At 39.1% G+C, this 135,515-nt stretch overlaps 1 protein-coding gene across 1 annotated transcript; it reads right to left on the bottom strand.

Moving 5' to 3' along the window:
• Positions 1 to 15,574: 15,574 nt before the first annotated feature.
• On the bottom strand, positions 15,575 to 87,356 carry SMIM14 (small integral membrane protein 14). The gene is made up of 5 exons (XM_003411306.4): positions 87,144 to 87,356; positions 63,208 to 63,317; positions 36,371 to 36,419; positions 21,359 to 21,501; positions 15,575 to 18,658 (listed from the first exon to the last, which is right to left on the bottom strand). Exons 2-5 carry the CDS (start codon positions 63,280 to 63,282, stop codon positions 18,626 to 18,628), a joined length of 300 nt encoding a protein of 99 aa, XP_003411354.1. The 5' UTR covers positions 63,283 to 63,317; positions 87,144 to 87,356; the 3' UTR covers positions 15,575 to 18,625.
• Positions 87,357 to 135,515: the final 48,159 nt, after the last annotated feature.

Raw genomic sequence — 135,515 nt, 5'->3', positions numbered from 1 at the left:
ACACTTTAGTCCTCAAAGTGCTGTCTTTGCTTTTTAACACTTTAAAAAGGTCTTTTGCAGCAGATTTGCTCAATGCAATACATTGTTTGACTTCTTGACTGCTGCTTCCATGGACATTGATTGTGGATCCTAGTAAAATGAAATCTTGGACAACTTCAAAATTTTCTCTGTTTATCATGATGTTGCTTATTGGTCCAATTGTGAGGATTTTTGTTTCCTTTATTGAGGTGTAATCCAACTGAAGGCTGTGATGTTTGATCTTCATCAGTAAGTGCTTCAGCTTTCAGCAAGCGAAGTTGTGTCATCTTCATATTGAGGGTGGATAATAAGTCCAATCATGATGTCATGTTCTTCTTCATATTGTTCAGCTTCTCAGATTATTTCCTCAGCATACAGATTGAATAAGTATGGTAAAAGAATATAACCCTGACACACATATTTCCTGATTTTGAACCATACAATACCCCCAGTTGGAACAACTGCCTCTTGGTCTATGTACAGGTTCCACATGAGCACAATTAAGAGTTCTGGAATTTCTATTCTTCGAAATGTTATCCGTAATTTGTTACGATCCACAGAGTCGAATGCCTTTGCGTAGTCAATAAAACACAGGTACACATCCTTCTGGTATTCTCTTTTCAGCCAGGATTCATCTGATATCAGCAATGATACTCCTCATTCCACGTCTTCTGAAGTCGGCTTGAATTTTTGACAGTTCCCTGTTGACGTAGTGCTCCAAATGTTTTTGAATTACCTTCAGCAAAATTTTACTTGCATGTGATATTAATGATATTGTTCAAAAGTTTCTGCGTTCTGTTGGATCAGCCACAGAGTGGCTAGTGGGCTCAAACCACTGACCTTTGTTAGCAATGGAGTGCTTAACCACTGTACCACCAGGGCTCCTTAAGACTACAAGTGTAAAAAAATAGTTCAGTATAAAATCTGATACAGTTAAATTTTATTCATGTGAATTTTATCCAGTGTCTCTTGAAAAATTTAATAGGCCTGGAAAATATCCAAGTTACTTTTGAAAAATAATTAACGTTGCAAATTTATATGACATTTTCTGTTTGGAATTCAGAACACCCCAGCATAGGTCAACATGTTCTGTTTCTAATTCTGAACTTCAGCCTTAACAAAAATATGTGTAAGATGGGGACAGATCTGAGGTAAATTGTTTATTTTTTTTAATATGGATTTTTATATAACTATTACATTTTTTAAAAAGAAAAAAAAATTTTTTAAGTGAAAGTTTCAAATCAAGTCAGTCTCTCATATAAAAATTTATATACACCTTGCCATATACTCCTAGTTGCTCTCCCTCTAACAAGACAGCATACTCCTTACCTCCACTCTGTATTTTCGTGTCCATTCGGCCAGCTTCTGAACCCCTCTGCCCTCTCATTTCCCCATCAGACAGGAGATGCCCACATAGTCTCATGTGTCTACTTGATCCAAGAAGCTCACTCTTCACCAGTATCATTTTCTGTCCCATAGTCTAGTCCAATCCCAGTCTGAAGAGTTGGCTTTGGGAATGGTTCCTGTCTTGGGCTAGCAGAAGGTCTGGGGACCATGACCTCCAGGGTCCTTCTAGTCTCAGTCAGACCATTAAGTCCGGTCTTCTTATGAGAATTTGAGGCCTGCATCCCACGGCTCTCCTGCTCCCTCAGGGGTTGATTAATTATTTTTGAGGACTTCCCCAAAACTAGTGTTCAATATATCCCTTTGTTTGGCACTCAGGAGGATTTTTACACCTGGGAGTTGGATTATAGTAAGGTTTTGTTTGGGTGAAAAGGTAAACCTTTCTTTCGTAAAATGGAAAAAGGAATGTTGTTCTCAGGCAGATCAGTTTTAGGATGGGGTACCTGTGGAGGCTGAGGAGCTAAAAATTGATTCCTTTAAAAATATCTGTGTGACCATGCCCAAAAACTAACTCAAAATGGACGAAAGACCTAAATATAAAATCTAAAACAATAAAGATCATGGAAGAAAAAATAGGGACAAAGCTAGGAGCCTTAATAAAAAAAAAAAAAAAAAACAACATTACTAATGATGCACAAACACCAGAAAGAAACTAGATAACTGGGAGCTCCTAAAAATCAAACACCTATGCTTATCCCAAGACTTCGCCAAAAGAGTAAAAAGATTACCTACGGACTGGGAAGAAGTTTTTAGCTATGACATTTCTGATCAGCGTCTGATCTGTAAAATCTATATGATACTGCAAAAACTCAACAACAAAAAGTCAGCCCAGTAAAAAGTGGGTAAAGAATATGAACAGGCAGTTCACTAAAGAAGACATTCAGGTAGCTGACAGGTATATGAGGAAATGCTCACTATCATTAGCCATTAGAGAAATGCAAATCAAAACTACAAGAAAATTCCATATCACTCCAACAAGGCTGGCATTAATACAAAAAACACAAAATAATAAATGTTGGAGAGGTTGTGGAGAGACTGGAACACTTACACACTGCTGGTGGGAATGTAAAATGGTACAACCACGTTGGAAATCAATTTCATGCTTCCTTAAAAAGCTAGAAATAGAACTGCCATATGATCCAGCAATCCCAGTTCTTGGCATATATCCTAGAGAAATAAGAGCCTTTACACAAACAGATATATGCACACCCATGTTCATTACAGCACTGTTTACAATAGCAAAAACATGGAAGCAACCAAGGTGCCCATCAATAGATGAATGGATAAATAAATTATGGTATATTCACAAAATGGAATACTACACATCGATAAAGAACAATGATGAATCCATGAAACATTTCATAACATGGAGGAATCTGGAAGGCATTATGCTGAGTGAAATTAGTTGCAAGAGGACAATATTGTTTGAGACCACTATTATAAGAACTTGAGAAATAGTTTAAACAGAGAAGAAAATATTCTTTGATGGTTATGAGAGTGAGGAGGGAGAGAGGGAGAGGGGTTTTCACTGATTAGATAGTAGATAAGAACTATTTTAGGCAAAGGGAAAGATAACACATAATACAGGCGAGGTCAGCACAACTGGACTAAACCAAAAGCAAAGAAGTTTCCTGAATAAACTGAGTGCTTCGAAGGCCAGCATAGCAGGGGCAGGGGTTTGGGGACCACGGTTTCAGGGGATGTCTAAGTCAATTGACATAATAAAATCTATTAAGAACACATTCTACATCCCACTTTGGAGAGTGGCGCCTGGGGTCTTAAACACTAACAAGCAGCCATCTACGATGCATCAATTGGTCTCAGCCTACCTGGAACAAAGGCGAATGAAGAACACCAAAGAGAAGGTACCTATCAGCCCAAGAGACAGAAAGGGTAACATAAACCAGAGACTACATCAGCCTGAGATCAGAAGAACTAGATGGTGGCCCGCTATAGCTGATGACTGCCGTGACAGGGAACACAACGGAGAACCCCTGGGGGAGCAGGAGAGCAGTGGGATGCAGACCTCAAATTCTCACAAAAATACCAGGCTTAATGGTCTGACTGAAACTAAAAGGACCCCTGAGATTATGGTCCCTAGACATTCTGTTAGCCCAAGACAGGAACCCATCCCAAAGCCAACTCTTGAGACAGGGATTGGACTGGACTATGAGATAGAAAATGATACTGGTGAGGAGTCAGCTTCTTGGATCAAGTAGACACATGAGACTGTGTGGGCAGCTCCTGTCTGGAGGGAAGATGAGAAGGCAGAGGGGGTCAGAAGCTGGCTGAATGAACACGAAAATAGAGGGTGGAGAGGAGTGTGCTGTCTCATTAAGGGGAGAGCAACTAGGAGTATATAGCAAGGTGTATATAAGTTTTTGTATGAGAGAATGACTTGATTTGTAAACTTTCACTTAAAGTACAATAACAATTAAAAAAAAAATCTGTGAGGTAAAACTGATCTTTACTGTCAGAAGTCAGGATAGTGTCACCCTTACCAAGTTCACTGGTGGATCCTTTTTGTTAATTTTTTAATCCCCATATGATCTGACTTCTCAGCAGAATTTGACACCGTTGAGCTCTCCCTGCTGGGGATATGGTTTCTTCTCTAGGCTACCAAGATGTTACATGGTTTTCCTCCTCTCATTGACTGCCCCTCAGTCTTCTTTGATGGCTCCTCTTCCTCAACCAGAGCTCTAAATATCACAGCCTCCATTTCCTATCCTGGGAGTTCTTCTCTGTCCTTACTCTCTCCCTAAGTGATTTCATCCAGTTCTAAAGCTTCAAATACCACTCATATTCTTTTGGCTCTCAATTTGTATCCCTCTTTATAACTTAACGTTAGCTCTGCACATGTCTATCCAACTCCCTACTCAAGATCTCCACTTGGATGTCTACCAGGCATCTCAAAATCATCATAGCAAACACTGAATTACTGAGTTTTTCCCTTCTATGGCACTGACTGCTGGTTGTCCCCAATAATTACACTCTTCTTTAATAAAAAAAAAAAAAAATTTTTAGCCTTCTTTGAGTATGATCATGTGACTAAGTTCGGCTAAGGGGATATGAATAGAGTGATATCTACTACTACCAGGACAAGCCCTTAAATGAGGAGGCAGGCTCCCCATATCGCCTTTCTCTCCTCTCCACTAGTTGGAGCGCTGATCCAATGGATGTTGTTGTGGTGAACCATCTTTGACCATGCAGAGGAGGGCAACATAGAGTAAGCCACACTTCAGTAGTTTGAGAAGCACTGCTCTAGGGGCCTGTGGAGCAACTAGACAGAAAAAGTCTGAGTTCTGAAACCTGAGGCCAGTATTTCAACCCTGGACTGCATATATGCTTAGACTGTTACATGAAAGAGAACTTAGATTTTATTTAAGCCACTGGGATCTCTTTGTTCCAGCTACCTAACCTGTATCCTAAATTTGTACCCAATCTGCTCCCTTTTTCTTTCCCCTTATCATAAGCCTTTCGCATTTCAATTTGTATCACCAGCCACCCAGTTACTCAAGTCCAAACACTAGATGTCATTCTTGTTTTCTCTCTTCCTTCTCATTCATAGCCAGGCATCATTGTGGCCCATTGACTCTACCTCTAAAATATATCCCAAATCTGATTTCTTCTTATAATTTGCACAACCTTAGTCAAACTTCTAGCATCTCTTACCTGGACTCCAATAGATTACTAGCTCCCTGCCTCCCTTCTTGAGCAGCACAGGTCACACTTCATCTTCCACATAGTAGCCAGAGTGAGATTGTAATATCATAGATCATATAACCACTTCCTGAATATATATAGATCCAAAGTCTTTAAAGTCTTAGATCATATAACTACCTCCTGAATGAATATGTGTATATCCAATGTCTTTATTTTGGCTTCCAGTATCTTACAAAATCTAGACCTTATCTCTGATCTCATCTTTTAATAGTCATGTGGCCTTATTCTGGTCCTGTACAAATGCCAAGTCTGTTCCAACCTCAGGGCCTGTGTACGTGCTTCTTACGTGCTTCTCACTCTCACTCTAGAAAAAACCTTTGTTCAGATATTTGCGTAGCTTTTCATCACTGAGGTCTCAACTCAGATGTCACCTCTTCAGAAAGCTCTTTCCCCATGCTTGTATTTTAACTTTTCTTTAGCAATTAGCAGTCCCCAGAATTATCTTATTTGTTTGTTAGTTTTTGTATTTATTGTCTGTCCCCTGTGACTGGAATGTAAATTTCTTGAGAGCAGGAACTAAAAACAAATGACCTTACCACCACAAGAATTCATTGTTTTGTGAAGTCCACAAAGTCTGGTTATCTGAGTATTCGTTTTATTAACATAACTTTGATCTACTCCTTGCAAAATATTAATCCCATCCTTGTTATAACAGTGGTGTCTATGTCTCCTTAGCCTATTTTTTTTTTTTTTTAACACAGAACCTTTACATTAACTGAATATGCTTCTGTTAGGGCCATCCATAAAGAAAGGTGCTATCTTCCCTCCTCTCACCCCCACAAGAAAATTTTGACAGAGTAAAAAACATTATATTTAGGCATTAGGAAACATCACTGTGTTAAAACAATTTTTTTTCCTACTGCAGTAGAATTTGGTAGAATTCAGAGCTTCAGTTAATTCCCTGCCTGTGTATATAAATCACTTAGTCTGAAGGAAATGATTAATGTTTGCTTTTGTTTCTGTTTTATTTCTTCTCTCTAGAAATAAACACAAGGTTTAGCATTCTTTATGATCAGTGGTTCTCACTCTTAGCTCTAGTATAGTCACCAGCAGAGGTTTTACAAATCCAGATGCTTAGGCCAAACCCCAGATCAATTAAATCAGAATCTCTGGGTATCAGTAGTTTTTAAAGTTCTCCGTGCGTGTGCAATGTGCAGCCAATGGTGAGAACTACTGATCTAATAGTTTGCACTCCAGCTTTCTTGCAATGGATTTATTCCTCTATTAGTTCAAATGTTTTTGTCTTCCAATTTACCTTCTACTGATTTTTAAACCTTGGTTTGAAACTATGATATTCTATTTAATATTTTAATCTTTGTTTAATGTTTTTCATGTTGATTGAGTACCTACCCATCTTGAGAAAGGATCTCAACAGCATATCCTTTTTATAGAAACTGGAAGTTGGTATCATGTCTTATGTGATTTTTAAATAAAATTTCTAATGTTTAACATAAGGAGCCCTGGTGGCACAGTGGTTAATGTGCTCAACTGCTAACCAGTCAGCAGTTCAAAGCCACCAGCGGCTCCACGGGAGAAAGATGTGGCAGTCTGCTTCCGTAGAGGTTTAAAGCCTTGGAAACCCTACGGGGTCGCTATGAGTCAGAATCGACTTGTTGGCAGCGTTTTTTTTTTTTTTTTTAAATGCTTAACATAGTGGATGAACAAAAGGAATGAGGCACTGACAAAATTGATTCCTTATCTGAGGCTATGAAAGGTTAAGTAACTTGTTTAAGATCACACGACTAAATGGCAAAATAAAGCTTGAAACTAGATCAGTTCTGTATACCTTATTGTTGGACAGCTAAAGAAAATCAGCAGTCTCCTATCCTGGGGCAGAGTGTACAGAAGCGAGTTTCACGCTGGTGGGGAGATCATAGGTCTTTCACTACCAGGGAAATCAGTGTTTTCTGTCATTTGGAGAAAAATTGAAAAGTGAGTTCATGGAAGCTAGGTACCAATATATTTCTCAGAAACACAGGTTGCTTTGTAGCCAGAAAAAAAAAAAAAAAAAAGACTTATTAGCCTAGATAAGTTCTGCCTTTGCCTCCACTTATTACTTCCTTCTTGATTAAAGTGACCTATTGATTCAAACACCAAAGCCTGTTATCACATTTAGGTATAAAATAAAATTTTGGGATTAGCTACGCGTGGTGATTTTTGCAAAACGGTTAATTTTGCACCCAAAACATCTCCCTCTGAATTCGGTAACAGCTCTATCAAAAGCTTACCTGTTTCTTCGAACTTGAGTTTGTTTCTGCTCTGGGCTGTGGGCTTTGTATTTTAGTGGGGATTCTCCAGTAACTGTACTACAGAATCAACTAGGACACTTGTTTAAATTTGGAGATTTCCTAGGGCCCCCACCTAGTGATTCTGTTTCAGTGGTTTGGGCTAAGCTGTCTGAATTTTTGTTTTTGTTTTTAGACTGTGTGCTTAAGCTTTTTAAAAATAACCTTTCAATTTTAGAGTAGATTTAAAGTTACTGAAAATAGTACAGATATTGTTAGTTTAGGTAGCACAGTGAGTTCCTATATATCCTACACCCAGTTTTTCTTATTATTAACAGCTCACATTCGTCTGGTGTATTTGTTCCAATAAACCAATAAAAATACACTATCAACTAACGTCCATACTTCATTCAGACTTTCTTTTTAACTAATATTCTTTTTCTGTGTCAGGATTCCATCCAGGATACATTACATTTAGTCATCATGTCTCCTTGGTTCTTCTTGGCTGTGACAGTTTCTCAGATTTTCCTCATCTTTTTGACCTTGACAGGTCTAAAAAAATTTTTATTGCAGTAAAACATATAAAGGTTACCATGTTAACCATTTCTAAGTGTACAGTGCAGTCATATAATTTACATTCAGAATGTCGTGCAACCTTCACCACTATCTACCTCCAAACAGAAACTCTGTACCCACTAAGCAGTAACTTCCCATTTTCTCCTCCCCTCAGGCCCTGATAAGTAGAATCATACAGGGTTTATTTGTGTCTGACTTATTTCACTTAGCCTAATGACCTTGAGGAAACCCTGGTGGTGTGGTGGTTAAGAGCTACAACTGCTAACCAAAAGGTTGACAGTTTGAATCCACCAGGCACTCCTTAGAAACTGTATGGGGCAGTTCTACTCTGTCCTATAAGGTCACTAAGAGTTGGAATTGACTCGATGGCAACAGGTTTGGTTTTCAGTTTTTTTTAATGACCTTGAACAGTTTTAGGAGTACGGGTCAGGTATTTTGTAGAATGTCTCTCAACTGGGAATAATCTGATGCATTTCTCATAGTTAGACTGGGGTTACAGTGTGGGGAGGAAGACCACAGAGGAAAATGCCAATTTCATTATATAATATCAAGGGTATATGTTATCGAAATTGTTAATACTGTTGATGGTAATCTTGATCATTAAGCTGAAATAGTGCTTGTTGGTTTCTCCACTGTAATCTTTTGCCCTCCCCTTTCAATACTGTTCTCTTTGAAAGGAAGTCATGTGCAACCCGCACTTAAGGTGTAGGGAGTTATGCTCCACCACCTTGAGAACAGAGCATCTGCATAAACTACTTGGCATTTTTCTGCATGGAAGACTTGTGTCTTCTCCCCATTTATTTATGTAACTATAGACTCAGGGGTATTTATTTTATACTTTGGGTTATAATCCAATACTACTTCATTTTGCTGCTCAAATCCTTCCAGCTCTGCCCACTGGGCGTGCTTTCAGTTGGCTCCTGTGTGCCTTTGACATATCCCCACCAACAGTTTTTTTTTTTTCTGAGCATTTTCTTTCTGGCACTTCAAGTTACTCTAGGCTCATCTTGTCTATTTCCTGCCCCGGTACTAGAATTAGTCATTTCTCCAAGGAGTCCTCGTTCCTTTTATTGGGGGATTGTATTAGAAGCCAAGATCTAGGCACTAGGATGAATCTGTATTTTTATAACCACTGTAGGTGAGTCTACTGCAGCCAGAATCTGGACTTGCATTTGTGAACCACTGCTTCTGGTGATTTTTCTTCTTGGAGGGTTTGGTAGCTGGTAAGACCATGTTGTGGTAGGTACTGTTTTGCGTGGTTTCTCACTTCCGTCCAAGGAGGAGGGAGTTCTCAGGAGAATTGAAGCAAAATGAAATCCTTAGTGACAAATACAGTGAGGTCTCTTTGTAGAAGGGGGAATTTTAAAGGAAGAGATATTACGAATCACTGGACATAATTACAAGACATAGCTAAACTATGTTAACAGCAGATAGGATGTGTCATAGATTGAATTGTGTCCACCAAAAATACGTGTATCAATCTGGCTAGGCCACGAGTCCCAGTATTCTGTGATTGTCCATCATTTTGTCATCTGATGTGATTTTCCTGTATGTTGTAAAATCCTATCTCTATGATGTTAATGAGGTGGAATAGGCAGCAGTTATTTAATGGAGTAGGACTCAATCTACGAGACTGAATTGTGTCTTGAGCCAGTCTCTTGAGATATAAAAGAGGGAAGCAAGCGGAGAGACCGGGGGACCTCATACCACCAAGAAAGTAGCGCCGGGAGCAAAGTGCATCCTTTCAACCAGAGGTTCCTGTACTGAGAAGCTCCCAGACCATGGGAAGATTGATAATAAAGACGTTCCTCCAGAGCTGACAGAGAGAGAAAGACTACCCCTGGAGGTGATGCCCTAAATTTGGACTCATAGCCCACTAGACTGTGAGAAAAAAAATTCCTCTTTGTTAAAGCCATCTACTTGTGGTATTTGTTACAGCAGCACTAGATGACTAAGACAGGATGTAAATAGAGAATTATGCTCTTAGAGATCTCCATGATTTGAAAACTGAGATTTGGTTCAACTCCATGATATGATAGTTACTATTCTCTCAATTCCTTCCCTTCTAGTTCACCTAGTTATGCAGATCTTCCAAATGTTGGCACTTTCAATATAAAGCATCACAATACGGGAGCCATTATCAGTCTTTGCAAAAATTATCATACTAATTTTTGACCTAAGTTCACCAGTAAGGGTGAATTCCTTCCAGCGGGGTAGATACGCCTGAAAGTGTCTTGAATTCAGTTTCCATATAACTTAGATTTTGAAAAAGGAGGGTATATGTGTGTTTATGTACATTGGGATGGTGAAGGCCTTTACATAATAATATCTAAGGCTTTACAAAGCATTTTTTATAAGCATTTCATTTAATACTCATTTCAGCCTGTGCTGTAAAGTAATATTATCCCAGATAAATAAATGAGGGAACTGATGTTCTGTATTGAGTGGCCTGCAGCCTGCCCAATGGTCATATAGTTAGTGTGAATCAAGGAATAGGCTGCTCAAAATACTACCAGTCTTTCAGTTATTGAAAACAACTAACATATACACAGTTTCATAAGAAGGGACCATATTGGAATAGATAGAATGCAGAAGTAGATGTGAGAATATGGCTGATCTCTATTAAGCCAGACATTAGAGATCTGCAAAAAATGTAAGACAGCGCCACTCTTCTCACTAAATTTTCTTCATTTTGGAAAACAGTATTTTTCATAAAAGTATTATTTATATAACATATTTTGGTTTATTGTCTTTTTAAATACTTAATATTTTAAAATATTCTGTTTTAATTTTGGATATGGTAAATATTGATAGATATAACCCATATAAACAAAAACTCTTCCGGGTCCTCAATAATTTTTTAAGACTGCAAAGTGGTCCCAAAACCAAAAAAATTGGAGAACCGTTTTGCCATACAGGCTGTCATATTTTTCAGTCATGACAAAAGCTAAAAGCCTCAATGAATTGTTTCTTTAGTAATAAAGCTTGGCTCACACAAAGCTAGTTTACAATGTTTTTCTCAAGGCTAAACACTCTTGACAATATTTAATGTTTTTATTGCATATCATGAAATTGCTGCAATGAAAACAGAAGTTGGAGAATTAGATGAAGAGTTAATTAAGGGGACTATGAGTCACTGGGATCTGTTTACGTTATGAAAATTACAGCATAAAGTGATAGATTTATCTTTTAATAATATCTTTAATTTTCCAGAGTTTAGCATCAGAATCTACTAATACAAGCGGGCACAAGGATTTCAGACTTAACTGTTGCTGGTTGATACCTGTAGCCAAGTTATCTGTGTGAGTCTGAGTCCTTGAAATGTTGTGACACAATGAAAAAAATTCCTCTGGTGTTGTGAAGGAAGAAAATTACAGGCCCTACCCATTCCTTACTGCAAAACTACGGTTTTCCATATTATCTTATTTAGCCTAAGATTTCCTTAAAAAAAAAAAAAAGTCTTGTATTTTCTGATTTACTTCTGGCTAACAGATTCATGCTGGAAGCTTGAGACTGCCAGCTTTCAATAGGTAGTTGCTGGTGAAAGTCTCTCAGAACATGTTGATACAGGTGCAGTGTGAGACAAAACAGAGTAAAATGTAGCCTTTAAGAAAAGCTTGTTAGATAAAAATGAAGACTAAGAACATTTGCAAGGATATAAATCTTAATCCAATTGTTGAAAGTACAGGCTCTGGTGTTCTATATTTTATAACCATAAAATTAATCCTTGCTGGATTAATCATAAGGAATTCCCTTTTTAAGACACTCAGACTTCCAAAGGTTTGCATACTACAAAATTAGTTCTCATGGAAAGTTGCATTCAATCCTGGGTCTGTGATGCCTTTTATATATAAAGTGTCTCCCCCTTTGGCACCCTGGTGGCGTAGTGGTTAAGAGCTATGGCTGCTAACCAAAAGGTTGGCAGTTCAAATCCACCAGGCGCTCCTTGGAAACCCTATGGGTCAGTTCTACCCTGTCCTATAGGGTCACTAGGAGTCAGAATCGACTCGATGGCAATGGGTAGGTTATATGACACATAGGAACCCTGGTGGCTCAGTGATTAAAGCACTCAGTTGCTAACCAAAATGTAGGCGGTTCGAACCCACGAGCTGTTCTGCTCAAGAAAAGTGTGGCAGACTATGTCCTTAAAGATTTACAGCCTTGCTGAGGGCTTTGGGGACCATGGTCTTGGGAACATCTAGCTCAATTGGCGTAACATAGTTTATAAGGAAAATGTTCTACATTCTACTTTGGTGAGTAGCGTCTGAGGTCTTAAAAGTCTGTGAGTGGCCATCGAGGGTACTACTAACCTTTTGGTTAGTAGTCCACCATTTAACCATCTGCATCATTTAGGGACTTCTGCTATGTGGTGTTTAAAAAAAAAAAAGCTGAACCTGTTGCCATCAAGTCCAACACATAGCAAACCTACAGGACAGAGTAGAACTGCCACATAGTTTCCAAGGAGTGCCCGATAGATGCTAAACTTCAGGAGCAAGGGAGAATGAAGAAAACTAAAGACACAAGGGAAAGATTAGTCCAAAGGACTAATGGACCACATCTACCACGGCCTCCACCAGACTGAGTCCAGTACAGCTAGAGGGTGCCTGGCTACCACCACCAACTGCTCTGACAGTGATCACAATAGGGTCCCAGACAGAGCTGGAGCAAAATGTAGAAAAAAATTCTAATTAAAAAAAAAAAGCCAGACTTACTGGTCTGAGAGAGACTGGAGAAACCCTGAGAGTATGGCCCCAGACACCCTTCTATCTCTGTAAGGAAGTCACCCCTGAGGTTCACCCGTCAGCCAAAGATTAGGCAGGCCCATAAAACAAAGCAAGACTAAATGTGCACACCAGCCCAGAGGCAAGAACGAGAAGGCAGAAGGGGACAGGAAAGCAGGTAACCGGGGAACCTAAGGTTGAGAAGGGAGAGTGTTGTTGACATGTAGTGGTGTTAGCAACCAATGCCACAGAACAATACATGTATTGTTTAATGAGAAGCTAGTTTGTTCTGTAAACCTTCATCTACCAAAATCAAACCCATTGCCGTCGAGTCGATTCCGACTCATAGTGACCCTATAGGACAGAGCAGAACTGCCCCATAGAGTTTCCAAGGGGCGCCTGGTGGATTCGAACTGCCAACCCTTTGGTTAGCAGCCATAGCACTTAACCACCATGCCTCTAGGGTTTCCAACCTTCATCTATATATATATATATTTCTCTGAATTAAAAAAAAAAGATTTACAGCCTTAGAAACACTATTGGGCTGTTATTCTGTCCTACAGGGTCACTATGAGTCAGAATTGCCTCAATGGCATGGGTTTGGTTTGGTTTTGGTATGTAAAGATTCATTTAAGAACAGCATGAGGATAGAAATAAGCATAATTTTTCTGTAACACTGACCTGCTATGTGGTATTTTTTTAATGCATTAATATTGTTGTTTTATATTGCCTTTAAGTTGATTCGGACTTGTGGTGACACCATGAGTGTACAGAACTGCTCCATAGGGTTTTCATGGCTGTGACCTTTTGGAAGCAGATCACCAGTCCTGTTTTCAAGGCACCTCTAGGTGAGTTTGAACCACCAACCTTTTGGTTAGTAGTCTACCATTTAACCATCTGCATCGTTCAGGGACTTCTATGTGGTGTTAAAAAAAAAAAAAGCCAAACCTGTTGCCGTCAAGTCCAACACACAGCAACCCTACAGGACAGAGTAGAATTGCCCCATAGAGTTTCCAAGGAGCGCCTGATGGATTCGAACTGCTGGCCTTTCGGTTAGAAGCCGTAGCTCTTAACCACTACGCCACCAGAGTTTCCTACTATGTGGTGTTAACTCTCTTTAATTCTGCTCATTTTCTAAAAACTAATGAAGAAACGAAGTTTAAGCCCATTAGTCATCAAGACACACCAGAGTGTCTGAGGTTATGAACAGTGTAGGATCAGATACTTAACGGATAAAACCTCTGACATTAAAGGAACCAGATTGCAAATAATTTTTTCTTATTCCTAAATTTCTTAGAAGTAAGCAGTTTTGTAAAGGGAATAACTTTAAGTATTGAAATGATAGCTGCTTTAGTCTTTAAATTACACACACTGCTCTTCATCCCTACACAGTCCCTGCGTCCCAGACAATGGCCTCAGCTCCCAGAGCTTTTCAACAGACATCTTTATTCACCCCTTGATGGTTTAAAATGGTCTCTAATCCTGAATGACATCCATTTTAGAGCATACACAAACAGTTAAGCAATAAATTGCAAATATACACTTGTTGAAATGTTTATTGAACATAGTCTGTTTCTTTGAAAAAAGACATGCAAACTAAAGTTCCCTCAAACTAATGAGAAAAGATCGCATGGATAACTCCAGTTTAAAAAAATCTGCGTGAGACAGATAATCATAATTGGTTCTATGGAACTTATTTTTTGGGGAAAAAAACTCTGCAAATTGAGATCCTCAGCTGGGAAAACCATCAGGTGAAATATCAGAAAGCAAAGGACTTATTTTATTTGAATTTTATCTTCTAGGAAGAAAACTAGGATTGCAGAGCCATTTAATGAAAATTTGTAATTTTACTGGTGACTGAGATATCCATACACATCTATATATGATAAACTTTAGATTGAAAACATTAAGTTAATGTCTCCAGGAAATTACTGTTTCACAAATATTGCTATTTTAAATAACACTTGAGTGTTTAAATCATAGACACTGACATCATAGTCATGCCAGAGCAACTTTACCATTTTTACACATATATGGTTATAATGATCTTTAATGTCTGGACACATTCCAGGTCACAAAGTGAAAGCAAATTTTTATTTGTGTGCTTTTAGTACAGTTTACGTGTTTAACTCCTTTTCAGCAGGGCTTCTAACTGGTTTGTTCTGGTTCAAACCCCTGCCAAGAACTTGCATTTCCACCCCAGATATACTGAATCAGAATCTACATTTTAACAAGATTCCCAAATGATTGTTATGTATAATAAATTTTGAGAACTACTGTTCTACTAGTCAAGGAACCTGGCTGCTCGGTGGTTAAGCACTTGGCTGCTCAGGTAGGTGGTCTGAACCCCTCAGCTGCTCCTCAGGAGAAATAAGCGGCAGTCTGCTTCTGTAAAGCTCACAGCCCTGGAAACCCTATGTGGCAGTTCTACTCTGTCCTACAGGGTTGTTATGAGTTGGAATTTACTCCACGGCAACGGCTGTTGTTGTAAATTGTGATTCTCAGAATTTGTTCCTAACCAGCAGTATTACTATCTCCTGGGAACTTGGAAATGCAAATTCTCAGCAGGGGCTGTAACTGCGCCTTGCTTTTGGGTAATATATGTCTGCTCAAATTAATGTTAATGGGTATTATTCCCTCAAATGTCTGTTTGTCCCTGTATTCTAGAAAAAACAAAAAACAAAGAAAAGTAACTGCAATCTAATTTCCTAGAGTCTAACAAGCTGTTTCTGAATACCTGGTCCTACCTGCTATTATATAAATATTTTTCTTACAACTCTGTAAGGAATATCTTTACTAAGGGGTAAGAAGTCTTCTAAAGGAACAGTTTAACGAAGGATGTTAACATTTTACTAAGCTAAAGATGTTTGCTTCTCTTCCCATGAAAGCCAAACAGAAAACAAAGAGTGTTACTAACGTTTTCTATTTATTCATTAATAAAAAGTGCATAGTACAAGCCCTTTATCCCAATCCAAGTACTCAGGAAAAGATTAACAATAAACCCTGGATGGCACAGAAATGATTTGTTTGGCATGATTTAAACATTTAAAAACATCAATTAACATTTAGCATATCACAGGACCACTTTTGCTTTTAACACAGTAATCAGACATGGTATAACAAATACATATGATTTTTCATTTAGAAATATTATAATGTTAAGACTAAACCTCCCATTGCAATAACAAAAATTTAATCATTAACTGTAAACTCTTCATTTTTCCTTCTTCGAGTTGCTGTATTATGTCTTAAGCTGAGCTGACCAAATTTTAGCTTTATTCAGAGTGATTCCCACGGTTCTTTTGGAAGTGCAAGATATCTATAATTCCATAAACACTATCACATCATATACCACGAAGACATAAAAGTAACCATGGAAGAGCTGTACTCAATAATTACTTCAGAAAATCTCTACGAGTTGTAAAATTTGTCTCGCTGCCCCATGGGATAGTGGCTGGATAGCTACATGGTAACGTCATTTACTATAAACACTTCCAATGTTAACTTTTTCCATATGGAATGCAAAAAATATTTTGCATAGAAGAACATTAAATGACTCTACAACAAAATAAACTCTTAACGGCATTTGTGGAATGTTTAAAAGTCAAAGGTAATTAAAATGTGGAGTTTTAGCTTTCTTTTTTCCAAATTATTTTAAAAAGATTGTAGCCATGGTTCAGGTGAATGTTTATAAGCCACGTAATGATGTGCTCAATAAAAAGGCCACGTGTAGAAGTTTTAAGATTAAATAGAATATAAATTACTAGTTAGGTTAACAAGAATAGTTTATGTGCAGTATGCTGTCTTTTTCCGGAATGCAGAGGAATTTTACTAGCAAAAAAAAAAAAAACAAGACTAAATACTTCACTAAGAACTTCTGTTACTAAGCAAGTAGGTCCCTATAAGAAAAGGCTGAAATCCTACATACAATGTCAACTAAGTATATGTGACAGAAATGAAGGACTAAGAATAAGAATCCAGATTTTCCGGCCTCTAGCTAACACCAGACATTCTGTTTCCATGTTATGGCCATTTCTTAAACCAAAACCAATTCTCAATTATTTGTGAGCTATGGATTCAGTGTACACATCAGTATCTCTGCCAGTGATTGGTTTTTCTAGCAGCTTAGAGAACAGACTTAGGATAGAGGGGCCAGCCTTCAAAGTTCAGGGGGCAAAGGCAGAAAAATGGAATGCTATCAGAATGTAGCTCGATTTTATGCTATTCCTGCACTTTCTGCCTTAAATATGTTACCAGCTATAGCTGGGAAGGCTTCCAGTAGGCGACAGCAAGAAGAAAAACCTTTTTCTCTGTGGTGCTCATTTATCCAGGATCTGACTTACCTGTGTTATGTTGCCATCCTATTAGCATAAGTAATTAAGAATTGGTTATATTATTTCGAGAAGTTGAATTCAAAGCCAAGATACACAAGGAGGAATGAAACAATGAGTACTGAATTATATAATGAAATGATGCTCTTTTGGCCAAGAATGTGATCATAGTGAAGGAAAAAGAATACTCCATGAGTGTATCAGAGACTCTAAAACAGTACAATGATATAGAGAAATTTATTCAATTCATACAAGTAATTTCTCAGATCTATACAATGAAAAGCTAGACTGATCTAGGGGGGAAAACCCTTACATTGATAGCAAAATATCTTCTAGCCCACATTAAGTCATCTGTAATCACTTGCTAGGAAAAATCCCATAACCACAAAGGTCATGCAGACATTTTTTATGCCATCTGTATTCATTTTTTTCAAACTAAGCAAAACAGTGCAACCTTTTAGTTTTTTATACATTTCAAAATTTTACTTATATTAACGCTCATCCCTGTCCCAGTCCATCCCATTACGAAGACAGAGGGTGAGGAAAAGATCCTTGATTCTAATTTTCTTCCTTTTCCCTTGGAGTAAGCCAAGAATTCACTTAAAAAAAAAAAATTTAACATCAGAACAATAACAAAGGACTCAAAATTTTTTCTTCAAATAAAAACACAGGGTAAATAAGTACTAGGGATTCAAATTTCAGTAACCTAAACTAACTCTAAAAGAGTTTCATTCTAACAGGGAAGTGTCAGAACAGAAAAGAAACTTCCTGAGAGGCACTAGTTTTAACAAATAAATTATAGCTTAAATTATTACTGTATAGATTATACCCAGCAAAGGCAGAAAGAGTTAATTTTTCTCCTGCTTTCACGAACCCTTATAAGGCTAGTGTACAGTGGATTACAAGTATCATATAATGGGCAGTTAAACATCCACCATATTGATTAATCATGTTTATTTAAAGTTTTCTTAACATTAGACATTTCGTAACGGGAGTAAAAAACTTAGCAACCATTTCACTTCTTCTCCGATTCTAGCCACATAAGCCACCTGTAGTGGATCATACAGATTTCAGCTAAAATTTATAAAGTATTTAGAAGGCCACCACAGTCCCAATGGCAAGAGAAAACAGCCACCCACAAATAAACTATCATGGTAAACGTAAATACAGTATGGTTCTAATTTTCTTTCATACAATCTCAGACAAGCCCAAATAACTTTATAAATATCTTATGCAAAAAAGCAATTTTAAAGCCTATCAAAACTATTTAAAATATTTAAATGCAGAGATCTCAAATTTCCTTCAATCAGTCCAGAAATCATCACAAAAATTATCACAGTTAAATAGAATGAGTGAAATGTTTAGGCTTAGGACAACCAAAAAAAGCCCCATGTAACTTTTTTTTTAATATCATTTACTCAAATATACTGTAAGTGGGAATGGTGATAACACAGGAAGCAAAAATAAGCTCACAAGTGAAATTTCTAGAAGCTCATGAAAACAATACCATCCCATATTGCATATGCAAAAGGAAAAACAGTTCTAATGGGGTTAAGAGTACTCTGGTCATCTTCGTTCATTTGGTCGTGCAAGGTGTTTAGCTATTTTTACTTCCCATCTCACGAAGTTAGTCCACGGGAGGAGCTGGTGGATCTTGTCCCTGGCATTAGAAAAAGATAAATTATGGAACGGACTGACTTTATTTCCAGTGCAACCAATCTAACACACACAGTTAGAACTGAGTAGCAATGCCCCCAACCTTCCCATCCCAAACCATGTACTTATTTGGACTTTTCATTCGTTTTTACATAAGGGAACAGCAGATTAACACTACAACCCTCCAACTTTTGTCCCATTCTTCCCTGTGGTATGGAATAAAGGGAAATTGTTTTAACACTGATATGACAGCTCTCCCTGCCAGCTCTAGGGGTGGCCTTTAAACCAATAAAGGTAATCTCATCCCTCTTGCCAAAGTCAATCGCTGAGTAGTGCAGTTAAAGTAGAGGTAGGGACTTACACTGTTTCCCACAACAGAATGTCAGTGAGGAAGCACGTGGCTCCAGCTGCTACTGATGCCGTCCGGTGACGACAAGGGGAGCCTACCTTGGAATGAAGCTGACAGCATGAGGAAAGAAACTGGGTCTTTGATGACACAGTTAAACTTGCTGAATCAATCATTCCAAACACCTACTCTATCTCTGGATTTTCTGATTGCATAAACCAATAAAGCCACTTATTGTTTAAACCCATCTGAACTGGTTTTGGCAAAAGCATGCATCTGAACTATAAAGGAAATGTAAGAGTTTTTAGGAATCTTCAGCAAGATTCCATTTATTTACCCTGACATGCTATGTAAGTTCCTAATTTTTCTATTTGAAATTAGAGTCAATACATTTTCTTGCCTATTCCTAGGGCAGTGGGACTATTCCTAGAACCGCTGGTTTCTAATAAACTACAGTCCAGAGGACTGTTATCTTGCATTTCTGTCACCTTCAATGGGTTATAATTCAGCTTATTAAGTTGGATTACTTTAGATCCAAACATTAAGGAAGTTGCTCTTTGACACGAAACCAATAAAGCTGTACATAACCAGCTGCTGTTGAGTCGATTCTGACTCATGGCAACCCCATGTGTGTCAGTCTAGAACCGTACTCTATAGGGTTTTCAATGGCTGGTTTTTTGGAAGTAGGTTGCTAGGCATTTCTTCTGAGTTGCCTCTATTATGGACTCAAACCTCCAACTTTTAGGTTAGTAGCCAAGCACATTAACTGTGTGCCCATTCAAAGACCCCAAGTCGTACATAAAAAGAAAAAAGGCTAAGGAAGAAACACTTTATCAAGACAACATGCAAACTGTTTTGTGAATACCCCTTCTTCGAGAAAAAGCAAAATAAATTTAAGTCCTTTTATATAGTGCTAAAACCAAAAAACAAACAAACAAAAAAACACCACACCTGTTGCCATCAAGTTGATTCTGCCTCAGAGCGACCCGACAGGACACAGAAGAACTGCCCCATAGGGTTTCCAAGGAGTGGCTGGTGAATTCGAACTGCCAACCCATTGGTTAGCAGCCAAGCTCTTAACCACTGTACCACCAAGGCTCCTATATAGTTCTAATGATGCTTTACTTCTTAATTAAAGTCATCCTACTACTTATCTAGATGTTCTACTCTTCAAAAAGACCAAAGCACTGGCCAATTAACATCACCCATTTGCTTCTCCCTATATAAGAAATTAGACTAACTGAACTTTTTTCTAAGATTAACAACATATTAGAAATCCCACATCGTGAAGGTTGAGAAGAGAATTAGTGGGATAGTTAGGTGTTCAACAAATGAATTCATCATGGAAATATTTTTAAAGAGATAACATCTAAATCAAATGGAAAAGAAAAAAAATTAAGTACTGGTTCTGAAAAGAGTTAAAAGTAATCCTTTAATGGAAGTTCCATTAAAAATAGTACTAAAATCTCTCTTGGGTTGTTTCATCATTTTTTTCTTTTAGAAGATTCCAAAAATGGTTATAAGGAGCTCTGGTGGCTCAATGGTTAAACTGCTCGGCTGCTAACCTACAGGTCAGTGGTTTGAACCCACCAGCTGTTCTATGGGAGAAAAGACCTGGCAACCTGCTCCCATAAAGATTACAGCCTAGGAAACCCTACAGGGCCATTCTACTCTGTCACATTGGGTCGCTATGAGTCAGAACTGACTTAAGGGCACACAATAACAACAAAAATGGTTATAATCGCGACTATCAAAATTTATCAACATTAATGATTCCTACCTCTCCTTTTTGCCAGCTCAGTTGATCTATTGTGATGCAGAACTGGAAGAATGGGTTTGAGAGAAATAGGATACGAAAAAACAAGAGGAAAACAGGATTTAGCCTGACAGGCTCAGTGGCTCTATTGTATTTAATAGCTAAGACAGAAGGGGAGAGAAAAGAGGGAAAAACAATTGAGCTGGAGCTAATAAGAGAGTTTAGGGAGCCTGAAGCATGAGAGGCAAGGGATCAACTGTGAGGTGAATAAAACTGGAGAATGGAGGACTGGGATTTGAGAAAAACTGCTGTGGGTTATGAATGGAGACATTTTTGACATTTCTCATGTGGGTAAAGATTGAACTTTGTTTTAAAATTATTCTGGGGCTACTGGTTTGTGCTTCTATATATAACTCCATGCAGACTAAGCCACTGGGGCTTCAAGATTTACTAGGACTAAACAGGAAAAACTCACTCCATGAGTTAAATCTTCCTTTTGCCAATTTAGATATTTTAGTCAAAACGAACACCTCCTCCTCCCCAGATGACCCACCACCCCGCCGCCCCCAACGAAAAAAGGCTTTATAATCCACAACACTTACGTTATGAGGACTGGCTGGCTTTCCAGGTAAACTGGATCCTCTTAGATTAGAAGGTCTCAGTAAGAACAAGATCACTGCAATAACCATCCAGGCCATCAAGATCATGGTAATGCTGATGCCATTGTCACCAGAGGGTCCTGGTACTAAAGACAAAAATGTATTTGTAACAAAAACTGAAGCATGATTATAATATTGTTAGGTAAGCATAAAAACATTCTAATATTTATCAGCTTGAAAAGTGTATTAATAATTTAAAGAAGTACACTTGTGAAGTATTACACCTTTAATTTCCCTTTCCTCCAGTGAGGAAATCTAAATGTGCTCAAATAGGCCAAAACCTATTAGACGAAGGTTTTAATAGTACAGTAGTTCTTAATATTTCGGGGGCAACAGAATCCTTTGAGAATCTGATAAAAATCATGACTCTAAGAATCCATGTATACACAATGGAATATTACTCAGCCATAAAGAAAAATGAATTCCTGATACATCTTGTCAACATGGGTCAACCTGAAGGACACAATGCTGGCAAAATAAGTCGATCACAAAATGACAAATACTGTATGATCTCACTTTTAGGAAATGATAAGAGTAAGTATATATACAGAGACCAATGTTCATTGATAGTTACCAGGGGTTGGGGGCAGGGGAGGGAAGAGGGAGAATCATCCTGTAGTAGTAGCCACTTTTCGTTTATGATGATGGGAAAGGTAGCACCAAACGTGGGTAAAGTACTGAAGACCTTGACTAGGGTAGGTGATGCTGCTAAGATGTACTCAAGAAAAAAGAGGTATTGGTAAATGCTATGTTATCTATAATCTTATAACAACAACCAAAATATAAACACACACACACACGTATAAAGCAAACAGGGGCTACAGATACCGATACTTCTTAGACATAACCAATCACCTCATGGGATTAGTTTTCTTGGTTTGAAGACTTAGGGTCATAGTCTCATGGGACAATTCAGTCAATTGGCATAATATAGTTCAGAAAGTTTATGTTCAATATTCTAGTTCAGTGAGTTGTGGCGTCTGAGGTCTTAAAAGCTTGAGACCAGCCATCTAAGATACAACTATTGGTCTCTATTTGTCTGGAGCAAAAGAGAAAGGAAAACCAAAAATCAGAGAAGGAAATGGACTACAGGACTAATTGTCTCCATGAACCAAGGCCTCCTCTACCCTGAGACCAGAAGAACTAGATGGTGCCCTGCTACCATTACCAAATGTTTTGGTCAGGGACACAGTATATAGATTCTGATAGAAAGGGAGAAAAATGTGGAACAAAACTTCAAATTTTCAAAGAATCTAAACGTACTGGACCTATTGAGATTGGAGGAATCACCAAGACTACTGCCCTGAGATAATCTTTAAACCTTGAACTAAAACTATCCTCTTAAGTCATAGCTCAAAAAGTAAAGAATGCTACCCTTGAGTACTATACTCCTTTAAAAAATTACCTACATGAGACAAAATGGACAACAATTACTCTAATGCATAGATGAGAAAGATGTGTACGTGTGTATATGTAGATGTTGGTCTTTCCAAGCTCCTTGTAGCAACCACATCTCCTCTCATCCTGAGTATCAAGTACCTAGTACAATGCCTGGGTCCCTGGGTGGCACCAATGGTTAGGTGCTCGTCTACTAGCTGAAAAGCTGGTGGTTCAAAACCCACCCAGAAGCACTTCAGAAGACAGGCCTGGTGATCTGCTTCAGAAAGGTCACAGGCTTGAACATCCTATGAAGCACAATCCTACTCTGACATACACGGTGTTGCCGTAAGTCGGAATTGACTTCAGAGCAACTAATAACTACCACCACCATTATTCTTCTATTGCCTGAGTGGCCAAAAGGAGACGAAGTCCAATTAAGAGCTGAGCTGGCCCAAGAGCAGGCTAGAAAGGAACGTGGTCTCTGATCCAGCCCCAGTCACTTCCTCAGAACAGCTAAAGCAGTACCTTAGGGCCACCGAAGTTGCATTATTTACAGCATCAGTGCATTAGTGTTCTATTTCCTTTATATCCATGTCCATCCTTTCCTTGTTCCCTCCTGTTACACTAAATGTGCTCCCTTAGTAATTAAGATCAGTTTCTCCACTTGAGCTTTGTACTCCATCACTCTTGCAGACATATTATCCACCATCCTCTCCTACATATTCAACCTTCCCTTCTCAATTAGTGCAATTCCATAAGCATTAAACATGGTCAAGTTTCTTTCTTTAAACAACGCAAAAATCTCGCCCTCAACCTTTTCCTCTCCAGCTATCACCCTATTTCTGTCCTTATCATGACAGGTGACATCTTGATAGTTTTCTATACTTGCGATCTACATTTCACTACCTCCCACTCACTCCTCAGCTGGTTTCCATCTCCATGATCATTCAAAGCAGATCTTAAAAAGGTCAACTATGACAGCTTCATGCTGTTAAACTTAATGGGTAATTTTAAGGCCTTGTTTTTGGTGACCATTCTCTCTCTTTTGAAACACTTTCTTCCTTTGTCTTTTGTGGTATTATCATTGCCTCATTTTCTTTCTAATACTCTTTTTTCTTGGTCTTTAAATTTTATAATTCTTTATGGTCAATTTTAGATTCCTTCTCTTCTTCTACACACGCTTATCCTCACCTGTGGCTTCAATTACCTTCTATATGCAGACCACACCTAAATTTATACTCAGCCCAGATTCTCTGAACTTCAGACCCAAATATCCAGCTGTTTACCTACATCAATATTCTTTTTCTTCGCAAAAACAGTGCTTAAATTTTGTCCATGAGAGTCATTTGGCAGCTTCTTGAAATAAACCAGTTGCCATTGAGTTGATTCTAACTCATGGTGACCCCATGTGTCAGTAAAACTCTGCTACAGAGGGTTTTCAATGGCTGATTTTTCTGAAGTAGACTGCCAGGCCTTTCTTCCAAAGGTGCTTCTGAGTGGATTTGAACCCTCATCTTTTGGTTATCAGCCAAGTAAATAAACCATGTGCGTGCACTACCCAGGGGCTCCTTTCTTAAAAATACAGATGCCCAAACCTCATCCCAGACGTAAATTATCTCTAAAGGTCTGGCCTGGCCTTATAATGGTATATGAATTCATATTGCTATTTGAGAACCACTGGCCCTCTCTGTTATTTCCAGTTGGGTATCTTAAAGATATCTCAGACTAAAATTATAAGCTTTCCCCCTGGTCCATCCTTCCATGGCCCACACCAAACTGATCTCCATTCATCCAATTGCCTAGGTTGAAAATTTAAGGGTTAACTTTGACACCTTTTGGGAGTCCTGCTGATGCAGTCCTTAAAGTGACTGACTGCTAACTGAACAGAACAGGTTGGTGATTCAAAGCCACCAGTAGCTCAGTGGGAGAAGGATGTGGCAGTCTGCTACAGTAGAGATTTACAGCTTTGGAAACCTTATGTGTTTGCTATGAGTTGGAATCGACTCGACAGCAGTGGGTTTGGTTTTGGACATCTTTTGTTGTCTCTTGCTGACTATTTAATCTATCATGAAGTTTCTGTCAATTTTATCTCCTAAATATCTGTTCACTTTTAGCTCTACTACCACACTTGCCCAAGCTACCATCACCTCTTCTTTGGTCTAATTCAATGGCCTCTCAACTGATGTTCCCGTATCTACTCTTGCCTCCTCTAATTGTGTCCTCTACACTGCTGAGAGATGTTAAAAAAAAAAAAGCAAATACTACTATTTTTATCACTAAATAATTACCTTCTGTCTGCAGACCACATATTTCTAGACAAAGCAGTCCCAACAAAATGTCCACCTCTCTTTATAACTCTTATAGTGATAATATGACTATTAGATCCCTGTAACTGTCTCCTAGCTTAGTTCCTATTGCAGCCTTCCCTTCTTGCACATCGTGCCAGGAGGGTCTACTTACAAATGCTCTTAACGCATCTCTCTGCTGATCTGCCTAGTGACTCACTCTCTACTGCTTCAACCCTGAACTCCCCAGCCTGGCTTCTCCTAACATAATTTGGTGCCAGTCATCTACTCTCATGTCTTACCACTTCTCAGAAAACACATCCTCTGCTTTAGTCACCCCATACCCTCCTCCTCCTTTAGCCAGTGGTTCCTTGACCTGGCTATGCATCAGAAGCTAAGGGGTGGGGTCAGGAACCAACAGTATTTTTTAAAAGCTTTCCAAATGAATCTGATGCAATAGCTCAGGGCTAGTTGGGCTGGCAGCATTTACCACCTAATCACACTCAGTCTCTCTTCCAGGGTACTCATTATTTTTCTCCGTCTGGAATGCTGTCAAACCACTTATTCACAGTATCCTACGCCCCTCTTTTCTATAAAAATCTTCTCCATCTCCTCTATCCCACTCTTTCCCTTGCCTTCTGTGGGCTAGTATAGCATTTCTAGCTTAAAGGAATGGTTTCCTAACTCCTCTACTTAGGTCATTAACTTTTTAAGAACAGGGACCATTATCTCACAGCTGTTTGACTCTACCACCACTTAGCTACACAATCTCTGTATTTCAATTTCCTTACTTGAGAAAGGGAAATATTACCAACATCTTGGAGAAGGTGAGAGGATTAAGACGGTCAGTACATGAAAAGCAGTTACATAGTGGCATACACAGTGAAGTATTCGATAAACATTAGCCATTACTGGTACTAGGATCAATTAGGGGGCAGAAAAGACTGAGTGCAGATACATCTTGGGGTAAATAAGTAGGTTGGATAAAATGGTGAAATGGGAATGGAAAAGGTACAAATACAGATGGTAACAGGATGGAAGAAGCACAACACTTAGTGACTAACTGGGCTGGTGGTAAGAGGAGGAAGAAAAAGGAATTAAGGCTGCCTCTTAAAAAAAATGGGTATAGTTTTACTGACCTCCAAAGTTTGATAAGATCATTTCTCTGTTTTTCTCCAATAATTCAAGGTTCATCTCAGAATAAAGATAAACCATTTAAAATTGAACTTCTTGAGCAGAGCCAAGGCTTTCCTGTTTATATCAGTCCCACAAAATTAAGATTGACTGTAGAATGTACTGTCACATGGGCAAATTCTGTAAGGTATTAACAAAAAATTGGAAACAAACCTAAATGTCTATCAACGGTGTCTGATGAATAGATTGTGGTATATCTGTACAATGGAATACTATGAAACTTTGGAAAATTTTCAGAGAAGTCTATGAACTATGCTTTTTTCTCTTTTTGAAAGAAAGAAAAGCAAGGTAAGGAACACTGTATAAAAAGAAAAGGGAGCAAATACCATATCTGCTGTACATGTACAAAGCTATGTATAAGGGGTGGGAACTGGGTAGATGGGGGAATATGAGTAGGAAAACAACTTTTCACTGTATACTGATTAAGTCCTTGATTTTTTAAAACTGTATGTAAAAAAATTAAATAAAAGTGAATTAAACAAGAAAAAACAGCCCTACAATAGTTGGGGCTGAAGACACTGGGGTATCCGGACTGACTTAGATTCCTTGAAATCTCTAGGAATAAGGATGAGTGGAGTCACCATAGGCTTTCTGTAATCACTCGCTGTCTCTATGACAGGACTCTCTTCTTTACGAAATCTCAAACCAGTTGGAATGGCCTTGGAGAGTATGCTACTCAAACTCCCCAGCACTGCACACAGCTAATAAATACAAGCAGCAGACATTTTAAAGTCAATATAAAAACCCAGTGCCGTCGAGTTGATTCCGACTCACAGCGACTCTCTAGGACAGAGTAGAACTGCCCCATAGTTTCCAAAGAGCGCCTGGTGGATTTGAACTTCTGAGCCTTTGGTTAGCAGCCATAGCACTTAACCACTACACCACCAGGGTTTCCAAAGTCAATATAGAAAAGCGAAATTGGCTTTTTAATTGAACTCATCACTGTGGTTTTTATTATAACATTTTTATACTTACAGGTGTTAATGAGCACAATCACATAGGGGATATGAAATATCTTTCCTCACTAGGAACTACCTGGAAATTATATACTTTAGAAAGGTAAATACTTTTCAGTCTACAAGGTGTCAAATCATAAAAACATAGGAGGACTTTGTACACCAAAATACAGGTAGTCCCTGCCTTATGATGGGGTTCCATTCCGACGACTTTGTCGTTAAGTCGGTTCTAAAGTAAGTTGAATACGTCATTTTCTGTCATTGTTACTGCCTTTTATTATCAGTATCTTTATAAATCCAATCTTTGCCTTTGGGGGTTGGAAACATTACATATAAACTTACAAATATATTTTAATAATTCATACATACAAAAAAATACACAAATCATAAAAATTTACTCTGATAATGAAGAAGAGTTGGACAACACTGGCATTGTCAGTTGTAGTGATAACCCCACTTGTGGAAGGTTCTAGATCATCTGGATTATTCCTGAGATTGAGGATGGTGTTTTTTTTGTCAGAAAATTAGTGAGAATTGTCTGTATGATCCTTTTCTTTTTTTCTTCATATGTTTCAAGGTAGCATCCCACTGCTTCCGGAATCTGCCTACTGACTTTAGCAAAGTGATCAGTGTTTGGGTCCATGTTTTAAGCAACTGAAGCCCCTGGCTTAGTTTAGAAAAACATCCAGCTAATAATCCTTTCACTGTAAAATTTTTTGACAACTTCTCTACTTCCTCTTCCTCAGTCTTTCTTTCTTCTTCAGCATTTTTTTCCTCTTCAAAATCCATTAAGTCCTGATCTGTCAATTCCCTTTATCTGTGATCTATTGTAACAGCTGTTCCATATTGGTGATATCAAGTTCTAAATTCAGCATTCTTGCCACATGGACGATTTTCCCACTGATCTCTTCCATATTATCCTGATTAAAGGCTCGGAGCATGTTCACGTAACTCAGCAACTGTTTTCACATCCCCTGCATGCATTTTCCCTTAACTTCCAGGAACATGCAATGTTCCAGATATACCAATTGTGTTTCACTGTAACTTGAATACATCGTTAAGTCGGGGACCACCTGTACAGTGTTCCTGGTTTTGTTTAAGGATTAAGTCTCCGGTTACCAGCAAATGTGAGTAGACTTAATGATTAGAGACATTACAAATAAGATGCCAAATGGAATATTCACAATGAAGCTACATACAGAGCTGTCAATTTAGCTGGACACCAGGAAGATGTAAGAGTGGGGGGAGAGTCTCTAAGACCTGGAAGATCCCAAGGAATTATTTCTATTAACTTTTATAGGTTTCTGGTGGAAAAAGTAGAAATAGAACAGTAGCAATGAAAGAGGACACTGTACAAGTAGGCATTAGCCCTGTAATTTTTGGTCAGATACAGTGATTAGTTACCCCTAGTACACTACCAATTTTCAAGTTGATTTACTCCAAAATTTAGGTAGCCATAGAGCTGGTTTCCATACAACCCTTTATTTGAAAGGCAGTCTTTCAGAAGAGTGCGCAGATGCGTTCTGTACTGCTCAAGGGAGCAAAACTATGGTTGGACATCATAATGATGCGAAATTTAACTCAACATAAAGAATCATGCAACAATCAGATCAACTACAGTGGAACTGCTACCATATGAAGTGATGTGATCTATACTCAATTAAGTAATTTCAAATACATGCAATATACCATTGCAGGCTCTATGGCACAATGAATGTAAGTGAGTCCTTGCCTTGAACAAGTTCGGTCTGGAATGCAGTAATTGCAAATGACTGTAACAATCTGAGCAGGGCCTAGAAGCAAGATTGTTGGTGATGGACTAGAGGGGTGACAGAAAAGCATGAGCGAAGGTAGGGGAGCATGTTATATTCTGGGGATGTCACATGCACACAGGGCAGATGTGAAGAATGGCAGAGATGAGGCTGGGCTGTGAAGGGCCTTAAAAGTCGTGTTAAGTTAGAACTACCTGTACTAGTGATGCGGGGGAGGACGGAAGGTGACACTACATCTTTCCACAGGGAAATGTCATCATCTGGTCTGAATTTTAGAATGAGAACAATGGTGTCATTGTACAGAAATGAATTTGGAAGCTGAGAGACCAAGCAAGAATCTGCAGTATAGCTAAAACAACAGGACATAATTAAAGAAAGACCAGTAGAGATAAAGATGAATGGACCAATACAATAGAGGTATTACAAATATAAAATCAAAAGGATCTGAGGAATAAGGAGCTAAGGGTGATCCCTATGGTTCCTTAATGTAGATGTGCTATTCTGCTATTTTAAATTGTGGTGTCTGGAGGTGCCCCAGGGTTTAATTTCAGTTTAGTGTATTTAGGCAAAGACAGGCCGAATAAGCAGCATCTCTTCATTTATTTAAAGGGGTCTATCAAAAAAAAAAAAAGTCTAAGTACTACCAAGGAAGCTCTCTTCCAACTTTCAGATTCTATGAAGGCCTAGAGGTGTTTACAAAATTTATACCAGAGACCTGTAGAGTTAAAGTTTCCATACTGCTTATCATATAAGGTATTCTATGTTAACACTGATCCCCCACTTGTTTCAAAGTAGGGGATATTTACAATACAAAAATTTTTTTTTAGTAGAATTTCCAAGCTTCTAACTTTAATTACAGGCTTCTTATGCCAGTTTTCTAGTCATTACAAACAATGCTGCAATAAACATTAATGTGAAACTCCTTAGATAGGGAACAAAATAAACTATCCTACCTATAATGTGTTAACAAGAGAACTTAGTGACTACCAGATACAGAAAATGAAAGACAGATGTCAAAAGAAGATGGCAAGGTTTGAATCTAGGGAACTGGAAACTAACAGAAAATAAGGAGGTTGGGAAATGACTGGCTTGGTGCTGGGAATATAGAAGATAATTAAAAAGAAGATTAAAATTAAATATTAAAAAAAAAATTCCTGCCTCGAGTTTATAGCCGAAGTTGACATAAGCAAGGTAAATTAGTAATATATATAGTTGACAGAGATAGGTGCTAAAAGGTAAATAAAACAAGGAAGGGAAATTAGGTGTGGGAAACGGAAATTTCAGACAGGAGGCCAAGGAGGGGTGAGAAAGAGACTCTGGAGTAAAAATGTGAAGAAAGTCAGTGAGTGAGCTACGAGGCTACCTGAAAGAAAAGAATTCAGGCAGAGGGAATAGCAAGTGTTCCTGATTCAAGAGGTGCTGAATGTGTTCCTGGAGGCCAGTGTAGCTGAAATAGAGTGAATTGGTGAACTGGATTGGGAGAGGTTGGGTGGGGCTCAGAAATATTAACAGGAATCAGATCATGTAGTCCTTACAAGTCATAATAAGGACTTTAGCTTTTACTATGCATGAAATAGGAAACCATTTTAAGAGTCTGGAACAAAAAAGAGACAAGATCTGACTCTCCCTTTGAAAGGACCACTCTGCAAACAGAAGGGGACAAACAGGAGAAACAAGGAGAAGGCAGTGAGGGTGGTTAGTAGCAGAATTTTGGATGTCTTGAAGGGAGTGCTTGCTAATAGACTGATGCAGAAAGAGGAGCTGCTGATGACCCCCCAGAAGGTCATTAACAGGTATGGGAAAGACCACAGAAGGAGCAGATTTAGAGGAGACGACCTGGAGCTCAATTTTGAAGATGTTGCATTTGAGATGCCTGTGAAACGTCCCAGTGGAGCAGCATAAAAGGCAGTCATCAGCATACACATAGGGAGCCTTGAGATCAGATGAGTTCATCAAGGGAGTGAGTGTAGAAAGGCAAGAGGTCCAGGGACCAAGTCCTGAGGGACTACATGGGAAAGGGGTCAGGAGGACAGGAGGCACCAGAAAGAAGACCAAAAACAGTTGGATGGAAAGCTAAGACTGGGGCAGGAGGAAAAATAAGGGATAGACATAGATATGGGGAGCATTAATAAATAGGATTGAGCTGTTAAAGGTTGAGAACAGGTAAGCTCTCATACTGTGACTATATATCAGAAAGAAAAGGAGAATATTGAGGCTTTTATGCTAGGTATTAGAAATGTCAAGGGAAAAGTTTTAATAAGAGAAATAATCAACATAAAAATACCACAGAAGTATCAGAATAGCTAAGAAAAACCACCTTTGGCAATCTCCCGAACAAAACAAAACAACATTAAAAACTCAAATAATATTCAATGCCAAATGTTAAAGCCCAAAGAGATTCTGTAAACAAGAATATATAGATTTTTCCCAAAATTTACCTGCTGGCCTGTATTTTAACAACTTTAGATTTATCTAGCAGCTGGTTCTATGACTAAACAAATGATATTTCACAATAATCAAACACGTTTAAAACAATGAAACATGTACAAAAATCACGTTGCACAAATTATAAAAGAAAGGTAGAAAAGAACAAAAGAAAAGAAAACAAACCCAACTAAGTCAAGAAAGGAAAACAGAACATATATTCATTTAAGATTTATTTCCATTATTATCAAGCCCCAATTTCCCATGATCTGAAAACATATATTTTTAAAAATAACCGATTTTTCCAATTTAATATTAATACATATATCTAAGGAGAGCTATAAAATATATTTTATTTTAGGAAAAAAGTATAAACTCACTGGAGAAAATTTAGAACATACAGAAAAGTAATTCCATCACCCAGAACCTGGCTCTCAGAAAGGACTTCTACCAAATGATAAAAAAAGTGGGGGGAAATAACAAAACATGTGACTACAACCAAATTAATATCAAGCCTTAGAGTTTTGCCTTTATATTTAGATTAAGGAAGTGACATTTCACTTAAAAATGAGTATATTTGGTTTACAGGTGGAGTTGGTTCAAGGGTCACAACTACACATATAATAAACGCTTGTTTTGCCTACAGAGTTCAAAAAGATTATTTTCTAACTAGAAGAGGTTTTTTTTTTTTTTTTTAATTGTACATTAGGGGAAAGTTTACAGAGCAAATTAGTTTCCCATTCACTAGTTTATACAAAAAGTATTTCATGGCCGTGGTTTCATTCTCCACAATGTGTAAGCACTCGCCTCATTTCTACCCAGCGTTCCCCATTTCCTTTGTTGTTAGGTGCCATCAAGTCGGCTCTCACTCACAGCGACCCCATGCACAACAGAACAAAACACTGCCTGGTCCTGTGCCATCCTCACAATCGTTGGCTATGTTTGAGCCCACTGTTGCAGCCTTTGTGTCAATCTATTTTGTTGACAGTCTTCCTCTTTTTCGCTGACCTTACCAAGCATGATGTCCTTCTCCAGGGACTGGTCCTTCCTGATTAACATGTCCAAAGTACATGAGAACTCTCGCCATCCTCGTTTCCAAGGAGCACTCTGACTGTACTTCTTCCAAGACAGACTTGTTCTTCTGGCCAAAAAACCCACTGCTGTCACGTCGATTCCAGCTCACAGTGACCCCGTATAGTCTCCAAGGCTGTAAATCTCTATGGAAGCAGCGTGCTTCCATATCTTTCTCCGGAGGAGCCACTGGTGGTTTCAAACCACAGACTTTCAGTTAGCAGTTAATGGCTTTAACCACCACACCATTTATATATGCAATTTGGCAATATGTCAAAGGCCTTAAAATGTGCACACAAAGGATGTTTGTTCAAGCATTGTTTGCCCATTGTGGTGAGTCAATTCCAACTCTTAGCAACTGTACTGGACAGAGTAGAACTGCCCCACAGGGTTTCCAAGGAGTGGCTGGTGGATTCAACTGCAGACCCTTTGGTCAGCAACCTAACGCTTAACCACTGAGCCACCAGTGCCCCAAGTTCATAATAGTAAAAAAAAAAAAATTAGTAACCTGAGATTCCAGCAAAGGGGAACTATCTAAAGTTAGTTCATCCCCAAACGGACTATTACTCAGTCACTGCATATTTTTAACATAAAGATATACTGACATAAGAATTATCTGTATCACATCAAATTGACAACAGTAAGTCTGAAGCACAGATGAGTAGTTTATAGGGCAGTGAGTCTAAGTCAAAGGTGGTGAAACAATATGTGGTAAGACAGGAGGTCACTGTGACTGAGACACTGGATTTGCAACCATGGCTTGGTTAGTCTGTGAAAAGGCTTCTTGCAGTGCAGAGAAGGTGAACGTCTGTGGTACTGATGTGATCGTGCTCATCGAAGGGCTCCTGGAACTCTGAGCTGCTACGTCAGGTAGCTCGAAACATAGTACTACAGGAAGATGCCATCTTGCACTCAGAAGAGAGTTTAAGGGAAATGGCAGTAACAACAACACATCTTCACTGTCAGCAAGAAGCTGTTAAGAACGTTCAGCGGTCATCAGATCTACAGGACCAGCTGAAGCATCTGCTGAAACAGCAAAGCATGTAACAGTGCAAAAGCACTTCTTTGCCTGATGCTGAGGAGGAAATAACTTTCTACAGACAACATGCCATTTCCCGTTTCTTCTCCAAAAGTTAGAAAAGATTTGTGATGATGCACAGTTTATTCTGAACAGAAGCTAGGTGGATGAATTTTGAAAGCACTTTTTAAACTGGATCAACTCATGCTCCAGTGAAATTTTAAGTTGCTCTGTTTAGTTTGACATTAAAGTAGAATTAAAAGATGTCTCAGTTTTTCCTACTGAACTCTTAATACGTTGAAAGTCATGATGTCTAAATGTGATTCTTAACCCAAAACCCAGTGCCGTCGAGTCGATTCCAACTCATAGGGACTCTACAGGACAGAGCAGAACTGCCCCACAGAGTTTCCAAGGAGCACCTCGCGGATTCGAACTGCCGACCCTTTGTTTAGCAGCCATAGCACTTAACCACCCTGGTGGTGATTCTTAAACAACACTAAATAATATTTTTAATCTGGAAATAGAACTTCTAATATGAACACTTAAGAATGGTAATATTCTTTGCAAAGACTTTTTTTAAAATAATTTTTATTGTGCTTTAAGTGAAAGTTTACAAATCAAGTCAGTCTGTCACATATAAGCTTATATACACACCTTACTCCATATTCCCACTTACTCTCCCCCTAATGAGTCAGCCCGCTCCCTCCTTCCAGTCTCTCCTTTCGTGACTGTTTTGCCAGTTTCTAACCCTCTATATCCTCCCATTTCCCCTCCAGACAGGAGATGCCAACACAGTCTCAAGCGTCCACCTGATACAAGTAGCTCACTCTTCGTCAGCATCTCTCTCCAACCCATTGTCCAGTCCCTTCCATGTCTGATGGGTTGTCTTTGGGAATGGTTCCTGGCGAAGACTTTTTTTCATTGTGCATTCAAGAACTATTTTAATTTCTTGGTCAAAGAACGGTGCTGGGTGATACCTGTTTTCCTTTCTTTTCTAGTAATTCAGAGGAGATACTTATTGTATTTGTTGTAGTGAATTTTGACTTAGCTTCAATTTAGCTTAGATGGTATTACATCTGGCTAGCTGCAACCTCCTGCCTTGAACTGCATTCCTAGGGTTTCTTTGTCGTTGTGACTCTTAAGTGGACTTGGGTTCACTTTGTAATTTTCTTTATCATCACACATTTATTTTATGACTTTATTGCCAAATGTGAAGGTAGCTGAGTTTATTGCGAGTGACTGTGGCATAGGCTGGTGCCATAAGGTTATAAAGACCTTATGTTTGCAGACATTTACCTATCTTTATTAGATTCACTTTGTTAAATGACATAATCAGTAGTCTACTGCCAACCTGGATATTTAAAATGGGACTCTATCCTCTTCTAGGTTCAGTTCTTACTAATGCTGAGGATGAAGTATTTTGCTACATTAAGAGTGCTTCCACTGAAAGAAGAGAAAGCAAATCAATTTAATTCATATGGTGCATCACAAAGTCAACTAAGCAAAAAAGACTGCATTTACCTCTCATTATACATGCGTACATTTACTTAAGGTTAAAAAAAATTAGGGGCAAAGAATCTGAAAATTCATTTATGCATTCATTCCATAAATGGGCTCAATTTATCTTTAAAAAGAAGGGTTACCAATTTAGAAAATAAAACAAGCTCTAACTACCCAAGTATATAAGAAGCAAATAATTTAAGTAAAAAAAAAATTACAATGAAGGTATGGTATACATTTTCTTCACGCTGAAACAAATATTGCAAAAGCAGTGACTGCTTACATTGTATCTGATAAATCTCACAATCAAAATTTAAATAAAGGTAAAAGTTACATTAAATGAAAAAAAATATGGGATGCGATAGTGAGAATGGTGGCACAATGGGAAGAGTGTAACCAATGTCACTGAACTGTACATGTAGAAACGGTTGAATGGGTGTACGGTATGCTGTGTCTATCTTCTCCAACTTTAAAATATTTTTAAAGTGTATTCATACATTCATAATACAGGAGTGAAAAACAACACATATAAGATGGTCTCATTTTTCTAAGTGTATGTGTAACCTAATTGTGCCAGCTTTCACCATCCTGTGAATGTCACACTTCCCTTCTTATGGTTGAATTATTAACGCACCAGACTGCGCTGGCTTAAATGCTAGTTATTAGTTGTCCTCAAAGTATCCCTCAAGTTATTTCTGAGTGTCCCGTAAAAGGATGCCTCATATAATGGCCACTAAGTCAGTCTGTCACGTTCACCTTGTAGTATCATCTTCCTGCCCTGACTTTCACTTTGCAGTCACCACTGCACATGGATGGCCTCATGGGAAAGTCAGCCAAAGGAATGAACTCCACAGACTCCCAAAGCTTCCAAACCGTGGGAAAGAACGGCCTCCTTCCCACATTCAGAAGTTCCCAAGCTGGTCAATGGATGCAAATAGGTGCTGGGGAAAGGGTGAGAGGTTTGTGCTAACAGCCTTGATATTCCAATTCAGGGTCAAAAGTGCCCTGCTACACACAGATTTGCCAAGAAAAAGGCCTGGAAGGGTATACGCCAAGTTGTCAACAGTGGTTATCTTTACATAATAGTATTCTGAGAGTCTTTCCTTTTCTTTTTCCTCACCTATGATTTTATAATTTTCTCCAGTGAACAGATTTTGATTTTGAGGGAGGAAAAAACAACTTCCCAAATTAAAAAAAAAAATGAAATATTTAAGTGACAAATACACTATACATTATTGAGAAATATTTCCCTATATAGAAAACTGTAACAAGAATTTCTGAACAAATATTCACAGCTGTCTGCTCTATAATTCTGCCCCCAATGCTACGTCTCCTCCTATCCCATTGTTACTTACATTCCTGAAGACATTCTGTGTCTGTGCAGTACGACTGGGACTGCCTCAACTACAATGAATAAGAAGAAAGGGAAGTTAGCCATTGTACTTAACCAAAAGTGGACAATACTCATTACAAAGATTCATGTTCTGTTTTTTAATGAATGCTACCACAACATATATCATAGCTTCAAAATCAGATATAAACACAGGCTGCATTAAGAAGCTGTTCAGTTTTGGAGGACTTTTTTCTACTCAGAATAATTTTCAAATATACTACAATCTGGTACAATTCATCCTTCTAGATTAAGGAATTAAAAAAATCACCCGTGATAGAAACTCCTGCTGCCATAGGTAATTAGACTTCCCAAAGGAAGAGCGCTAAACTGTAGAGGAGCGCTACTAGAAAAAGGTAAACTTTATTAATGAGTTCTTCTTTGTCTTCTTGTTAAAAATTAGAAGCAGACAGGAAAAAAAACAGATTCTTGTAGAAAATGCACCTTTGAAAGGGGGAAAAATATATATGTATATATACATATATATTTGCTTATTGGGCATTAAGAAAGTATTACTGTAGTGGGAGGGGAGGATAGGATAGGGGAGTAAAGTGGGCTGTGACAGGGATAGGAACTAATTTTTCGATGTATATCTTTTCATATAATTTGGTTTGGAATCACATGGTTATCAATTTTAAAAATATTAAAAATCCATCTGTCAATGTACATATGTCACATGTTTATGAATGTGCACCTCATGCTGAGGACTTTAGGATGTTTAAAAATAATAATCTCCTAAATTTTAAAACAGAGATGACTACATAGTAAAGAGAATGAGCAGCCTGAAACTTGTGGAACCAGTCTCATTACTTTATAATAACACCTTCTCTCTATTAAAGCAGTCACCCACACCTTGTAATTGTTTGGGAAAGAAATTACAGAACAGTGCTTAACTGGTTAAGCATCAGCGCTGCAGCCAGACACACCTAAGATTTAAAGTCTGGCTCTGCAACTTTCTAAAGTTTCAAGACCTTGGGCAACTTATTTAACACCTCTAAGCTTTAGTTTCTTCATCTGATAAAATGGGAAAAATGATATTACCTATATCTCAGAGTACTGGTGAGAATCAGAATAGATAATACATGTGAAATACAGTAAAAACCCAAGAAATGTTTATTATTACCATGCCACACGAATTATAACCTCATCTGAACTATTATTGGAATAAACTAAATCAATCATTTTGTAAGCCTTGACTTTCAGCTATAGTGACAGCTCTATTTGAAATGTAGCCCTTATCTTGAGCTCTGACTTGCTAGCTGCCTGTAGTTCAATAATAGCTATAAATAATATGATTTCCAGGTGAAAAGAAGATCATGCCTGCTTTTGTGTATTCCACTAAAAGTAGTCCTATTTGAACTAGAATTGATAAACAGACCTTGATGTAAAAGTATCTTGTGAAATGTATCTTAAGTCTTTTTAAATATGAAAGGAATCAATTTAAAAACTCTTATTAAAATTATACAGTCTAAAACTGAAAACATGACTACTAGACCCTTGGGTCATAAAACAGACTGAAGAGCCTCTTATTTGCATATTTTGTTTCAAATTTTATTTTTTCTGTATGAATTCCAATTCCTATACGTAGTAAAAAATTCAAAAGTACAAAAGGAAATTCTATGCAAGGTAAATCTCCTATTCTCCTGGCCTTCAGCCTCCCCAGTGCTCAGTTTTTTTTGTGAATCTCTCTAGAGCTAGCCCTATATTTTCATAAACATATATTTTTCCCCATTGCTCTGCTACCTCCAAAGGGCACTGTATATATGTAAAATAAAAAGAGATCTGTTAAAAAGGTACTTGGGTCAAGCGAGGACTATCTAATCACTCAGATACCAAATAAAAAGTAAAAACAATTACCCTGGGTTTAATCTTTAGGAATGGCATTTGTTGTTGTTGTCAGGTTCAGTCAAGTACTTTCTGACTCATAGTGACCCTATGTACAACAGAACGAAACGCTGCCTGGGTCTGCGCCATTCTTACTATCCTTGCTATGTTTGAACCTATTGTTGCAGCTATCATGTCAATCCATCTCACTGAGGGTCTTCCTCTTTTTCACCGACCCTCTAACTTTACCAAGCATGATGTCCTTCTCCAGGGACTGGTTCCTTCTGATAACATGTCCAAAGTACGTGAGACAAAAAGTCTCGCCATCCTTGTTTTTAAGGAGCATTCTGGCTGTACTTCTTCCAAGACAGATTTGTTCATTCTTCTGGCAGTCCATGATATAGCCAATATTCTTTGCCAATATCATAATTCAAAGGCATCAATTCAAAGACATAATTCAAAGGCACAGCATACCCCAAAATCTATAGCTGTGATCTGAATGACCAGTTCTTTGCACATTATGTGACTCAAATTATCAGCCTTGACTTTCAGCTATAGCGACAGCTCTATCTGAAGTGTAGCCCTTGTCTTGAGCTCTGACTTGCTAGCTGTCTGTAGTTCAATAATAGCTATAAATAATATGATTTCCAGGTGAAAAGCTGAAGAATCTTTATACATCCATTTCTTCAAAATTCTACCTCCACGTGCGCCCACACCACCAGCTCTCGGCTCCTTCCTATGCCTCCGGCAGTCCTACCCTCCCTTGCACTGTGTGAACAGAGGTAGGGTCTCCTGGGTCAACCAGATGCTCACTGTGTTTTTTTCCTTTTCTTCCTCTTCTCTGTGACTATGCAGGTATGGGTTTGGCCCAATGCCCTTATAAATAGTGGGGTTGTCTTCTACAGTGGGGTTCAGCAAACTACAGCCTACCAACCAGCAATCTGTCTTGGTAAACAGTTTCACTGAGCCACAGCCATATCCACTCATTTATTTTCTATGGCTGCTTTAACTACAACAGCAAAGCTCAGGAGTTGCCACAGAGACTGTAATGCCTCCAAGCCTAAAATATTTATTATCTAGTCCTTAAATCAAGTGAAAATTATTGATTATGACATCAATTAAAGACCCTGAGGGCTAAGGGAAAAACTGTAAATATTTTCATATAGCTATATTTTATGTTGGAAACCCTGGTGACGTAGTGGTTAAGTGCTACGGCTGCTAACCAAAGGGTCGGCAGTTCAAATCCGCCAGGCACTCCTTGGAAACTCTATGGGGCAGTTCTACTTTGCCCTATAGGGTCGCTATGAGTCAGAATCGACTCGACGGCACTGGGTTTGGTTTGGTTTTTTGGTGTATTTTATGTTCATTTAGAAATGTAAGATGTGCATTAATTATGTCAAATTATACAACAACAATCGTGTATGCACTTACTCATTTAAAATACTAAATGCCTACTATGTGCCAAGTCTAGTTCTAGGTGCTGGGGATATGGTATGGACAAGACAAATTTCTGCTCATATGAGGCATACAATTTTGTGGGAGAAATCAGACAATTAACAAAAACACTATAAAAATGTCAGAAAGCCATGCAGAGTGAAAATAGGATGGCATGAAAAAAAGGCAGCTGAGTAGCCACTTTAAATTAGGCAGGCAGAGGCGGCGACATTTAAGGGACTGGCAGAGGCAGCGACATTCAAGGGACTGGCAGAGGCAGCGACATTCAAGGGACTGGCAGAGGCAGTGACATTCAAGGGACTGGCAGAGGCAGTGACATTTAAGGGACTATCTAAACGATAATAAAGAGCAAGAGGAAGAGCATTCCAAGGAGAAGAGACAACCATAAGGGCCACTAGGTGAGAAGGTGCCTATGAGTTTGGTGTTGAGAAACCAAAAGACGGCCACTGTGGCTGGGGCATATGCGTTACATTATTAAGCTGTCACAGTAAGCTAATCTCAGAACAAATGCCTCCTGTGTATGCTCAAATCATTCCAGTTTGCTGTTAATATTTGTCTGACTACTCCCAACTGTAAGACACAACAACATATAACAAATACCTATGTTTTATCACTGTAAAATAGGAATAATTTCTCGTTATTAAGTACAAATGCTAAATTTTACACATTTTTAAAACTATTCATTATAATGACTTATTATATATTACATTATAATAGTATTACATAAAAAACCAAAACCCAAACCATTGCTGTTGAGTTGATTCCAACTCATAGTGACCCTATAGAACAGAGCAAAACTGCCCCACAGAGTTTCCAAGGAGCAGCTGGTAGATTTGAACCGCTGACCCTTCGGTTAGAAGCCAAGTTTTTAACAACTGCACCACCAGGGCCTCAATATTGCGTAATGATTAGAACCTAGTGTAGATTTACTCACTGCCCTAAAAGAATTCTAATTATTTTTTTTTCTTAAAATTATGCCTTCACATAATTACAATTAGTATAACAATATTTATTGGGAACTTACTGTGTGCTAAGTACTGTACTAAGAGCTTGAACTCATTATCTAGTCCTCAAAACCCCCTGCAGGAGGTAGGTACTATTACTCTTACTTAACCCATGATGAAGCTGAGTTTATGAGAAGTTTAGTTAAATTCATGTCTCTCTAACTCTAAAGTCTAAATTCGTAATCATAATCCCGTTTTACTTTACAATGCATAAGAATTTTATATTAGCATGAAACGTTCTCTGAATCACAATTTTGAATGGTTACAAAATATTCCAGAAAGCTGATGTGTTGTACAATTGAACTGAAGCTATAAAAAAAAACCCAAAAAATACCAAACCTGTTGCCATCAACTTGATTCCGACTCACAGTGACTCTATAGGACAAAGTAGGACTGTCCCAGAGGGTTTCCAAGAAGTGGCTGGTAGATTCAAACTGCTGACCTTTTCATTAGCAGCCAAGTTGTTAACCACTGCACCACCAGAGCTCTGAACTGAGGCTACCTTTTTCTAAATTCAGAAACCCTGGTGGCATAGTGGTTAAGAGCTGCAGCTGCTAACCAAAAGATTGGCAGTTTCAATCCACCAGGCACTCCTTGGAAACTCTATGGGGCAGTTCTACTCTGACCTATAGGGTCGCTATGAGTTGGAATTGACTCGATGGCAGCGGGTTTGGTTTTTTTTTTTTTTTTCTAAATTCAGAGTATAGTTACTTTCAGTCTTTCACTAAGACCAACACAGCCAGTGTATTCCTTCAGTACTAGAAGAGATCATTCCTTTAGGTATAGGCTTTGGAACAATACTGAAAAACAAAAACCCAAACCCACTGCCACAGGGTTAATTCCAACTCATAGTAACCCTATGTGTTACAGAGTAGAACTGCTTTATAGGGTTTACTTCGATGTCAACTCGATGGCAATGGGTTTGGTTTTTTGGTTAATCTTTACAGAAGCAGTCTGCCAGGCTGTTCTTCCATAGTACCGCCTGGCGGGTTCAAACTGCCAACCTTTAGTTTAGTAGTCAAGTGCAAACCATCTGCACCGCCCAGAGACAGTGCTCTGTAATTTGTCCTGCTACACAAGTTTCTATAAAACCAATTAACTCAGCCGTTTGGTAAATGGAGAAACTATGTCAGTTTAATGTAGAAGTTGTGTTGGTTCATAAGGGATATTTTTCTAGGGAAAGGGGGCCAGAATAGTGAGAATCAAATTTTAACTTTTAGCAGGAAAGGAAAAAATACACTTAGCTGACTGCTGTGCCTCCAAGAGCCCTTTCAGCTTTATTTTAAGAAAATTAAGTGCCTACACACCGACACGCAACCAAGAACGAAAAGAAATTCTTCATCGGGGTTCTGGCCAAGTGAAGCACTTCACCTGTAGTGTCATCTTCAGTGAGTCTTTGGAACATCCCACCAAGAGGTGGTGTTAGATCTTGGTTTTCTGGCTGCTTTTCATGGGTTCCTTGGCTACAGTCTTCTTGCTCACAAGCAGAAATGTGCTGCAGGCTCTGAACAATGAAGTTCCAACGTATTATGACCCTCCTAGTCCAGGACTGGAAACCCTGGTATAATGGTTAAGTGCTACGGCTGTTAACCAAAAGATCAGCAGTTGGAATCCACCAGGCTCTCCTTGGAAACTCTAAGGGGCAGTTCTACTCTGTCCTATAGGGTCGCTATGAGTTGGAATTGACTCTTGGCAACAGATTTGGTTTTTGGTAGTCCAGGACTAAGTGGATTTTGTTTTTTCCAACCCACAGAGTACTCTGGAGCGTATATTCAGTGTGTCTGATTCAAACACCTATGATAAGTACATTATGGTCTTTAAAGAATTCAAGAACCATTTATTTGGAAAAACAAGACAATCTCACTGTTTTGATGGAACTGTCTGAACAGAGAGGGCTAATTTATAATGCATCTTGGTTTTCTCTTGACTTATTTGGAGAATACAGTGGTACTATCTTTGCTGATTTTGGCTACTCCAAAGGAAACCAAATACAGATAATTATATTAGAAGAAAACCAAAGATAATATACCCCGTGAAGGAAACACACACAGCAGTATCTACAGGATGGAGTTATGCTTCAAGTATTTCCTATATAATGGTGGGGAGAGGAGGGACTGCCAATAGTTGCTGCCCACGTAAATGTTCACGTTAACACTGATTCCAGGAAAGAACTAATAGAAGCGTGCAAGAGTGACAGATTTCCCCATTTAAAAACTCAGGATAGGGTAAGTTCATTTCAAAATTGCAGTGACTGCACAGTAGGAGTACAATGATTGTGTTTCTTCATTTGAGGAGAAAGAAGAAAAAAAAAAGATTACAAGAATGGAAGAGACCTGGCACAGGAGCTGCCTGAGGACTGGCAAACAGTGTGGTACAAAACAGTGGTTAAAAAAGAGAGGCTTTAAAGTCAGAGTTATCTGGTATTCTCTGCTTTCAGGCAGGATCCATCTGATATCAGCAATGATATCCCTGGTTCCATGTCTTCTTCTGAATCCAGCCTGAATGTCATGGATTGAATTCTGTCCCCCCAAAACATCTGTCAACTTGGCTAGATCACAATTCCCTCGTATGATTCTACAGTTGTCTACCATCTTACCATCTGATGTGATTTCCCTCTGTGTTGTAAATCCTATGCCTACGATGTAATAAGATGGATTAGCAGCAGTTATACTGATGGGATCTACTAGATAGTGTCTTAAGCCAATCTCTTTTTAGATATAAAAGAGAGAAGTGAGCAGAAAGACATGGGAACCTAATACCACCAAGAAAGCAGCACCAGGAGCAGAGCGTGTCCTTTAGACCTGAGGTTCCTGTGCTGAGATGCTCCCAGACCAAGGGCAGATTGATGACAAGGATCTTCCTCCAGAGCCGACAGAGAGAGTAAGCCTTCCCCTGGAGCTGAGACCTGAATCTGGACTTGCAGTCTACTAGACAGTAAGAGAATAAATTTCTGTTTGTTAAAGTCCTCCACTTGTGGTATTTCTGTTATAGCAGCATTAGATGACTAAGATACTGAATTTCTGCAGTTTCCTGTTGATACACTGCTGCAGCCACTTTTGAATGATCTTCAGCAAAATTTTGCTTTCGTGTGGTATTAACAATATCGTTTAACAATTTCTACATTCGGTTGGATCACCTTTCTTGGGAATAGGCATAAAAAAGGATCTCTTCCAGTCGGTTGGCCAGGTAGCTGTCTTCCAAATTTCTTGGCACAGATAAGTGAGCACTTCCAGTGCTGCATCCGTTTGTTGAAACATCTCAATTAGTATTCTGTCAATTCCTGGGGCCTTGTTTTTCACCAATGCCTTCAGTGCAGCTTGGACTTCTTCCTTCAGTACCATCGGTTCCTGATCATACGTTACCTCTTGAAATGGTTGAATGTTGACCAAATTCATTTTTTGGTATAGTGACTGTGTATTCCTTCCATCTTCTTTTGATGCTTCCTGTGTCGTTTAATATTTTCCCCATAGAATCCTTCACTATTGCAACTCGAGGCTTGAATTTTTTATTCAGTTCTTTCAGCTTGAGAAATGCTGAGCATGTTATTCCCTTTTGGTTTTCCACCTCCAGGTCTTTGCACATGTCATTATAATACTTTTCTTTGTCTTCTTGAGCCGCCCTTTGAAATCTCCCGTTCAACTTTTTTACGTCATGATTTCTTCCTTTCGCTTTAGGTGCTCAACATTCAAAAACAAGCTTCAGAGTCTCTTCTGACATCCATTTTGGTCTTTTCTTTCTCTCTTGTCTTTTTAATGACCTCTTGCTTTCTTCATGTATGATATTCTTAATGTCATTCCACAACTCGTCTGGTTTTTGGTTATTACTGTTCAATGCATCAAATCTATTCTTGAGACAGTCGCTAAATCCAGGTGGGATATACCAAGGTTGTACTTTGGCTCTTGTGGACTTGTTCTAATTTTCTTCAGTTTCAACTTGAACTTGCATATGAGCAATTGACAGTCTGTTTCACAGTCGGCCCCTGGCCTTGTTCTGACTGATGATACTGAGCTTTCCCATCATCTCTTTCCACAGATGCAGTCGATTTGATTCCTGCATATTCCATCTGGTGAGGTCCATGTGTATAGTCGTCGTTTATGTTGGTGAAAAAAGGAATTTGCAATGAAGTCGTTGGCCTTGCAAAATTCTATCATGTAATCTCCAGCATCATTTCTATCACCAAGGCCGTATTTTCCAACTACTGATCCTTCTGTTTCCAACTTTCACATTCCAATCACCAGTAATTATCCAGGCACCCTGACTGGATGTTTGATCAATTTCAAACTGTAGAAGCTGGTAAAAATCTTTAATTTCTTCATCTTTGGCCTTAGAGGTTGGTGTAATTTGAATAATAGTCATATTAGCTGGTCTTCCTTGTAGGTGTATGGATATTATCCTATCACTAACAGCGTTGTACTTTTGTGACTAACAGTCACAAAAATAATGAGTCTACATTACGAATCCAAATATCTGGAAGATGGCCTAACATGAAAATGTGAGTGTTTAACCCAGAAATCCTACTCACAGGTATACATCCTAGACAAGAGCTGTCACACAGATAGGCATATGCACACCTATGTTCACTGCAGCATTATTCACAATAGTAAAGAGATGGAAACCACCGATGTGTCCATCAACTAATAAATGGTAGACAAATTGTGGTACATAGACACAATGTAGCATTACACAATGATAAAGAATAATGATGAATCTGCCAAACATCTCACAACATGGATGAATCTGGAGGACATTATGCTGAGTGAAATAAGTTAATCATGAAAGAATAAATATTGTATGAGACCACTATTGTAAAAACTCAAGAAAAGGTTAACATACAGAAAAAAACATTCTAAACCATACACACAAGGCAAATATTAGCCCAAATGACCAAAGGATCACATGAACCAGAGGTTCCACCAGCCTGAGGGGAGAACTAGATGGTGCCCGGCTACCACCACCAACCGCCCGACAGGAATCACGAGAGAGAGTCCCTGTTGTTGTGGGGACAGAAGAGGGAGAAAAACTCAAATTCACGTATTAAGACCAAACTTACTGGTCTGGCAGAGACTGGAGGAACCCCCAAAACTCTGGCCCCTGGACACTCTGCTAACCTAGAATTGAAACCATTCCTGAAGCCCACTTTTCAGACAAAGATTAGACAGGCCTATAAAACGAACAATAACATGTGAGAAACGTGTTTCTTAGTTCAAATATACAAGACCAAATGGGCAGCTCCTGTCCAAAAGCAAGACAAGAAGGCAGGAAGGGACAGGAGCTGGACAAATGGACACAGGGAACCTGGGGTGGAACGGGGAATGTGGTGTCACATTGTGGGGACTGCAACCAATGTCACAAAACAATACGTGTATACATTTTTGAAAGAGCTGTAAGCTTTCACCTAAAGCATATAAAAAAAAAAAAGAAACATTCTTAGATGGTTACCAGGGATGGGAAGGGGAAGAATGGAGAAATCACTAGCTAGATAGTAGATATGTGCTAATTTTGGTGAAGGGAAAGGTAATACACAATATAGGGGAAGTCAGCACAACATGACTAACACAAAGGAAGACACTGAGAGGTATGCAAGTAAAAGGGCAACTATGGTAAATACTACAGCATATACAATTCTGCAACAACAGTAATAACAATTTACAAGTGGATACATAGGTAGATATGTACGCTAAATAGGTGTGGGAGGTCGTACAGCAGTATACCCATACACATATGTAAGTATGGTTATGGATATTTCTACATAATTATATGTGCTGCCATGTATATTCACATATATAATAGTGCACATTGGGTTTATGGGTACTCACATGTGCTCTATTATATATGTGAATATACACTGTAGTTATGGAAAATTTTTAGACATAACCAAACACCTCAGGGGACTGAGAAATGGGATTGAAGGCTAAAGGGTCATAGTCTCGGGGGACATCTAGGTCAACTAACATAATATAGTTCTTAAGGATAATATTCTGCATCCTACTATGGTGAATAGTGGCCAGGGTCTTAAAAGCTTGCAATATCAGATACAACTATCGGTTTCTTCCCATCTGGAGCAAAGGATGGTGAAGAAAACGAAAGACTCAATGAGGCAATTAGTCCAAAGGACTAATGTCCCACATGAACCACAGCCTCCACCTGACTGAGACCAGAAGAAATAGATGGTGCCTAGCTACCACTACTGACTGCTCTAATCAGGAACACAACACAAGGTCCTGTTTACAGTGTGAGAAAAATGCAGAACAAAATTAAAGAAAAAAAAAAGACTGGGTCTAATAAAGACTGGAGGAGCCACTGAGACTACAGCCCTAAACAGCCTTCTAACATGGAACTGAAGCCACTACCAGAGACCACCTTTCAGCCAAATAATAGACCTATAAAATAAACAATAATACCCATGAGGAAGGGGCTCCTTAGAATAATCAACTATACAAGACTCAAAGGGCAATGTAACTGCCCAAAAGCAAAGATGAGAGGGCAGAAAGGGGCAGGGAAACCTGAAGAACGGAAACAGAGAACCCAGGGTGGAAATAAGGGAGTGCTGACACGTTGCAGGGATTGCAACCAACGTCACAGAACAATATGTGTATGAATTATTGAATGGAAAACTAATTTATTATGTAAACTTTCACCTAAAGTACAATAAAATGTTCACTTCCTCCCAAATATGTGAGGGTTTACCTGCCCCCCTTGCCACCCTGCCATAAAAACAAGAAAAACATTTCCTACTGTCAAATGTTGCTCCATACTGCTCTACTTGCTGGGGATGGAGCAGTGAACAAAATCTCACCATCTAATAGCCATTCTTTTGTTAATATTTTGATGAATGTGTTCCACATACATATTTTTGTAATATATATGTATCCCCATATAATTTTACAAAACAGGACACTCTACATATTATTCTGCTTTTTGCCACACTCAACAATTAGTCAAAAGAAAAAAAATTTTTTTTTTGGTTGTGCATTAGCTGACAGTTTACAGAGCAAAATTAGTTTCCCATTCCTTAGTTTGCACATAAAGTGTTTCACAGCTTTGGTTTCATTTCCCACGATGCGTCAGCACTCCCCACATTTCTGCCCTGGGTTCTCAGTTACCTTTCGTTCTGATCTTCTACTCCTTCTTGCCTTCTCATCTTTGCTTTTGGGTAAATATTGCCCTTTTGATCTCATATAATTGATTGCGCTAAGGAGCAAGTTCCTCTCAAGTGTTACCGTTTATTTTATGGGCTTGGCTATTGTTTGGCTAGAAGGTGGTCTCTGGGAATGACTTTAGGTCCAGGTCGGAAAGTTGTCTTAGGCCACAATCTTGGGGGCTCCCCCAGTCTCTGACAAACCAGTAAATCTGGTTGGTCTTTGTTGTGAATTTGATTTTTTGTTCTACATTTTCCTCCTGCTCTGTCCAGGACCCTCTGTTGCGATCTCAGTCAGAGCAGCCAGTAGTCGTAGCCAGGTATTGTCCAGTTATTCAGCTTTTGGGGTCATGCAAGCTGTGGTTCATGTGGTTCATTCGTCCTTCTGACTATTTCCTTGAGTCTTTGGTTTTCTTCACTCTCCTTTGCTCTGAATGGGAAGAGACCAATATTCGTATCTCGCAAACTTCAAAGACCCCTTACAGTGCTCACCAAAGCAGGATGCTGAACGCTGTCTTTATGAACTCTTTGTAGGCACAAATCTTTTAATGCTAAAAAACAGCTCTACATAACTTTTAATGCTGCATAGCATTACATTTAATTACATCATTCCAAATTTGTATATGATAAACAATGCTGTGGAGAAAGTTCGTAAAATACATGCTTGCACACTTGATTAATGATCTCCTTCGAATAAAGAACATAAACATTGATAGACTAAAGGCATACACGCTTTAACTTTTGATAGATATTGCCAAACTACAGGAGGTGAATTTTAAAGAAATGTCAAAATACAAATATAATATATTCAAGTATCCCTGCTGATAATCACACCACTGAAGAAGTCCAGTATTTCAACTGGGGTACAAGCGAGAACCTAATACTTCTGATCACGTTTAGTTCTTAATGACTAAGTAACATCTCTACATGTCTTCCTATAACAAAAATAATTTTGAAGGACCACAACAAGCTATGTACATCTAAGTGTCAAGAATTCAAGTACTCAGGTTAAAGGCAAGTCTGAATATTTTAAAAAGCTCCTAAATGTCTGAAAACCCTTGTGGCGTAGTGGTTAAGTGCTACGGCTGCTAACCAAGAGGTCAGCAGTTCCAATCTGCCAGGCGCTCCTTGGAAACTCTATGGGGCAGTTCTACTCTGTCCTATACGGTTGCTATGAGTCGGAATCAACTCAAGAGCAGTGGGTTTGGTTTTTGGTCTAAATGTCTGTCTACCACTAATAAATTGGGCTACCCTGCCCAAACAATATACAAATCAAGTAACCACTCCAGAACTTCTCATATTTTCTTCAGTCCTACAAAACATTTTCTGAATGAGTTTAATTACTTTGCTGTAGCTGTTAGGTGCCGTCGAGTTGGTTCCGACTCATAGCGACCCTATGCACAACAGAATGAAACACTGCCCGATCCTGCACCATCCTTAAAATCGTTGTTATGCTTGAGCTCACTGTTGCAGTCACTGTGTCAATCCACCTCCTTGAGGGTCTTCCTCTTTTCCGATGACCCTGTACTCTGCCCAGCATGATGTCCTTCTCCAGGGACTGATCTCTCCTGACAACATGTCCAAAGTATATAAGACGCAGTCTCACCATCCTTGCCTCTAAGGAGCATTCTGGCCACACTTCTTCCAAGACAGATTTGTTCCTTCTTTTGGCAGTCCATAGTATATTCAATATTCTTCGCCAACACACAATTCAAAGGCGTCAACTCTTCTTCGGTCTTCCTTAGTCATTGTCCAGCTTTCACATGCATATGATGCGATTGAAAATACCATGGCTTGGGTCCGGTGCACCTTAGTCTTCAGGGTGACATCCTTGCTCTTCAACACTTTGAAGAGGTCCTTTGCAGCAGATTTACCCAATGCAATGCGTCTTTCGATTTCTTGACTGCTTCCGTGGCTGTTAATTGTGGATCCAAGTAAAATGAAATCCTTGACAACTTCAATCTTTTCTCCGTTTATCATGATGTTGCTCACTGGTCCAGTTGTGAGGATTTCTGTTTTCTTTATGTTGAGGCGTAATCCATAATGAAGGCTGTGGTGTTTGATCTTCATTAGTAAGTGCTTCAAGTCCTCTTCACTTTCAGCGAGCAAGGTTGTGTCATCTGTATGACGCAGGTTGCTAATGAGTTTTCCTCCAATCCTGATGCCCCGTTCTTCTTCATATAGTCCAGCTTCTCGGATTATTTCCTCAGCATACAGATTGAATAGGTATGGTGAAAGGATACAACCCTGACGCACACCTTTCCTGACTTTAAACCAGTCAGTATCCCCTTGTTCTGTCCGAACAACTGCCTCTTGATCTATGTAACGGTTCCTCATGAGCACAATTAAGAGTTCTGGAATTTCCATTCTTCGCAGTGTTATCCATAGTCTGTTATGACCCACAGAGACGAATGTCTTTGCATAGTCAATAAAACACAGGTAAACATCCTTCTGGTATTCTCTGCTTTCAGCCAGGATTCATCTGACATCAGCAATGATATCCCTGGTTCCACGTCCTCTTCTGAAACCAGCCTGAATTTCTGGCAGTTCCCTGTCAATATACTGCTGAAGCCGTTTTTGAATGATCTTCAGCAGAATTTTGCTTGTGTGTGATATTAATGATATTGTTCTATAATTTCCACATTCGGTTGGATCACCCTTCTTGGGAACAGGCATAAATATGGATCTCTTCCAGTCAGTTGGCCAGGAAGCTGTCTTCCATATTTCTTGGCATAGACGAGTGAGCACCTCCAGCGCTGCATCTGTTTGTTGAAACATCTCAATTGATATTCCATCAATTCCTGGAGCCTTGTTTTTCACCAATGCCTTCAGAGCATCTTGGACTTCTTCCTTCAGTACCATCAGTTCCTGATCATATGCCACCTCTTGAAATGGCTGAATACTGACTAATTCTTTTTGGTATGATGACTCTGTGTATTCCTTCCATCTTCTTTTGATGCTTCCTGCGTCGTTTGATATTTTCCCCATGGACCTTCACTATTGCAACTCGAGGCTTCAATTTTTTCTTCAGTTCTTTCAGCTTGAGAAACGCCGAGCGTGTTCTTCCCTTTTGGTTTTCCATCTCCAGCTCTTTGCACATGTCATTTTAATATTTTGTCTTCTTGAGAGGCCCTTTGAAATCTTCTGTTCAGTTCTTTTACTTCATCAATTCTTCCTTTTGCTTTAGCTGCTCAATGCTCAAGAGCAAGTTTCAGAGTCTCCTCTGACATCCACCTTGGTCTTTTCTTTCTTTCCTGTCTTTTCAGTGACCTCTTGCTTTCTTCATGGATGATGTCTTTGATGTCATTCCACAACTCGTCTGGTCTGCGGTTACTAGTGTTCAATGTGTCAAATCTATTCTTCAGATGGTCTCTAAATTCAGGTGGGATATACTCAAGGTCATATTTTGGTTTTCATGGATTTGCTCTGATTTCCTTCAGTTTCAGCTTGAACTTGCATATGAGCAATTGATGGTCTGTTCCACAGTTGGCCCCTGGCTTGTTCTGACTGATGATATTGAGCTTTTCCATTTTCTCTTTACACAGATGTAGTCAATTTGACTTCTGTGTGTTCCATCTGGCGAGGTCCATGTGTACAGTCGCCGTTTATGTTGGTGAAAGAAGATTTGCAATGAAGAAGTCCTTGGTCTTGCAAAATTCTATCATTTGATCTCCAGCATTGTTTCTATCCCCAAGGCCTTATTTTCCAACTACTGATCCTTCTTCTTTGTTTCCAACTTTCGCATTCCAATGGCCAGTAATTATCAGTGCATCTTGATTGCATGTTTGATCAATTTCAGAATGTAGCAGCTGATAAAATCTTCTATTTCTTCATCTTTGGCCCTAGTGGTTGGTGCATAAATTTGAATAAGCTATATTAACTGGTCTTCCTTGTAGGCTTATGGATATTATTCTATCAGTGTCAGCGTTGTACTTCAGAATAATCTTGAAACGCTCTTTTTGACGATGAACGCAACACCATTCCTCTTCGAGTTATCATTGCCAGCATAGCAGACTATACGATTGTCCGATTCAAAATGACCAAGACCAATCCATTTCAGCTCACTAATGCCTAGAATATCGATGTTTATGCGTTCCATTTCATTTTTGAAGATTTCCAATTTTCCTAGATTCCTACTTCGTACATTCCAGGTTCCTATTATTAACGGATGTTTGCCTCTGTTTCTTCTCATTTTGAGTCATGCCACATCAGCAAATGAAGGTCCAGAAAGCTTGACTCCATCCACGTCATTAAGGTCAACTCTACTTTGAGGAGGCAGCTCTTCCCCAGTCATTTCTGAATGCCTTCCAACCTGGGGGGCTCATCTTCCAGCACTATATCAGACAATGTTCCGCTGCTATTCATAAAGTTTTCACTGGCTAATGCTTTTCAGAAGTAGACTGCCGGGTCCTTCTTCCTAGTCTGTCTTAGTCTGGAAGCTCAGCAGAAACCTGTCCTCCATGGGTGACCCTGCTAGTATATGAATACTGGTGGTATAGCTTCCAGCATCACAGCAACACACAAGACCCCACAGTACGACAAACTGACAGACACGTGGGGGTTAATTAATTACTTTATTGAACCAAAATCTTCATACCATTTACTGTCACTAAAGACATAATAGTGTAATTTATATGCTATAACCTTATGGTACAATCTATTTTGATTTATATATGTTGTCGTTATTAGCTGCCATTAAGTCAGCTCCTGACTCACGGCAACCCATGTACAACAGAACAAAATGGTCCCATATTCACTTGCAGATTAGACCACTGTGATCCACAGGACATTCATTGGCTGATTTCTGGAAGTAGATCGACAGGCCTTTCTTCCTTGTCTGTCTTAGTCTGGAAGCTCTGCTGAAACCTGTTCAGCATCATAGCAGCATGCATGCCTCCACTGACAGACAGGTGGTGGCTGCAAATAGGGTGCACTGGCCAGGAATCAAACCCAGGTCTCCTGTGTGGAAGGCAAGAATTCTACCATTGAACCACCAAAGAGGTACAGAAATGTGACTGTAAAGTCCACAGACTTAATGTGGGCTCTGGCAAGGCATGCAATTGTGGCTATGAGGTGGAATGGGTGGGTGTGGGGCAACAAGAAGAGGGACTTTGACATTGTATTCTATATTTATATTATTTGAAGCTTCCATAATCTACTCACATATTACTTGTGTTATTAAAAGAAACATAAAATTCCAATACTATAAAACCGTTAAAAAGTGAGAGAGACTTCAATTTGCTATATTAAAAGCTATAAAAAGTTGGGGGGGAACCCAGGTTGCAGAAATGTATATATACTATGCTACCTCCTAAGTAAAACAAAAAGATAAACATACCCTATAGATATGCATATAGGATTTCTAGAAAAAATGTATGTGGCAGACTGTCTTTTCCAAAAGTAGCCACCACAATATTTCTGGCCACAGACACTCTCAGAATCTTGCCACTTCCCTTCAAGAGGTTTGTGAGTGCCAAAGCCAAGAATACAGCAGAACTCTTGTATGTGATTTTCTATGCTAGGCCATAAAAAGGATACAGCTTCCACCTGGTTCTCTCCTCCTCCCACTTGAAAACATCGATGCTCGCCCTTAGAATGCAGCCACCATGCTGTGAGGAAGCCAAGCAACTTGAAAAGCCATATGGAGGTGCTCCAGCTAGCAATACTAGCTAAGGCTTCAGCCACCCACAGCATCAGCTACCAAACCGTGAGTGACCTCCAGCTGCTGCCTACTCCCAGCCTGAGTTTTCCAGCTAAGAATCCAAACACTGTGCAGCAGACAAGTCATCTCCACTGTGCCCTATACAAACTCCCAGGATGCATTTTGTGAAGTTAATAAATGATCGTTTTATGCCACTAAGTTTTTGGAAAATTTGTTACACAGCAATAAGAACTGAAACAATATAAATTGTTAATAGTGCATATGCAACCAAGTGACAGAGGCATTGGGGAATATAGGTGGGTTTTTAATGTTCTTTCTCTGTACTGCTTCAATTTGTGCCATGAGGACACAGTTATTTCATCTTTTAAATAAAACACAACCTCACTTCAGAAATACACAATTCGAAATTGGAAAAAATCAACTGTATCACCAACCACAGAGAGGTTATCTAATCTTTTAGTTCCTGGATGATATTGATAAAAAGTATTAAGATTCACAAAAAAGAAGTTTACTAAAATTATCTTTACTAAAATAAAACCCAAAAGTTAACCACCTGGTTATAAAGGGTTTGTAGCAACACAGAAAAATACTAAATATTATTATTAAATTGGGCAAAATACACATATACTGTAATATCTAAAAATGTATTTTTTAGAAAAATCTGGAAAGATACGCATCAAATTCATCTAGGAAGTAGGGAATAAGCCAGGGTGGAGAAGTGAATAGGGAATATAGTCTTACTTTTAATGCATTCATTTTTTGAAAGAAAACATTCACATATTATTTATAGAAACTGTCGAATGTTTTACAAAAAAATAGGAAGAGAAACCAGCAGAAGATATACTTGCTGTATATAGAGAGGTTTCTCAAGAAATTTTTCAGGCACACAGATTTTTTTCCCAGGAAAGGGCCAATAGGTGTTAAAGAGACTTATTTAAGTACAGTAGACATTGGTCACAATTTACCAGCCTTCAGGACTCTGACTGAGGGTCTCCCAGATCATGTACTTATAGTACTTTAATAGGTAAACAAAAGTAAATTAAAGATACAGAAGTTTCAATTACACTGAGCTGGAATATAGAATTTAACAATTTTAAAAAAAAAAGGATTACCTGCATTCCAAACCTTAATGCAGGTTCACATTTCTAAATCACCTGTTCTCTCCCTCTGGAATTCCTATTATTAACAGAAGAAATTGTATACCAAGAGACAGCCATTCAAGGAGCAGCAGTAAGAGAACAAAGTAGGTACAGAAAGAATCAGGAGAGGGCAAAGCCAAAATAATTCTTTCCTGGAAATGGAAAAAGCCCCTCTCCAGACTATTTTTAAAGCTGTAAGAATACTGAATATAACAGGGACTATCAAAAAAACAAACAAATCTGCCTTGGAAAAATTACGAGCAGAATGCTCGTTAGGAGCAAGGACGGCAAGACTACATCTCACATACTTTGGACATGTTATCGGGAGGGATCACTCCCTGGAGAAGGGCATCATGCTTGGTAAAGTAGAGGGTCAGCAGAAAAGAGGAAGACACTCAATGAGATGGACTGACACAGTGGCTGCAACAATGGACTCAAGCATAACAACAACTGTGAAGGTGGCACAGGACCCGGCAACGTTTCATTGTGTTGAGCACAGGGTCACTATGAGTCGCAACTGACTTGATGGCACCTAGCAACAACAACAGAAAGGAAGAGTGATTTTTTTTTTTTTTAAAAAGAATACCATATAAGGAAATACCTGCATATTTTTGTTTGAAGAATACTAGGTAACTTAAAAAAGTGATTTATAATTAGGCTGCATCTCTGTGCTGGCATCTTTCTACATATGTATACAAGTGTTCTACTAATACATAACGAAAAATCCACATTTATCACTGGGTATACTCAACTCGACAGCAACTAACAACAGCAGCATTTTTCCATATCATCACTGGTTTGTCAAACTATGCTCTGTGTATTGCTGTGATGCTAGAATTTATGCCACCAGTACTTTAAACACCAGTAGGATCACCTGTCATAAATAGCTTTCAGCAGAGCTTCCAGACTAAAACTAGGAAGAAAGGCCTGGTGAGTTCTGAAAATTAGTCAATGAAAATCCTATGGATCACAATCTTGTCTGATACAGTGCTGAATATTAATATACTGTGGACTGCCAAAAGAACAATCAGTCTCAGAAGAAATACAACTGGAACGTTCCTTAGAGACATGGATGTAGAGACTTCAACTTGCTTACTTTGGACATGTCATCAGGAAAGACCAACTGCTAGAAAATGACATCATGTTTGGTAAAGTAGAGGGCCAATGAAAGAGGAAAACCCTCAATGAGATGGACTTAGACCTAACAGCCAGAACAATGAACTCAAACATACCAATGATCACGAAGATGGCACAGGACCAGGCAACATTTCGTTCTGTTATACACAGGGTCACCATGAGCTGGAGTGAACTCAACGACTAACAACATTTCCGTACTGAATCAAATAATATAACAGAATTATATGTAAAATGATAAAGGCACCTGATTTTAACTGAAAGTGACTCACTGAGTATCTATCTTACTCACCTCTTAGAGCAAGATTAGCCAGTATTTAATAAGAAAAGCACTGAAACGAGGTTTCAGACTAGGAAAGAAAAATGTTTGCAATGTCAACTTGTACCTCCATTTTTTAATAATTCTGAACATTCTTGAGACAAATAGACACATATATGCATCTGGCAAAATATAACTGCTTTAAGAATAACCTGTGTAACCCAATGGTGTATATAATCACAGGAAGGAGCTGTGCCAAGAAAATAAGTAAAGCTTTGTCATGAGCACCCCAGAATGGGCATTCCTTGTATAGCAACTATACCAGCTTTGAATCTAAAAGCTGTTACATTTATAATGTATAATTAAAACGCTCCTGTAATAATACAGTCAGAGAGGCAGTCATTTGTTTTACCTTCCATATTGCAGATAGACAATAAAATGAACAGAAATCAGATTTATATTCTTTGTACTGGTACGGCTTATCAGTTAGGCAATCAAAACTTACATAACCACTGATGAGGCAGTAATAAAGAGAAATGTGAATAGCTGTTTGTATTCATAAAGCCTGAGACATACAAGTTTGTTATATACTGTTTTATATTCTGATGAGAACAAATGCCACCAATTTAGAAATCGAAGAAGGTAAGAAGAGAATAAAGTCTGGTTAGAACTAATGAAAAGCTAAAAATTATAAAATATATTTTCTTTTAAAATTATATAACTATAGTGCCTCCAAAAATCTTCTTCAGTGAAAAAAGATCATTTTCTGTTATTACTAATTTTTGTATGTAACTGTAAAGAACTCATCCTTACTCAAAGATAGGTCTGGCCTTTGCCCTTCTGCTTCTGGAAGTAATCTTCAGGCCCTTGGAATGTCAAGCCTGATAGGAGTGTCTTTGTTCACCAGGTGCCTTGGGCTAGTCAGACAGTAACAATGATTTAGGATCTGAGCTTTGGACCACATCAATAATGTGATTTAGGGTGGGGGCTTTGTGTCATGCAGTATCTGTTGACCTCCAAAGGGAATGGTGACTGGAGACTGAGACCAGTCACACGGGCAGTCAATCATGCCTACATGATGGAACCCCAATAAAAACCCTGAACAGCAAGGTATGGGTGAGCTTCTCTGGTTGGCAACACTCTGAGCCTACTGTCACACGTCAATACCAAGAGACAGTATGTTGTCCTGACTCACAGGGAAAGGACAACAAGAAGCTTTGAGTTTGGAACCCTCCTATACACTTCTTCCCTTGCTGACTTTGATGTGTGTTCTGTAATTGTAATAAACTGTAACTGTTAGTATATCAGCTTTCAGTGAGTCCTATCTATACCAGAGACTTTCTATGGGCTTAAAATGGTGTCTAGGCCCCCTCGAACCCTCCCAGTGTAACCACTGTTATAGGTCTGAGGTACATCCTTCAAACCTCCCCCATACATTTATAAACATATTATACCAATCTAAACACATACGCTAAAGGACCCCTGCTGGCACAGTGGTTAAACACTCAGCTGCTTACCTAAATGTCAAGCAGTCAGTGATTTGAACACACCAGACACTCCGCAGGAGAAAAGACCTGGCAATCTGCTCTTGAAAAGATTAACCAAAAAACCAAATCCACCGCTGCAGAGTCAATTCTGAATCATACAGCCTAGAAAACTCTTTGGAGCTGTTCTACGTGGTAACACAAGGTTGATATGAACTGGAATCAATGTGACAGCACACAACAAAACACAAACACTAACATGCAAAGGTTATTGCATTGTAATAGTTTTTGCATTCTCTGTTGTTAAAAGCATGAAGGTTCTAGCTTCTTACTGGAGTCCGTATTTTGTCTGAGATTAAGAGTACATGTTCTTTTGGACAGCTTTTTTCTGCTATTTTGCTTTTGGTGTCTGTTTTTCTTGCAAATAGCATTTAAAAATTCCAATCTGTTTTTTTTAATAGGGGTGTATAATCCACTCACATACACCATCATACTTTATGCTTTCTATTAACCATGCTTCTCTTCTTTCCTTCTTTTTGCCTGACTTCATTAGCTTATCTGGGTTTCCCTTTTTTACCCTAATTCGCCTTTCACACAAAGGTTCTCAAGTGGGGCAGTACCACCCCTAAGGCATTCTGGATATCTGAGAGGCAGATACTGGTTGTTGTCACTGGCTTGTATCCCATATGACTTTCAAATGTCCTGCCAGACATTAACGTAAGTGAAAAATTTGAGCCTATAATGTAGCTCCATCTCACAGAAAAACACAGGGTATTTTCTGGGTAGACTTACTCTACAATGAATTTTCTAGAAAATTAACTAGACTTTAGCATCTAAATCAAATAAAGATTATAATTAATTTTATTTATAATTTTACCACGTACTGTTCACCACTTCAGAAAATCATGTCACTGATGGTATTGGAGGCGAACACGACACATTCGTATAGGTCTGCGTTTGTTGGGTTTGTAACCATACATTCATAATGATTTTTCATAGTAGAAGTATTTCCTTCTGTCTTCTCGTATAGCTGTGCCTGATGACATCTTGGTCCTCTTTTATTTTCTTCAACTGCTTTGTTTTTCTATTCATATTTATTAATGAACAACTAGATAGGTGGGTAGGTATGGTATACAGACAAGCAGGCAGGTTAGAGAATCTCTTAATTCTCAGAGGAAGGAAGGCTTTCATTCCTGAACCACGTGTTCTTTCTTTTCCTTCCTATTCTTAACACTCTCTGTAGTGGTTTGGAGTTACCTTGGCTTTCTTCTTGATCCTTAACACCCAACTAGGTGCATTTCTCAGGCATATCTTCTATTTGTTTTAAAAAGCAGTTCTCCTGTTTTAGCCCTGTGACAAAGGCTCCAGCCCCTTTATATTTCATAGAGGGGAAAGACGTACAACAAACCAGCTATTCAACAGAGCTGCATCTCCTCTTTGCATACACCAAACCTGGAGGAGTTTTGCTTTTTTTTTTCTTTTGAGTTTTAATTTTAATTAGTTATTAATATGCACAGTTTAAGCAAAAAAGTTGTACAAAGTTAGTTCAGAAAAATAACGGTTCCTCATCCTTTCCTACCCATTTCTCCCCCTACAGAGGCAACCACTTTCACCTTTTAGCTGATTGTTTTTTGGTAGTTATCTCCATGTCTTTATAAATATGCATTACTGCTACTTCTAGATTTTCAGTTTTATGCAATATTCACTGATTGACCAGGATATGAGGATCTAGTTCTCTTTCCTTTCCTGACCCCAACCACCTTCACCTGTGCACTCAACCAATCTCCTAATAACCTATCACAAATTTAGTTCAATACTCAGTTTTCACATTTTTTTATGACTATGTAAAGGCTCTTCAGAGCTGATTCATGTAACTATAATTACGTTCTCTTTTCTATATTCTGTATTTCCTTAAAATTAGTAACAGTCATTTCCTGAATTTACTTGGTTTCTATGACTTTTCACAATTCATTTTCAGCTGTTCAGGTCACAAGATGTTTAGATGTTTAATTCATTACCCTGAAAAAGTCTCTTCCACAGCAATGTGACACTCTCCCAACCAAACCAGCTGCCCTAGAGTTCTTCCTAGAGCATACCTCTCAACGTGGGATCTCCCTTTATCATTATCCTGGAAGTTACTTTTGCATCTTTCTTGTGCTAGATCTCTTGCTTTCTATTCCCCAAATCTTAGTCTCCTTCTTTCTTGGTTTTATGCTTTCATTTTGGTGAAAAAACATTTCATCCTCTAGTACTTTCCTAAGAAAGGGTATAAACCAAAACCCATTGCCATTGAGTTGATTCCCCATAGTGTTTCCAATGAGCACCTGGTGGATTCAAACTGCCAACCTTTTGGTTAGCAGCCATAGCTCTTAACCACTATGCCACCAAGGCTGTCAAAGAATGGGTATATAAGGTAAAAACTTTGAATACCCTCCTATTTGATAGTTTGGTTTGATATATAATGCTATGTTGGTAATTTTCCTCCAGGATTTTGAAGTCATTGAGCCCATACTGTCTAGTTTCCTGGTTTGCTGGACTTGCATCAACAGTTGGTGTCATGTATTGAATTGTGTCCCCAAAAATATGTGTCAAATTGGTTAGGCCATGATTCCCAGTATTGTGTGGTTATCTTCCATTTTGTGACCGTAATTTTATGTTAAAGAGGATTCGGGTGGGATTGTAACACCCTTACCCAGGTCACATCCCTGATTCAATGTAAAGGGAGTTTCCCTGGGGTGTGGCCTGCACCACCTTTTCTCTCTCAAGAGATAAATAGGACAGGGAAGCGAGCAGAGAGGGGAGACCTCATACCACTAAGAAACCAGCACCTGGAGCAGAGCACACCTTTGGACCGGGATGCTCCCAGACCAAGGGAAAACTGATGACAAGGGCCTTCCTCCAGAGCCAACGGAGAGAGAAAGCACGCCCTGAATTTGGACTTGTAACGTACTAGTCTGTGAGAGAATAAATTTCTCTTTGTTAAAGCATCCACTTGTGGTATTTCTGTTGTAGCAGCACTAGATGACTAAGAGAGTTGGATACACGAAAGTCTGGAGTTCAGAAGCAGCAACACTGGCTGGACTCGTTTTAGGACATAACTCTGGCTCTTGTTTTGGCCACTTACCCATCCTTTGATCCTAACCCTTTTCCATGCCAGGTTCTCCAATGTGAGACAAATAATATCCTTTTAATAAGTTCTTTTCTGCTTAATCAGCAAGAAGATCTATTGCTTACAATGAAGAACCTTAGCTGATACCATTACTAAATCTGGAAGAAAAGTTAGTTTCAAAATGTGAATGAATACAACTTTATTAAAATGAAAAGGAACTAATGGTAAAAATTTTAACTGTTCTTAACATGGTCATTATGAGTCGGAATCAACTTGACGGCAGCAGGTTTGGTTTTTTTGGTTAACTTGTATACAGCCCTTGGCAAAGCTTATCTATTTCCATAGAATAGGCAAAGCTAAATTGCAACCCAACACACAACTAAAGAGCTAACCATAAATAATGAAAGCCCTCAAGTTTCCTCAGGTTTCTACTTGTTATTAGAACTTTAAATCCTTACCAGTTACCAGTTGCCACTGAGTCGATTCCGACTCACGGTGACTCCATGTGTGTGGAGTAGAATTGCTCCATAGTTTTCAAGGCTGTGACCTTTCAGAAGCAGATCACCAGGCCTGACTTCCGAAGTGCCTCTGCGTGGGTGGAAACTGCCAACCTTTCAGCCAGTAGTAGAACACTCAACTGCTACCCAGGGACTCTCCTTTCATATAGTAACATATTTTCTCCATGTCATTAAAGGTATAATTTCTTAAAAGATATAATTTTTTAAAACATCTGTACAAGATTCCATCATATAAATGTACCATGATATAATCATTGCCCTAGCGGTAGGCATTTGAGTTGTTTATAACTTTTCACTATTACTGTAAATAATGCTACAGTGAAAAATGCTAGACATAAATATTTGAATATCTGAACTTAGAAACCCTATTAAAGATAATTTTCAGAAAAAAATATTTAGAAAGCACTGAAATTTCAGTAAGTAGATATGGCCCAATGATGCTGCTTGATTCTGAATTTAAATAAAAGAAATACACATGAAATGAAAATTACAAAGCACAACTCAATTTAAACTTAATCAACAGTTTCTTTAATGAATCAAATGAGTTTGTCTTCCCTTCTGGAATCCTCACTACCAATATTAGCACGTTATACAAGGAGAGGATCACCCAGCAGTAATCTATACTACGTGAAGGGTGAAAATACCGAGCACAAACAGAAAAATGTGGACTTTTAAGGATTTATAAGACTAAAATCTATTTTTACATAATTATAAATTACTTCAAACCAGGATTGCCATAAACAATATTCCATCAAGCATGAAGTAATGGAAATTTTGTGGCATTTAAAACAACAAAAAGTGTTAAACATAGGTTTCCTGATAGTCTACTACAGACAACAGAAATGTACATGGGATCATAAAAAGCAGAATTTAGTTTTAATCTTCTTCAAAAAAGCATCAGAGCTAACGAAAAAATCATAATACTATACTAAAAATAAAAATATTAAGAAACAAAAAGAGGCAGTAACCTTTACTAAAAATTGGTCCTCTGGGAAAATTTACAAGAGTTAAATTCAAAGTCTGTTTTTTTGTTTCTAATGTCCATGGTAATTTGAGACAAGTTTTGTCTTAGGTTTGGTTAAATTTAGACATAAAAAGTATGACTCTTTACTTCATAAACAAACAGGAGAAAATGTTTTTTAAAAATTCTCTCCTTGGACTCATCTATTTTTATATCAAGTCATCAGAGATATGGCATTCCAAGTATATTTCTACACCCACAAGAGTCTGATTTAATTTATAAGTTCTTACTTTATTCCTTTTCCTCAAAAGCATTTTTAAGGATAAGTCCTAGCATATACTGACACTAAAAGGCATGTTATTCACAAGAAAGACACTTCTAATTACTATACAGCCACACTAAAACAGCAGAAAACCTGGTTAGCTACCACTTACCCAAATATTTGAGCAAATATGTGTACCTGTTTTTATTAACTGACTTGTGTATACCCCTGTACAAGAGTATTTAAAAACAAGTTGTTTTGACCATTATTAATGATAAAGCATAACATCAACAGCCCTGCATTTAAGATTATAGACTAGAACAAGTCTTAAATACTCTCCATTAAAATCTCACTACAATCAATTCCGTGATAGTATCCAAACCTTGTTGTTCAGAAAAATGCTTCTATCAAATAATTGATTGGGATTTGGAAAAGTTTTATAGAGAGATTTTTATTGTCATGCCATATTTTGGAATACGGTCTGAACCACATTACAACAGAAACTATGACTTCTCGGCAGTTCACCAAGCAAGCAAAGTCCATGTAGCTAAAGAAAATTTACATTAATATAAACTAGAAAAGGTTGCACACTACTAATGCATGTTACCTACCCACAACGGCTAATTTCACCAGCACAAGTCTATCACAAATAAAGACAATAATCTGTTTTTATTTCTAATAAAAGGATTGCTGGCAAACATTTAACCACATGACTTAAACCACTGTGGATTTTCAGTTATGAAATACTTTTTGGTGACCATCAGATGAAAATCCCTCAATAAGCAATATTTTCACAAGAAAGGACAGGGAGGGTACAGTTCAGCTCTGGATAGGACTGTCCTGTTCATCTCACCAGATTGATCAGCCTCCTCATTGCATGTTCATGAGAGCAAACACATTCACAGGGATCAAATCCACCTTCTGCCATGATTACCCAGCTTGATTTAACTTGACTGTTTAAACCTAGAAGGAAGGAAAAATATTATAAGACGATTATTCAGAGTTGCTTTCTTCAGAACTATGAATAATTCATATATTACACAGATCCATAAAAGTTCTCTTAGACTACCTTGTCGTAAAGAATTTGGTTTTGCCCAAGGAGAGGTCTGGCCTTGGCCCCTGGCTTCTGCGAGGTAATCTATGACCGACCTGATAGGAGTAGCTTTGTCTAGAACAGGGCTGATTACATTTTAGGGTGAGGCTGGCCACCCCAGAAAAACCAACTATGTGACTTAGGATGGGTGCTTTGGGTCAGGTCACATCAATCAACCTGGAAACTGAGTTCAACCACTTAGACAATCAATCATGCCTACACAATGACGCCCCAATAAAAACTCTGGACACCAAAGCTGGTGAACTTCCCCGGTTGGCAATACTCTGTGCATACTGTCATACACTGATTCTCAGAGGGTAAAGCAACCCAAGGACAATGGAAGCTTCGCCTTTTGGAACCCTCCCAAGCTCTGCTTTATGCGTCAATTCCTTTAGATGATTTTAACCTGAAATCCTTCCTTGTAATGAACTGTAACTGTGAGTATAACAGCTTTCCGTTATACTGTTAATAGATTTTCTGTTATTCTCTTAATAGATTCTGTGAGTCCTAGAGAATTATCCAACCTGAGGGTGATTTTGGGATACTTCTGAACTTGCAGCTGGTCTCAGAAGAGAGGGCAGTCTTGTGTACTGTGCCTTTAGACTTTACAGTTTTGCTAACTCCAAGTAAAAATACAGCTCATATTTATTAATGACCCACACCTATGAATTCATCACTACTGGCAGCCCCCATGTTATGAACATCCAACTCACAGTGTTATGTAAATTTGCCCTCATTTTGAAACAACTGAACCGACTTCTATTGGCAACAAAGTCCTCATCACAATCACCTTCACTGGCTGCATGTACAGCTTTTGAATCACTGAAAAGGCTTCAAGTCTTTTCTTGCACTAAAAGGCTAAGTAAGCACCGCGTGCAACTGTTCTGACTTACTTACAAATTCGACTTAAAGATACGGAAACTAATCTCATCTGTAGCCCGGGGACTGCCTTAATCCTGTATCAATTATAAATTTTTCATATGAATTATAAACCTATACAAGTGAATGGCAGCCCCTTCTGCCATTAAATTGCTTTCCTACCTGCGCAAATGTCTTCAGGTGCTCTATGCTGGCCCCACCTCTGGAGCCACTGATGCTAGAGTCCTACTCTGCCTAATTACTTAATTTTTTAACTTCATTAACTCTAATATTCAATCTTTTTCAGCAGCTTTTATCCAAGCCAGAAAACCATCTGAAGAAAAATGAGTATTTTAAAACAATACAAAGGTTTATCTGGAAAAATTGACATGATACTACCCAGGAAATAGTCAGAAAGATTCTGAAAAATAAGAGTAATGAATCAGAGACCAAGATGGAGTACTAGTGACCAGATTCATCCTTCTGCCACCAAAAAACTGGACAAAATACATGAAACAATGGTTTCCAAGACACTGGACATTAGGCAATGAAGAACAGCAATCTGAGAGATAGGAAACAAACAAGGTGGGCCTGTGACTGATTCTGCTTACTTCTGGAGGGAGTTTCTACGCCATGGGGGGCGGGGGTGTTAGGCCAGAGCCTGGACGTATCCCTCAGTTGAGGAAAATGAGCTTGAAGGTTGATTACGTAGAGACATGAACAATATGAAAAATTCCCAAAACAAATTTGCAGAGATGAAAATTATGTCTGATACGAAAGCTACACTAGATGGAATTAACAGCAGATTAGACATAACCCAAAAAAAGGCAGAAGAAAAGATTATTGAACTTCAATACGTAACAACAGAAACTACCCAAAATTAAATAACACAGGAAAAAAAGGCTGAATTTAAAAAAATAGAGCATTTGTGAACTGTGGGACAACTTCAGGTGGTCTAATATGTATGAATGGTGCATATATTTGTCAAAACTTATCAAACTGTACATTTAAAGCTACATTGATAAAAACACTTTGGCATTAAAGATGGAATATACAGATCAAGCAAACAATTCGTGAATCAACCAAAATACTTAAAAAGGTTTATTATTTCAAAAAACACTGAGCACCTATACTAGGCATTAGGGATATAAAGGCGGGCAAAACTCATACAGTCCTTAATCTAATGGTGTTCACATTCTAATGGTGGTTACAGATGTTATTCTAAATATTTTTAAAATAATTATAAACTAATAAATGCTGTCCCCCACCTGTCTGTCAGTTTTCAGTACTGTGGGGGCTTGCGTGTTGCTATGATGCTGGAAGCTATGGCACCCATATTCAGATATCAGCAGGGTCACCCATGGTGGACAGGTTTCAGCTGAATTTCCAGACTAAGACAGACTAGGAAGGACTCGAAGGTCTACTTCTGAAAAGAATTAGCCGATGAAAACCTTATGAACAGCAGCGAACACTGTCTCATGTAGTGCCAGAAGATGAGCCCCCCCCCGGTTGGACGGCACTCAAAAGACGACTGGGGCAGAGCTGTCTCCTCAAAGTAGATTTGACCTTAATGATGAGGAGGAAGTCAAGCTTTTGGGATCTTCATTTGCTGATGTGGCACAACTCAAAAGTGAGACAAAACGGCTACAAACATCCGTTAATAACTGGAACATGAAACGTACAAAGTACGAATCTAAGAAAATCGGAAATCATCAAAAATGAAATGGAATGCATAAACATTGACATCCTAGGCATTAGAGAGCTCAAATGGACTGGTACTGGCCATTTTGAATTGGACAATCAAATGGTCTACTATGCCAGAAATGACAACTTGAAAAGAAATGGCATTGCGCTCATTATCGAAAAGAATATTTCAAGATCTATACTGAAGTACAATGTTGATGGGACAATATCCATACGCCTACAAGGAACACCAGTTAAAATGACGATTATTCAAATTTACGTACCAACCAATAAGGCCAAAGATGAAGAAACTGAAGATTTTTAACAGTTTCTGCAGTCTGAAATTCATCGAACATGCAATCAGGATGCATTGATAATTACTTGTGATTGGAATGCAAAAGTTGAAAACGAAGAAAGATCTGTAGTTGGAAAATATGGTGTTGGTGATAGAAACAATGCCAGAGATCTTATGATTGAATTTTGCAAGACCAATGACTTCCTTATTGCAAATACCTTTTTCACCAACATAAACGGTGACTGTACACATGGACTTCACCACATGGAATACAAAGGAATCAAATCAACTTTATCTGTAGAAAGAAACGATAGAAAAGCTCAGTATCATCAGTCAGAGCAAGGCCAGGGACTGACTGCGGAACAGACCATCAACTGCTCATATGCAAGTTCAAGATGAAACTGAAGAAAATCAGCAAGTCGACGAGAGCCAAAAGTATGACCTTAAGTACATCCCACCTGAATTTAGAGACCATCTCAAGAATAGATTTGACACGCTGAACACTAATGACCAAAAACCAGACAACTTGTGGAATGACATCAAGGACAGCATATATGAAGAAAGAGGTCATTAAAAAGAGCAAAGACTAAAATGGATGTCAGAAGAGATTCTGAAACTTGCTCCTGAACATCGAGCTGCTAAAATGAAATGAAGAAATGATGACGTAAAGGAACTGAAGATTTCAAAGGGCTGCTAGAGAAGACAATGCATTCTAATAGCATCTGTGAAGAGCTGGAGATAGAAAACCAAAAGGGAAGAACATGGTCGGCATTTCTCAAACTGAAAGAACTGAAGAAAAAATTTAAGCCTTGAGTTGCAACACTGAAGGATTCTACAGGGAAAATATTAAACGACACAGGAAGCATCAAAAGAAGATGGAAGGAATACAGAGAGTCATCACACCAAAAAGAACTGGTTGACATTCAATCATTTCAAGAGACAACATACGATCAGGAACCAATGGTACTGAAGGAAGAAGTCCAAGCTGCACTGAAGGCACTGGCGAAAAACAAGGCTCTGAGAACTGATGGGGTATCAACTGAGATGTGTCAACAAACAGATGCAGTGCTGGAAGTCCTCACTTGTCTATGCCAAGAAATTTGGAAGACAGCTACCCAGTCAACGACTGGAAGAGATCCATAGTTATGCCTATTCCCAAAAAAGGTGATCCAACCCAATGCAGAAATTATCGAACAATATCACTAATATCACAGGCAAGCAAAATTTTGTTGAAGATCATTCAAAAGCGGCTGCAGCAGTATATCAGCAGGGAACTAACTGCCAGAAATTTGGTCCAGATTCAGAAGAGGTTGTGGAACCACGGATATCATCGCTGATGTCAAATGGATCCTAGCTGAAAGCAAAAAATACCAGAAGGATGTTTACCTGTGTTGTATTGACTATGCAAAGGCATTTGACTGTGTGGATCATAACAAATTATGAATAATATTGCCAAGAATGGGAATTCCAGAACACTTAATTGTGCTCATGAGGAACCTGTACATAGATCAAGAGGCAGTCGTTCAGACAGAATAAGGGAACACTACGTGGTTTAAAGTCAGGAAAGGTGTGTGTCAGGGTTGTATCCTTTCACCATACCTATGCTGAGCAAATAATCCGAGAAGCTGGACTATATGAAGAACAGGGCATCAGGATTGGAGGAAGACTCATTAATAACCTGCATTATGCAAATGACACAACCTTGCTTGCTTTAAGTGAAGAGGACTTGAAGCACTTACTAATGAAGACCAAAAACCAAAGCCTTCAGTATGGATTATGCCTCTACATAAAGAAAACAAAAATCCTCACAACTGGACCAGTAAGGAACATCATGATAAATGGAGAAAAGGTTGAAGTTGTCAAGGATTTCATTTTACTTGGATCCACGATCAACAGCCATGGAAGCAGCAGTCAAGAAATCAAAAAATGCATTGCATTGGGCAAATCTGCTGCAAAGGACCTGTTTAAAGTGTTGAAAAGCAAAGATGTCACCTTGAAGACTAAGGTGCGCCTGAGCCAAGTCATGGTATTTTCAATCACATTACCTGCATATGAAAGCTGGACAATGAATAAGGAAGACTGAAGAAGAACTGACGCCTTTGAATTGTGGTGTTGGCACAGAATATTGAGTATATACCATGGGCTATGAAAAGAACAAACGAATCTGTCTTAGAAGTAGTACAACCAGAATGCTCCTCAGAAGCAAGGATGGCGAGACTGCTTCTTACATACTTTGGACATGTTGTCAGGAGGGATCAGTCCCTGGAGAAGGACATCATGCTTGGTAAAGTACAGGGTCAAAAGAAGAGAGGAAGACCCTCAGTGAGATGGGCTGACACAGTGGCTACAACAATGGGCTCAAGCATAACAACTATCGTAGCATGGCACAAGACCAGGCAGTGTTTCGTTCTGTGGTACCCAGGGTCACTACGAGTCGGAACCAACTCGACGGCACCTAACAGCAACAACAAATGCCATAAAAAATAGGTGGTACCTAAAGGCAAACTTATCTAGGAAGTCAGGGAAGATTTTACTGAAGTAACTGTGAGCTCAGAGTGAAAGGATGAACTGGAATGCACTGGAGCAAGATGGAAGGGGACAGTAAAGCGGGGCTGTCAGAGGTTGGAGGGCATAATAGATACAAAGGAAAAAGCAATGTAATGGCCCTATAGTGAATAAGAGTATGGCACGATGGAGGAATGTAAAGAAGGTCACAATGTGGTGGAATCCAGCCAAGAAGAATGGTCTGTAATGAGAATGAAGGGTTCGAGGGAGACAGGCCACACAGGATCTTATAGGCCATGTTCAGGATTAGGTCCTTATGTAAACCCTATAAGGGGTTTTACACTGTGTTTTTAAAAGGCGCTCTGGTGGTACAGCAGTTAAGCACTCAGTTACTAACCAAAAGGTCAGCAATTGGAACCCACCAGTTGCTCCGTGGGAGAAAGATATGGCAGTCTGCTTCTGTAAAGATTATAGCCTTGGAAACCCTATGGGGCAGTTTTACTGTCTTACAGGGTTGCGATGGGTCACAATCAACTAAATAGCAACAGGTTTTAGATTTTAAAAGACTGCCCTGGCTGCACTACGGAGAACTGGAGAGAAGCTGAGTAGATACAGGAAGCCCAGCCAAAATGCTCTTTCAATAGGTCAGTGATAACGGTGTTAGTTTTGATGACAGCATATCAAATCACTGAGGGAAGGCAAATCATTTCATAAATGGTACTGGCAACAGCTGACTTCCTATCCTCATTCTTTACCCCAAAATAAATTCTAGACACACGATTTAAACTTTTTAAAATGGAGTCGCACATAAACCCATTCTACTTTCCATAAAATATATGAACATAATTCAGCCAAGTACTTTTCCACTTTATAACAAGGATAACCTTCTTTCCAGTGTCCAATAACACGTTTACCATTTTCTTTAAGGCCTCCCCAGAAGCATATTTAACTTCTGCATTTTTAGCAACATTCTGTTCATGACAACAGCCCTCCTCACTTCTGAGCCCTCACCAAAACTGCCATTAATGGCTGTAATTTTATCAACAGTCTCTTCAAGACAATCTAGGCTTTTCCTAGTTTGTGCCTAAAAATTCTTCCAGCCTCTACCCATTACTCAATTCCAAAACTACGTCCACATTCTAAGGTATTTATTACAGTAGCACCGTATTTTCTGGTACCAAAATTTGTGCTAGTTTCCTAGGGCTGCTATAGCAAAGGAACACAAAGTGGGTGGCTTTAAACAGAAATTTACTGTCTCACAGTTTCGGATGCTAATAGTGCAAATTCAGGGTGTTGGCAGAGCCATAATCTTTTTGAAGGCTCTGGGGGGAGATCATTCTTTGTCTCTCTCAGCCTCTTGTAGCCCAGGCATTCCTTGGCATGTAGATGCATTTTCACATGGCCATACTTCCTCGGCTGTCTCGCTGTCTCTTCTTTTTTATAGGACACCACTCAGATGGACTGTCAGCAGCTCCACCGGAGAAAGATCTGGCAGTCTGCTTCCACAGAGATTTACAGCCTTGGAAAACCTATGGGGTTGCTACAAGTCAGAATAACTTGGTGGCAGTGGGTTTTTTACTCAGATGGATTAAGACTCACCTACTCTGGTATGACCTCATTTTAATTTAACTGACAACCATCTTCAAAGACCCCATTTCCAAAAAAGTCATATTTACAGGTATGAGGGGTTAGAACTTCAATATATCTTTTGGGGGGACACAATTCAACCCGTAACAGTCATTTATGAGAATTAAACTAGGCAAAGAATATTAATGAAAAGATGACTATGAAGCAAAATCTAACAAGAAGACTAACCATGTCTTGCTCCTGCTAGGTCTCAGAATAAAAAATTTTACATGTAATTGAAGTATACGAAAACTAATTTCATCATAATTTAACATTTACCCTATGAATAATTATAATTACAACTGAATTTTAAAGTGAATTATTTTTGTGACCATGAAAGCTGAACTTTTAACTTTATAATACTTTTTGTATACTTAATTATTAAGTAGTTAACTATAATTATCTTTTTATAATGTTTTATAATACTTTTTGTGTGAACTTAAATTTCTGACTTTTCTGAATGGAAAAAAACATTGCAATGAGAGAAAAAGATATGGGCTAAGCGAAAAAAGCAAACTAAAGAAGACTATGAAATACTATAATATGTAATTTATAATATATAATTTATACATACACACACACACACAAAGAGGCTGGAAAGAACTGTATCATTAACCAAGGTCCATGAAAAACCGCATGGCAGAAAAATATGGGTTGAGAAAGTAGAAGATTTATGGGAAAAGAGGGTTGAAGGACTAGCTTCAGGTGACCCTAGATAAGTCCTTACAAAATGGTAAAAACAAAACAGACCTTTTACTTATCCTATTTGTAACAATGAGAAATATACTATTAATTCCACCATCACCCAGTGTTCTCCAGAAACTTTTTTGCGATCTCTCTCCCTTTAATTCTACCAAGACACTTATAAATTAATTTCTATTTGAGGAAGTGGTATAAATAGTAGGCATTTTTGTTATAGCCAAGCATTCAATTCTTTTACATTTTATAACTTGGAGTCTCTGGCTCCTGCTGCTCAGGCTGTTGTGGTCCCAGAGAAAAAATGAATACATGTGGAAAGTCCTTTTTCCTTCCTTTTCTTTTTAAATAAATCCTCCCTGGCACCTACTTCAAAACATAACAGAATAGTGTAATCTGACCATCAATTTACCCTATACACATCTCAGTTCCAGTCCTAACAAAAAATAAAATAGAGCAAAACAGTCAGTTCTAACAACCCAGAACTGGTTCAATTTGATTTTTTTTTTTCTCTCAAGGCTGCATTATAAAAATATGTACCCTTATTTAACCTCCCTACTCTTTCATCAATCCCTAGTTTCCTTACTTCTTCAATAACTGTTAGTTTCCTGGCCCTTCTTCCAAGGGCAACATTACTAAGAGATTCATTTCCCTTATAAGAAATGACTCAGAAATCCAGCATGCTCGATCTGAAATTCTTGTGGTTAAGGGGGAAAAAGTGTGTAGAATTTCTACAGGTCCAGAATGTAGAACCTGGAAAAGGTTTATTCTATTAAATGATTACACTGGTTCTGTTAAGAGGGAAAAATTAATTATCTTATTACCTTGTTTTCCAAGTTGTTTGTAAGTGTTTTAGCTTTTGAGCCAAATCACACCTATACATACATTTATGTAAACTTATACATATGTAAACATTTGTATATACACGGAAATGAAAGATAAAAAAAAACTGCCCTTGAGTCAACTCTGACTCATAGTGACTCTGAGTGTGTCAGAACAGAGCTGTGCTCCATAAGGTCTTCAATGGGCTTTCTTCTGAGGCACCTCTGGGTGGACTTGAACCTTCAACCTCTCGGTTAGCGGCTGAGTACATTAACCATTTTGGACCACCCAGGTACTTCTACACCCAAAATAAAAATTAAAGGCTGATGCTGAAATTCCCACAAGTTAATAACTTCCTAAGGATAAGTCTGTATTTAGGAGCGATATCTGTATTTACAAATAGTTCTGAACATTAAGAATTTAGCAATTTAAAATAATGATATAATTGGTTGCCTCTGGAAAGGAGGTCTAAGAAGACAGGAGTGGTAATGAAGACTTCTCACTCTATATCCTTCTGTGTTTTCTGAACTTATAACATGTGAAATTTATGAACTACTAAAAAAAAATTAACTTTGTAAACAAATAACACTATAGTGAGCTTCTTGTTTTCCCTCCTACCAAAACCATCAGCTCCAGAGACAAATTAATTACACCCCAATTTTCTCTTGAACTGTAAATCCTAAACTTCTGTCTGACCCTCTATCATCATTGATTTTGTTGGTTAGAGTTAATAAAATACATAAATAACAAAGGGCATTCTAAACTCTGTAAGCAAACGTGTTACAAAATGAAGCAAATCCCATTGTCAATGGAGAAACAACCAAGTATATGAAAAGAATCTACAAAAGATAATTTTGAAGTCAGACGTTTCCGCCTTTGATCCAAATCTGAGGCAATCATTCCTTGCAAAATCTGTTTCAAAGTTTACCTTTCCCCACCCCTACTTCTCTGGTGGAAAGCTTTAACGATAATTAATCAAAATACTGAAACAGAATGTATACACCACAAATGATTAATGCTGGTACAAATGTTTTGTTACATTTAAAATGAAGACAAACGGAAATTCATTAATTTTTAAATTTTTAAAAAGTCAACATGTGGAGAGAGATGCTGATGAAGAGTGAGCTACTTGTATCTGGTGGACACTTGAGAGAGTGTTGGCATCTCCTGTCTGGAGGGGAGATGGGAGGGTAGAGAGGGCTAGAAACTGGCAAAACCGTCACGAAAGTAGAGACTGGAAGGACGGAGCGGGCTGAATCATTAGGGAGAGAGTAAGTGGGAGTATGGAGTAAGGTATATATAAGCTTATATGTGGCAGACTGACTTGATTTGTAAACTTTCACTTAAAGCACAATAAAAATTATTAAAAAAAAAAAAAAAAAGCCAACATGAGACAGAAGGAAACAGGCCCCATACTAGTTTCGTTTTAGATATTTTCTTAAGGCACATCCAGAAGAACAGGCCTTTGGATGCTTACCATAGCTGGGATGACAAACAGAAAAAATTTCAGCAAGTATTTTCAATAAATGGTCCTAGGAAAACCTGCTAGCAATTGAATGGGGGAACTAAAAACTTTTGTAAGCTCCTCTTCCGTATAGCAAAATAAATTGCAGATGAATTTAAAAAAGAAGAAACTATAAAACTAAGAACATAACATAACCAACAATAACTCTAGAAAATAATTTAGGTGAGTATTCATTTGACTTTTAAGGAAGAACTTCCTAAAAATATATATAATGGAAGATAACAAATGTACTACACAAAAAGACTTATATTCATTAAAAAAAAAATTAAAAGAGCAAAAGAACCCACATTGTGGGGGGGGCGGGGACTCACATTCCACAAATACAGCTGGCAAAGAAATTATCTTAATAACAGAGCATATGTGAATATTCTTAATCTTAAAAAAGATGCAATCATTCATACACTGTACTTAAGATTATAAACTGTAATAACTTTTCTAGCAATATGAATCCAGAAGCTTAAAAATGTTCAGGCTCTTTGGAAAATTCCATTTCTAAGACGCTAAGGAAAATAATCTGAAATAAAAAAAGATTTATGTACAAAGATAGTTATCACAGCTTTATAATAGCAAAAAATTATATCTAAATGTTGACTAAAAGAATGTTCAAATTATGACACATACTGTGAAGTATTACGCGGCCAAATGTTTCATTTTTTCATAATGACAGGGGAAATAATTACAACACAATGTTGAAAATTTTTTTAAACAGAATATAAAAAATAAGCATAGCACATGCACATATTTTAAAAAGTACAGGAACACACACACAAAGTTGAAAGAAAATAAACCCGAAATCTGAACATCAGTTATCTCTAGGTGGCAGGGTTTTATTTCTTACTTTGAACATTTATTTTCCAAGTATCATCTAATAATCATACTAACTCATAATCAGAGGATAAAAATTTGGGTGCAGCAGCTAAATCTGGGAAAATTAACTTGGTTCCTTCAATAAATAAATGGAAAAAACAAACAGAACTTTAAAAAAAGATGGCAAGGGAACGGTTATAGATTGAAAGAGACTTAAGAGGTATCAACCAAGTGCCACGTATGGACTGTGTTCAACTCCTGATTCAAACAAATCTACAAAAAGGACATTTGTGGGACTATCAGGGAGCTATGAACACTGACTAGATTAGATGACATTTAAGTATTATTAAAATGTTTAAACAAACTACAATGTCAATTGCCTCACCTAAAAACAGCCCTTATCTCTTTAGACATCCCACCAAGTATTTTCAGTGATAGTGATATAATGCCTGAGATTTAGTTGAAAATTAACACGTGAAGGGGGGGTATAGATGAAATAAAGCAACCATGAGTTGAATAATTGTTGAAGTACATAGGGATTCATTATACTATTCTACCTTTTAATGTCAAAAATTTCAAACACATATAAAATTTTTTAAAAATACATTTTCTTCCCCCACTGCAAACACAGGGCTCTTGCTGAGAAAGCAGGGTTGAATAGTATCTGAAGAGTCTAAGCTTTAGCCTCTGAAATTAGCCCAGGGATAACAAAGGCCCATTGAAGGTTCTGTCTTTCTATTGTGATTTTAAGGTAATTTATGATGAAGTCATCTTTTCAAATAGCCAAATCTTTACAGTGATCCAGAATTATACTGAAATTCTTTGAAATTTTAAGAATAAAAAATAAAAACCCACATAAAGAGCAAAATGCAAAGTAACAATTTAGAATGCATGCAATTTATAAGACAGAAAATGGAGATGCTAGTCAACGAAAGCCAAAAAAAGCATCCTATGTATTTTTATCTTAAAAAGCATTAATTATATTGATAGAAGTTCTGTAGTTGTAAAAACTCAATGAAACACATGCCAGAAACTACTAGAACTGCCCCCAGGTCATGCAGGGAACCCACACTTGAGTTTGTTTTCTATTCTTAACCTTGTTCCCAATTGTATCACAGAGGAAATTACCCACCTCTAAAAATATTTTTTTTCTAGAAGTATCTTTCTGACCCTGAGCCTCATGGTGAGGTTTTTACCTAGCAGACAATTAGAAAAGTGATCAACCCAAACAAGCAGAGATATTCTAAAAACTCTGGCTACCTTGCATATAAACAAAGAGAACAAAATATTTATCTATCAATTTTAGTGATACCATTATTACACTATATAGTCATATATTATTATAGTAAGTAGTTCGGATGAATTTTATCAGATTACACAACATCTCAAGGTAATACAGTGTTCAAACCCACTCATAGAAAATACCGTTTGCAACAAACTCAAAACCAGTTGTTTTATTCTTTTATCAGGAATGGGTCTCAATCAAATATAACTAATAATAATTTACATCTGCCTGTAGCTTTACTGGAAACCCTGGTGGCGTAGTGGCTAAGTACTACGGCTGCTGACCAAAAGGTTGGCACTTCGAATCCACCAGGCGCTCCTTGGAAACTCTACGGGGCAGTTCTATTCTGTCCTATCGGGTCACTATGAGTCGGAATCGACTCGAAAGCAGTGGGTTTTTTTTTTTTTTTTTTTGGTTTTGGTAGCTTTACTAATTTCTTTCACATCCTGACAACAGTCCTTCTGACATAGGCAAAGCAGGAAAATTATCCCTGTTTTAGAAATTAGGAAAATAGGTTCAGAGAAGCTAGCAATTTTCCCATGATCACACACCTAGTATGTGACAGACCTTGGGACAGAAAGTCACATTGTAAAATCCTGACTGGACTCATCAGACATCTGTCAGATATGCCCAATCATGCTATTTTTTTTTTCACTCTCAGAAAGACAATGTTAAGAGCAGTAAAAAAAAAAATAGATAACTATCAATTGACTTCCTATTACTTCTTCCTAATGACATATTTTATCTTTCTTAACCTACATTTGCATCGTGATGGACAGCAGACAAGGAAAGGAATCAGATGCAAGTTCGTATCAGTCTATTATTTGTAAAAAAATGTGCTAAAGCCTATGCCTGGGAAGAAGTGGAGGATATTTTAAAAACTGAAATGTTGAAATAACCCATTATTTAGCTCAAATATCACAATTCTCTATGCTTAGGAGTTAAAGGAAACCCTGGTCGTACAGTGGTTAAGAGCTACGGACCCCCGAATCCTATCAAAATGAATATTTTAAATCCAAATTACAAGCTAAACAAATATGGTTACACATTTCTTATACTGCTCCCCATGCTGATCCTATAGACCAAAAACCCATTGCCATGGAGTCCATTTCAACTCATAGTGACCCTACGGGACAGAGCAGAACTGCCCCATAGGGTTTCCAAGCAGCGGCTGATGGATTCAAACTGCCAACCCTCTATTTTTCTATCTTGAAGTAGTTAATTACAAAAGTAAAGTAAAAACACCGTCTGAAATTCTTACTCTCTCTCTCTCTATATTTATAGTTTAAGAAAAATATCTAAAGACACCCTTTAAGAAGGCATACTATTCAGAAGAGCAGGCTGGAAAGAATGATAACTTTAGTTTCCATAAAGTAGAATGGGAATACATAGAAGCAACAAGGACAGTCGGCATGGCCAGGGGGCCTATGCAAAATATTACTGCACCCATATCCACTGCCATCAAGTCAAATTCCGACTCACAGCAACCCCGTAGGGCAGGGTAGAACTGCCCGATAAGTCTCTAAGGCTATAATCTTTATGGAAGCAGACTGCCATATCTTTCTCCCACAGAGTGGCTGGTAGGTTTGAATCGCCAACCTTTTGGTTAACAGCCAAGAGCAAATATATATTACAAAAAAAAAAAGGATACAAAATCCTCATTTATTCGTATTCAACAAATTACAACTTAACAAATGTACTAACAACTTCAGAGATGCAGCAATTCTCATGCATTCATTTAAAGAGGAAAGAACGGAAGCCCAGATCTTTAATGGCTTCTCTAAAGTCACACAGCAAGAGGTGGGGTTCAAATCTACCTCTGAATCAGTCTTCTGACTCTCACTTCTCCTTTCCTTCCAAGGAAGTACCTAACAAGTCCTCAGGGGACTACGTAACAGGCATTAGAGTTCAGAGGGGGATACAGAAGAAACAAAAGGCAGACTCAAGCTCCAAAAGGTAGCAATCAAGTATTAATTTTAATTAACACAAAACAATATAATTACATACCAGCATACGTTAATTACATACCATAATTATATACCAGTATATAATTAACGGACTCCCTGGGTGGTGAAAATTCTGCAGAGCACAGTTCTACTCTGACACGTGGGGTCAACGGCAACTAGTTCATACAATTAACAACTAAATGTTACAAATGACTTCTGTGGTGCTCACTCTTTTCTGCAGAAAGCTTGAAATTGAAAAGGAGAACTCTCTCTCTCCTTAACCTTCTGTCTCATTGCTAGTACCAGCTTAACTCTTACAAGTCACCAAGAATGACCTTATCTCTGTAATTCCTCCATTTCTCTGCAGCACATGATTCTGTTAAAAGGCCCACCTCAGGGCTGCCACCAGTTTTCGGGAAATTCTCAGTTACTTTTTATGACCTTATTTTCCTATCTGAGGCATTACCTTCTCTTTCCACAAACCCCTTCTGAGGCATTACCTTCTCTTTCCACAAACCCCAAAAAAACCTGTTGCTGTCGAGTCAATTTTGACTCATAGTGACTCTACAGCACAGAGTAGAACCGCCCCATAGAGCTTCCAAGGAACACCCGGTGGATTCGAACTGCTGGCCTTTTGGTTAGCAGCCATAGCGCTTAACCAATATACCATCAGAGTTTCCTCTCTTTCCTCAGTGACCCTTTATACCTCACTAGTGTTTGATCATATTCTAGAAATCACATTAGGACACACTTGCTGAAACATAAGACAGAAGAATTATGTCTTAGATAAATGATTCAAGCTATGGCACTACTGAGGAAAGGATAAATTACTTAGCCTCTCCTGAGTCTTTGGTTTCTCTATCTACAAAACATGAGTGGTAACTAAAACTATTCATTTTAAAGGGTTGTTGCAAAGATTAAGTGAGAATGTGCAAGAGTGCTTTTAAACTGTAAAACGCTGTGGGCAATTCAAGTCTAGGGTATCAACTCCCAGCAAAGAGTTTGTGTTGTATACAGTTTTGTAGTGCTAGTGTTCCCCTGGGGCCACAGCTATCACTCTGGTACATAAAAGGAAAAAAGAAGTCTATTCTAAATCTTGGTCTTTCTAATTTCCTGTCATTCTCTGGCTATACCTTACTCTTCTACAACCTCAAAGATTCTTTCTGCACCTGGTAAAGGTCTGGGAGTTCATTTACCGTAAACGGTCAAAGAAGAAATTTTCTTTTGTTTATATTCAGTATCCTAACTATCTTTGTTTACATTCAGTCTCCTAACCAAAAGTTTCATACTGTGAAAATGTTTCCTAAAATCTCTACTCAAAAGTACTTATTATACGCTAAATAATTTTTTTAAGCTCAGAAAATATGACTGTTTTTCTTTAAGATAGAAACAGAAAAATACAACAGAAGATACAAAAATTCCATACTACGTAATCTCAAATCATAGTGATGTTTTTCCAAAAGGTGGAAAAAAACCAACGTCCATCAACAGATAAATGGATAAAGAAAATGCCGTACGCATATACTATGGAATATTATTCAACCTTAAATAGAAATGAAGTTCTGATACATGCCACAACATGAATGAACATTGAAAACATTATGCTACTGAAACAAGTCACATGCAAAAGGATAAATACTATGATTCTATTTACATGGAATATCTAGAACAGGCAAAAGCATAGAGACAGAAAGTAGGCTGGTAGCTACCAGGAGCTGGGGCGGGGGGAGGGGGCGGTGTTGGGAATGGGGAGCTATTACTTAATGGGTATACAGTTTCTCTTTGATGTGATAAAAAAGTTTTGGAAATAGTGGTAATGGTTGTACAACATTGTAAATGAGATTAAAGTCACTGAATTATACACTGAAAATGGCTAAATTGGCAAATTTTATGTTACATATATTTTACCACAATAAAAAATTTTTAAAGAGCCATTTTTCACAGCTGTATTACAAGACACTGATGTGTTTTGAAATTGTGAGGTACAAGTAATGTTACTAGTCTGTGAACGATTAACATCATTCAAATACTAAATGAGAGCATGACCAAGGCTTTTTCTTGATAATATCACTATTCACTTCCTAGCCTTCATGATTTTTTGAGCAGCATTATGGCTCCTCCTGCTCTATGAACTCACGGAATTCTTATCCTTGCTACAGCCTAGATGACATATCTGCACATAAATGCACATACATGCCATTGATCATGACAGGAAAAATGCTTAGAATCACTGCAATAAAGAAAACAATTTATGAAACTGCATAAACACCGCAGATTCAAAAAAAAAAAGCCTGTTCAATATTTCAAGCAAGTCAATTCTGTTACCTTTGCTAAGGAGTGAGAAGGCAACAAAATACATTGTAAACTATACAAAAAGCAAACTTGTTTTTAAAAAAGTATGTCCTAAGATAAAACGTGATAGCAAGGCGTGACAACTGGTGTCTATTCCCCTGGAGCAACAGAACAAGGACAGTGAGAATAGGAGAAGAGACGGAATGTGTGGCTAACCGCCTCAAGGAACAACTGCCTCCTTTGCCGTGAGACCAGAACTGGATGGTGGCCTGCCATGACTACTGTAACATTTTGTTCGAAGAAAAATCCTGATCAAAGGAAGGAATACGCAGAATAGAATTTCAAATTCTCATGGACTCCAGACTTTCTGGAGCCATGGAGGCTGGATGAACCCCTGAAACTACTGCCCTGAGATGATCTTTAAACCTTAAACCAAAAACATCCCCTAATGTCTTCTTAAAACCAAATAATAGTTTAGCTAAACTAGTAAAAAGTGTCTGCCTTGACTATCATGATTTTAAGATCTATACAAGATGGAAGTGACAACAGCAACTTGAAAGATAGGAACTTTAGGGGGCAGTGAGTTTATGTTAATAGGGGAGGAACAACTCAGAAGAGAGTGAAAATGGTTCCACAATTCAAAGAATGTAATCAATGTCACTGAATTGTACACGTAGAAATGCCCAAATTGGTTTGTTTTGCTGTGTATATTCTAAACAATAACTAAATAAATGAAAAAAAGAAAAAAACATGATAGCAAGCCAGAACACTGACCACTAAGTCTGGTGTGTATGCCAGGAAGATGCTTACTGTACCCATAACTTGATTTAAAGCATCTTTATTAGCTGTTAAATTTTGATGGCTCTACGCCTGTAATACTTGTCAATGAGTGCAGTCAAGCATAAACCAGTTTCAGTCTGTGTTTTACAAAGCTGAAACTCAACATCTGTGCTATGGAGCAAAATATAAAAAAAAAAAGGAAATGAAAATTCTATATGAAAATAAGCAACGAGAAGGTTAACTTTCTCCAAAACAAAAGCACTGAAGTTTAAAACTTTATAAACATACATGCCCTACTATAAACCTAAAAAATAGTTTTGTTTAGAAAAGTATATACTTTTCCAAAGGTTGGACCTTTTTTTTATTTTAAAAGCAATATACGTTTATGGTTAAAAAAAAATTCAAACACAAAGGTTAAAAAAACTGGATAGTAAAACACATTCCCTTTTCCTCACCCTGTTCACCTCTGGTAAAAACTTTTATTTAAATTTTTAGGCATATGTAAGTACATGTATGCTACACGCACTTGTTGACTTACGGTTAAAACCACTTCATTTCAAACTATTAAAAAGTCTTTATATGACATCTTTTTATAATTAGACTGGTCACTCCTAATTATTCAGAGCTTGGATTAACTATCTGAAGTCAAGATTCATTACAATATTATTTACAACAGTGAAAAACTGGAAGCCACATTCATGTCCAACATTAAATGAAAACTTCGAGTAAATCAATTTATTCAAAATATCTTGTAACACACAGGCAGTTAAAATCATATTGAGAAAGTTTCTAAGGCCATGGTAAAAATGCTCATTATCTTAAACCAAAAATATCAAGATATAACCTTATATGGATACTGTATCTCAATTACACCAAAAATGAATTTAAAATAAATAAAAAACTAGAAGAAAATATGATTACAGAGATGGCGTCTAAATGAATGGATTATAGATTTTTTCTTATTGTTGGTTTTATGTATTATTACTCTTTGCAACATTTCATAACAAAAGTCTTAAAAAATAAAAAAAGAGCTATTAGAGCTGTGTATTTCACTTAGGTTAAAATACCAAAAAAAAAAAAAAGAAAAATCTAACCCATTGCCTAACCCAAGCCACCTCATGCAACCTTTGAACACCCCGGATAAAGGGTGGGGGGCACTTCCCTTTACAATTCAAAAAGCACTTTCTCAGATCCTATTTTGGGATTCTCCTTCCTGCTCCTCCAGGTGATCTTGGAGGCTGGCCCTCATGGTCAATCTTTATTCTAACTCATAGCGACCCTAAAGGACAGAGTAGAACTGCCCCATAGGGTTTCCAGGGAGCAGCTGGTGGATTCGAACAGCAGACCCTTTGGTTAGCAGCCATAGCTCGTGTTATCTCGTAATCACTGTGCTGCCAAAAATTAATGAAAGTAGTTCTACCAGCATATTCTGACAGATAAAACAAATAGATTTACTTATTATGACCTCCATTCTTCTGTAAGGCAAAAAAAAAAAAATCAACACTGTTGTTGACTAAACAACATAAAGTACATGAGATTTGGGTCAAGGGAAAACTGGGTTTGAATCTCACCAATACCATGTATTAGTAGCTTGACCTTGGGCAACTTAACTAACCTGAGCCTGTGTCCTCCTACGTAAATCAGGCTTGCAAATCAGGCTTGCGGGGCTGATGTGTCAGTTAAATAAACATAAAGAAGGTAACAGGACTAGTATATATGCTCCATAAATAGTAACTGTCATTATTAATGATATTCTGGTAGATTATTATTTTTTGATTTCATACTCAAATTACTTTCAGCCCTCTTTCAAAATGGCTTTGGATGGACACACACTGTTTACCCTAAGGCAGGTCTACAGATATGTGTGCCCACTAAAGACAGAAACAAAGATTCATTTATGTGGGCAGTTACGCGGGCCAAAACATGAATATGCACACGAACACACCACACATACACACATGCCCTCTACTTATAAGCCTGTACTGGTAATCGTCTAAGAAGTTTTACCATCTTAAAAGCTCCTAATGTGCTATGAGTCGGAATCGACTCGATGGCAACGGGTTCAATGGGTTAATATAAGTCACAATGTAAAAAAGAACAGTTGGCATTGCTTAACTTTTCTGCAAAATCTTTACAATACATACACAAATAGTATTACTACTTATCATCATCAATTTTAGACAATTTAATTTTGTTCCTTGTACTGAAGTTTTTGTTCTAAGTCTTATTAAGTTACACGGGAAAAAAAATCACTATAAATAATTCATTTTAGCAACGCATTTCTTTAAAGACAAAGAAAAGCCTCAACTTTAATCTTTATTCTATCAACAAGCCTACTGATTGCCTAACTGGTCCTCCCTGACCTCAAGAGCCTCCCAAACTAACAGGGCACAGCCAAAGATAATTAAATATGGGAAGTGGAATGATGGGAGACATACATGGCTATTTACAAAAGCCTGGGATAGTTTACCAAAGAGCTCTGAAAAAGATCGTGTGTGACCTGAGTCTCCATAGGTAAACCGGGAGTCAGCCATGCTTAAAGAGTAATGCAATCTTAAAATCATCTGGAAAGGGTCCTGCAGTGTGAAATCTCTGCAGTTCAAGATTATCCACAGGTAACCCAAAGAGTAAAACACCCAAGCTAATGTAGAAAACGTAGGAAGAATTCAAACGACTGTATGAGCAGGTAGGATGTGACAGATGGGTTTCTGGTGTGAGAAATGCAGGAGAAAATACACCAAATTTACTTAAGCCTGGTAGGTCAACGCAACAAAGCAAGAAGACCTGGGAGTCTTTGTAGAATGTTTCTTAAGATCATCTCCCTTAATTGCTGTGCAATTTCAGGCAAAAAGGCCAACAAAGCAGTAGGCTTCCGTAAAGACAGAACTGGAAGTGGGACAGAAAATCCCATCTTACCTTTAAAAAAAAAAATAGAAAGGCCTATCATAACTAAACTGTGCGGTTCTGAACGCTGTAGTTCAGAGGCTGTAAGGTACAGTGGTTAAGAAAACAGTCTTAGGTTCAAATCAGTTCTGCCACTTACTATGTCTCAATTCTTTTATTTGTAAAATATGAGTAGGGATACCTACATCTGAGCTGTTCTGCAGTTAAATGAGAAACATGTTAAGAGCTCTTTGCGTAGCACATGGCACGCTGTTTCAAAAAAATGGTAGTTATCATTACTACTATAAAGCAAGAAGCAATATCCCAGAAAAAAGCAATTAAAATATTAAGACACCCTTAACCTTTAATGTACATTAAAATCAACCGAAGGAAAATGCAGATTCCTGGGACCCATTCCTCCCAGAATCAATTCCATAATTGAGGTAGAATGTGGTTATTCCCTGGACTAAACATCAGAAATCACTGAAGAGAATCAAGACACTGTCCTACAAAAAGGGGCTGAAAATTAAGTCTCTTCCATAGAAAGAACTGACCTAAAATAGACATTTATGTTCAAGAGAAATACAGACATGTTCAAGTTCATTCATTCAACCAACATTCACTGAGTACCCACCATGCAGTGAAAAAACAGACAAGGTGCACATTTTCACAGAGCTTACTGCTAGCGCAGAAGACAGAGAATACGGGAATTTCAGATAGTGATAAATGTGGAGAAAATAAAACAGGATTGAGTGATAATTAGGGGGGCAATTTCCTTGAAGAAAACTGAGAGAAGAGTATTGAAGCCAGTGTACAGCAAGTGCAAAGGCCCTAAGGCAGTAGAGAGGTTGGCAAGTTCCATGGACAATTCCAGTGGGACTGTAACACAGAAAGAAAACTGATATGACCAAGGTCCAGGGTAGTACACTGGGCAAAAGTATACAAGGTAAGACAGAAGACAGTGCCAAAACTTGTAGTACCTGGCAAGCCTTGATAAGGAGTTGAATTTTATTCTGAATGCAACAAGAGGCTTTTAAAAAGGAGTAAAAATCTGTTCTATATTTTAAAGGACACTTTTGCTGTGGTAAAGGGAATGCACCATATAAAGCTAAAGTGGTAGCAGAGAGACCAAGAGGAGGTTACTGCACTAGACCAGGTAAGAGACAGTGTGACAAAGTGGTGGCAGTAGGGATGGAAAAAAGTGGGCTAATCTAGGATATATAAACACTATAATTTAAGGCAAATCGAAAACAACGAACTAAGTAGTAAGCGTCTGGGATTCATAACCCAAGAGATTCAAAATTAAAATAGAGATTTAAAAGTTTTAGGTAGTCCCAAGGTGGATTATTACCAAACTTAGGAAACTTCATGGTATGTATTCATCCTTTAAAGTTGAAGTAAAAGACGGCATTGCTTTCCACAGCCCTGGACAAAATGGCACATGTAAGACCCAATGTGAATAAAGCATACTGTATTATGCTTTTGCAAAGTAAAATATTCCAGGACCATCTTATTGCTAGGGCCCGGGCAGCTGGTCAGCATTCAGACTACAGTGTAGCTATGGAATAGAACTAAATTAACTGGCCTATATCTGAATCAAACCACTTAATTAGCGAAAACTTTTTAAACTTCCATATTCGCAACTCAGGATAATTTGTGCCTGTTCTCCCAAAAGTTAAACAAGCAGCCCTATTTTGCCACACATTGCACACTAACTTCTTAAATCTTACAATGTCATTTTGGGAGATTCAAGAGGAAATCTTTTGAATTTTAATAATTATGACTTGCCAAACCTACAGTGAATATGTCCTTAAATTAAGGTCAAAATATTCGTACCGGCAAAAAGTTTTGTTATTCAAAAAAGTAGTACCATTATGTGGAAAAGTGGGTTACAGAAAAACATACGCAGTGTACCATTTTTGAATAAGATGTATAAATGCCAAAGCAGTCTAGGAAATAAACCACTGCTAACATTTTTTTTTTTTTTTTAGTGGAAACCCTGGTGGCATAGTGGTTAAGTGCTACGGCTGCTAACCAAAGGGCTGGCAGTTCAAATCCGCCAGGTGCTCCTTGGAAACTCTATGGTGCAGTTCTACTCTGTCCTATAGGGTCACTATGAGTCACAATCGACTCGATGGCACTGGGTTTGGTTTTTTGGTTTTAACATTTTAGCGATCTCTGGGTGGCAGGATTATTGACTTATTATCTGCTTTTTTCTACATTTCCTCCAATTATCAGAAATTATTTTGTAAAAGCAAAGACATTTAAGGTTAAAGGTAGCATGAAAGCCAAAAGCCTAAAAAGACAAAACCTCGATAATTTCCTTTGTCCAAATCAGCAGAATTCCAACAGTGGTATTAAGAAAAACTATCTCAATGGCATACACTGGAAGCAGAAATTTGTTAACAAAGAGATCCACCTTATACCACAACAAGGATGCACCCTTCAAGAGTAGTCTAAATCCGTAAGAACTCTTTCTGGATGAAATAAGGGGTAATCGATGAACGCATACTTCTGTTTACTACAGAAAGACTTCAATTAATGAGTTCTCTGGAAAGAATACTCTTTTTTTCCAAACCACATTTAGGTCAAACAGGATGCCTGGTCTCTGGTCTCCTCAGTGCTGTCCAGGTGCGAGGAATTTGGCGGGGTTCAGGGCAGGCTACACTACGGGAATCGACGTGGCCAGTCTCGTGAACTGGAAGGGAACACACAAGCTTCCTACAATCTCCACATCACTGGGCAGCGGGAACGGCTCCTCCGGGTCTCAAGAGTACAACACCTAGAAGGCCTTACGCCTACCAAATTATTGTTTTGATAGCTGCCAACTGTTTTTGACAATAAAACGCAAAAACTGGGAAGGTCCCTTCTACAAATGTACGTATTACCTGCGTGAAGTTCACCCAACCTTTCTGATGCAAAATCCAAGACATTCTATTAAAGCCACATCCTCGATTTTGCAAACTGAGTCAATTAAAAACATTCTACTGACTATAGCTAACAAACATCACCTTGGCTAAAACCCTAATACACATATAATCAGCCACTTTGGAAAACTTCGGCTTTAAAACAGCAATTTGGGACTTCAGGTATTGCCAGTACTCCGTATCAAACATCATCTGTTCCAATATGAAAGAGAGCTACCTCTTTACTGTCTGCTCTGGTTCCACTCACTGAACAGAAAGAGATCCTTTAAATTCGCAACACAATAGGGGCTAAAAAGCTAAAAGGCCAGCAGCTTTCTTGTCTCATCAACCACAACAAAGGACGCATCTTAATGCCTTCATCATACCCACAAAGGGCTGAAGAACAGATGTAAATGTTACAGTGTGGATTTCAGCGTTCGTGGATTTTTCCCCTCTTCTTTTTATCAAACGCCTCCCCCCGAGCTGATTATCTTGCCCGAAAAAGAAAAACCATCGTGGCTACCATCGACGTTCCTGCCAAGCCCCGACTCTGATTTCTTTCAGAAAAAGACCAATTGCACACTTCTCGGCCTCGCTCTTCGCCGAGGGGCGCCAGCTCGGCAACAGCGGGTTTCTCCGGATGTAGAATCGCCTGGCCGGTGAACCATTTGGCCCGAGCAGCAGACCCGTTCTGCCGCAGCCGCCAGAGACTGAGGAACCCCAAGGAAACGCCAGGCTAGGGGAAAGGTGGGCCGGCGAACGGCAGCGAGAGAGGAGAGACACTCACCCGCCCAGACAACAACCGACGGGGCGGGGAGGGTGACAGCCGTGACCAAGGCTCGGCAGAAAGACCGACTGACGCCTCGGGTAAGCCGCGGTCGCTCCGGACGCTGGTGCCGCTGCTGCCGCTGCTCCCCGGCGCCGGCGTCCTCCCCCACCTCTGTTTTGATCCGATTGGCCACGTCACTCTCTGCCACGAGACCCGGATCTGCGGGCTCCCGCGGGCGGCGGCGCAACAGATTGCAGCACCTCGAGACCCCAGCGGTCCTTTTTCCGAGCATGCGCGCGCGCCGCGCCTGCCCAGTGCGTCCGGGGAGGCGGTGCCGGCGGGATCTGCTTCGGGCGCTCGCAGCAGGCTCTGAGTGGGAGCGCTTAACGCGAAGCGCGATGGTTGTAGTTCCGGTTGGGAAGGGTGGGGCAAAGGACTGTGACGAGAAGACTGCGAAGCACCGCGTTGTTGAACTAACTGGCGTCATTGCTTTGCCGGAGCTGGAGGCTTTCCTCGACCAGTGTCTTTAAAATACCAAAGTGGAGGTAGACACAAGGTGATGTCTCCTGAAACAACGTACCCCTGCAGAGATGGTGTTTTTAATCAATCAGGCCCAGGTGAAAATTGGCGATCGAGGATTTAGTCTATGTCGAAAAAGTGTATCAAATGCGGCATTAATTAACCACCCCCCTTTCACCATCACTAGTATTTTTGCACCTGGAAGACGATTGAAATTAAGCTCAAGACAAATATTAAAGGGGAAATGTCATCAAAAATGACGGGCTAAGAGTGGGAAATGGGTAGGGGAACGCTCTTAGGCACCCAGTCCAAACATTTGTTGCTTTAGTCTTGGGGGACGAAATAAGGATGCCATTTGTGGGATAAGAACCTCGCTTCTATTGGACTGAATTGGTGCTTTCTGCTCCCCCCATTCTGGCTTCCTAGTCTCCACGCTAAACCTTGGAGCCCAGGAAAGTGTTCCAATCTGGCAAAGCTCAGGACTACCCTAACGTTTTCTTATGTCCGTGAATTGACAAATTAATTAAAATGGAGCAGTGGTTAAATAAAAATGGGAGTCCCAAACAGATTTCACAAAGGACCCTCTTTGCCTGTCCTGCAGGAAAGGTGAAAGTTGGCTGTAAGAAATTGCCTTCTTTAACTCTGATTTGATGACCTTTTCACCTACCGGACACCTACCTGAGCTATGTGGTTAATCACCTGTCAACCTAGTCATCTTCAGCAAATTAGTATAATCTGCAAGTGCTTTTTAATTAAAGTGGATATTGAACCCAGGTAAAAGTTTCTAGAAAATTAAAGGTTTCTGGTAAAACCTGATGTGTTTCCTAGTTAATTAACAGATCATTACAACTAGGTAGGAGTCAAGTTTCTGGCCCTTAATCTGCAATCTTAAACTCTGCTTACTCAAATTCTAAGAGTTTAAGGTGGAATCTAGTGCCCTAATCAAATTTATGGACAATGACCTTCTAGCAGAGGGTCTGTAATTCGTGGAACTCTAAAAAGAAAATCATGTATGTTTGGGTGCGCCCATGTGTATACAGCAGTGGCTGTTTGAGGACACAGCTGCTGTTTAAAAGAGGTGTATGGTACAAAAGTAGAATTGTATGTGTTGTTGAAGAATTACCAGTGCTTGTTTTATAAAGTAAATTACAGGAAAATCAAGATGTTAGGATCCTTGGTAGTTAGCCTCCAAGACGACCCCCAGTGACCCTCACCTGTTGGTATCCAGGTTTGTTCGGTCTTCTCCCTCGTTGAATCAAGATTAGCCTGTGTGACCAATAGAATACATCAGAAGTGAAGGTGTGTGACTTCTGAGGCTAGGTCATAAAGGCATTACTTGTAGTTTTCTACCTTAGTCTGTTTGATTTCTTATTCTTGGGGGGAAGCCAGCCCTCAAGATACCCCACTCAGACAGGCCTATGGAGAAGTCCATGTGGAGAGGAAGAAACAAAGCCTTCCACCAACAGCAGGTACCAATTTGCTAGCCATGTGAGTGAATTACCTTGATTGGGGCTGACTCTGCAATCCCAGTCAAGCATTCAGATGACTGCAACCTGGCCCAACATCTGATTACAATCTCCTGAGGCTAACAAGACATAGCCGAGGCCCTTCAGAATTCCTGACTCACAGATTTTGATACAGGATCTTATCTGGTTTTCTTCTCCAGTCTTTATATTCAATCTTGGGAAACTTTAAACACTGGAAGAACTAAAAATGTGTGTGTGTGTGTGTGTGTGTGTGAGATTCTATATGTAATATTAAAATAACAGCTCCTACTACGTACTTGGAACATGGTAGAAACTGAATAAATATTTGTGGAATGCATACATAGAATTAAAAGATAAACACCAACTGAAAAATACTTGGAACAGATATTGATACATAAAGGAATAATACCATAATACATAAAGAGCACATTATAAATCAAAAAGGAAGATATTAATGCCGGAGTAAAAAGTCAGAAAAGAAAGAAAAGACCAAAATGGGTGTCAGAAGAGACTCTGAAACTTGCTCTTCAATGTCGCAGTTAAAGTGAAAGGAAGAAATGATGAGGTGAAAGAGTTGAACAGGATATTTCGAAGGGCAGCTCGAGAAGACAAAGTATTATAACAACATGTGCAAAGACCTGGAGATGGAAAACCGAAAGGGAAGAACACGGTCGGCATTTCTCAAGCTGAAAGAACTGAAGAAAAAATTCAAGCCTCGAGTTGCAATATTGAAGGATTCTATGAGGGAAAATATAAATGATGCAGGAAGCATCAAAAGAAGATGAAAGGAATACATAGAGTCACTATACCAAAAAGAGTTGATCGACATTCAACCATTTCAGAAGGTAGCATATGATCAGGAACCAATGGAACTGAAAGAAGAAGTACGAACTGCACTGAAGGCATCGGTGAAAAACAAGGCTCCAGAAATTGATGGAATACCAATTGAGATGTTTAAACAAACGTATGGAGCACTGGAAGTACTCACTCATCTATGCCAAGAAGTTTGGAAGAAGTTACTTGGCCAACTGACTGGAAGAGATCCATATTTATGCCTATTCTCAAGAAAGGTGATCCAACTGAACTTGGAAATTATCGAATGTGAATATCACAGGCAAGTAAAATTTTGCTGAAGGTCATGCAAAAGTGGCTGCAGCAGTATGTCAACAGGGAACTGCCAGAAATTCAGGCCGGATTCAGAAGAGGACGTGGAACCAGGGATATCATTGCTGATGTCAGATGGATGCTGGCTGAAAGCAGAGAATACCAGAAAGATGTTTACCTGTGCTTTATTGATCATGCAAAGGTATTGGGCCATGTGGATCACAACAAATTATGGATAACATATGCGAAAGATGGGAATTCCACACCACTTAATTGTGCTCATGAGGAACTTGTACATAGATCAAGAGGCAGTTGTTTGAACCAAGGGAATACTGAGTGGTTTAAAATCAGGAAAGGTGTGCGTAAGCATTGTATCCTTTCACCATATTTATTCAGTCTGTATGCTGAGCAAATAATCTGAGAAGCTGGACTATATGAAGAAGAACATGGCATCAGGATTGGAGGAGCACTCATTAACAGCCTGTTATATGCAGATGACACAACCTTGCTTGCTGAAAATGAAGAGGACTTGAAGTACTTGCTGATGAAGATCAAAGACTACAGCCTTCAGTATAGATTACACCTCAACATAAAACAAAAATCCTCACATCTGGACCAATGAGCAACATCATGATAAAGGGGGAAAAGACCGAGGTTTTCAAGGATTTCATTTTACTTGGACCAACAATCAAAACCCACGGAAGCAGCAGTCAAGAAATCAAAAGATGTTTTGCATTGGGAAAATCTGCAGAAGACCTCTTTAAAGTGTTGAAAAGCAAAGATGTCACCTTGAAGACTAAGGTGAGCCTGACCCAAGCCATGGTGTTTTCAATCGTCTCATAAGGTGGACAGTGAATAAGAAAGACCAAAGAATCAACACCTTTGAATTATGGTGTTGACGAAGAATATTGAATATACCATGAACTGCCAAAAGAACGAACAAATCTGTCTTGGATGAAGTATGACCAGAATGCTCCTTAGAAGCAAGGATGGTAAGACTAGGTCTTACATATTTTGGACATGTTGTCAGGAGGGATCAGTCCCTGGAGAAGGACATCATGCTTGGTAAAGTAGAGGATCAGTGAAAAAGAGGAAGACCCTCAACGAGGTGGATTGACACAGTGGATGCAACAATGGGCTCAAGCATAACAATGCTTTTGAGGATGGTGCAGGACTGGGCAGTGTTTCATTCTGTTGTACATAGGGTTGCTATGAGTCAGAACCAACTCGATGGTACCTAACAACCACAACATCTAATATTGGTACCTTTAGCACTGCTGGTGGAAATGTAAATTTTAAAGAAAGTAATAAAAACAAGTTAAAACTTAGTAATTTTTTTTTTAAGACTTTCTGTAAAGAAAGTGAAGGAGACCTATTGAGGGGAGATTTCTCCTCTGACCTTGCGGATCATGTTTAATAAGTATGGGTAAAGCGGGTATGAAGCTTCATATGGTTACTATCTGCCCTTCAAAATTACTTCCTTTTAGAAAGTATTTCTTAAATATGCACACACAAATAAAACAAATAAAGATTACTTCCTTTTAGAAAGTATTTCTTAAATGTGCACACACAAATAAAACAAATAGAATTAGGAATTACTGAATTCTGGCATACGCTATGTCCATTTTTATTCCCCAATTTCCACGTAAACCTCCACAAATATATTTCTCTGTCTCTAAAAGTTTAAAATATATCACTTACTGCTATTGGGATATTTAAGATCGTAAATCTTGAAGAGACCTCTTGTATTACAGGAGCATTTTATTTATTTTTTTGTAGGAGCATTTTAAGTCCCCTTTCCCCACTCGTAGCCATTACATTACCTCTTTGACTAAATCCATAGAATTTTTAGCTTCAGCCATGATCCAAAGTGTCACATACTAACAAAGGTTGTAAAAATTAAAAAAGAGAAGGAAATAGAGAGGGGTTGAGGAGTGCAGACTTCCACTGGGTCCCTTCCTTGAACTACCTATCTTTCTCTCAACAGTGGAAACCAGCTATACAGTTTGCTAATTTCTAAGATGCACATATTTCTTACCATGTAACAAAGATAGATATGCAAACAGTACAAAAATCCTGAAATGGATTCCAAATGCACTTGTTAAACAAGAACCAAATGCAGAATTAATGGGAGATTGAAATAGATGGAAAGATGTTCCTTTCCTAAGATGGTCTTTAATCTAGGATCAGCTCTGACTAGAGCTCCTTTGGCTCTGGAAAGGAGGATATGCACCTTGAGGAGGAAAGTTCATTGGGAAGTGAGCTAGAATGTCAGGGATGCTCTGGAAGGTTTTAATATACCTCTGGATTGGGACCTGGTCAATGACAGTCTAGCCATTAAATAGTACAATGTATATTTAAATGTTCTTTAAACAGTAATGAACTGTTGTTATTGTTGTTGTTAGGCGCCGTTGAGTCAGTTCCGACTCATAGCAACGCTATGTGCACCAGAACAAAACACCGCCCAGTCCTGTGCCACCCTTACAATCGTTGTTATGCTTGAGTCCATTGTTGCAGCCACTGTGTCAATCCATCTCATTGATGGTCTTCCTCTTTTTGGCTGACAGTCTACTTTACCAAGCATGATATCCTTCTCCAGGGACTGGTCCCTCCTGATAACGTGTCCAAAATACGTGAGATGTAGTCTTGCCGTCGTTGCTTCCAAAGAGCATTCTGGCTGTACTTCTTCCAGGACAGATTTGTTCGTTCTTCTGGCAGTCCAGGGTATATTCAATGCTCTTCACCAACCCTATAATTCAAAGGCATCAATTCTTCTTTGATCTTCCTTATTCATTGTCCAGCTTTCTCATGAATATGAGGCGATTGAAAATACCATGCCTTGGGTCAGGTGCACCTTAGTCCTTAAAGTGACATCTTTGCTTTTTAACACTTTGAAGAGTTCTTTTGCAGCAGATTTGTTCAATGTAATGCGTTGTTTAATTCCTTGACTGCTGGTTCCATTGAACATTAATTGTGGATCCAAGTAAAATGAAATCCTTGACAATGTCAATATTTTCTCCGTTTATCATAAGGCTGCTTATTGGTCCAGTTGTGAGGATATTTGTTTTCTTTATGTTGAGGTGTAATCTCTTTGATCTTCATGAGTATGTGCTTTAGGTCCTCTTCACTTTCAGCAAGGTTGTGTCGTCTGCATATCGCAGATTATTAATGAGTTTTCTTCATATAGTTCAGCTTCTCAGATTATTTGTTCAGCACACAGATACAACCCTGATGCAGTATCAACCATTTCCAGATTTTAAACCACACAGTATACACTTGTTCTATTCGAACGACTGTCTCTTGATCTGCATACCTGTACATGAGCACGATTAAGTGTTCTGGAATTCCCATCCATAATTTATCCTGATACATATAGTCAAATGGCTTTCCATAGTCAATAAAACACACATAAACATCTTTCTGGCATTCTCTGCTTTCAGCCAGGACCCATCTGACATTAGCAACAATATCCCTGGTTCCACATCCTCTTCTGAATCCAGCTTGAATTTCTGGGAGTTTCCTGTCGATACACTGCTGCAACCACTTTTGAATGATCTTCAGCATAATTTGACTTGTGTGTGGTACTAATGATATTGCTCGATAATTTCCATATTCTGTTGAATCACCTTTCTTTGGAATGGGCAGAAATACAGATCTCTTCCAGTTGGTTGGCCAGGTAGCTCCCTTCCAAATTTCTTGGCCTAGGCGAGTGAGCACCTCCAGCACTGCATCTATTTTTTGAAACATCTCAGTTGGTATTCTGTCAATTCCTGGAGCCTTGTTTTTTGCTAATGCCTTCAGTGCAACTTGGACTTGAAAGCCACCACAGTATGACAAACTAATGGACATGTGGGGAGTAATAAACTAGACTATGAAAAACCAATTCTGAACCATTTCTAAAATTTGTCTAATAGACAGATTTGCAACTACCTACACAGGTAATGCCCTTATGCCTCTAATTATACAAAACAAGTTTTGGTGAAGTCCAGCTCATATCATTACCTTTGTCGTGAGTTATTTCATAAAAAGTGAAATAGGATCCTGTTTTTAAGCCTATAGCTGAGACTACAAGATTCTAAGGTCTCGCCCACCCAGCTCTGTGTTTAAGGAAGCATCAGCTTGTGGGGCTTGTCCTTTCCCCATTGAACCCAGTGATCAACATACCATCACCATCATTCCCTCCCTCTCCCACATAAGGGTAGGGCAGGAAGAGATGAAAATTACCTTTTGAGGGCGAGCATAGTACCCCAGAAGAGTGGCTTTTCTCTCTCTTTACTTTGTGAGAGAGGGTAGGGAGTTTCCCCTTTCCCAAAACTAATGGAAGGCCTTAGTCACCAAGTGAATCACTCATATTAGGGGTGCTTGAGCCCTCTGAATCATTACTCCCTTTAACAACTTGAGAATTGATTATTGTCTCTGGTCTAAAAATTGCCAAGTCATTGACTTGTACTGCTAGGGTGTAAAAAAAGGGGCATGAGAGAATGGGTAATATTGAGAGTGGGAGTGTCAGCTGGGTAGTAGGGCAGCCTGCATTTCCACTGTTTGTAATAGTTCCCAAGAGTCACATGGTACGACATGGTATAGCAGGACCCTAGATAACCACACCCTGCCAACATGCACATGGACACATGCCCATACACATACAATAAATACATGCCCACACCAACCATATATCATCTCTAGTTCAAGCAGTCAAAAGAGGCTTCTGGAGTTTCTAAATCCCAGTTCCAAATTCTGTGGAGAGAGAATCCGGTTGCCCCAGCTTAGTCTACTCCAAAGAACGCATGTTTCCCAGGGTCCTGTATTTTTCAGATACACTTTTAGGCTGGATTCTATAGAAAAACAAAACCAGTAAAATGTATAAATGTATGTAGAGAGAGATTTATATCAAGGAAATGGCTCATATGGTTGTAGAGGCTGTAATGTCCCAAGTCTGTGGGTCAGGATAGAGGCTTCTCCTGATTCACATAACCACAGGGGCTGGCAAACGCAAGATAGGCATATCAGAGAGCAGGGCTCTTGCTCACAGGCTGTGAAGATTGACGAATTCCAAGATCAGCAGGTAAGACCTCAGGTGAGCTGCTAGTTAAAGTCCCAAGAATGGGAGGTCAGTTGAACAGGAGCCAGTTGCAGAATCCAGGTGAGCAAAAGCCCACGAGGCTTGCCAGAATGTTCACTTAAAATTGATGCAGGCCACATGCCCAGGGAAACTCACTTTCAACTGATTGGCTACTCATAACAGATCTCGTCATGGAGGTAATCACATTATATCAAATTTCATCATGGAAGTGATCACAACATCATATAACTGCCAAACAACTGAGAATCATGGTCCAGCCAAGTTGACACACAACCTTAATCATCACACCACCCTGTAAAAATGGCATGGCGGGGGCATCTGACCTATTCATCTAACTTCACAAGGGGGAAGGAGAATCAAGATCAATAGCCCAAGGCCGATTCCTCTGAGGTGGAGGTCAGACAGATCTCTACCCTCCAACCTTTTTACCAATTCTGACACCAACCATCCCCCTATGGCACTCTCTACTTATCTCTGGATTTGACAATTCGTTGCAGTGGCCACAGTGAACTCACAGACTATAGTCACATTTATGCGGCTTATTAGGGAAGTAACAGGTTACAGTTCGGGTTCAGAAATGCTCAGGATATAGTTCTTTGATCCGGACAACCTCTTCTCGGCAGTGACTACAGGCATGTCTCTTTCTGGCCCTTGGCCCCTCAGCCTGGGCTCTGCTCAGCTTGGGTAAGTGTTACAAAGCTCCTTTAGCTCTGTTAGTAAGTACTCAAAGACACCTCTTCCGCCAGTAGGCCTCCTGCTGGAAGGCTCTCATCTTTCTCACTCTATGGGCCGGGAAGCCCACCATACTGTCTCCTGCCTTCTCCTGCCATCTATTGCTGGCCTTCTGCCTCTGCTGCTGTCATTTCCCTGCCACCACTTTTTGCTGTCTTTGGTGTTACAGCTCTCCCTCTTTGTCTTCTGGTTCTAGGAGCTTCTCAGCACCAGGATCCCGGGTCCGAAGTACACACTCCACTCCTGGCTCTTCTTTCTTTGTGGTGGTGAGATCTTTTCCTCCTGCATCTGGAGTGGCTCATTTAAGCCTAGAAAGACGGCAGAACTGACCAATCCCCTCATTAGGGTTCCATGAACTTTATTTGCATAGTCCCACTCAATCATTGTGTGTGAGTCAGAAAGGCTATGGTTAGAATGCCCATATTAAGTAATTCATTGCACTGCACATCCTCACTTTCTGTTTTCATTCTGTGTACACGTGGTCTCTGACTTACGTACTTGAGTTATGATGAGCCACACTTATGACCGTCTGGTATTTTTTTTGGTATGTCTTTCTGTTAGTAATATGTGGTATACACAAAGTTGCAGTGCATAATTTGCTGATGTTATCATTCTCAGATGTTCACTTGCTGATGTTCAGTGTTATGATTTACTGTTTAAAATACTGTCTGTAGCAGGCTGTGAAAACTAAAAAAAAAATACTCAATTTACATCAGAACCAACCTATGATGGAATTGTTGAAACGGAACTCTGTTGTAAGTTGGGGACTACTTGTACTTTCCCAGTGTGGCTCCCTGAACCCATGGTTTTAGAAACCCCGGTAGCATAGTGGTTAAGAGCTATGGCTGCTAACCAAAAGTTAGCAGTTCGAATCCACCAGGTGCTCCTTGGAAACCGTATGGGGCAGTTCTACTCTGTCCTATAGGGTTGCTATGAGTTGAAATCGACTCGATGGCAACGGGTAACAGGTTTAAGAATCTCAAACTCTTAATGTCCAAAATTAAAATAATTGTTTTTCCTCCTTTTCCCTGAAATACTTATTTTGATGAATTGTACCACCAATTATCCAAGGCAGAAACATAGAAGTCGCCCTTTTATTGCTTCCCATACCAGTATAAAGGAGCTCTGGTATAAAATGGTCAAACACTTCCCTAATAACCAAAAAGTCAGTGGTTTGAACCCACCAGCCAGCCACTCTGCAGGAGAAAGGACCTGGCAATCTGCTTCCTTAAAAATTTTAGCCTAAGAAACTCTATGGGACAGTTCTATTTTGTCCTGTTTTGTCCTGTAGGGTCACTATGAGTCAGAATTGACTTAACGGCATACACAGCAGCAGCAGCGGGAGCAAATCAGTGTAGATTCTATCTCTAAAATACCTTGGTTCAAGCCTTATTATATATTTTTTAAGTTTATTTTATTTTATCGTGCTTTAGGTGAAAGTTTGCAACACAAACTAGTTTCTCATTCAAAAATTTATATACAAATTATTTTGTGAAATTCATTGCAATCCCCACGTTGTGTCTGCACTCTCCCTCTTTCCCTTTCCATCCCATGTTCTCCATGTCGATTTGTCCAGTTTTCCTGTCCCTTCCTGCCTTCTCATCTTTGGTTTTGGGCAGTGTTGCCCATTTGATCTCGTATACTTGATTGAACTAAGAAGCAAGTTCCTCCCATGTGTTATTGTTTGTTTTATAGGCCTATCTAATCTTTGGCTGAAAGGTGGACTTCAGGAGTGGCTTCAGTTCGGAGTTAACAGGGTGACCTGGGGCCATTGGGAATTCTTCCATTCTCTGTCAGACCAGTAAGTCTGGTCTTTTTTTCAATGTGTGTGAATTTGAATTTTGTTCCACATTTTTCTCCTTCTCTGTCCAGGACCCTCTATTGTGATCTCTGTCAGAGGGGTCAGTGGTGGTAGCCAGGCACCACCTCATTCTTCTAGACTCACGCTGGTGGAGGCTGTGATTCATGTAGTCCATTAGTCATTTGTACTAATATTTTCCTTGTGTCTTTGGTTTTCTTCATTCTTCTTTGCTGTGAACTGGATGGGACCAACAGATGTATCTTAGATGGTTGCTTCCAAGCTTTTAAGACCTCAGATGCTACTCACCAAAGTAGAATGTAGAACATATTCTTTGTGAATTATGCCAATTGACCTTTATGTTCTCTTCCCTAAGACAATGGTCCCCAGCCCTCAGCCCCAGTAACTCAGTCCCTCAAGGTGTTTGGATGTGTCTAGGAAGCTTCTATGACTTTGTCTTGGTGAAGCTATGCCGACTTCCCCTGTACTGTGTTTGGTCTTTCCCTTCACCAGAGTTAACACTTGTTTACTATCTAGTTAGTGATTTGTTTCCCCACCCCTCCCCTTCTTCATAAACATCAAAATTGTTTCTTTCTGTGTGAAAACCTTTTCTTGGGTTTTTATAATAGTGTTCTCATACAATATTTGTCCTTTTGTGATTGACTCATTTCACTAAGCATAATGCCTTCCAGATTCATCCATGTTGTGAGATGTTTTGCGGATTCATCGTTGTTCTTTATCATTGTGTAGTATTCCATTGTGTGTATGTACCATAATTTGTTTATCCATTTCTCTGTTGATGGGCACTTAGGTTGTTTGCATCTTTTTGGTATTGTGAATAATGCTGTAATGAACACGGGTGTACATATGTCTATTCATGTGATGACTCTTATTTCTCTAGGATATATTCATAGGAGTGGGATTGCTGGACCATATGGTATTTCTATTTCTAGCTTTTTAAGTAGGCGCCATATTGTTTTTCATAGTGGTTGTATGGTTTTACATTCCCATCAGCAGTGCATAGGAGTTCTAATTTTCCTGCAACCTCTCCAACATTTGTTATTTTCTGTTTTTTTGATTAGTGCCGGTAATGTTGGGGTGAGATGGTATCTCATTGTAGTTTTAATTTCCATTTCTCTAATGGCTAATGATTGCGAACATATCCTCATGTGTCTGTTAGCCCACTGTAGGTCTTTGGTGAAACGTCTGTGTGATATCCTTTGCCTACTTTTTTTTTTACTGTGGAGACATTATACATATAGATATATATATTTTTTTGCCCATTTTTAAATTGAATTATTTGTCTTTTTGTTGTTCAGGTGTTGAAGTGTTCTACAGATTTTAGAGATTAGACCTTTGTCAGATACATTGTACGCAAATTTTTTTTTCCCAGGCTATAGGTTCTCTTTTCACTCTTTCAGTGAAGTTTTTTGATAAGCATAAGTGTTTAATTTTGAAAAGCTTCCAGTTGTCTAGTTTATCTTCTGGTGTTTGTACATCATTAGTTATGGTTTGTGTTCTATTATGCCATGTATTACGGCCCTAGCATTGTCCCTATTTTTTCTTCCATGATCTTTATTGTTTTAAATTGTATTAAGTCTTTGATCCATTTTGAACTAGTTTTTGTATATGGTATGAGGTATGGGTCCTGTTTCATTTTTTTACAGATGGACATCCACTTGTACCAGTACCATATGGTAAAAAGACTGTCTTTTTCCCATTGAATGGACTTTGATCCTTTGTCAAAGATCAGATAATGATAGATGGATGGATTTACATCTGGGTTCTTGATTCTGTTCCATTGGTCTCTTTGTCTGTCGTTGTGGCGGTACCACACTGTTTTGACCACGAGGGCTATGTAGTAGATTTTCAGATCAGGTACTTTGTTGTTTTTTTTTCTTTTCCAATAATTCTTTGCTTATCTGAGGCTTCTTTCCTTCCCATGTAAAGTTGCTGATTAGTTTTTTCATCTTGTTAAAGAATGCTGCTGATATTTGGATCAGAATTGCATTATACCTGTAGATTACTTTGAGTAGAACTTACATTTTCACAATGTTGAATCTTCCTATCAATGAGCAGTGGTATGTTTTTCCATCTATGTAGGTATCTTTTGGCCTCTTGCAATACTGTTTTGTAGTTTTCTTTGTATGGGTCTGTTATATCTCTGGTTAGATTTATTCCTAAGTATTTTATCTTTTTAGGGCAATTATAAATGTTTCCCTCCCCCCCCCCCCAATTTCTTTTTCAAAGTTCTCTTTGTTGAGGTATAGGAATCCAACTGATTTTTGTATGTTGATCTGGTATCCTGCTACTCTGTGGAATCATTTGAGTAGTTTTTTTGTGGAATCTTTGGGGCTCTCCATGTATAGTATCATATCATCTGCAAATAGGGATAGTTTTACTTCTTCCTTTCCAATTTGGATGCCCTTTATTGCTTTTTCTTCCCTCATTGCTCTAGCTAGGACTTCCATCACAATGTTAAGTAGGAGCAATGATAAAGGGCATCCTTGTCTTGTTCCTGTTGTCAGGGAGAAGCTTTTAGCCTTTCTCCGTTGAAAATGATGTTAGCTGTTGGTTTTGTCTAGATAGCATTTATTATGTTGCAGAATTTCCCTTCTATTCTTATTTTATTGAGAATTTTTTTTTAAATCAGGAATGGGTATTGGACTTTATCAGATGCCTTTTCTGCTTCAATTGAGATGATGATGTAATTCTTTTCTTTTGTTCTATTTATGTGGTGGATTGCCTTGATTGCTTTTCTAATGTTGAACCATTCTTGCATACCTGGTATGAATCCTACTTGATCGTGATGTATTACTGTTTTTGATATGATGCTGAATTCTATCGGCTAGAATTTTGTTAAGAATTTTTGCATCTGTGTTCGTGAGAGATATTGATCTGTAATTTTTTTTTTTTTTTTTTGGTGTCTTTGCCTGGCTTTGGTATCAGGGTTATGCTGGCTTCATAGAATGAATTTGAGAGTATTCCTTCCTTTTGTATGCTCTGAAATAGTTTGAGTAGTCCTGGTAAGAGCTCTTCTCTGAATGTTCGTTAGAATTCTCCAGTGAAGCCGTTTGGGCCAGAGTTTTTGTTGTTGTTCTTGGGAGTTTTTTTTTGTTTTTTTACCTCTTTGATCTCTTCTCTTGTTATGGATCTGTTCAGATTTTCTATCTCAGTTTGTGTTAGTTTAGGAAGGTAGTGTGTTTCTAGAAATTTGTTCATTTCCTCTAGGTTCTCAAATTTGTTGGAGTACGGTTTTTCATAGTATTCTGTTTTTTTATTTCGGTGGGGTCTAAGACTTAGAGACACAAACTAAAACTCAAAGGATGGAAAAAATATATCAAGCAAACAATAAGCAAAAAAGAAGAGGAGTAGCAATATTAATTTCTGACAAAATAGATTTAAACTTAAATCCACCACAAAGGATAAAGAAGGACACTACATAATGATAAAAGGGACAATTAATCAGGAAGACATAACCATATTAAATATTTATGCACCCAATGACAGGCCTGCAAGATACATAAATCAAATTTTAACAGAACTGAAAAGTGAGATAGACACCTCCACAATTATAGTAGGAGACTTCAACACACCACTTTTTTTTTTTTCCAAGTACTTTTTTTTTTTTATTTTTAATAACCTTTATTAAGCTTCAAGTGAACGTTTACAAATCCAATCAGTCTGTCACATATAAGTTTACATACATCTCACTCCCTACTCCCACTTGCTCTCCCCCTCGAGTCAGCCCTTTCAGTCTCTCCTTTCTTGACAATTTTGCCGGCTTCCCTCTCTCTCTATCCTCCCATCCCCCCTCCAGACAAGAGTTGCCAACACAATCTCAAGTGTCCACCTGATATAATTAGCTCACTCTTCATCAGCGTCTCTCTCCCACCCGCTGACCAGTCCCTTTCATGTCTGATGAGTTGTCTTCGGGGATGGTTCCTGTCCTGTGTCAACTGAAGGTCTGGGGACCATGGCCGCCGGGATTCCTCCAGTCTCAGTCAGACCATTAAGTTTGGTCTTTTTATGAGAATTTGGGGTCTGTATCCCACTGATCTCCTGCTCCCTCAGGGGTCCTCTGTTGTGCTCCCTGTCAGGGCAGTCATCGATTGTGGCCGGGCACCAACTAGTTCTTCTGGTCTCAGGATGATGTAGGTCTCTGGTTCCTGTGGCCCTTTCTGTCTCTTGGGCTCTTAGTTGTCGTGTGGCCTTGGTGTTCTTCATTTTCCTTTGCTCCAGGTGGGTTGAGACCAATTGCTGCATCTCAGATGGCCGCTTGTTAGCATTTAAGACCCCAGACGCCACATTTCAAAGTGGGATGCAGAATGATTTCATAATAGAATTATTTTGCCAATTGACTTAGAAGTCCCCGCAAACCATGTTCCCCAGACCCCGGCCCTTGCTCCCCTGACCTTTGAAGCATTCATTTTATCCCAGAAACTTCTTTGCTTTTGGTTCAGTCCAATTGAGCTGACCTTCCATGTATTGAGTGTTGTCTTTCCCTTCACCTAAAGCAGTTCTTATCTACTGATTAATCAATAAAAAACCTTCTCCCACCCTCCCTCCCTCCCCCCCTCGTAACCACAAAAGTATGTGTTCTTCTCAGGTTTACTATTTCTCAAGATCTTATAATAGTGGTCTTATACAATATTTGTCCTTTTGCCTCTGACTGATTCGCTCAGCATAATGCCTTCCAGGTTCCTCCATGTTATGAAATGTTTCAGAGATTCGTCACTGTTCTTTATCGATGCGTAGTATTCCATTGTGTGAATATACCACAATTTTTTTACCCATTCATCCGTTGATGGACACCTTGGTTGCTTCCAGCTTTTTGCTATTGTAAACAGAGCTGCAATAAACATGGGTGTGCATATATCTGTTTGTATGAAGGCTCTTGTATCTCTAGGGTATATTCCGAGGAGTGGGATTTCTGGGTTGTATGGTAGTTCTATTTCTAACTGTTTAAGATAATGCCAGATAGATTTCCAAAGTGGTTGTACCATTTTACATTCCCACCAGCAGTGTATGAGAGTTCCAATCTCTCCGCAGCCTCTCCAACATTTATTATTTTGTGTTTTTTGGATTAATGCCAGCCTTGCTGGTGTGAGATGGAATCTCATCGTAGTTTTAATTTGCATTTCTCTAATGGCTAATGATCGAGAGCATTTTCTCATGTATCTGTTGGCTGCCTGAATATCTTCTTTAGTGAAATGTAACACACCACTTTTGGAGAAGGACAGAACATCCAGTAAGAAGCTCAGTAGAGACACGGAAGACCTAATTACAACAATCAACCAACTTGACCTCATTGACTTATACAGAACTCTCCACCCAACTGCTGCAAAGTATACTTTTTTTTCTAGTGCACATGGAACAGTCTCTAGAATAGACCACATATTAGGTCAGAAAATAAACCTTTGCAGAATCCAAAACATCAAAATATTACAAAGCATCTTCTCAGACCACAAGGCAATAAAAGTAGAAATCAATAACAGAAAAACTAGGGAAAAGAAATCAAATACTTGGAAAATGAACAATACCCTCCTGAAAAAAGACTGGGTTATAGAAGACAGTAAGGAGGGAATAAGGAAATTCATAGAATGCAACGAGAATGAAAACACTTCCTATCAAAACCTCTGGGACACAGCAAAAGCAGTGCTCAGAGGCCAATTTATATCGATAAATGCACACATACAAAAAGAAGAAAGAGCCAAAATCAGAGAAATGTCCCTACAACTTGAACAAATAGAAAGTAAGCAACAAAAGAATCCATCAGGCACCAGAAGAAAACAAATAATAAAAATTAGAGCTGAACTAAATGAATTAGAGAACAGAAAAACAATTGAAAGAATTAACAAAGCCAAAAGCTGGTTCTTTGAAAAAATTAACAAAATCGATAAACCATTGGCTACACTGACTAAAGAAATACAGGAAAGGAAACAAATAACCCAAACAACAAACGAGAAGGGCCACATCACAACAGAACCAACTGAAATTAAAAGCATCATATCAGATTATTATGAAAAATTGTACTCTAACAAATTTGCAAACCTAGAAGAAATGGATGAATTCCTGGAAAAACACTACCTACTTTTTTTTTTTTTTTACCTAGACTAACACAATCAGAAGCAGAACAACTAAATAGACCCATAACAAAAAAAGAGATTGAAACGGTAATCAAAAAACTTCCAACAAAAAAAAGCCCTGGCCCGGACGGCTTCACTGCAGAGTTCTACCAAACTTTCAGAGAAAAGTTAACACCACTACTACTAAAGGTATTTCAAAGCATAGAAAATGACAGAATACTACCCAACTCATTCTATGAAGCCACCATCTCCCTGATACCAAAACCAGGTAAAGACATTACAAAAAAAGAAAATTACAGACCTATATCCCTCATGAACATAGATGCAAAAATCCTCAACAAAATTCTAGCCAATAGAATTCAACAACATATCAAAAAAATAATTCACCATGATCAAGTGGGATTTGTACCAGGTATGCAAGGCTGGTTTAATATCACAAAAACCATTAATGTAATCCACCACATAAATAAAACAAAAGACAAAAACCACATAATCTTATCAATTGATGCAGAAAAGGCATTTGACAAAGTCCAACACCCATTTATGATAAAAACTCTCACCAAAATAGGAATTGAAGAAAAATTCCTCAACATAATAAAGGGCATCTATGCAAAGCCAACAGCCAACATCACTGTAAATGGAGAGAGCCTGAAAGCATTTCCCTTGAGAACGGGAACCAGACAAGGATGCCCTTTATCACCGCTCTTATTCAACATCGTGCTTGAAGTCCTAGCCAGGGCAATTAGGCTCGACAAAGAAATAAAAGGCATCCGCATTGGTAAGGAGGAAGTAAAATTATATCTATTTGCAGATGACATGACCTTATACACAGAAAACCCTAAGGAATCCTCCAGAAAACTACTGAAACTAATAGAGGAGTTTGGCAGAGTCTCAGGTTATAAAATAAACATACAAAAATCACTTGGATTCCTCTACATCAACAAAAAGAACATCGAAGAGGAAATAACCAAATCAATACCATTCACAGTAGCCCCCAAGAAGATAAGATACTTAGGAATAAATCTTACCAAGGATGTAAAAGACCTATACAAAGGAAACTGCAAAGCTCTACTACAAGAAATTCAAAAGGACATACTTAAGTGGAAAAACATACCTTGCTCATGGATAGGAAGACTTAACATAGTAAAAATGTCTATTCTACCAAAAGCCATCTATACATACAATGCACTTCCGATCCAAATTCCAATGTCATTTTTTAAGGTGATAGAGAAACAAATCACCAACTTCATATGGAAGGGAAAGAAGCCTCGGATAAGCAAAGCATTACTGAAAAAGGAGAAGAAAGTGGGAGGCCTCACTCTACCTGATTTCAGAACCTATTATACAGCCACAGTAGTCAAAACAGCCTGGTACTGGTACAACAACAGGCACATAGACCAATGGAACAGAATTGAGAACCCAGATATAAATCCATCCACGTATGAGCAGCTGATATTTGACAAAGGCCCAGTGTCAGTTAATTGGGGAAAAGATAGTCTTTTTAACAAACAGTGCTGGCATAACTGGATATCCATCTGCAAAAAAATGAAACAGGACCCATACCTCACTCCATGCACAAAAACTAACTCCAAGGGGATCAAAGACCTAAACATAAAGACTAAAACGATAAAGATCATGGAAGAAAAGATAGGGACAACCTTAGGAGCCCTAATACAAGGCATAAACAGAATACAAAACATTACCAAAAATGACGAAGAGAAACCAGATAACTGGGAGCTCCTAAAAATCAAACACCTATGCTCATCTAAAGACTTCACCAAAAGAGTAAAAAGACCACCTACAGACTGGGAAAGAATTTTCAGGTATGACATCTCCGACTAGCGCCTGATCTCTAAAATCTATATGATTCTGTCAAAACTCAACCACAAAAAGACAAACAACCCAATCAAGAAGTGGGCAAAGGATATGAACACACACTTCACTAAAGAAGATATTCAGGCAGCTGACAGATACATGAGAAGATGCTCTCGATCATTAGCCATTAGAGAAATGCAAATTAAAACTACGATGAGATTCCATCTCACTCCAACAAGGCTGGCATTAATCCAAAAAACACAAAATAATAAATGTTGGAGAGGCTGCGGAGAGATTGGAACTCTTATACACTGCTGGTGGGAATGTAAAATGGTACAACCACTTTGGAAATCTATCTGGCATTATCTTAAACAGTTAGAAATAGAACTACCACACAACCCAGAAATCCCACTCCTTGGAATATACCCTAGAGAAACAAGAGCCTTCACACAAACAGATATATGCACACCCATGTTTATTGCAGCTCTGTTTACAATAGCAAAAAGCTGGATGCAACCAAGGTGTCCATCAATGGATGAATGGTTAAATAAATTGTGGTATATTCACACAATGGAATACTACGCATCGATAAAGAACAGTGACGAATCTGTCAAACATTTCATAACATGGAGGAACCTGGAAGGCATTATGCTGAGCGAAATCAGTCAGAGGCAAAATATTGTATAAGACCACTATTATAAGATCTTGAGAAATAGTATAAACTGAGAAGAACACATACTTTTGTGGTTACGAGGGGGGGAGGGAGGGAGGGTGGGAGAGGGTTTTTTACTGATTAATTAGCTGCTAAGAACTGCTTTTTTTTTTTTTTTTTAAGAACTGCTTTAGGTGAAGGGAAGGACAACAGTCAATACATGGAAGGTCAGCTCAACTGGACTGGACTGGACCAAAAGCAAAGAAGTTACCGGGATAAAGTGAATACTTCAAAGGTCAGCAGAGCAATGGCGGGGGTTTGGGGACCGTGGTTTAAGGGGACTTCTAAGTCAATTGGCAAAATATTTCTATTATGAAAACATTCTGCATCCCACTTTGAAATGTGGCGCTTGAGGTCTTAAATGCTAACAAGCGGCCAACTAAGATGCGTCAATTGGTCTCAACCCACCTGGAGCAAAGGAGAATGAAGAACACCAAGGTCACACGATAACTAAGAGCCCAAGAGACAGAAAGGGCCACATGAACCAGAGATCTACATCATCCTGAGACCAGAAGAACTAGTTGGTGCCCAGCCACAACCGATGACTGCCCTGACAGGGAGCACAACAGAGAACCCGTGAGGGAGCAGGGGATCAGTGGGATGCAGACCCCAAATTCTCATAAAAAGATGAGACTTAACGGTCTGACTGAGACTAGAGGAATCCCGGCGGTCATGGTCCCCAAACCTTATGTTGGCACAGGACAGGAACCATTCCCGAAGACAACTCATAAGACATGAAAGGGACTGGTCAGCGGGTGGGAGAGAGATGCTGATGAAGAGTGAGCTAATTATATCAGGTGGACACTTGAGACTGTGTTGGCATCTCCTGTCTGGAGAGGGGATGGGAGGATAGAGAGAGTTGGAAGCTGGCAAAATTGTCACGAAAGGAGAGACTGGAAGGGCTGACTCATTAGGGGGAGAGCAAGTGGGAGTACAGAGTAAGGTGTGTATAAACTTATATGTGACAGACTGACTTGATTTGTAAACGTTCACTTGAACCTCAATAAAAGTTAATTAAAAAAAAGGAAAAAAAATGAAATGGAACACTGGAAGATAGATATCCTAGGCATTAATGCACTGAAATGGACTGGCATTGGGCATTTTGAATTTGACAATCAGATGGTCTATTATGCTGAGAATGACAAATTGAAGAGGAACGGCATCACATTCATTGTCCTTCTAGATTACCCCCATGATTGAATCTGCTGAGTGATATTGGTAGCGGCAGGGCCTGTGGCAGGCCAGAAAGCAGTGCTGTCACAGGCTGTGAAGACCAATGGATCTCAAGATTGGCAGGCAAGACCTCTGGTAAGCTGCTAGCCCAAGTCCCAAGAACGGAGGTCAGATGAACAGGAGCCAGCTGAAGGATTCAGAATAAGCAAAAGCCCTGGCAAGGCAACCAGGAAGGAACTAGGTGGAGGAGGGTGGAGAGATGAAGGCCGAGAGGCCAGTGAGCTGCAACAGCCCTGCTTTCTGGCCTGCTGATCTTGAGTTCGCCCTACCCCTGTGGCTACATGAATCAGGAGAATCCTCTTTCCTACCCCATGGACATGGGATATATATATACACACACACTAATGCAAAAGACAAAGAAATTGAAGATTTTTTCCAACTTCTGCACTCTGACATCAATCAAACATGAAATCAAGATGCACCAATAATTACTGGTGATTGGAATGTAAAAGTTCAAAACAAAGAAGGAGGACCAGTAGTTGGAAAATATGGCCTTGGTGAAAGAAATGATGCTGTAGTAACATGATAGAATTTTGCAAGACCAATGACCCAGTCACTAGAAATACTTTTTTCAACAATATAAATGGCAGTTATACATGTGGACCTTGCCAGATGGAATACACAGGAATCAAATAGACCACATCTATGGAAAGAGACAATGGAGAACCTCAATATCATCAGTCAAAACAAAGCCAGGGGCCGCCTGTGAAACAGACCATCAATTGCTCATATGAAAGTTCAAGTTGAAGCTGAAGAAAATTAAAACAAGTCCCTGAGAACCAAAATATAATCTTTAGTATATCCTACCTGGATTTAGAGACCATCTCAAGAATAGATTTGATGCATTGAACACTAACAACCGAAGACCAGATGAGTTGTGGGAAGACATCAAGGATGTCATATATAAAGAAAGCAAAAATTCATTAAAAAGACAAGAAAGAAAGAAAAGACCAAAATGGATGTCAGAAGAGACTCTGAAACTTACTCTTGAACATAGAGTAGTTAAGCAAAAAGAAGAAAAGATGAAGTAAAAGACCTGAACAGAAGATTTCAAAAGGCGGCTCGAGAAAACAAGGATTATAATGATATGTGCAAAGACCTGGAGTTAGAAAACCAAGAGGGAAGAACACGCTTGACATTTCTCAAACTGAAAGAACTGAAGAAAAAATTCAAGCCTTGAGTTGCAACTTTTTTATGGGCAAAATATTGGATAACACAGGAAGCATCAAAAGAAGATGGAAGGAATACACAGAGTCACTGTACCAAAAAGAACCGACTGATGTTCAGCTATTTCAGCAGGTAGCATGTGATCAAGAACTGATGGTATTGAAGGAAGAAGTCCAAGCTTCACTGAAGGCATTGGTAAAAAACAAAGCTCCAGGAATTGATGGAATACCAATTGAGATGTTTCAACAAACAGATGCAACGCTGAAAGCACTCACCCATCTATGCCAAGAAATTTCAAAGACAGCTATCTGGCCAACTTACTGGAAGAGATCCATATTCATGCCCATTCCAAAGAAAGGTGATCCAACAGAATGTGGAAATTATCGAACAATAATCAATATCACACACAATGGTTCAAAAATTGTTGCAGCAGTACATCGACAGAGAACTGCCAGAAGTTCAAGCTGAATTTAGAGTAGGATGTGGAATGAAGGATATCATTGTTGATGTCAGATGGATCTTGGCTGAAAGCTGAGAATTCTAGAAAAATGTTTACCTGTGTTTTATTGGCTATGCAAAGGCATTTGACTATGTGGATTATAACAAATTATAGATCATGTTGCAAAGAATGGAACACTGAATTGTGCTCATGCTGAACCTGTACTTAGATCAAGAGGCAGTTGTTTGAACAGAACAAGGGAATAGCGCGTGGTTTAAAATCAGGAAAGATGTGTATCAGGGTTGTATCCTTTCACTATACTTATTCCATCTGTATGCTGAACAAATAGTCTGAGAAGGTGGACTATAGGAAGAAGACCCCCTAAGCAGGATTGAAGGAAGACTCATTAACAACCTGCAATATGCAGCTGACAACATTTCTTGCTGAAAGTGAAGAGGACTTAAGCGCTTATTGAGGAAGATCAAAGACTACAGACTTCAGTATGGATTGCACCTCAACATAAAGAAAACAAAAGTTCTCACAACTGAACCAATAAGCTCACCATGATAAATGGAGAAAAGATTGAAGTTGTCAAGGATTTCATTTTACTTGGGTCCACAGTTAACACCCATGGAGGTAGCAGTCAAGAAATCAAACGACGTATTGCATTGGGCAAATCTGCTACAAAAGACCTCTTAAAGCGTTGAAAAGCAAAGATGTCACTTTGAGGACTAAGGTGTACCTGACCCAAGCCATGGTATTTTCATTTGTCTCATATGCATGCAAAAGCTGAACAATGACTAAGGAGGACCGTAGATTTGATGCCTTTGAATTATGGTGTTGGTAAAGAATATTGAATATACCGTGGATTGCCAGAAGAATGTACAAATCTGTCTTGGAAGAAGTACAACCAGAATGCTCCTTAGAAGCGAGGATGGTGAAACTTGGTCTCACGTACTTTGGATGTATTATCAGGAGGGACCAGTCACTGGAGAAGGACATCATACTTGGTAGAGGGTCAGCAAAAGAGAGGAAGACCCTTGGTGAGATAGATTGTCACAGTATCTGCAACATTGGGAACAAACAGCAATGATTGTTTAAGGATGGCTCAGTCTGAGCAGTGTTTTGTTCTGTTGTACATAGGGCCACTATGAATTGGAACCAACTTGACAGCACCTAACATCAACAATAACAGGTATATACCCCAAAGAATTGAAAGCCATGAGGCAAACAGATACTTATACACCAATGCTCATATCAGCATTATTCAAAATAGCCAAAAGGTGGAAATGACCCAACTGTGCAGATAAATGGATAAATAAAAGGAGGTATATACATAAAAAAGGAATATTATTCAATCATAAAGAGAAATGAAATTGTGATACATGCTATTACATGGATGAACCTTGAAGACAATACGCTGAATGAAATGTCAGACACAAAAAGACAAATGTTGTATTGTCCTATTTTTACAAAATATGTAGAATAGGCAAATGTATAGAGATCAAAGTTTATTAGTGGTTACCAAGCGTAGGTGGAAGGGAAAAATGAGGAAGTATTGCTTAAGGGGTACAGAGTTTCTGTTAAGGGTGACATAAAAATTGGAAATGGGTAGTGGTAATGGTTGCACAAGTTGGTGAATGTAATTGATGTCAATGAATTTTACACATAAAAATGATCGAAATGGCAAATGTTATATATAATTCACAATATATATATATTTAAAGAGGTGACCCCTGGGCGGGGCACTGGTATTTGGAAATATTTATAGGATTTCTAATAGCAAATCAAAGTGGATAATGCTCGTGCTCACCAAAGACTCCTATACCAGGGTCTGAAGGTGATTTGAATCATCATGTTGATGTCCTAGTTTGATCTTTGAAGTGGCAACCTGGGTCCGTGAAATAAGTGGACATGGGGAAACTCAAGTATGAGCCTCAACAAAAATTGTTAAATTTTCCCTCTTGTAACACTCATTTATTGGCTCTTTTCCCTTCTGCAACCATTTCATCTTTCTTTCATTTATCAATAATTTTAATCCAAACTTTTCACGGACTCAGGTTGGCACTGCAAAGATCAAACTAGGGCATCAACCTGACGATTCAAATCACCTTCAGACCCTGGCAGAGGGTTTCTTTGGTGAACATCAACATGCCCCACTGTGGTTTGCCCTTGGAATTCCCATAAATATTTGCAAAGAGCATTCGGCAATGGGCCAAATGACAACATACACTGCTGGCCCTCACTGAAGCTCAAACTGTTAATAATTACTCTATTTGCCAACAAGAAAGGCATTATTTGCAGTTAGCCCTGGGAAAGTATTCCTAGGGACGAAGAGCTAGCCCATAGCTGGCAAGTAGATTGTACTGACCTTTTACCTATTGTAGGAGCCCTGGTGGCACAGTGGCTAAAGTGCTTAGCTGCTAATTGAAAGGTCAGTAGTTTGAAACCACCAGCTGCTCCACAGGAGAAAGATGTGGTAGTTTTGCTTCTGAAAAAATTTACAACCTTGGAAACCCTATAAGGCAGTTCTTCTCTGCCCTATAGGGTCACTATGAGTTGAAATCACTCAATGGCAACAGGCTTTGGTTTTACCTATTTTTCCAGGGAACTTAAATGGATATTGTCAGAATTTGATACATATTCTAGGTTTGGTTTTGCATACCCAGTGACTGAAGCCAATGCTGCTAATACTATCAAAACACTGGAACAAAAAATATTGTACCAGTTTGGCCCTCCTAGTTACATTTTCTCTGATAGAAGCACTCATTTTTTTGCCCATGTGATCCAACAACTGGCAAAGAAACATCACATTCAGTGGACTTATGGTATTCCTTATCAACCTCAAAGTAGTGGGTTAATAGACAATTGGAATAAACTATGACAAAAACTGCTTTAAAAGATACAGGAATGACAAAGGATTGAAGGACTGTTGCATAAACTTCTAGCTTATGTTTTGCAATTTAACATGAGGAGGCTAAATGTGGGTCTCCATTAAATAAGTTGTTTTGCTTTTATAATGGAATTAGGAAAAAGAGAGTGAAGGATGATACAGGACCTTAAATATGAGTCTTCCCTAGTTCACCACAATTTTCTTTTTCAATACTGGACTCAGTAGTCCCTGAACCAGGTCTAAAATTAAGAAACCCAGAAACTGGTAATATTCTAAAACAAGATACAATGTTTAGTAATTTAAACCTAACTGCAAACCTCACCAAATTTGGGTATAACTGTGTAAATGTTTTGTTGCCTAATGGACGTGATAGACGATTTCTTTCTATTTATCTAATCTGACCCCCTACAATTAGTCATGGGTTGAAAGGGAAGTCCTATTTTGCCTCATCTTGCCACCGGCCTTTTGGACTAGCCCAGTGGTTGAACCAGAGAGACTTTTTTTGAGGAGAAAAGTTTGGATTAAAATTCTTGATCAATGAAAGAAGTTGAAATTGCTGTTGAGGGAAAAAGAGCTAATGAGTGTTACCAAAGGGAAAATCTAACATAATTTTTGGTCAGGCTTAGAGTGAGGCTTAGAACAAGAGAATAATATTCTGTTTTAGCTTGGACTCAGACATCCTGTGGGCAGAAGGACTCCAACAAACCTCCTCCTCTTTTGAAAAGCCAAGAAGTGAGTGGGATAAAAAAAAATTCCAAGAGTTGCCTATACCCTCAAAAATGAAAGAAGAAAGGGGAGCTCTAAATCTGAGTATATAGAAAAATACTAATGTGGCTATGCCTTTTGGTTCTTGTTTCACAGGACATTATCCCTTTGGAGGAGTATTGGCCCAAGGAAGATTTAGACTTGGTTAATGATAGATATGGAAACCCTGGTGGCGTAGTAGTTAAGTGCTATGGCTGCTAACCGAAAGGTCGGCAGTTCAAATCCATCAGGCACTCCTTGGAAACTCTGTGGGGCAGTTCTACTCTGTCCTACTGAGATGTTATAAGTCGGAGTCAACTCGATGGCAACAAGTTTGGTTTGGGGTTTTAATGATAGATATGCAGATGACAAAAACTTGCTTACTAAAAGTGAAGAGGACTTAAAGTACTTCATGATGAAGATCAAAGACTACACCCGTCAGTATGGATTACACCTCAACATACAGAAAACAAAAATCTTCAAAACTGGGCTAATGAGCAACATCATGATAAACAGAGAAAAGATTGCAGCTGTCAAGGATTTCATTTTGCTTGGATCCACAACACCCATAGAAGCAGCAGTCAAGAAATTAATTGACATATTGCATTGGGCAAGTCTGCTGCAAAAGACCTCTTTAAAGTGTTGAAAAGCAAAGATATCACTTTGAGGACTAAGATATACCTGACCCAAGCCATATTTTCAATTGCCTCCGATGCATGGGAAAGCTGAACAATGAATAAGGAAGACTGAAGGTGAATTGATGCCTTTGAATTATGGTGTTACCGAAGAATATTGAATATACCATGGACCGCCAGAAGAACAAATAAGTCTGTCTTGGAAGAAGTACAGCCAGAGTGCTCCTTGGAAGCAAGGATGGCGAGACTTGGTCTCACGTACTTTGGACATGTTACCAGGAGGGACCAGTCCCTGGAGAAGGATATCACGCATGGTAAAGTAGAGGGTCAGTGAAAAAGAGGAAAATCCTCAACAAGATGGATCAACACAGTGGCCTCAACAATGGGCTCAAACATAGCAAAGATTGTGAGAATGGCACAGGACTGGGCAGTGTTTCATCCTGTTGTACAAACTGTCACTATGAGTCAGAAGTGACTCGATGGCACTTAACCATAATGATAGTTTTATTATGATTCTTAATCATTCAGCAGAGTATACCTGTTTTAGTCATCTAGTGCTGCTATAAAAGAAATACCACAAATGGATGGCTTTAATGAAGAGAAATTAAGTTTCTCACAGTCTAGTAGGCTAGATGTCCAAATTCAAGGCGTCAGCTCCAGGGGAAGGCTTTCTCTTTCTATTGGCTCTGGAGGAAGGACCTTGTCATCAGTCTTCCCCTGGACTAGGAGCATCTCTGCATGGGAACCCCAGTGTGCTCTGCTCCTGGCACTGCTTTCTTGGTGGTATGAGGACTCCACTCTCTGCTTGCTTCCCTTTTATCTCTTGTAAGATAAAAGGTGGTGCAGGCCACACCTTAATAAGGGTGTTACAATCCCATCCTAATCCTCTTTAACGTAAAATTACAATCACAAAATGGAGGACAACCACACAGTACTGGGAATCCTGGCCTAACCAAGTTGACACATTTTTGGGGGGATACAATGCAATCCATGACAATACCTTAAAGTTCAGATAGCTGTAGATCTGGGAGGTGAAAGAATTGTAAAACTGGTATAAAATATGAAAAAGTTCATGCTGGTATTGTTGAATGGTTCAGTTGTCTATTTAAATCCATACCAACTCCTCACTGGTTATTGCAGATGTTTAGAATCTGTGTGTGCATTTTGGTTGTGAGGGAAGTAATTTCTGTCAAACTAAGGATAATTGTTTTGTTGTAAAAAGGTCTTGATCTCACAGATGAAGGGTTAATTCCAGCAGACCTGGAATTATCCTGAGCTGTTTTGCTAAGGTTCCCGTGTGGCACTGATCCTTGATCAACAGATGAAACACCTTGATAGTGTTGTTTCATAACCTCAAATCCAAGAAGTTTTGGGGTGGTTGCAGTTTGTGCCACCTTGTCAACACTGATTATTAACATAAGTGAGAATGATGTTTTGCACCTGGTCTCAGGTCTGCTGTTGACACTGGTTACTTAGGAGGAATATACCTTTGTGACCAGTAAAATATAAAAAACTCCACCCAAGTCTCCATTTTGGGCTCTCTGCTTCCAAGGTGTTCCTTGTTCAGTGTTTACTGATCTGAAAGAAAAACTGCATCTGTCCTCAGCCTTTATAGAGGGTGGACAAAAGCCCTGGCCTCTGTGGATCCCTTCCTGTGAGGCGGCCTTTGGTTGTTGTCTAGGCCTAAACCAATAACTTGAAAAATTTTTTTTATTGTGCTTTAGATGAAGGTTTACAGAGAAAGTTATTTTCTCATTAAATGATTAACACACATTGTCTTGTGACATCAGTTGCTAATCCCACATGTGTCAACACTCTCCTCTTCTTGACCTTGGGCTCTCCGTTACCAGCTTTTCTGTCCTCTCCTGCCTTCTTGTCCTTGCCCCTGGGCTGGTGTGCCCATTTAGTCCCGTTTTGTTTTATAGGCCTAATTTTTGGCTGAAGGGTGAACCTCAGGAGTGACTTCAGTACTAAGTTAAAAGGGTGCCTGGGGACCATAGTCTCAGGGCTTCTCCAGTCTCTATCAGACCAGTAAGTCTGGTCTTTTTTTGTGAATTAGAATTTTGTTCTACATTTTTCTCTAGCTCTGTCCAGGACCCTCTATTGTGATCCCTGTCAGAGCAGTTGGTGGTGGTAGCTGGACACCATTTAGTTGTGCTGGACTCAGTCTGGTGGAGGCTGTGGTAGTTGTGGTCCATTAGTACTTTGGACTAATCTTTCCTTGTGTCTTTAGTTTTCTTCATTCTCCCTTGCTCCAGATGGGGTGGGACAAGAGGAGTATCTTAGATGGCTGCTCACAGGCTTTTAAGACCCCAGACACTACTCACCAAAGTAGGATGTAGAACATTTCTTTATAAACTATGTTATGTCAATTGAGCCAGATGTTCCCTGAGACCATGGTTCTTGGCCCAGTAATTTGGTCCCTCAGGGAGTTTGGATGTGTCTCTGAAGCTTCCATGACCTCAAAACTTGAAATTTGCTCCAGAAAATGGAGGGCAAAGAGAGACCAGAGAAAGAGGTGGGCAACTCCAGTGTGGTGGCAGAGGAGTTTACTGGGGAGACTTACACACCTAGGCAAGTCCTGGGTAACCACAGGACAAAATCAGATCTCCCCACCCCTCAGTGGAGGGTGGAGGTTTTACAGTGGTAGTGGACAATGGCGGCTACAGGCCAGGGGCTTACATAAGAATACAAACTGTAAGGAACTGGTAGACCACATGATGGCGCCCATGTTCAGCCTCGCAAAACCTGTTTCCCCTTCAGTTGTTATGCATATCCTTACTTTTAACACTCTTGCCGCATGGTACCCATTTTCTATTTAGACTATAGACTTGTAAGCATTGTCATTTTTGAGTCCTATGAGTCTTCTTTAGCAATTGAAACCTGTTTAACTACTACTGTTAGTGCAGGTATAGATATTACACATTAACTAAAAATATTCTAAGATAATAAGGGCATGTAGGTTAAGTTATCATCAACCTCTCTTTAAAAGGAAATTAAGGATGACAAAAGGATATAATATTACTTAATTTAGGAGAAGAATGGAGAAAAAATAATAATCAGAACTTTTTGACTCTAAAACCCCACCACTTAAGATGGGAGTCAAAACTGGCTGCTCCAATTCTGATTAGAACCATCTTCAACACATAGCAGTTTATTTGAAATTAAAATTTTTGGCTAAACTTTCAGTTGCCGTGATTCAGGGTGTGACTGGCTAAGAGTATGGTCAGATTCCAACATATTGTATGATATTTAAAGATATGATCCTAGAGTCTCCCTTAACCCTGAACTAAAGGCATAATGGTTCATGTCTAAAATGAGACTGGAGAAAAAAAATTTTTTTTTCAGTGAATTTTATTTACTTATAAATTATATCATACACTGCCTATTATAAAATATTGTGCTAATTATAAAACATTTACAAATACTGAAATAGAAAACGGTCAAGATAAAATAAATATAAATAGGTTTTCTAATATTTTCTTTTTATACCCCAAGAAGTCATTGTGCACCTCCCCTTGGGTGTGCACACCCACTTTGAGAGCACTGCCTCAATTATCTAAATTTACCTATGTATGTGGTTGCCTCTCTGAACCATTTTGGTTATATACAAGGTGATAAGGCACATGACAGGAGCCCTGGTGACACAACAGTTAAGCACTCAGCTGCCAACCAAAAGGTTGGTGGTTTGAATCCACCCAGCAGCTTGCGGGAGAAAGACTTGGCGATCTCCTTCCGTAAAGATTACAGCCTAGAAAACCCTGTGGGACACACGGAGTCACATGGGGTCGCCATCAATCGTAATTGACTTCATGGCACCCAGTAACAACAACAAAACACAGCAGAAGCTGCAACAAAATACAGGCAGTCCCTGGGTTACAAACAAGATCCATTCCAAACTGTGTCTTTAGGTCGAATTAGTACGTAAGTCAGAACAGGTGCATATGATTCTTATTTAGCCTCACTTTATTTATTTTTTTTGGTGCAAGAAAAGCCTCGAAGCCTTTTCAGCCATTTAAAAGCTGTACATGCAGCAAGTGAAGGTGATTGTGATGAAGAATTTGTTCTGAGTAGGGGTTGGTTCAATCGTCTTGAAGTGAGGGTACATTTAAATAACATTAAAGGGCAAGCACGAGTTGTCTATAAGTTGGACATTCCTGACCTGGCCATTGCCTGTATCTAGAATATCAGTATTTAATCACTAATTATGAGAACTATTTAAAATAACGTTTCTGTCTACCACTGAACATATTTCAAACTGTCCTCTAGATTTGCAACTGGTAATCATTAAGTTTTCACTGCAAGAATTTGCCATGCAAATTACTTCTATGACTGTAAGGAGGATTGTGGAGAAATTTAAGGACAGATGTTTATAGGTAAATGGGTATGTTTTGTCAAACACTTTGTCGCATTCAAAATGAACTGAAGTGGGAAGAAGATAGAAACAGAAATCTGTGCAAAAATTTTCAGGCCTAGAGTATAAGGTTAATTAGGGCCAGGGTAAAAGTTTTTAGAGAACATAGGATCAATCAGATTCATAAGACAAGAGTAAAAAAGAGATATCTGATAATATTTTGAAGGCACAGTAGAAAAGAAAAAAAAAGCATTACCCTAAAATTGTACACACCAAGGCATTTGTATTTGAATTGGGGTTAAAATCTAGGACAAAGATTTCTGGATGGAATGATCTATATGGGTGGAGACCTGCTTTTCCTACTGGAAGACAGACCCTCCTTACAAACATAATTTAGAACCAGATATCATTTTTGACAATTAAATCATAGAACTACTGAGTAATATAAGGCCAGAGACAGACATTGTGGTTACTTAATGATTGAATAAACATGACACCGAAACAGAACACACAGTTCTTGGCTTTGATAAATAGTTCTCCACCCAAATACTGGAAGTCACATAAGCAGCAACTGCCATTACATCGTGGATGACTCTCCACCAATGGCTTGCAGAGTGAACAGATCACGAGGCACAGGCTAGAGTGAAACCCGAGAGTCGTTAGCCAGCAGCAGCTGAGCATTTTCAGTGCGCCAGGCCTTCTACTGTGTCAGGTACAGTGTGTAATTCTCACAACAATGTGTTAGATAACATTACTATTACATTTTTACAGATACGGAAACTGAGGAGTAGAGAGGATAAGTGACTTGATGAGGTCAACCAGCATGCTAACTTGAGAGCCAGAGCCTTTAATCGTTGTCCTCTAACACTCTAGTCTCCATAGACTGATGCTTAATGTCCTGTGCTGGGTGGCTAGTGGAGGCAATGAGGAAGGATTTCTGAAAGCAGAGAAGTAGTTTATTAGGCTTTAATCACCAAAAGTGATGACTGGAAATGAAAAATTCATTATAAAGAACTTGCTACATATCTTTCACATAAGTTCCATAAGTTATGCATGATATAAAACCAAAAACCAAACCCAGTGCTGTCGAGTCAATTCCGACTCATAGAGACCCTGTAGGACAGAGTAGAACTGCCCCATAGAGTTTCCAAGGAGCACCTGGCAGATTCGAACTGCCAACCCTTTGGTTAGCAGCCGTAGCACTTAACTACTATGCCACCAGGGTTTCTATGCATGATTACATGAAATTAAAAAAAAAAAAAAACAACCAAAACTCACTGCTGTCGAATTGATTCTGATTCATAGTGACCCTATAGGACAAAGTAAAACTGCCCCATAGGGTTTCCAAGGAGTGCCTGGTGGATTCAAACTGCCAACCTTTTGGTGAACAGCCAAGTGCTTAACCACTGCACCACCATACATGAAATTGGCACTTCTATATTTTCTTCATCATCATCAAGTGTTAATGTTTTGTCAATGAAAATATGCACAGCAAAACCCATTCCCATTCAACAGTTTCTAGATAAAATCATCTATGACTGGTTACACATTCTTCACATTGTGTCAGCATTCTCATTATTTCTGTTCTAGTTGTTTCACTCCCACTGACTTAAACTCCCTGCCCCTCAACCTTCTCCTCTATGTTTTAGAATAGCTGTTGTCCATTTGGTCTTATACAGATAATTTTTTAAAAAGCGTAATACTCCAGGGTGACAATCTTTACTTTTTGAGTTAAATGTTACTTAGTTTTAAGGTGACTTCCGGGGATAGTTTCAATCCAAAGTTTAATCAAGTGTTAATTTTAAACTGTGCATGGAACTAAGCCTGATGCTAGAATCCTAAAGAATCGACCAGACATATGTGTATAAATTTTTGTATGAGAAATTAACTTGAGTTGTAAACTTTCACCTAGAGCACGATTAAAAAAAAAAAATCAACCCATCAAAAAATCTTTATGCTTCCTAGTTGTAAAAATGGTATGGGGGTGGTGTCTGACCTCTAACGTCACAAGAGGGAAGGAGAATCAAGATCAATAGCCCAAGGCTGATTCCCATGAGGCGGAGGTCAGACATGCCTCCTCTCTCCACCATCTTTACCAATTCTAACACCAACTGTCCCTCCCACGGCACTCTCTACTTCTGTGCTGGGTTCAATAATTCATTGCAGTGGCCACACACAACTCACAGACAATATTCACGATTGTGAGGTTTATTTGGGAAGTAACAGGTTACAATTCAGGCTCAGGAACACTCAGGATACAGTTCTTCCATGAGCTGTGCTCACAGGCACACCTCTCTCTGGTCCTAGGCCTCTGCCCTGCTCAAACATGTGTTACAAAGCTCTTTTAGTCCCTGCCAGTAAATGCCCATAGGCACCCCACTGTGCCAGTAAGCCTTGGCCCAAAGGCACTCAGCTTTCTCACCTCAAGGACTGGGAAGCCCACTTCCTGTTCTCCTGCCCATCTCTCCTGCCACTGCTTCTTGCCTTCGTCAGGGTTATAGCTCATTCTCATCTGTCTCCTGAGTCCAGGAGCTTCTCAGCACAGGGTTCCCGGGTCCAAAGGACATGCTTTCCGCTCCTGGCTGTTCCTCTTTGGTGGTGGTGGGATCCTCTCTCTCTTTCCCGCCTCTGGGGTGGCTCACCTCAAGCCCAGTGGGAAGGCAAAACTGACTAATCCCTTTGATGGGTAACAAGTACCCTATCTGCACAGTCCTGCCCAGTCACTTGGGTGGGAGTTAGAAGACCATGACGAGAAAGGCCACACAAAGGCAGTCATGCTGTACTTGTATACTGAAGATTTTAACAGATGACCACTCCCCTTCAATAAGGCAAAAAATCCCTGCCTACACAAATTTTGAGATGTTGCATGACACGATTAATGCAAAATAGAAGTACTGAAAACAGAGACTAAGCTGTCTGATAAAGAGGTGATTCTTTGCTTTTACCTTCAGTATATAAAAAATGGAAACCCTGGTGGTGTAGTGGTTAAGTGCTACGGCTGCTAACCAAAGGGCTGGCGGTTCAAATCTGCCAGGCACTCCTTGGAAACTCTATGGGGCAGTTCTACTCTGTCCTATAGGGTTGCTATGAGTCGGAATTGACTCGATGGCACTGGTTTTTTTTTTTTTATATATAAAAAATACACACATTTAAACTCATTCTGTAAGAAGAAAAGTAACAAGAAAACTATTAAGTGACAATATGTAATGTAGACTTCTTTCAAATGCAAAAGACAGGTATCTAACACTTTTAATCCAATTTTTACATTTCTCTGTGTTTGTTGGATTATATTGTATTTAGCAAAGATGTCACTTTGAAGACTAAGATGTGACTGATCCAAGCCATGGTATTTTCATTCACCTCATATTCATGTGAAAGCTGAACAATGAATAAGGAAGACTGAAGATGAATTGATGCCTTTGAATTATGGTGTGGGCAAAGAGAAGGAACAAATCTGTCTAGGAAGAAGTACAGCCAGAATGCTCCTTAGAAGCAAGGATGATGAGACTTTGTCTCACTTACTTTGGACATGTTATCAGGAGGGACCGGTCTCTGGAGAAGGACATCATGCTTGGTAAAGTAGGGGATCAGCAAAAGAGAAGATTACCCTCAACGAGGTGGACTGACACAGTGTCTGCAACGATGGGCTCAAGCATAGCAATGATTGTGAGGATGGTGCCAGACTAGGCAATGTTTTCTTCTGTTGTACGTAGTAGTCACTGTGAGTTGGAACTGACTCAGCGGCACCTAACAACAACATTGTATTATTAGTAAATATGCTCCCAACAGCAATGTTTCCCAAATCACCAGGATACTCACAAGACCCATTTCAGAGGTTTTACTAGCACACAAATAACTTAAAAATTTTTTTGTTAAATATAGCATTAAAATTTGAGTTTAATAAAAATCCAAATTTCAAGTGTTCTTGCTTTTGGTTACACTTTAACCTTTGCATTCATACAATGTGCTTTCTTAGCCAAATTTTTCACCATAATCAGAAAATCAATCAACAGATATTTACTGAATATTTGCCATATACAAGAAACGTTGATGGGCATTGTGAGAGAGGAAAAGGAATGAAAGGATAGTTATCTATGAAGAACTACACTGAGTTGGGGAGGTTAAGATAAGAGGAAATGAAAAATAAACTTTTAAAAATATTCATCCTATGGCTTTAGAGAAGCTATTACCTTGGTTCCACAACAACCTGCCTCTCTGGTCACCCGCCAGTTACTTTTGCTAGCACCCAGTCACCCCAGATGTTACTGTTTAATGTAACTCTTCCTCAATGTTCTCTTGTTCTTCTCACAATACTCTGTCACCCTAAATGATCTCAGACCCACCTAAGTCTTGAAATTAATGTCAATGCAAATGACTCCCCAGTCTGCATCTCTTTGTGCTCTGTAATCACATTTCCAGCTGCCTGTTGGGCTCCTTCTCGTGGACTCCCCTCTACATCTATACCTTATTCCAGTGGTAGTCTTCATTTGTCTGTGAATCCCACACATTCCCCTTGCTGATAATTGGTTAAATGAGCAAAAAAGCATTCCTGGTTTCAGAGACTGGTTTAGTGCTAGGCATGAGACTCAATCCATTGACAAGTGAGAAAAAAGAGAGAGCCACAAGGAAAGATGGCCACTTTATTTATTTTTAATAGACTTAATTTTTTTTTAGAGCAGTTTTAGGCTCGCAGAAAAATTGTGCAGAAAAAACAGACAGCTCCCAAATACCCCTTCTCCAGGCCTGCACACTGTTTTTTCTATTATTAACATCTTGCATTCATGTGATACATTTGTTACAATTGATAAACTAATATCGATACATCATTATCATTATTGTTAGAATCAGCTTGAAGGCAATAGGTTTTTTTTTTTTTTTTTTTAAGTCCATAGTTTACAAAGGGTTCACTCTTTTGTGTACAATCCTCTTGGTTTCGAAAAATGCAGTGTCATGTGTCTATCATTGCAGTGTTGTACAGAATGGTTTCGCTACTGTAAAAATGCCTGTGCTCTACCTATTTGTCCCTCTCTGCACCCCACCCCCCTCTTTATACTGTCCCTCTTTTTATTGTTCTAGAATGTCCTATAGTTGGATCCATACATTATGTGGTCTTTTCAGGCTGGCTTCTTTCACTTAACAATATGCATTTAAAGTTCCTCCATGTCTTTTCATGGCTGAATAATATTCTATCGTATAGGTGTACCCCAGTTTATCCATTCTCCTACTGAAGGACATCTTGGTTGCTTCCAATTTTTTGCAATTATGAATAAAACTACTATAAATATTCACATACAGCCTTTTGTATAAACAAATTTTCAACTTATTTGAGTAAATACCTAGGAGTGCGATTGCTGGATTGTATGGAAGGCCTATATTTAGCTTTGTAAAAATCTTCCACACTGCCTTTCAAAATGGCTATACCATTTTGCATTCCCACCAGCAATGAATGAGAATTCCTGTTGTTTCACATCCTCACCAGCATTTGGTTTTGTCAGTATTTTGGATTTTGCCAGTTAAGAATCGACTTGGCAGCAATGGGTTTTTGGAATAGGTGTATAGTGGTACCTCATCATTTTTTGAATTTTTAATTAGCTAATAACATATGATGTTGAGCATCTTTTCATATGCTTATTTGTCATCTGTATGTCTTTTTTGGTGTGGTGTCTGTTCAGATCTTTTGCCCATTTATTAATTGGGTTGATTTCCTATTGTTGAGTTTTAAGAGTTCTTTTCTGTATTTTGGATACAAGTCCTTTATCAGATATGTTTTGCAAATATTTTCTCTCAGTCTGTGGCTTCTCTTTTCATTCTCTTAACAGTGTCTTTCACTGAGCAGAAGAAGTGATGGCTTCTTTTTTCTCAATACAGTGATGTGCGGGTGTGAAATCAGAATAGTTGATATGTTCTTAAAGCCAGCCTAAGGATGAAGCTGACATGGGAGCAGAGCCAAGAGAATCTCTGGAAAATGGAACAAAAGACACTACATTAGGTCAACCCTAAAGCCTCCTCTACCTCTGGATTACCAGTTTGTGAACTAAATACTGTCCTTATTGTTTCAGCCCATTTGAACCAGTCTATTATTACTTGGTATCACCTTGCTTTCCTCTCCATTTGAAAGTTCTATACCTACACCATTTTTTCCCTCTTTTATTGTCCTGACATTGTTGGCATTTACAGACTAACCTCTCTGGTTTCCTGTTGTAATTCTTTTGGTTTTGGATAGTCCTTGAGAGTTAAGTTCCTAGGCTGGTATCTGGCTGGTACAATCATGCATCCTAGATTCAGGCTGTGGTCTGATGTTGTTTGTTCTCAGACGAAAGGACTCCCTTTAATGATTCTTGTATGTTTGGTTTGGTTTTTATATATTCCCTTAATTTCTGTTTATCTGGGAATGTCCTAATTTCACCATCATATTTGAGTGAGAGGTTTGCAGGATATATTATTCTTGGTTGGCAATTTTTTTTCTCTCAAGGTTTTATATATGTCATCCCCTTGTCTTCTTGCTTGCATGGTTTCTGCTGAATAATCAGAGTGTAATCTTATTGTTTCTCCTCTGTATGTGACTATTTGTTTTTCTTGAGCTGCTCTCATAATTTTTTCTTTCTCTTCGGTTTTAGCGAGTGTGATTAGGATATGCCTTAGTGATTTTCTTTTGGGATCTTTCCTATATGGGGCTCACTGAGCTTCTTGGATGGTCAGCTTTTCATCTTTTCATGATATTAGGGTCGTTTTCTGTCAGCAATTCTTCAATGATCCTCTCTGTGTTTTCCGTTTTCTCCCCCTGTTCTGGAAACAGCAACAGACAAATGGCACTCAGGTAGCCAGCCAGTGTGGGTGGGGTGAATTCAAGCAGCCTGGGGCAGAAGCAGTTGCCTCTGGACCGAGAGACTGTGGCCAGCGGGAAGCAGAATAGGCAGCAGGGAAGGGGGGGGGGCGGGGAAAGGGTGGGGGTAACCAGCATATATCGCTGGTTACCGGGTGTTCTGTCTCCTGTGGGGAACTTCATGAAGCTGCTTTCCCCTGCTCCCTGTCTGCTGATCTCCGACATGGGCAGGGAAAATCCAAGCAGCACAGGTCGCTGCACTGCCCTGCTGACAGAGCCACCACAGCCAGCCAGGGAGCATGGAGGTAGAGCAGTGGGGAAAGGATAGGAGGTGGGAAAGTGTGTATTGCTGGTTACCCAGTGCTCTGTCTTCTGCTGGGACTTTCATGAAGCTGCCTTCCTGTGCTCCCTGTCCGGTGATCTCCGACAGGAGTCCAAGTTGGCAGATCCGTGCTGTATTAGCTGATAGGGAATTCGGCACTATGCCTCCTCTCTTTCTGTCTATGTAGACTTCTTATTCCATTCAGGGCTTGGCTGAGTTCTTTATCTCTTCATTTGACACTTCGCATTCCAGAAGTGACATTTGTCTCTGTTTTACTTATTTTTTTGGGTCTTTGCTGTGGAGGGACGGCATGGTGCTTCTGTCTATGGCGGCATGTTGGCCAGAACTCTCAGCCAATTTGAGTAGGAATTGTGTTGCTTGTAGCTGAAAGCGTATTGATACACTTAGTAAATATCTTGCTGGCACTAAAAAGTCAAGATATCTAGAACTGATTTCATCAAATATTACCTAAATCTGCTCCTCATTCTGTTTCCAGTGTTGATTAATGGACTCGTCATGGACCCTTTCACTTATGCCAGAAATCTGAGTCATTTTGAATGTCTCCCTCTTTCATGGTCACATTGTTCTGTTATTTCTGCCTCCACAACATAACTCAATTTAGTTCCTTGCGGTGTGATGGATCGCTTTTATATGGATTTGTAAGTCCACCAAATGATTAGGTGGTACTATGCAAATAAGGCACTTATGGCCTACCAAGAGGATTGGACAGCTTGCCTATACTGCAAATAAGGTGCACGGCACCCTTGTGGGGTTTGGACCATGCAAATAAGGTGTATGGACCCCTAAAGAGGGGATTTGTCAGTTTTGTCAACCCTAGGCTTAAAACAAGCCATCCTAGAGGCATAAAGGGAGAACCCCACTGCCACCAAGAAGAAGGGCTGAGAGTGGAGTGCATCTTTTGGAATTGGGGTCCCTGCACTGAAAACCTTCTAGACCCAGGAGAAAGAGAGAGAAAGCTATAACCCTGGGGATGGCATGAGACAGTGAGAAGCAGTGGCAGAGAAATGGCAGCAGCAGAGCTGGGAGACCAGCAGGAGATGACAGAGTGGGCTTCCTGACTCATGGAGTAAGGTGGCAACAGTGGGTGTACTAACTCATGGAGCAAGAGATCTGAGAACCTTCAGGCAGGAGGCTTACTGGCAGAGTGGGATGCCTCCAGGTACTTAGCAGAGCTAGACCTGCTGACCCATGGAGCGAGAGAGCTGAGTGCCTTTGGGCCAAGGCTTACTGACAGGGTAGAGTGGCCCCAGGCACTTATTGGCTAAAGAGTTTTGTAATCCTTGCCCGAGCAGGGCTGGGTGAGGCCAAGAGGTCAAGCACCAGAGAAAGGCCTCCCTGCTGGCACAGTTGAGAAGAAGCTGTCCTGACCGAAGAACTGTATCCTAAGTCATTCCTGATCCTGAATTGTAACCTGTTACTTCCCTAATAAACCTCATTAATCATGAGTATTTTCTGTGAGTTCTTTGTGGCTATTGCAACCAATTATCAAACCCACCAGAGAAGTAGAGAGTGCCGTGGGAGGAACAGCTGGTGTCAGAATTGGTAAAAAGTTTGGAGAGAGGAGGTATATCTGACCTCCACCTCATAAGAATCAGCTGTTGATCTTGATTCTCCTTCCCCCTTGTGAAGTCAGAGGAAGTCTGGTGCTGCTACCCTCGTCCTTTTACATTCTCTTTTCATCTCCATTGCCATCACCTCTCACCCACAATATCACAAAAATTTCTAACTAGAGTCTATTTTTCTTTCCTCTTCCTTCAATTCATCCAACATGTTTCTGCCAGCTATCTTTCAAAACACAGATGGAATCACGCCATAGCCCTGCAGAAAAATCCAATGAATTTCTATTACCTGTAACAGCATTTCCTAAAATGTGTTTCATAGAACAATTGTTATTGTTGCTGTGGTTGTTGCCAGGTGCTGGCAAGTTGGCTCTGACTCATAGCGATCTCATGTATGACAGAACCAAACGTTGTCCAGTCCTGTGCCATCCTCATAACCATTACAATGCTTGAGCCCATTGTTGCAGCCATTGTGTCAATCCATCTCATTGAGGGTCTCCCTCTTTTTTGCTGACCCTCTACTTTACCAAGCATGTTGTCTTTTTCCAGAGATTGGTCCTTCCTGATGATGTATCCAAAGTAAATGATGAAGTCTCACCATCTTCACTTCTAAGGAACATTCTGACTGTACTTCCTCTAAGATGAATTTTTTCATTCTACTGGCAGTCTATGGTATACTCAATATTCTTCACCAACACCATAATTTGAATTTGGTTATCTTTTTTCATGGTCCAGCTTTTGCAATGCATGTGAGGTGACTGAAAACACCACGGCTTTGGTGAGGTGCACTTTAGTCATCAAAGTGGCATAGTCCCAGGAAGTGGTCATTGAGAAAGGGTTTGTTTACATTTCTGGTAGCCAAAGTCCAAGATGGCCCCCAATGATCCCTGCCTTCCTTCTGTAGCGTTTCCCATATTATATCAGGGTTGGTCTGTGTGACCAATAGAATATGGCAGAAGTGATGTTATGTCACTTCCAAAGCTAGATCATAAAAGGTATTATAGCTTCTGTTTGCTCTCTCGGATTACTAGTTCTGGGGAAGCTAGCAGCCATGTTGTGAGAAGAGGTCCATGTGACAAGGAACTGAGGCCTCCAGCCAATAGCTATAGCTCACCTGTTGGACTTACAACCTTTCTCTACTGAAGCACCTAGAAAAAAATATGCTGTAAGGGTCTTGGGTGGACTTTAGCCTTTTGGTTAGCAGCCTACCGCCCTGCCCATTCAGCCTCCACAAGATTAACACAACAGAGTGCTGGAATAGAAAATAATTATTTATGTAAGAGAATTATAATATGGATAAGGGCAAGAGTTAACATACCAGTTAACTTGAATTTTCCCTTGCATTGCAGAAAGGGAAAGCACTAAAAGGTTTCCTTAGGAGGGAGTCCTCTCTGTACCCTACCCTCCATTCCTAAACAGAAACTCCAGGCTCCTTTCCTAAGCATCTCCTCTTTAAGACACTCTGTCCTATTACCTCACTCTATCCCAAAGATTTCTTCTCCAGTGCCTTCTCCCTCTAGTTGCCCTGTCTAGGCACTGTGGTTTCAAGCAGGGACAAGAGGAGAGGGAAGCCAGCACAAATTACTAAAAGAAGGCCGACTGTGTTATGTCTCATTAATAATCTCCTCTTGCTGGAGAACCTCTCAAGAATATTTCACCAGTAAATAACCCACTCTCAGTGGTTCTTGTCCCAAGTAACATTCTGAGCTTCAACAGGGTAGGCAGTGTTACTGCCAGTTCCTTGGTCACATATATAAATAAACCAGCTGCCCTTGAGTTGATTCTGACTCATGGCAACCCCATGTGTATCATAGTATAACTGTGCTCCCCAGGGTTTTTAATTTAATTGCCAATTTTTCTGAAATAAATCACCAGGCCTTTCTTCTGAGTCACCTCTGGGTGGACTTTAGCCTTTTGGTTAGCAGCCTACCACGTTAATCTTTCATACTACCCAGGGACTCCTGGCCTTATATAAGGTAAGTTTATCTCCTAAGAACTAAAATTAATTTTTTTATTGAAGACATCAAAGTCCAAACTAAATCAAAGAAAGAAGTATCCTCTGTCATCAAGACTGCCCCCTGAGTCAACGAGTTCCCAAAGGTTTCTTTCCTATTCCTTCAAGGAACTTGAGTCACTCTGTAACTCAGGGATTGGCACCAACCTTATTTGTGTTCTTTGAATTCAAACACTCCTCCTGATGAGAGATCAGTAAGTAATTGTCAATACTTTCCATTATAAGATTCTGACCCAATGAAAGCAAGGATCACAGGGGAAGGGGCTGGTAACCTAAATGCCTAATTCTGACATGTTTTCATGTTCATTTATTCATTCATTCAACTACCATTTGCTGAGTTCCTGCTATGTGCCAGGTTTTGTAGTTACAAAGATGAGTAAGTTCAAAGATAGTTTGACAGATATAGGATTGGTGTGTTAGTCATCTAGTGCTGCCATAACAGAAATACCACAAGTGGATGGCTTTAACAAAGAGAAATTTATTTTCTCACAGTCTAGTAGGTTACGAGTCTAAATTCAGAGCATCGGTTCCAGGCGAAGGCTTTCTTTCTCTGTTGGCTCTGGAGGAAGGTCCTTGGCCTCAATCTTCCCCTGGTCAAGGAGCTTCTCAGTCGCAGGGACCCTGTGTCCAAAGGATGCGCTGTGTTCCTGGTGCTGCTTTCTTGGTGGTATGAGATCCCCCTGTCTCTCTGCTTCCTTCTACCTTTTATATCTCAAGAGATTGGCTCAAGACACAATCGAATCCTATAAGCTGAGTCCTGCCTCACTAACACAACTGCTGCCCATACGCCCTTATTAACATCATAGAGGCAGGATTTACAACATACAGGAAAATCACACAATACTGGGAATCATGGCCCAGCCCAATTGATACACACATTTTTTGGGGGACATAATTCAATCCATGACAATTTGTTATTTAGAAATTGTTTTGACCAGGTGTTTTAACCCTCAATCTAATACTCAATTTGCTAGATGAGCCACTTTGATTTCCTCATCCTCAAAATTAATAAAATGTCCTTAGGGCGAGGCCAAGATAGCGGAATAGCCAGATGCTTCCTGCGATCCCTCTTACAACAAAGACCTGAAAAAAACAAGTGAAACGATTATATTTATGACAAGCTAGAAGCCCTGAACATCAAAGGCAAAGTTAGAAAACGGACTGGGTTGCAGGGGGTGGGAGAGTCGATGCAAGAGAGGAGAAGAGTCGCCAGACCTGAATCACCAGGATCCCTCAGGCACCATTCCCAGGAGTGGCTACAGCAGGCTGGTGGTAGCATTTGGCTGCAGTTTCCTCAGGTGGAAGCAGCCAGCCGCACAGCCTACTCACACCTCCGGAACTAGAGAAGAACAGTGCTCTTAGCAAAAGCTAAGTACTGGCATATATTTTACCACGCCCCTCCCCCCCCCCGCCCCCAAGCTGGCCTCAGAGGCTGTTGATTTCCCTGGGCCTGAGATAGGCTCTTTTGAACTCCTGGAGCCATTCTCCTGGCCTTGGGGAAGTAATAAATTCGCAATTGGGGGAAAAGATATTTGCCAGCTCCACTAACCTGGGATGCTCAGGACAGAAGCAGCTCCTGTCCAGGCATAAAGAGTCCGTGGACTTTGAATACCTTTCTACCCTGCATGGACCTGTGTGGGCCTATTTCATGAAAATAGGGCCCTTGTTGGCAGACTGCAACTGTTTCAGCTGTGCGGTGGAGAGGTGGGTGTTTGATGATTGACACCACTTTGCCTATTAAACAGGGTCCTCACCTACCCACATCAGGGGCCTAAGGACTGGCGGCTCCACTCAGGTCAGCCGGCCACCTGTGACAGGGGTCCAAGGATAACTGGTACCTCCCAGTCCTTAAAACCAAAAGCATTGGGTGCCCATGGTCCCTCTGTAGAACACACCCACCTGTACGCTCTAGGGAAGAGAGATGCACTTTCCTCAGAGTCACTTGGGGGACGATTCTCAGCCCCTTGCCTTGTTCAGAGTGTGACACCCTGCTGCAATCAGATAACGGTACTTACACCAATCATCCCTGCCCCTCTAAGACTGTAGTACAGAGCCTGTACCACACATTTGATGACCATCTACCTGTACACCTGAGCTGAATTCATACAAGAAAAGTGAATGGACTCCTAGACTGACATACCTGATAACAACTCTAACCACTGGTGACAGGACGTCAGAGCTTCAAAGGCGAAAATAATCAAGATAGCTCACTCAAGCAACCCATTTGGGCATATCAAAACAAAACAAAGCAAGAAGCTAGGATACAGTAAACAAACAAAATAAACTAATACAATAACTTCTAGATGGCTTGGAGACAACAGTCAATATCAAATCACATAAAGAAACAGACCATGATCACTTCAAGAAGCTCTCAAAATGAAGAATCAAGGGATCTTCTAGATGAAAGTACCTTCTTGAAATTACCAGGTGCAGAATACAAAAGACTAAAATACAAGACCCTTCAAAACATCAGGAAGGAGATCAGGCAATATGCAGAACAAGCCAAGGAACACAGATAAAACAGTTGAAGGAATTAAAAAGGTTATTCAAGAACATAATGAAAAATAAGCAACAAGAATCCATAGGGATACAGCAATCAAAAATTCAGAAGATTAACAATAAAATTACAGAATTAGACAACTCAATAGAAAGTCAGAGGAGCAAAACTGAGCAAGTGGAAGGCAGAACTGGTAAGCTTGAAGATAAAGCGCTTGGCACCAATATATTTGAAGAAATATCAGATAAAAGAATCTAAAAAAAATGAAGAAAACTTAAGAATCATGTGGGACTCTATCAAGAGAAATAACCTACAAGTGACTGAAGTACCAGAACAGGGAGGGACAACAGAAAATACAGAGAGAATTGTTGGAGATTTGTTGGCAGAAAACTTCCCTGATATCATGAAAGATAAGAAGATACCTACCCAAGATGCTCATCAAACCCCATATAAGGTAAATTTTAAAAGAAAGTCACCAAGACATATTATAATCAAACTTGCCAAAACCAAAGATAAAGAGAGGATTTTAAGAGCAGCTAGGAATAAAGAAAAAGTCACCTGCAAAGAGAGTTAATAAGAATAAGCTTGGATTACTCAGCAGAAAACCTACAGGCAAGAAGGCAATGGGATGACTTATATAAAGCACTGAAGGGAAAAAAATTCCCTGCCAAGAATCATATATCCAACAAAACTGTCTCTCAAATATGAAGGTGAAACTAGGACATTTCCAGATAGACAGAAGCTTAGAGAAATCATAAAAACCAAACGAAAATTACAAGAGATACTAAAGGGAGTTCTTTGGTTAGAAAATCAATAATATCAGGTATCAACCCAAGACTAGAACACTGGACAGAGCAATCAGACGTCAACCCAGATAGGGAAATCACAAAAATAAATCAAGATTTAAAAAAACGCTCAAAACAGGGAAACAGCGATGTCATCGTGTAAAAGAAGACAACATTAAAATAAGAAAGAGTGACCAAGAAATGTAGTCATAGATCTCTCAAATGGAGAGGAAAACAAGGTGATACAAAGAAATAAAAATTAGGTTTAAACTTAGAAAAATAGGGGTAAATACTAAGGTAACCACAAAGGACACTAACTATCCTATTCAACAAACAAAAACACAAGAAAAAAATAGAGACTCAGCAGAAACAAAAGCAACAAAAACAAATAAGAGGAAAAGACGATATATAAACTATTCAGCACAAAAAATTAAGTGTGAAAAAGAAACTGTCAACAACACACAAAAAAAAGACATCAAAATGACAGCACAAAACTCATACCTATCCATAATTACGCTGAATGTAAATGGACTAAATGCACCAACAAAGAGTCAGAGAGTGGCAGAATGGATTAAAAAACAAGATCCGTCTATATGCTGCCTACAAGAGACATGCCTTAGACTTAGGGACACAAACAAACTAATACTCAAAGGACGGAAAAAAATATATCAAGTGAACAACAATTAAAAAAGAGCAGGAGTGGCAATATTAATTTCTGACAAAATAGACTTCAAAGTTAAATCCACCACAAAGGATAAGGAAGGACACTATATGTTAAAGGGACAATATACCAAGAGGATATAATCATATTAAACATTTATGCACCTGATGACAGGGCTGCAAGATACATAAAACAAACCCTAACAGCATTGAAAAATGAGATAGACTCACTCCACAATTACAGTAGGAGACTTCAACACACCACTTTTGGTGAAGGACAGGACATCCAAAAAGAAGCTCAATAAAGACATAGAAGGTCTAAACGCCATAATCAACCAACTTGACCTTATAGACATATACAGAACACTCCACCCAACAACAGCCAAGTATGCTTTCTTTTCTAGTGCACATGGATCAGTCTCTAGAATAGAACCACATATTAGGTCATAAAGCAAGCCTTAGCAGAATCCAAAACATTGAAATATTACAAAGCATCTTCTCTGACCCTAAGGCCAAAAAGTATAAATCAACAACAGAAAAAGCAGGGAAAAGAAATCCAACACTTGGAAACTGAACAATACCCTGCTCAAAAACAACTGGGTTATAGAAGACATTAAGGATGGAATAAAGAAATTCATAGAATCCAATGATAATGAAAACATTTCCTATCAGAACCTCTGGGACACAGTGAAAGCAGTGCTCAGATGTCAATTTGTATCAATAAATGCATACATACAAAAAGAAGAAGGGGCCAAAATCAAAGAATCATCCCTATAACTTGCACAAATAGGAAGAGAGCAACAAAAGAAACCCTCAGGCATCAGAAGAAAGCAAATAATAAAACTTAGAGCAGAATTAAATGAAATAGAAAACAGAAAAAAACAATTGAAAGAATTAACAAGACCAAAACCAGGTTCTTTGAAAAAAACCAACAAAATTGATAAACCATTGGCCAAACTGATGAAAGAAAAACAGGAGAGGAAGCAAATAACCCAAATAAGAAATGAAATGGGAGATATTACAACAGACCCAACGGAAATTAAAAGAATTGTATCAGATTACTATGAAAAATTGTACTCTAACAAATTTGAAAACCTAGAAGAAATGGATGAATTCCTAGAAACACACTACCTACCTAAACTAACACAAACAGAGGTAGAACAACTAAATAGACCCATAACAAAAGAAGAGATTGAAAAGGTAATCAAAAAAGTCCCAACAACAACAAAAAAAAGCCCTGGCCTGGATGGCTTCACTGCAGAGTTCTATCAAACTTTCCAAGAAGAGTTAACACCACTACTACTAACGGTATTTCAGAGCATAGAAAAGGATGGAATACCCCCAAACTCATTCTATGAAGCCAGCACATCCCTGATACAAAAACCAGGTAAAGACACCACAAAAAAAGAAAATTACAGACATTTGTCCCTCGTGAACTTAGATGCAAAAATCCTCAACAAAATTCTAGCGAATAGAATTCAACAACATATCAATAAAAAAATCATTCACCGTGACCAAGTGGGATTCATACCAGGTATGTAGGGATGGTTCAACATTAGAAAAACAATTAATGTAATCATCATATAAATAAAGCAAAAGACAAGAATCACACGATTTTATCAATTGATGCAGAAAAGGCATTTTACAAAGTTCAACACGCATTCATGATAAAAACTCTCAGCAAAATAGGAATAGAAGGAAAATTCCTCAACATAATAAAGGGCATTTATACAAAGCCAACGGAAACTCTGGTGGCGTAGTGGTTAAGTGGTACGGCTGCTAACCAAAGGGACAGCAGTTCGAATCTGCCATGCACTTTTTGGAAACTCTATGGGGCAGTTCTACTCTGTCCCATGGGGTCACTATGAATCGGAATCGACTTGAAGGCACTGGGTTTGGTTTGGTGTTTTTTTAAACAAAGCCAACAGCCAACGTCATCCTAAACGGAGAGAGCCTGAAAGCATTCCCACTGAGAATGGGAACCAGACGAGGATGTCCTTTATCACCGCCCTTATTCAACATTGTGCTGGAGGTCCTAGCCAGAGCAATTAGGCTAGACAAAGAAATAAAGGGCATCCAGATTGGCAAGGAAGAAGTAAAATTATCTCTATTTGCAGACAACATGATCTTATACACAAAAAACCCTAAGGAATCCTCAAGAAAACTACTGAAACTAATAGAAGAGTTCAGCAGAGTATCGGGATACAAGATAAACACACAAAAATCAGTTGGATTCCTCTACACCAACAAAAAGAACATCAAAGAGGAAATCACCAAATTGATATCATTTACAGTAGCCCCCAAGAAGATGAAATACTTAGGAATAAATCTTACCAGAGATGTAAAAGACCTATACAAAGAAACCTACAAGACACTACTTCAAGAAACCAAAAGAGACCTACATAAGTGGAAAAACATACTTTGCTAATGGATAGGAAGACTTAACATTATAAAAATGTCTATTCTACCAAAAGCGATCTATACATTTAATGCAATTCCAATCCAAATTCCAACAACATTTTTTAATGAGATGGAGAAACAAATCACCAACTTCATATGGAAGGGAAAGAGGCCCTGGATAAGTAAAGCATTACTGAAAAAGAAGAAAAAAGTGGGAGGCCTCACTCTACCTGATTTTAGAACCTATTATACCGCCACAGTAGTCAAAACAGCCTGGTACTGGTACAACAACAGATACATAGACCAATGGAACAGAATTAAGAATCGAGACATAAATCCATCCACATATGAGCAGTTGATATTTGACAAATGCCCAAAGTCAGTTAAATGGGGAAAAGACAGTCTCTGTAACAAATGGAGGAAACCGTGGTGGGGTAGTGGTTAAGTGCTACAGCTGCTAACCAAAGGGTCAGCAGTTCGAATCTGCCAGGCGCTCCTTGGAAACTCT

This window comes from Loxodonta africana, chromosome 5 (genome assembly GCF_030014295.1).
Source record: "Loxodonta africana isolate mLoxAfr1 chromosome 5, mLoxAfr1.hap2, whole genome shotgun sequence".
NCBI classification, from domain to species: Eukaryota; Metazoa; Chordata; class Mammalia; order Proboscidea; family Elephantidae; genus Loxodonta; species Loxodonta africana.
This window is presented reverse-complemented; position numbering and strand designations above follow the sequence as displayed.

Bases quoted from the DNA above. Each gene is read 5' to 3' on its own strand.
- SMIM14 (XM_003411306.4), bottom strand. From the start codon at position 63,282: ATGGCAGAAGGTGGATTTGATCCCTGTGAATGTGTTTGCTCTCATGAA. The intron at 36,420-63,207 runs GTGAGATGAACA...TATTCATTGTAG, and splicing joins TGAGGAGGCTGATCAATCTG to TTGAGGCAGTCCCAGTCGTA. The intron at 21,502-36,370 runs GTAAGTAACAAT...TTTTGTCTTTAG, and splicing joins CACAGAATGTCTTCAGGAAT to TACCAGGACCCTCTGGTGAC.